We start from the raw sequence: 144179 nt of genomic DNA on the forward strand, positions 1-144179 counted from the left end.
AGAAATGCTCACTAACAGGGATGTAAATACGTTTGTTCACCACATTTGAGAGAAATAAGCTTTTTGTTGCATCTGGAAAATCTCTGGGATCTTTCATATCAGCTCATGAAACATGGGACCAACACTTTACACATTGTGTTTCTATTTTTGTTCAGTATACTATTTAAGTATGGCTTATCCACTGGCATCATGGTTCAATACATAATGTACTCAGACTATTGATTTTATCCTGGCTAGTGGTTTCATTGATTGTGCTTGTTTTCTGTGACATTGCTATAATTGGACAATGTTTAGCTACACTGAGGATCTCGCACAGGAGGCAATGATATGCTGCGCCCCTGTGGAAAATAAGAGGACTACACGACACCGATACAGTTTGCTCATTGTTCACAAAACTGTTTTCTTAAAGTTACATTTGAGACATCTGGCCATCAGAGGGCACTCATGTACAGTCATTGCTCATGAGTCCTGATTAAAAGAGTGTCCTAATGGAGTGTGTGTAATAGTCTCACAAGGTTGTGCAAATGGAGTGTCACAAGGTAGTGTAGTGCAAGTCATTAAAATGGAACAGGCCTCTCCCGGGATGCATCTTTAAAAGGACATAAAACACAGTAAAGACAACACAATCCCATTTCAAAGCAATGTGGCACTCCTGGGACATGCATTTGCGTGCACAAAGTGCATTCATTAATCCAAAGCTGAGACAAGGACGGAGGAGCAGGGAGAACTGGTAATGACATGAGTCTTGGAACAGGTAAACACCACCAACCATATGCCAGTTATTTAACTCACCATTACACCGTCACAACAGTCATTGAAAACAACAGAGGAAATTATTATACATATTAGCTACATTTGTAACCACATTGTTTGATGGGGATTGCTCATCATTTTGTATGTAATCGAGTGGAGTTCCGCCAGCCTCAGGTTTAATCCCCAGCCAGCTGGACGTAAAACCACTGGATGATAAGGCAGCAGTAGCAAATTATGCCGTTCCATCTAAGAGACGGTGCCAGGTGATCACAGGAAAGGGACATCCTGAGCTCCATCTGCCAGACATGGAGTACCACATCTTCTGTGACAGATGCAGCCCGTTGAAGTTGCTGTATACAGATGGAAGGTGCACTGGACTGGAGACTTATAAATGGAGAGGAATTACGCACATCCAGGCATTACATGACACAGTCATGCAATGAGAAGAAATGTTTGAGTTTATTTTATTTTTACAGGTACTGTGCACATTAATCAACGTTTCAGTAAAAGTGCCGGTTTTAGCCAGCCGGCTAATTTTCAACCGCAGTCCATGGGTCTGCTTACTATTTGCTGCTACTGACTAACAAGACTCATAAATAATACATCTCTAGTCTATATAATGGTATAGAGCATGGGGTATTCAGCTCCTACCCTACGAGGTCTGAAGCCTGCTGGTTTTCTGTTCTACCTGATTGGCCCGTGTAGCTCAGCTGGTAGAGCATAGCCAGGCTTGTGGTTTCAATTCCCATGGGGTACCAGTACAATATAAGTATTAAAATGTATGCACTCACTACTGTAAGTCACTCTGGATAAGAACATCTGCTTAATGACTAAAATGTAAATGTTAAATCATTAATTGCACCCACCTGGTGTTCCAGATCTATATCAGTCCCTGATTAGAGGGGAACAATGAAAAACGCAATGTAACTGGCTTTGAGGTCCAGAGTTGAGTTTAAGGAGTATAGTGTGTATAGCACAGTTGGCTTCTGAGGGGGGGAAAGCTTAAAGTCATGAATGGAATGGTATAAAACACATGGTTTCCATGAGTTTGATACCATTCCATTAATTCCGTTCCAGCCATTTCTATGAGCCCATCCTCCCAGATTAACCTCTACGGGATTGGTGTCCCTAAACCGGAACAGTAGTTGCTAACATGCGCTATTGTGACTAGAATGACGTTGCATACAACAGCCAACTTTCCGGGACATAGACATGTATTATATGGGCAGAAAGCTTAAATATTCTTGTCAATCTAATTACAGTGTCCAATTAACAGTAGCTATTACAGTGAAAAAATACTATTGTTTGTGGAGAGTGCACAAGAACAAAAAACTTTGATCACAGCTAATGGTTTGATACATTCACCTCTGAAGGTAAATAATGTACATGCATTCAGTAATCTTGCTCTGATTTGTCATCCTGAGGGTCCCAGAGATAAAATGTAGCATAGTTTTGTTTGATAAAATCATTTTTTATGTTCAAATGTAGGAACTGGGGTCTACAGTTTGACCCCACTGCTGTCTCCACACCCGCCCCGCCTGACCATCTAGATGTGTGAAAGTTAGTGTATAAGCTAATGATCCATCATGTATGACATTCCTGGGAGTGTGTAAACTTAAATGTTTTATTATCATAGCATTTTTTAATGTTCTCTATAGTTATAGACTTGAAAATGTACCAGTTGACCAATTCAGCACATTTGGGCAAACTCCTGGCAGACTTGATACAAAATATTGTGCAGTAATGTAATTCTTCACTGGATCAGTCTGAAACGTTGCACACACACTGCCGCAATCTGGTGGCCAACATCTAAATTACATCTAGACTCCTATCTGAAAGTATGGCCTTTCTCTTGCATTTCAAAGATGAAGGAACAAAAAACAATGTGAATTTGTTTTGTTTGCATTATCTTTGACCAGATCTAATGTGTTATATTCTACTACATTCATTTCACATTTCCACAAATTTCAAAGTGTTGCCTTTCAAATGGTATCAAAAATATACATATCCTTGCTTCAGGTCCTGAGCTACAGGCAGTTAGATTTGGGTATGTCATTTTAAGCAACAATTCTTTTTAAAAAAGGTACGACCTCCTTTCAGTATACAGTCATTAAACAATACTGCATGCACATTAATTACATGAATGAAGATAAGGCGCACCGAGAACACTGATATCCGTTTCTCTGCAGATGTCTTCAAAACCTTGTAATGCAGTGACATGTTAGTACACTAGATGGCAATATGTAGTATTGGAAATGTAAAAGAGTTACAAAATTGTGAATATACAGTTGAAGTCTTAGGTTTACATACACCTTAGCCAAATACATTTAAAATCAGTTTTTCACAATTCCTGACATTTAATCCTAGTAGAAATTCCTTGTTTTAGGTCAATTAGGATTACCACTTTATTTTAAGAATGTGAAATGTCGGAATAATAGTAGAGAGTTATTTATTTCAGCTTTTATTTCTTTCATCACGTTCACAGTGGGTCAGAAGTTTACATACACTCAATTAGTATTTGGTAGCATTGCCTTTAAATTGTTTAACTTGGGTCAAACGTTTGAGGTAGCCTTCCACAAGCTTCCCACAATAAGTTGGGTGAATTTTGGCCCATTCCTCCTGACAAAGCTGGTGTAATTAAGTCAGGTTTGTACGCCTCCTTGCTCGCACACGCTTTTTCAGTTCTTCCCATACATTTTCTATACGTTTGAGGTCAGGACTTTGGGATGGCCACTCTAATACCTTGACTTTGTTGTCCTTAACTATTTTGCCACAACTTTGGAAGTATGCTTGGGGTCATTGTCCATTTGGAAGACCCATTTGCGACCAAGCTTTAACTTCCTGACTGATGTCTTGAGATGTTGCTTCAATATATCCACATAATTTTCCTCCCTCATGATGCTGATCTATTTTGTGAAGTGCATCAGTCCCTCCTGCAGCAAAGCACCCCCACAACATGATGCTTCCACCCCCGTGCTTCACGGTTGGGATGGTGTTCTTCGGCTTGCAGGCCTCACCCTTTTTCCTCCAAATATAACGATGGTCATTATGGCCAAACAGTTCTATTTCTGTTTCATCAGACCAGAGGACATTTCTCCAAAAAGTACAATCTTTGTCACCATGTGCAGTTGCAAACCGTAGTCTAGCTTTTTTATGCCGGTTTTGGAGCAGTGGCTTCTTCCTTGCTGAGCGGCCTTTCAGGTTATGTCGATATAGGACTCGTTTTACAGGAGATATAGATACCTTTGTACCTGTTTCCTCCAGCATCTTCACAAGGTCCTTTGCTGTTGTTCTGGGATTGATTTGCACTTTTCGCACCAAAGTACGTTCATCTCTAGGAGACAAAACGCGTCTCCTTCCTGAGCGGTATGACGGCTGCGTGGTCCCATGGTATTTATACTTGCGTACTATTGTTTGTACAGATGAACGTGGTACCTTCAGGCGTTTGGAAATTGCTCCTAAGGATGAACCAGACTTGTGGAGGTCTTACATTTATTTTATGAGGTCTTGGCTGATTTCTTTTGATTTTCCCATAATGTCAAGCAAAGAGGCACTGAGTTTGAAGGTAGGCCTTGAAATACATCCACAGGTACACCTCCAATTTGCTCAAATGATGTCAATTAGCCTATCAGAAGCTTCTAAAGCCATGACATCGTTTTCTGGAATTGTCCAAGCTGTTTAAAGGCACATTCAACTTAGTGAAAGGAAAATTCTGACCCACTGGAATTGTGATATAGTAAATTATAAGTGAAATAATCTGTCTGTAAACAATTGTTGGAAAAATTACTTGAGTCATGCACAAAGTAGATGTCCTAACCGACTTGCCAAAACTATAGTTTGTTAACAAGACATTTATGGAGTGGTTGAAAAACAAGTTTTAATGATTCCAACCTAAGTGTATGTAAACTTCCGACTTCAAATGTAGATGGAGTAGTGTAAGATGAAAGATGGTATCTTATGGCATATACTGTATGTAACCACTTCCCAATGAGTTAGTGGTGTAACAGACAGGCAGAGGAAGAGACAATTACACCTCTGGACTATCATACTAAGACCACTTAATAGAAATGTGAATACCATAAACCCAAAAAAATTCTAACACTGGTCAGTGGTCACAGTGGCCATACAGGGTAAATGGAGATATTTAGTTTTGACGTTTACTTACCTGGCCACTGACTAAGATCAGTAAATGGTGGATGATGTGATATAATTTATTAGTCAAGTTTCTTATCTGCTTCTTCCAGAGACACACCCATTATTGTATAGAAAGCGTCCCACATTTCACAGCTGCCATTTCCCAGAACCCTTTGAACAATGCCGCATTGTCAGGCGATAAAGTTCACCATGTGCTCGTAAACATCCAAACCAGGAGAGAGGTTGTTAATCCATTAAAGAAGAGTACTGCAGGCTACTTAAGGCTTCTACGTTTCTATTATTCTGTCAGGTGTATGGTCTGTATTGTTTGAAACTTTGTTGTGTTTACAAATAACAAATGTAATCTGTGATAACAAAATGAATAAATGGGAGTTCCATGTCCAAACAAGTGAAACAAATCCTGTACAGTTCAGGTACTGTACTACAGTAAGTCTTAAAACATTCTATTGACTTGTTGGGATTGAACAGTATTACAACGTGGCTCTGCTGTAATCCTGAGAGCCCAGACATGGAGCAGTCCTCAGTCACATGACCCTTCCCATGTGGCTGCTGGATTCCTATCGTTCTGTGATCACATACTTACACTAGGCCAGGGGAAACTATTTATAGACAGGGTGAAACCAGAGGTCTATCCAACAGCATACTTTGTTCTGCTCTGCCTAGTTTTAGTTGGCATGGGAGGGAACTTGCCAACTGGGCCGGCCGAAACTTCAGAGGACTTAGAAACCCTTCCAGACACAGCAGGGTTCTTATCTGATATCTTTATCAGCTGAGTGACAGTAGAAAAGTGGTGAGAACTGGGCCAGTCAGGCAGAGAAAAGACATAGTAGCAGCACAACAGCACCTACACAAAGGAAGGTGCAATCAAGTCGGAGGGATGGTACCGTATTACACTAGGGTGTCGGGACCAGGGTTAAGGAGGAAGAAACTCTACTGAGGCACATAATGGGATATACAGAACTTTAGGTCACAGGCTTGTTGTTCAAAGCTCCTTTGACTATTAAAAAAATCATCATCATTAACTCACACACATTGACTTAGAACGATATTAGTCAAAGTCTCCCAAAATAACATGATAAAATAACATATCTGCACAAATAAATGTTTTAATGAAAATGTTAAACTTTTGCATAGCTGAAGAAGCGAAGGGCTGCATACACGATGTGAAACTCTGGGATGCTGAGAAACCCCAAAATCTTCTTCAACAGTGGACTACTTTACAGCTGCACAAATTAACACACAGGCAGGGTTGTTCTGGTAGCAAGGAGACTACATGTCTCGAAATATAAAGATCAAATGGGCTCACTACAAGTTATCGTTGTAGCCTTCTCACCCAAATTTGGGCACCCTCCAACTTAAGTCAGTAACATCAACCCTGGCCCATAGAAGGAGTCTCTTTACATTGATTACATGTAACAATATACAGTATGTATATACATCAAACAGTTGCTGGAAACTATTAGAGCTTAATAACAATATTAACATCATTATAATAGCATGTGTTGAAGGAATGTCAAATGGACCACAATGTACAGTGTGTTACATAAGGTGACATCAGGGTCGGCAGGTAGCCTAGCAGTTAAGAGCGTTAGGCCAGTAACCAAAAGGCCACTGGTTCAAATCCCCGAGCCAACTAGGTGAAAAATCTGCAGATATGCTCTTGAGCAAGGCACTTAACCCTAATTGCTCCAGGGTTTCTGTCAATAATGGTGGATCCCTGGCTGTGACCCCACTCTCAGTTGGAGTGGGATATGCAAAATAAAAGTCCAATACACATGTGTATAATACACACTATACATGTGTAAAATAGAGCAAATGTAAGCACCCACCTATTTATTATATTGATAATTTACCTACATTAGACATAGTATAATCTGTCCCACATACATGGCATGAGTCATCATTATAACACGCCACATCTGCGAGTAAGCATACCTGGGCTTTCAGCTTGAATACATGTTAATCATTAAATCTATGCCCAAATAAGAGGTGGTTACAGTCCATAAAAAGGCCTACTCCTTCAGAGCTCAGTGTCCATGATACATAAACTAAAAAAAGGTTTAACTCTAACTTATTGTGATTTGATGACCATGCACATTTTGTTTGCATAAATGAGTCTATAAGGGCAACTTCATCACATTATCACATTTACAGAACGCACAGGGAGATACTGGTTTAGTTGATCCATCTCTGTGGATTCATGGTGACCATAACAGTCTCTCTTGTATTGTACTATATTTCTGCACAGAACAGAGTCCATACTGTCCATATTGTAGACTATGGTCGGCAGTGAAAAGCAGCTGGAGAGTACAGGCTTGTATATCTCCTCAGTGACGTTAAAGCACCCTCTCTTTCCAACATTCACTCATAACCAAGGCCATCATCCCGTCCGGCAGGAGATTACCATTTATAGACCCCGTCGTCGCTGGAAGATAAAAGCGACAGTTGTTACTATAGAAGTGAAATTTGTTTTTGCCACACAATTACAGAGCAGCGTTTGTATAAGCACTGAATAAGCAGTTAAAAGAGAGATGGATAGCATGTTTAAAATGACCCCAGATTCCTTGTCAGACCCAGCCTCTGAACACCACTTTAACAGCTCCACATCCATCATTATGCCCGAGGCTTGTTAGGTCCATGTGTGTTCATATTACCTTTTGTAGGGGCAGGCAGCCAGGCAGGCATAGTGAGGAACCAGCTGCACGTCTGCTTTGATCTGACTGTTACAGCCAAATTCAGATACTAAGTCACCCTGCAACCGGCCTGGCCCACACAGAAAATGGGCTATATAGGGTGTGGAAACATTGTGTAATGCTCTCCCTCTCTGTCTAACGCTCTCTCTCTCTCTGTCTGTGTAATATGTATCAATGTGTTCAAGGATGGGCTTAGACAGTGCCAAGCACCAGGCTTTATTCCCATTCAGGGCCTCCCTTCAGATGTGAGCTGAATTAGAATGTGATGCTTGGCTTGATCCAACTGGGGAATATCACCTTCCAACAGCAACAAGAGGGGTCTAGTCAGTTTTTGAATTGTCTTTTACAATACCACTGGAATCAGAACAGCCGGAGACGCTGTGTGTCTTGGCACAACAAGAGAACAAACTAAGGATAATAAAGGGGCATCAAAGGTGAGAAGAAACGTCCAAGGTGTCTTGGACACTCAAGACATGCAGTACATACCGCATCATATTGCATTGATGTCTGAGGTTTCTACTGAATCTGATGAAGCTCCATGTGTTCCATTTGTGTTCATCATGATCATATTGAGCTTCTCTGTTCCATTCCTCGTCTCCTCTTTCCTTCTCCTCTTCCGCCTGCAAAGTTTATGTCGACTGAGACAGAAAAAGGAATATTAGAAAGTAACCCATTCCAATTTGTGATGACATCATTTACTAGTTATGTTCTTTGAGAATGGTTTCATCAGTCTTGTCTGACATGAGCTATTCACCAAAACATTCTCGCAGTATCACAGAGTTTAGTTATGTAAGGTATTTTTTTTTAGCACACAAGACTCTTTTGTTAAACTGATACAACACGTGGCACTCTGTCTCTCTTTTGGGTAAAAATGAGAGGGGAGAGCAGGGCAGATACATACAGCTTGATGAAAACCAAAGGTAACATGGCCACAAGCGTTTCATTAAAACTTGGCCATTCATGGGATACACAGAGATTCCTTACGTCCCATCCCAGGGCTAGTATGACAGGCTGTGAGGTGATGAAGGTGTATGTCCACCTTTCCCGCTCTCTCACGCACGCACACATACTCCCACGGACAGGAAGGTTGTAACATAAAGTAAATCTGGCTGTTTGCTACTTAAAGAATGTGTGTTTTACTCACTGTGCACAGATGCAGATGAATATGATGAGCAGTATGAGGAAGACCAACGCTGCTATCACACAGGCTATGATGATCTGCCTCTGGTCTCCTATACGCCAGGCCAAATCAACATACTCACACCTGGACCCAATGTACCCTTTTTCACATCTGAGACAGAGCAAACACACAATTCCCCTGCTGTGATTAAAATGTGCTCAACAAGTTTGTTTATTGTTCCTATTTCTTGTCGCCCGAAAGAAAAACAAAGAAATAACTTGAAGCACCTGGGCTATGAGAAAACAAGCAGATGCTGGTCTGTCAGATCAGCTATTCTAGCTGTCCCAAATGAACTGGTCTCGCTGACTGTGATTCTGAGATGCTTGACGAAATGCAGTCAGACCATATGAAACCAGTCATATATCTGCCTTGTTGTTTTAGTTTAAGTGCATGTGTTCTGTGCAGGGTCACAGTAAACAAGGTCAGTACATTCAGTAGGGTCAACGAGGGATTTCAGTGTTACTTGTCAGACATGAAAGTAAAAACAAAACATCGTTATCATGAACATGAACTTCATACTTGTAATAATAATGGGCAATAATTCTGCTACAGTTATCAAAATATATACAAATGAAACATGTTTTCACTGCAGTGAATGTTGAGTACGCAGCATGTTCTTGGCTTGAGACCGTCTGCCTTGGACATGTACAGATAAATGATTGGGGCCCACAGTAAGGGTCGGGTGAGTTGATTTACCTGCATGAAGGAGTGTCATGTTCCTTCACAAAGCGGCACGACCCATGGATACAGTAATTCCTGAACTCCTTTGGACATTTGGTGAAATGGCCGCTCCATTTGGCTTGAGTTGCAGTTTCTATTGAGTCTATGGCAAGCGCAAAGAGACAAATACAGGGGAAAGGGGGATTATAAAGTAACTATTTTGATATATAATATCCTTCTTACAAAAAGATTGCATTGAGAAGGTGATGTAGAATAAGATATACGTTTGAAGTGAGAGCCCCCTTTCAAACTTGTCATGAGGCTCCTGTCTTCCCTTAGTAACCTGACTCAGGGGGGCCAGTATGACCTGTCATATAAATAGGCTTCTGGCATCATGATCTGAGGAAGGACTAGAAACTGAACTGACCACTGGGGCAAGACTGGTGTAATTGAGGATAATAATGTGTCAATTACAGATTTATAACTAATGAAATTCTGTCAAAGTAAAAAGCAACTGATATCCTCCTCAGCCTAATTTGATAGTTGTGTAGAAATACACACACAGAACATTCTGACCACTGTAGTAAAGAGAATGGAAGCCTTCTTTCACTATTTTATTCTCCTCTATTCCCTTCCAGTGAGTCATTGGTTGGGTAAAAGAATAATGAGGCTTAGTTAACATCACAGAGAGGGAGAAAGCCCTAATTGTAGTGTGAAACATGAGAGCATGCCTTTAAAATGACCTAAATATTGAATAAGTGGGGATCTGGTTACAAAGGAACAGCAGGTGTAAATTGATCTAGGTATTTAACTGAGTAGCTGTATTTGCAGCCAGTCATCACGCCATCTTTCCCAGGAATAAGTAAGTAGCTGGGAAATGCTGCTGTTGTTTGATCAACTGATTTCCCGAGTGGCGCAGCGGTCTAAGGCATTGTATCTCAGTGCTAGAGGTTTCACTACAGACCCTGGTTCGATTCCAGGCTGTATCACAACCGGCTGTGATTGGGAGTCCCATAGGGCGGCGCACAATTGGCCCAGTGTCGTCCGGGTTAGGGTTTGGCCGGGGTAGACTGTCATTGTAAACAATATTTTTTTCTTGACTGACTTGCCTAGTTAAATAAAGGTTAAATACAAAACATTTAACAAATGTAAACTGAACATAAGAAGAATAGTACATTGCAGAGAGGTAATCAGGAAGTACCCCCACCTCCCCCTAATAAAATAAACTTCACTGCGTCACTCCATGTGGGTAAATACAATAGTACGATCAGTAGTTGATTAGACCTCTTAGTTGTGAGGATTATCATCAAACAGCAATTGACAAATCCTGAATAGTGGAGGTGTCACGCCCTGACCAGTAAAAGGGTTATTTGTTATTATAGTTTGGTCAGGACGTGGCAGGGAGTATTTGTTTTATATGGTTTTGAGTGTGTGTTTATGTAGAGGGGCGTTTGATTTATGTATTCCGGGGTTTTTGGTCATTGTTCTATGTTTGTATATTTCTATGTCTATTCTAGGGTGTTTAGATCTAGGTTTAGGTGATTGGAGCCTTCAACTGGAGGCAGCTGGTTATCGTTGCCTCTGATTGAAGGTCCTATATTTAGGAGTATGTTTGTTATGGGTATTGTGGGAGGTTGTTCTTTGCACTGCTGTATTTAGCCTGCAAGACTTAGTTCGTTTCTTGTTTTGTTTATTTAGTGTTCACAAATAAGGTTAAGATGAGCACTCAAACCGCTGCGCCTTGGTCCACTTACTACGATGAACGTGACAGGAGGCCCTAACTGAGGCTGCTTCAATTGACACCTGATTTACATTTACATTTTACATTTTAGTCATTTAGCAGACGCTCTTATCCAGAGCGACTTACATTTCATTTCATACATTTTTTTTTTTTTTTTTTTCCCCCGTACTGGCCCCCCGTGGGAATCGAACCCACAACCCTGGCGTTGCAAACACCATGCGTTGCAAACACCATGCTCTACCAACTGAGCTACAGGGAAGGCCGACCTGATGTCAGCCTGCCGTCTATTGAGTGCACATCTAATTAGCAGTGAGGAACCGAACCCAGTGCACATACAAAGCTGGTGCTACATTTCACAATACCTCTCACAGGAAAGGTAATGACTGCATGGTCACTGGTGGCAAGAAGGCTTTAATTTGCACTATGGTCTCTGTTGGGGCTGGTACATGACACCTCCTCCTGATACTAAAGGGCTGGGTGGAGAAGCATTTGATATTCCAACTGTTTGAATGACGCACTCCTGGAGTATGTCCTTCAATTTAATGACAGAGCAGGAATACTTAGTATAACAATGTTTTTCAAGGGCACTTAGTCTCTTTACAAACTTACCGTGTATGTAATCACAAACGCATTCATTTTCTAATCCAACAGGTTGCTTCTAAACCTGAGTAATTCAAATACGTTAACACATGTGCATGTCAGATGGTAAGAAACACTTTTATGTACGCCTTCTTCAAACAAACTATTATGGCATGATTATCCCTCCATAAGTTTATGTTTCTCTGGGGGGGAAACAATATACCTGTGAAGTTGTTTGTGTTGCCTTGGTGATGGCGGGACACAGTCTTGCTGGCCGTCTCCTCAGTTGCATTCCATTCAGCCAGAGAGCATTTGCATAGGGCCAAAGCTACAACCAGAAAACAAACAGAGCTGGTCGCACAATGCCCAAACACCAAGTCAAATCCATACAATTAAATTGTTTTTGAATCTGAAAGTTAAGGACAGAGCAAAGATTGTGGAACTTAATGTTTGACAGTAATTTGACAGTAATACCCCCAGCTTGGGTTTCTGGGAATCCCAACACTGTGATAACTTTACTAAAGATAGTCTTACATTCAATCCAACAACACTGTTAGTGTTTCACAAAATCCAGCCATGATACAAATGTGGGTAATGGAATAAAGCTACTGTATCTATGAAGCAAACAGATGTGGTTATTGATAGTCTATGTTATTGGTTTGGATATTGTTGGCATGTGCATTGGGGAACTATATTTGCTAATAGAGGGCTATGGAGGGGTGGATCATTTGTTGATCATCTGTCACACCAGCATGCTAATTGCTGCTGTCAATCACTGTATAGACAGACACATAAGATTATATTTTAGTCATTTAGCAGACGCTAGCAGAGCGACTTACTGTAGTGAGTGCATACATTTTCATATTTTCTTTATACTAGTCCCCCGTGGGAATGCCACCTATAACCCTGGCGTTGCAAAAGCTATGCTCTGTCAACTGAGCTACACGGGACTACATTATATTTACCAAAGTTATAGTTTGAATAAACGAAAACTAGTGAAGTAATATAAGAAATAAAATTGTAATAATAACTGAAAGATAAATAAAGGAAATACAATCTTGAGATTGATGTTGTAAAACAGTACTAAGTCAGTTATTAACCAGATTATAGGCAATTATATTCAGTTACAATGAGTAAATAAAGTTAGTGTGAGGTTGAAGAGTTATTCAACTGGTGCACAGAACGGTGCCTCTTACCTGTGGCTATTCCGACATACAGTTTGTATGCCTTTGCCATGTCCGTCAGCAACGAATATACTTTTCCGGGTGGATAAATGGGTAAACGTAGATTTCGTTTCTTCTATAAAATCCGGTCAAAAAGTTCACTATATCCTCGGTTTAGTAGGATACCCTGCTTCCCGACTCACGTGTGGTGAGTAATGTGGTTCCTTCATGCGTGATCGCGTACGGGTGAATGAACTACACCGGCAAGAGATACTGCGCAGGCTAGAGGTTTGAATGGGTGAAATGGAACCTGAACCTAATAGTGCCACGCCCACCTAATCATGTATGTGCGAGCGCACTCTACCAGTGCAGTTTCATTATGGCATGCAGCTCAAACTGGAGATTGGCTACTGGGCTATTAATTAAGGTGCAATCCGTTTGATGTGCGCATAACCTAATGCAACAAGTTCTTAATATACTGTCATTAAAATATGACAGTGCTTTAGAACATCATTTGAAGATATAATGTACCTTACCCAAGAGAGTTGTCCTGTTAACAAAAATGTAAACAACTGAAGAATATTTCAAGGCACATCCCATGAAATTTGCATATACAAATATAGCACTTGCATATATTTGCATCATGGACATTTTTGGGATTTCTAACTAAAATATACATCGTTTTACCTGCATCAGCACATTTTAGTGACCTCTTCTCTGAACTGTTGGTAAACGGCAGACGGCGCCGGCTAATGAGACTGTGGGCAAGTCTAGAACTGCGGTCAGAGAGTTTGTTTGTGTTTATTGGCGTGCAGGCCTCACTATTCCCCCGGAGGCACAGGCAATGTGAGTCTGCCCAGGTCTACCTATGTGTGCTCGTTCTCACTTTCAGCCCACTCTCTATCGAGGCCTACTCAGTGCACAATGAGCCCTCTACTAAAATGTGAACTCAGGAATAGTTCGTCTATGGACATCAGTGCTGCAATGCCAGGCAATATGCAGTGGAAATAGGTAATCCTATACAGGGGTAAAAGTAATGCATCCAGGGAAGGCACAATTCCAGATGTAGGTGGTTCCTTGATAACGGAAGCCTTGCCAATAACTATCCAAGAGGTTGATCAAAAGTGTCAAAGCACATTACCTGTCATTTGTCCCATTACTCATGATAATGGTATGTTGATAACTAGATCATCTCAAATAGCAGTAGGCAAAAGGATCCGCAGCAGTCACAGAATGTAGTGACTGTCGGCCTCCTGACAGTTTGCCTGCTGTGCAGTAGCAGCCTATTCCCAGATAGTTATAGCACCACAAGGTGGACACATTGTGCTGTTGCTGCGTTTTTTTCATGAAGGTAGTATTTACCCACTATGTTCCCATACGGATGATACTGTACGTGCCATCTCAAATATCTCATCTTCTGAGTTGTACAAAGCAATCATACATTCATTCAGTCTTCATTCTATTAATATGATATAGCGAATGTTCTCAATGTAGGTCCTGCTCATTGACTCGTACAAAATGTACAGTACCATTGGATAATTCGTTTTAAATGATCATTTCACACCCCATATGAAGCACTACAATAAAAAATGAAGGGCGTAGAGCAGCCTTTTCCCCTTGTGGGGCCTGCTACACGGCAGCAGTCATCCCTGAACCCGTTTTGGGGTTTCTGTTTTACAGACAGATGTTGTATTTAAGCTGTCTCCTCTCATCACTTTGGCACATTCACTAGAGTAACAGCATCACTTCTGCAGAGACAAAAATGTTGAGTGTGTAAAGACTGTTGTTTGAGTGGCTTCTGTTATTGCACATTTTAATTGTTTGTGGAAAAGTAAGACAATTGTACATAATTAAAAACAATGACATTTGTATTACAACTTAAAGCATACATAGAAGAAAGGCTGAGTTTATTTTGCGTGTGTGCCCTATTAATACATGGTAATGAACACTTAACAAAACTAAACAAATACCTCTCTTTAGGCCAGCAGCATATAACATATCATGTGGTTTCGTCATAAGTCATGTTATGAGGAAGCACAACAATGTGCCCAACCATAGTGAGTAAGGAAAAATATGGTGTTTGTTCTTTTCATAAAAAATTGTCACAGGTGTGGTATGGTAGAGACCAAGATACAGCGGAAAAATGTACACTCATCTTCTTTTTATTTGGTGAAGAAGGAAAACACATAACGTATACAAAAACACAAACAAACTTGACAGTCTTGTCAGGCAAACAGCTAAACAAGAACAATCTCCCACAAAAACCCATGAAAAACAAACTCCTAATTATAGGACCCTCAATCAGAGGCAACAATAACCAGCTGCCTCCAATTGAAGGTCCAACCCCAATAAACTAAACATAGAACATAGAAATATACTAACATAGAACAATGACTAACAAACCCCGGACTAATAAATCAAATAGCCCTCTACCTAAACACATACACAAAACACACCCTGAACCCCATAAAACAAACACCCACTGCCACGTCCTGACCAAACTACAATAACAAATAACCCCTATACTGGTCAGGACGTGACAAAAATTCTGTAAGCCTTTTCTTTCCCTGGGCTAGGTGTTCACACTTATCGACCAGGACAGAGATGGGTTCATTGACAAAGAAGATCTGAAGGATACCTATAAATCTCTTGGTCAGTATTTCAATGATATACTATTTCAATTGCCAAAAGTATGCGGACACACCTTCTAATTAGTGGGTTTGGATGTTCCAGCCACACCAGTTGCTGACAGATGTATAAAATCGAGCACACAGCCATAGACTAACATTGGCAGTAGAATGGCATGTACTGAAGAGCTCAGTGACTTTCGTCAAATGCCCTGCTAGAGCTGCCCCGGTCAACTGTAAGTGCTGTTATATAGGCCATACAAGCTCACAGAACGGAACCACCGAGTGCTGAAAAATCGTCTGTCCTCAGTTGCAACACTCACTACCAAGTTCCAAACTGCCTCTGGAAGCAATGTCAGCACAAGAACTGTTCATCGGGAGATTCATGAAATGGGTTTCCATGGCCGAACAGCCGCAAACAAGCCTATGATCACCATGCGCAATGCCAAGCATCGGCTGGAGTAGTGTAAAGCTTGCCAACATTGGACTCTCAAGCAGTGGAAACGCGTTCTCTGGAGTGATAAATCAGGCTTCATCATCTGGCAGTCCGACAGACAAATCTGGGTTTGGCAGATGCCAGGAGAAAGCTACCTGCCGCAATGTTAGTGCTAACTGTAAAGTTTGGTGGCGGAGGAATAATGGTCTTGGGCTGTTTTTCATGGTTCGGCCTAGGCCCCTTAGTTCCAGTGAAGGGAAATCTTAACACTACAGCATACGATTACATTCTAGACGACTCTGTGCTTCCAATTTTGTGGCAACAGTTTGGGGAAGGCCCTTTCCTGTTTGAGCATGACAATGCCCCAGTGCACAAAGTGAGGTCCATACAGAAATGGTTTGTCGAGATCAGTGTGGAAGAACTTGACTCAACTGCACAGAGCCCTGACCTCAACCCCATCGAACACCTTTGGGATGAAATGGTACGCTGACTGCAAGCCAGGCCTAATCGCCCAACATCAGTGCCCAACCTCACTAATGCTCACTTACTGTAAAATAGCTAATGGTTGTTTGAATGGTGGTGATGCTTGATATCTCAACTATCCTCCAGGTAAGCTGAATGTGAAAAACTATGAGCTAGAAGACATGCTCAAAGAGGCTAGTAGTCCCATCAACTTCACCATGTTCCTCAACCTGTTTGGAGAGAAGCTGCATGGAACAGATCCAGACGACATAATTCTCAACACCTTCAGAATGTTCGATCCTGACGCTAAGGGTTATGTACACATAATGTAAAGTAGTTAAGTAAAAATACTTTAAAGTACTACTTAAGTCGTTTTTTGGGGTATCTGTACTTTACTATTTATATTTTGGACTACTTTTACTTTACTACATTCCTTAAGAAAATATTTTACTTTTTACTCAATACAGTTTCTTTGACAGCCAAAAGTACTTGTTACATTTTGAATGCTTAGCAGGACAGGAAAATAGTCAAATTCACACACTGATCAACTGAACATCCCTGGTCATCCCTATTGCCTCTGATCTAGCGGACTCACTAAACACACATACTTAATTTGCAAATTATGTTTGAGTGTTGGAGTGTGCCCTTGGCTTTCCGTAAATTTTAAAAACGGTGCTATCTGCTTTGCTTAATATAAGGAACTTGAAATTATTTACACTTTTCATTTTACTTTTGATACTTAAGTATATTTTAGCAATTACAGTTACCTTTGGGCAGCCATTTCTGAGATAATGGATCCGGCACGTCTGGCACCGACAATCATACCATGATCAGAGTCACTTAAGTCACATGTTTGGACCATTCTAACAGTCAACCGAACAGTAACTGACTGCCTTTTTTGGAAAATCAGATGCATTAGCAGCTCAAGTACAGTTGAAGTCGGAAGGTTACATACACCTTAGCCAAATACATTTAAACTCAGTTTTTCACAATTCCTGACATTTAATCCTAGTAAAAAATACCTGTCTTAGGTCAGTTAGGACCACCACTTTATTTTAAGAATGTGAAATGTCAGAATAATAGTAGAGTGATTTATTTCAGCTTTTATTTATTTCATCATGTTCCCTGTGGGTCGGAAGTTCATACACTCAATTAGTATTTGGTAGCATTGCCTTTAAATTGTTTAACTTGCATCAAACGTTTCGGTAGCCTTCCACAAGCTTCCCACAATAAGTTGGGATAATTTTGGCCCATTCCTCCTGACAGAGCGGGTGTAACTGAGTCAGGTTTCAGTTCTGCCCACAAATTTTCTATAGGATGAGGTCAGGGCTTTGATGACCACTCCAATACCTTGACTTTGTTGTCCTTAAGCCATTTTTCACAACTTTGGAAGTATGCTTGGGGTCCTTGTACATTTGGAAGACACATTTGCGACCAAGCTTTAACTTCCTGACTGATGTCTTGAGATGTTGCTTCAATATATCCACATAATTTTCCATCCTCATGATGCCATCTATATTGTGAAGTGCACCAGTCCCTCCTGCAGCAAAGCACTCCCACAATATGATGCTGCCACCCCTGTGCTTCACGGTTGGGATGGTGTTCTTCGGGCTTGCAAGCCTCCCCATTTTTCCTCCAAACATATCGATGATCATTATGACCAAACAGTTCTATTTTTGTTTCATCAGACCAGAGGACATTTCTCCACAAAGTACAGTCTTCGTCCCCATGTGCAGTTGCAAACCATAGTCTGGCTTTTATATGGTGGTTTTGGAGCAGTGGCTTCTTCCTTGCTAAGCGGCCTTTCAGGTTATGTCGATATAGGACTCGTTTTACTGTGGATATAGATACTTTTGTACCTGTTTCCTCCAGCATCTTCACAAGGTCCTTTGCTGTTGTTCTGGGATTGATTTGCACTTTTCGCACCAAAGTACGTTCATCTCTAGGAGACAAAATGCGTCTCCTTCCTGAGCGGTATGATGGCTGCGTGGTCCCATGGTGTTTATACTTGTGTACTATTGTTTGTACAGATGAACGTAGTACCTTCAGGCGTTTGGAAATGTCTCCCAAGGATGTACCAGACTTGTGGAGGTCTACAATTGTTTTCTGAGGTCTTGGCTGATTTCTTTTGATTTTCCCATGATGTCAAGCAAAGAGGCACTGAGTTTGAAGGTAGGCCTTGAAATACATCCACAGGTACAATGCCAATTGACTCAAATGATGTCAATTAGCCGATCAGAAGCTTCTAAAGCCATGACATAATTTTCTGGAATTGTCCAAGCTGTTTAAAGGCACAGTCAACAGTGTATGTAAACTTCTGTCCCACTGGAATTGTGACAGTGAATTATAAGTGAAATAATCTGTCTGTAAACAATTGTTGGGAAAATTACTTGTGTCATGCACAAAGTAGATGTCCTAACTGACTTGCCAAAACTATAGTTTGTTAACAAGAAATTTGTGGAGTGGTTGAAAAACAAGTTTTAACTTCTGACTTCAACTTTATCTAAGAGATGAAAACCCGGATACTGTACTGATATTTGTCTGCAAACCTTTCAGGTTAAACAGATGTTCCAAACGTCTACCTTCGACCCAGCAGGAAACCTGGACTACAAATCCCTGTGTTACATCATCACACACGGAGAGGAACAGGAGGAGTATAGGATCTATGTTAGTGCGGTCAACATCAGACAGGTGCTGATGGTGCGACTGGTTGACCTGTGTTTGAAATGTGAATAACACGCTGCATTGCTGCCTCTCTCTGATTCAACCAAAGTTAAATATGTATACACTGAGAATATAAAACCCAAAAATATAAACCATATATAGCATTACATGCTTTGAATTCATTACTGCATTTATTTTCTCATCCAAATTATGTTGTACAAATATATCACACACAAAAAGTTTAAAAGACTTGTATCCCAGTGTACCAAAATAGAAAATTGCACAATTCAACTACATTACCGAGTAGAAAATCAAGTAACCAGAGCGTAAACAAGTTGAGTTAAGTCTACATTTTTTGCCATCAAATATGAAACATAAATGCAATACTTGTTGTACATAAATTAAGTGTTTCCTGAACAGCAATTTCTTCCAAGACATAGACTGAAACCACATGAGTTCTCTGAAATTTTAAAACCCTACTCACAATGTATTAAGACTATTTATACATGTTGATAAATATACAAAAATGTAATACATGTAGATGAAAAGTTATTTCGAAAGATGATCGAATCCTTTCACCACATTCACTTGGTTTACATTCTTTGGCAAAGTCATACAGCTGTGTTTAGTGCAATAGTCAAGTACAGTATTTCCTTCTCTTAGTTTAGACAGTGAGTTTACCTCCATCTTCTCAAGTCCTCCTCTCCAATTGGGGTCATCGGCAGGCCAGCGCCTGGGCCTCGCTGAGGACATAGAAGGCAAAGGAATAACCAGGGAGTCTGAGATATTCTCCTGCAGGAAGAGGAGTTCCCTGGAGCGATGGAAGTGTTCTTTCATCCACCATCTTCAACACCTCTCCGTTGAGTTTCACAGACCTGGAGATCACAGCACACTGTTAGTCTCCTTTCTATTTTTAGTAGTACGGCATCCTTTACACTGACAATATTACAAGGCAAGACAAAAGCAAACACTTCCTTGAACTGTAATAATAAAAAACGACAAACTTAAGGTTAGTGGCCCCATTGATGGGAATAAAGTTTACTGGTAGCCTACTTGGAGTAGAGTCCCTCCTCGCCAGGCTGTTCAGACTGTAGAACGAAGGCCTCGGCGGTACTGTTAGAGATTGTAACAGGCACAGAGATCCTCGCAGGGCCCTTACTCAGGTTCAGAGCAAACAATGTGACTGCTCCACTTTTGTAGCTTGTGCTGTAGAAGGGAGAACATCGAGGACCAGTCAGGATGGTTGTCTCACATGTCTCACACACAAACACAGGTTGTGGCTTCATTTTAAATACAGCTGGATTGTGGAATACCTTTTCTTGTTAGTGCAGTGCAGGTAGACCCGTACTCTTTTCGTCTTTCCCAAAATGGAAAAGGCTTCTATACTCAGCACCTCTGGTCCAACAAGCCTCTTGTACAGAACTGATAGCCAGTAATCCTGCCAAAGTGATACAGCCATAAACCAGATAAATGATTATACGGTCAGGTCCAAAATTATTGTCACCTTTGATAAAGATGAGCAAAAAAGACTATCAACATTTTGCAATGGCCATCTCAGTCTCCGGACTTGAACCCCACAAGTGCAGACTAAGGATCCATCCCAATGGGTTCTCCAATCTCATAAAACATTTTAGAAAACGGCATTTAAAAAAAATCTCTTTCTCTGAGAAAAATATTCACAAAATTGCGCATACAATATAGCTCTATTGGTATTATTTATTTCATAACGCCTTTTTTGCTCGTCTTTATCAAAGGTGCCAATAATTATGGACCTGACCATATATAGAAATGGGAAAATTCATAGAATAGCCAAACTATTGTCACAATCCACAAATACTTCGATCATTGGTGTTTTTTCAGGAATTCAGAATACAGAGGAGAATAAACAGGAATTTCTCTTACAGGAAGTGGATCCAGGTTCTCATCTACCAGGTGGTAAGTCCCAGATCCAATCAAAACCTGTCTGATGAGAACATCCAATCCAAGCTTCGCACCCAGTCCCAGTTTATCCAGCCACCTGTAATCATTAAACATTTATTTTACACCACATACAGTACTTTAATACCTTATAACGTTTTTATCGCAAAGAATGAGATTCTGACACATATCATCTGATTTAGATACAAGCAACCTTATTCAATGTGAATGCAATATGTAATCCTTCGTGAGAACCTACTGCCCTAACACTTGATTAAGTCAATGTTGGATACATCATGTGGCATTCCTTTCATTTTTTTGCATGTGAGACTACTATTGTAAGTCTTCCTGGAACAGGGCATGGTTGAAAGGCTGATCATGAGGCTCACAGGTGACCTGTAAATTCAATGAGAACCACATGTTCTGGAATAGCAGCGATTCTCTTCCATGAGAGTAGACGAACAACACAATTGACTCAACTACCGCCAGTGTAATGAGGCTGCAAGGCTGTAGTCTCTCTTCCCACAGTGGAGCACCATGAGTCTGGCAAGCGAGACTAGCCTGCCTGTTACAACCTCCAGAGTAATCCAGATGAAAATTATCACATTGTATCAGGGTGTGATACTGACTGGGTCTATATGTATCCTGATCAACACAAACATACACACACTCACATGAATCCAGCGACAAACGTGTCAGACAGGCCCTTAGCCCCGCCTCCATAGGCAGAACTAGTCTCTCCAAGCCACACCTTCTTCCCAGGAGAGGTCAGCTCAATGGTCTGAGGACGCACGAAACAGAAGAACCATTTAAAGTCCTTACTGAACTGCAATACATTTATAGTACATTTATAAACATGTACATTTGTTAACCTTTTCTTCATTACCTCCATGACTTCCTGTGTTTTTAAGGCCAACGTGTTTAGCACCTCAGGGTCTAGGAAATCTTCTAGAGACGTGTCTCTTCCATTGACATAATAACTAAATGAAGGGCAGAGCAATCAAGGATGAGATTATCTTCATATCAAACACAACAGAATCACTAAGAATAAAATCACATTTTCAGATTATATGGTGTGTAGACCATATCTCTCATCTGACACAATCACACCACCGAGGGGGGGAATGGTTGAATCAACGTTGTTTCCACATCGTTTATTTGTATTTTTGATTGTTATTTTGTTTGACCCTTTTTCACCCCAATTTCAATCTTGTCTCATCGCTGCAACTCCCCAACGGGCTCGGGAGGCGAAGGTCGTGTCATGCGTCCTCTGAAACATGACCCGTCAAACCGCGCTTCTTAACACCTGCCCGCTTAACCTGGAAGCCAGTCGCACCAATATGTCAGAGGAAACACCGTTCAACTGAAGACCGAAGTCAGCCTGCAGGCGCCCGGCCCACTACAAGGAGTCTCTAGAGCGCGATGAGCCAAGTAAAGCCCCCCCGGCCAAACCCTCCCCTAATCCAGACAACGCTGGGCCTATTGTGCGCCGCCCTATGGGACTCCCAATCACGGTCGGTTCTGATACACCCTGGGATCGAACCCGGGTCTATAGTGACGCCTCTAGCACTGCGATGCAGTGCCTTAGACCGCTACCCCACTCGGGAGGCCATTTCCGCATCCTTTCAACCCCAAAGAAAAAAATATTATGATGTTGAATCAACGTGGGAAACTGATAGAATGTTTTTTTAAGTCGTCAACATAAGGGCATTTTGTCTTTTTTTTATGCAACTTTTAACCTAAATCCAATGACATGGTGAAATGTTTTGATGATTTCACGTTGAATTTACGTTAGTCGACAACTCAACCAAAGGTAAATCGTAACTAGACATTGAACTGACGTCTGTGCCCAGTGGGATGTGAAGTCTGGTCAGTGCAAGCCTTTACAAACAGTTATGATAAGTTCCTCTTACCCCTTGTGGCAAACCCACATACCCAACATTACTGGCACAATCAAACTATTCCTGTGTTTGTTCAGCCTCTGTGTTTGCGTCAAAGTCAAAGGCACCAACACATGACATCTGACCGTAGCATTATATGCTACACGAGGGACAGCTCAACTTACTGGTGCCAGGTGCATGCATCAATTGCTTCTGCCCCACTCTCCAAGAACCTATGAAAAGTAAATGGGATACGATTGTTCAACATATTCCACATGATTGGTGGTTATCTAAGAAGAATCTATTGATCTGACGTTAACCTGCCCTTAGACCACAGGAGACACACTTGAGGGATGAGAGTTTATCCCATAGACTGTAAAAATAAAGCAGTTTCCCAAAAGGGGAAAGAGCCAGGATATGTTTGGAATACTTTGTGCCTTTTAGATAAGAGATGAATGAGTTGGATTAATGATTAACAGTTAAAGGGATACTTCTGGATTTTGGTAATGAGGCCCTTGATCTACTTCTCCAGATTCAGATGAACTCGTGGATACCTCATTGTCAAAATCCCGAAGTATGCCTTTAGGGTTTGAACTACAGCCTTACTTGGGTATAGACATACAGTAGGTGGATATAAAGGAGAGAAGCAGTAATAAACTCTGGTTTATTGTATAATATGGCTGTGAAATGACAGAAAACACCCATGAACTATAGCAAACAAAAGGTTAGTCTCCCACTACAATGGAAGTGATATTTAACCTTGATGAATATTGAAAGGTATGCAGGTCACATATCGTAATTCAATTGTAGAATCATATTTTAATTCAATTCCTTTAGTAGTTTTCTAGTTAGTAACAACATTTCGGTATCAAGATGCTTCTTATATTGATTGAGGAGACTTCCAATACTATTACTTTAGTTAGTACAACAGCCTGTCCATTAGGACTATATTGGGACTACTTTATATATAGGCTACATAAAGGGACAAACTCTCACCCCTCCAGTAAGTCTTTCCGGTGGTCCCGGGGCTGGCTAATGTCTGGTCCATAGAGTCCAGTGTTATTGTAAAGTTTGGATTCCTGCAGAATCTTGCGGAGTTGAACAAAATCTTGGCCGAGCTGGTATCCATCCACCCTGATCCCTGCCTTCTTCTCATAGCTGTTGGGCTCTAAAGGGAGACAGGATTTTTGTTCAACTAACCTTACAATACATAAATCATTTAGTTGAGAATTCCCTGTTTCAGTCACACAATGAAAGATGGCTTAGTTAGTATAACACTGTAAATACTGGGGGCCTCAAAATGATTACCATTGCCCAGCTCCCAGGACATGCTGTACTGTTTAGATTCACAGTACTGTAGGAGGGTCCTGGCATTGCTGCTGTCCCAGGAGTTCCCAGAGGTCCTGAGCAGCTCGTTGAGCCCAAAGATGAGGTCTAATCCAGAGCAGTTTGTAAAAGAGTAGAGCAGATCCACTGCACACTCTGTCAGGGGAAAAAAATACATTTTAAATGTTGTTTACTTCTTTCTGTGAATTTGCTCAAGTGAAATGGGGTGGTTCCAAGATAACAGCTAAACAAAAGAGTCAGTGTGTTGTGAGCTAGAGTGATGCTACCTTCATGACCACGGTTCATACCTGTGAACTTCACACTCCTATACTTCCTCTGCAAGTCCTCCTTGTCGAGAAGTACTTCCTGTAGAGTCCATTCCTGCTTCAGCCTCTTTTCCAGTAGTGGAGGCAGCTCCAGCCTTTCACATATGTCATCTGACAGCAGATTAGCAAACAGGAACCAGAAACCAAGTGACTATGAGTCACTTAGAAGCTGATGACCTAAGATCTACATCAAACTAATGACATTGCTTGACATCTGCCTGGTTTACTGTGTGCATTCAAGCTGACTCTGTGTGAATCAACGTACTGTTCTATCTCTCATGCCAAACAGGAATCATGATGAGGAGTCAAGTGACCACAGTCAAACCGCACACATCAAAAGAACTGCTATTGCAATTTATGAGATATGACATTATGCCTGACAATGTCTGTGGTGTAATGTGACTCACAGTTGAGATGAGTGACAATGTATGCCATATTTACCTGCATCAAACACAGAGTTCTTGTGATTCTCGTTTGAATGTAAAAATGTTGGGTTGAAGGTCATGAAATCTTGTCTTGTCCCTCCAAATCTCAGAAATGCTGGGCTCAAAGCTTTTGCCAATGTCCTCAGCTTTGGAGACCTTGTGGAATGAAATAAGGTTTAGTTCAGTATTTATGGAGTTTCATAAGATGATATAGTGCTGTTCTCTGCACTGTTTTTCTGTTAGGCTAAAGACAAAAACAACTTTGAGCGAGTAACTGAAAACAACCTAAAAAAATAAGACCCTGGCTAATTCTAATATAGTCCTCAATTCTTTTTTTACTAATGGTAATCATTTTATAAAACACACACATTTACAATTGTGCCAAAAACAGTGGTGGAAAAAGTACCGAATTGTCCTACTTATGTAAAAGCAAAGATACCATAATAGAAAATGAATCAAGTAAAAGTGAAAGTCACCCAGCAAAATACTACTAAAAGTATTTGGTTTTAAATATACTTATGTATCAAAGGTAAATGTCAATGATCAAATATACTCAAGTTTCAAAAGTAAAAGTATAAATCATTTCACGTTTATATTAAGCAAAACAGACGTCACGATGTTTTCTTTATTTACGGATAGCCAGGGGCAGAAATAACTTACAAACGGAACGTTTGTGTTTAGTGAGTCCGCCAGATCAGAGACAGTAGGGATGACCAGGGTTGTTCTCTTTATGAGTGCGTGAATTTGACCATTTTCCTGTCCTGCTAAGCATTCGGGATGTAACAAGTCCTTTTGGGTGTCAGGGAAAATGTATGGAGTAAAAAGTACATTATTTTCTTTTGGAATGTAGTGGAGTAAAAGTTGTCAAAAATTGAAATAGTAAAGTACAGATACCCCTCAAAACCCCCCCGGCCAAAAATAGTAACGTTAATGCTTGCCTTTACTCACGTTAAAAGGTACATGAACTTCTCTTCAGCGACTAGACTCGCGTCTATGGCAACAGACAAAAAACGGCCATTCACTTTCTTGAGTATTCGAGAGAGGTCCACATTCAGATTTACGGACTCAAAATCCCACTCATACCTCGCAGGCTCGACACTTGCTACGACATAATATCCATACGATAGCATAGATATCATCACAAATGCTAAGATTGATATGCCTGACATAATGATATGGCTAGACGCCACAGTCGGCTCAACTCTAATTTATATCGCAATGTGTAGGACAATTACAACCCAAATCTACTGATGCTCGCATTCCCTCACTATCCCAATAAATGCGTCGATCGGTGAAAATCCGTCATTGTCATTAGTAAATTGGTATGCAGTTATGGTCGGTTTCAATTGATGAGCGGAATCTGAGTTTTGCCTGGTCCAGAAAAGTCCTTGGTGTGGTCCTCATCCAAATGAGAGAAAGCAAAGCATTTGTTTCTATCCGCAGTGCATGCAAAATAACAAAGTACGAATGCAGAAGCTTGCGTGTGATAGGCTGCCACAAAAAACAACGTTAACTGGGCTTGGCCATGATCGTGTGGGGGCGGTCTCAACACAGAAGGCCGGCATGATTTTGAAATAAGAAATATATGTTATGTAATTTCAGATTTTTATTTTTGCATCGCTTGGGATTCTTATTGCGAAAAATACATTTCCATACTCACCTGCTTGTGAGAGATGTGTGAGAAGTGAAGTGATGGAGAAGTAACCTGTTCAGTGGCGATTTTAGTAGCAGTCCCAACACTTTACCACAGGGGCGTAAATCCCGGGGGGGACGGGGGACACACGACCCCCCCATCCTATGAAAAATATGATTTGTCCCCCCCAATATATCACTGAAACATAACTATGTAATTTAAATAATATTAATAATACGCAATGAAAGCAATTGTGCTGATTATAGACACTTAATAGCGCGTTTTTAAGTTTCAAAAGATTGCGACCCCCCCACCCTTTGCCTCACAATGATTTGATCCACTGCCAGTTCCTTAGTTGGCAAGGTAACAGAGGGGTGGTATCCACTGTCTGAAAGGCACTCAATGAACGTAACTGACATGAGGTTAATCCAGTCAATCACGCACACACACTAGCTGAATATGCAGAGCTAGCGGGCAAATATTAACTATTAAGCTAGCTAGTAATTATTCCATTTATGTGGCCTTGTCAAAGATGGAATCTTTGCTATCGTCAATTTATTCCAAGATCAGCATGCAGATGATGTAAGTTAGTGCTTCAAAATCCCTGTGATAAGGTTAGTGATAAACTGAAGTGCAAACTGAACAGAACTACACTCTCTTCTACCATTGTCTTAAATATATTTAATGGTCTCGTTGCAAAAGCTAAATTGTCGCAAGGGAACTTTTATTTATTTATTTTATTTCACCTTTATTTAACCCGGGTAGCAAAGATTATAGCAAACACCACTGAAACGGAATTGGTGCTCGCTAGCTTTGCAAATTCAGCTATTGTTGGAAGCCAGCCAATATGAAACAAACTATTAAAATTACAAAAGGTTGTAGCATATGTTGTGTAAATGGTGAACTCATACAGCTGTCAACTCTTGTCATTTTAATCCGTTTCACATTTGCTAGCTACCTTTTAGATCGAAGCCCAAATAGAATGATAAAAGATAAGATGATAGAAGCCCATCTCCTACTGTAAATAACCTACACACTGTGTGTGTGTGTGTGTGTGTGTGTGTAGCCAGCCAGCCAGCCAGGTAGAAAAATGGCAGAAAAATAAAAGACGGACATCAGAGTATTTTTCAGTACACCAAAACGCAAAGTAAGAACCCTAGTAGCCTAATATCTCAACGACTAGTTGATAAAATGTTCATAAGAAAGAAATTAAATTCTAATGGAAATGTTTCACAATGATGTCATTAGGCAGAGCAGGCAACAGATGGCACACAGACAGCAGAGTTGGGGACAGATATGCAGGGACAGACTGGCAGAGACAGGAAGTCTCAGGTAAGTTTGTTGAGTCTTTGTTTGGCAACATTATGAAAGGTTCTAAATTTTTTTGACTTGTAAAATAGGAACATAATTGGAAAATGCCATGGATACCCCCACTCTCAACTTAAACTGGTGACTGAACTAAGATTTGTTAAAGGCAATGGTATTGCTGTTGTGATTAGTTGTGTAGTTTTGGGTGCCGGTAGTTAGGAGTATGGCAAACACCTTATTTCTTTGGTTCCTCAATATACATTTACCATATTACAATGTAGGCTATGTGTTACAGCACTACTTTTGGTGTCCCCCTCAGGAATTGCTCTTGAGATAATTTCATGTAATTGTCCCCTCCAAAGTTGATATCAGATTTTCACCCTTGCTTTACCACTGGTACACCTGGCTATCAGCGGAGTCTTGTCAGGCAGTGAAACAGTTCATTCAGCCTCATTTACTGCCTTAAAAAAAACATGGCTGATATGGCTGGCTTGCTTAAACAAATATGTTTTCTACTGACAATTGAGATGTACAAACTATGGCATAAGGGGACGACGAGCAGATAAGAGGCAATCCGTAAATTTCGATTAAGACATTAATGAGCGAGTTATGACGAATATAACTATTTGTTAAGCATTTTTTAAATGTGCAGTGACAGAATTCAGAACCTGGGCCGTTCTTGCAGTATTCTCCCTGTACACAAAGTCAGAACCGTAGGATAAATAAAGGGTGCATATAAGCAGACAATGAAAGCTCTTACAATATTCAATGATTACATTTCTCTAAAACAGGCTATAGGCTACATGTGCACCACCAAGTCAGAACAGTAGGCAAAATTATGAGAAAAGGGACCAAATTATTAAGGTGATGCACGTGTTACTACACAACATACACTTAGTATTACTTTCTTACCTACAGTATACATATCTCCCTGGGATATTACATAATTTATGCAGCAGCATACATTTTTGGACACATTGTTGTGCTGTGCTCACTTGAACAGGAAGGTGGTGCTGCAATCCTTCGTAAGTAAAATTTTGTCTGGCATTCTCTGGATTTATGGTGCTTTCAACTCAAGACAACTGGGAACTGAAAAAAAACAAGGTCGAATCATGATGAAGTCAGTGATCTTCAGGTCGAGCTCTAGAAAGGGGCCCAAGTTCCCGACTTGCAATTCCAAGTTGGATGACCGTTCAAAACGTATTTTCCCAGTCAGAGTTTGTTTTTTCCCCCCAGAGTTCCCAGCTGTCTTGAACTCACTGAAGTCATATTTCCTATTTCCAAGATTCCAGTTGTTTTGAGCGCAGCAGGTCATGCTGGATTGACAGCATGGCCAATGTTGAACATTTATCCTTTTAAGCTTGGAAAAGAGACCCTTAAACCCAGACTTGGGACCACACACCCACTCCACTGAATAGCAGGCTAGTTATTGCATTGCAATGCTTGCAGTTAGCCACTGATTGCTTCCAAACCACTCATTGTTGAATTTGCCAGTAGATTTTCAACTAGATTCAGGATGACTGCTAGCTAAGATTTTGAAAGTACGATGTCAACATGATCAGTCCAATCAAAGGTACTGTAGATATAACGTGATTTCACATTTTATCTCTGGTCAATGACCTTGAGCCTTCTTGGATGAGCACTTCTAATGTAGCTCTATGGCAGCGTCCAAGGGGCTTGAATTTTCAAGATATACCCTTACATTTTGCAGTGACGTATTGTCCCCATGAGTGACAGAACAGAGCCAATCACAGCGCAACTAGAGAACATTACCAACCCCTACGCTCTACATTTTCTGCTGGCTGCCCCACCACCACAGAAAGAGCTAGGCTGAAACACCTGCATTTTGGAGCTGCCTTACTCAAGAAAACAAAAAAGAGACCATGTTTGTATGTGGCTTTATAAACTCTATTATGATTTTATTTTTTTTACATTGTTTGCAAACTGATATGTGACACGTATTAATGCCAAAATAACATGCAAAACAGGCTAAATAGGTGGGGCTCAAAACAGGTGGGTCTCTTTCCCACCTGCCCTGAATGACGACTTTCCACTGAACCTGTTGTAGAACTTGCCGCTGATGCTACTACTTGGAAAGATTAAACTATAGAAAATAACTTATTTGTAACCTGCTTCTTTATCATAGAACCAAGAGAAGGTGAAGGTTATAGATAAATAAGTCAAGAAATTAGGGTTACAATAACTACTTTACTATGTCCTACTACTCACTGATATTGGGTCAAGCATTTGGAAGCCTGTCAAATCATTCACATACTATTATAAGTGACCAATTAATCACAGAGTGTGAATTCTTTCATGATTTTGATGCTCACAGAAGCATCTTACTCATCTCTATGGGATCAAAAAACTACTTTAAAAAATACAAATAAATCTTCCACATCCCAAAAATACATTTTATAATATCACTCCGATAAACTATAAACAATGATACACCACTAAACAATATTAACACACCAAGCTAAATAAAAAAGTAATCGTCACACAATAAATCCACTGCAGCAACATTTTACAAAGAGAGGAGATCAAGAGGAAACATCATTAAGTCATCCATCTCCTCCTGAAGGGCATCAGCTTTCTCATTCAGCAGCATCTGAAAACAGACGCCACAGGAGGACAATGATCAAACAGAGTACAACTTCTGCAAATGCTCGTCACATCTCAATCCAATTTTCTACAACCCTTTTTTGTGTTCACTCTATATGAATTTAGGAAGGAAACAACAGCACAATTGTACGTATACTAAGTATTTGACAACAGTCATACTTTTGCCGAAGCAACAATCTGATTTGCTTGCTTCTTGAAGAGGTTCTCCACAGTCTTGGCGAGAACGTTTGGGTCAGCATTGGCCAGATGAGCCAGTGTCTTATATCCAGCATTGTACAGCTGCTTGGCTCTTCTCTGTCAAAAGCAGATAAAAAGGGTTACAAGCATGCAAAAAACATCTGGAACAATGCCAGAAAACTTTGGCTAGGACAATAGCTCTTATGACTGGATACCAAGATGTTTTTAATGGACCTTTTGTTGCCAGGTAGGACATTATGATGATCCTATAACGCCTAAAAAATGAATTGAGATTTTTTTAAAGTCTGACCTCCATGACTCCTGCTACCTCCATGAGAGGGATGAGCTCGGCCTGGACACAGTAGGTCAGCCTGCGGGTAAGCTCAGTCAGGAGAGCTTTGAAGGGCCAGAACTCTTCCAGCTCCTGATAATACAGAGAGATCACTGTGGTCAAAAGAGAAAGCAAAAGAACATACATCTTAGGAGCTATTTTCAGTAGTGGGCATCAGGTAGTCTAGACGTTAAGAGCGTTGGGCCAGTAACCGAAAGGTTGCTGGTTCGAATCCCAAAGCCAACTAGGTGAAAATCTGTCAATGCACCCTTGAGCAAGGCACTTAACCCTGTTAGTCAGGTAGTCACCGAGTTGTTCAGCCACGACTCGGTGAAACATAAGATATTACAGTTTTTAATGTCCCGTTGGTAGGATAATCTTGATCGTAGGCCATCGATTTTATTTTCCAATGATTGCATGTTGGCCAATAAAACTGAGTGCAGTTTACTTGCTCGCCTATGAATTCTCAGAAGGCAGCCCGACCTCCGCCCCCTTTTTCTCCATCTTTTCTTTACGCAAATGACGGGGATTTGGGCCTGTTCCCAGGAAAGCAGTATATCCTTACCGTCAGACTCCTTAAAGAAAAATTATACCAAGCAATAAAAATAAACACGAAAAAACGCAAACAAAACTAACAAAATAGCACAGTTGGTTAGGAGCACGTAAAACGTCAGCCATCCCCTCCAGCGCCATTAAACAATGGCGACTGCTCGTTCTCCGACCGCAAGGCACTACAGAGGGTAGTGCGTACGGCCTAGTACATCAATGGTGCCAAGCTTCCTGCCATCCAGGACCTCTATACCAGGCGATGTCAGAGGAAGGCCCTAAAAATGTTCAAAGACTCCAGCCACCCTAGTCATAGACTGTTCTCTCTGCTGCCGCACGGCAAGCGGTACCGGAGTGCCAAGTCTAGGTCCAAGAGGCTTCTAAATAGCTTCTACCCCCAAGCCATAAGACTCCTGAACATCAAGCCACTCTCTGTTATCATCTATGCATAAGTCACTTTAATAACTCTACCTACATGTACATATTACCTCGATAACCGGTGCCCCTGCACATTAACTTTGTACCGGTACCCCCCTGTATATAGCCTTGCTATTGTTATTTTACTGCTACTCTTTAATTGTTACTTTATTTCTTATTTTTGTATGTATTTTTCTTAAAACTGCATTGTTGTTTAAGGGCTTGTAACTAAGCATTTCACTGTAAGGTCTACAGCTGTTGTATTCAGCGCATGTGACAAATACAATTTGATTTGTAAGTCGGTCTGGATAACAGTGTCTGCTAAATGACTGAAATGTAAAAATGGAGGACTGAAATAACAAAGCTTTTGTCTTTTCAGGGCACCTCTGTGAAACACTGCTAAGAGTCTAGGATGTGGCTCTGTTTGGACGGGACCCAATAATATCATATATGACATCAATGCTGGTAGCTACCTCGGTGAAGTGCAGCACGCAGGAGCAGAATACTGAGGAAGAACTGAGTAGTGTCTGGATGAAGCCCCGGCTGAGCTGGAACCTGTCAGCCACGCTCCACAGGTCAGTCTCCTTCAGCAGGGACAGCAGTACCAGGGCCAGGTACAGCCGACTCACCACCACCTGGTCAATATTCTGGGGGAAAAGAGCAGAGGGGAAGGACCATAGAAGTAGAATTATTCCTACTTCTATGGCAAGGACAGCATAGTACAACAGAATGGCACAGAACTGGCTCACTGCAGTGTTGCTACATTTATTACATGAATGATCAGTTGTAGAGAGCAGATGTAGAGAGCAGATTTGAATTCACGTCACAAGATATTTAGGGTTCATTATCTTCATGACTTAAATTAGTTAAGTCTGCCTTCCATCTAGGGGTTAAAAGGAGAAAAAAAGCTAAAAAAACAGGATTAATCTAGGGATAAACATAATGGTTATTTTAAACCAACGTACTTAAGTATAAACCCTCATAATACCTTAAGCCAATGATAGTCTCTCAACCTAAGTAACTGTGAAAATATTACACCATTGATTTAACAGTACTTAAATCATGCCATGCTTCCTCAATACTCTTACCTTCTTGACATTCTGTCCAGCAGCCTTTCTAGCAACAAAACTTTCAGACACACCAACTGCTGCACACATCTTTTGCTCCGCAGCTGATAACAATGTGAACTGGAATTGATAAGCAAAACATACTCTTACACAATAATTGTGGTACTAAATACCGCAGAAGACAAACTATTGCACAAAACAATATTATTTATACAAAATGTACTTCATTATTAGATATTTTCATTAAACACACCAGAAATGCATAAAAACAAAATTGTTATTTGAGGTATTTTACCTACCAATCTAGGTTTAATTTACGTGGACAACCAAGAAGCACATAAGACCTGGGCTCTAACCTGTCTGAAGTAGACCATCCAGTCAGGCTTACACTGGGAGACCATGTCATAGGGTGTGACCAGGTAGATGAGGTGGAGGAAACTGTTCAGCATCAGGCTCTCCAGGCCTTTAGACAGGTCTCTATACAGGAGGTCACAGTAGGTCAGATCCACTGAGCCTGAGGAGTTAAAGGTCAGATACACTAAACACTGTAGCATTGACTCATAGAAAAAAAACATGTCTCTGTAACAGGATTTAAATGGATTACTATGAACAATTTCCTTGTATGGTAATAGAAATGAAATGAACACCAGTTCTGGCGAGTTTGAGAGTAGTTCACCTTTGTAAGTAGCTCTTCCTAGCTTGGTGACTTGCAGAGTCCCATCTTGTGGCTCTGTGGACACGGTGACGAGGCCTTTCTCTTTAAGCAGCTCAACACACTCCTGTGTCACCTCCCACAGGCTCCTCTCCAAGCACACCTGTTTCTCCTGGACAGACAGCAACGTGCCACTCATGAAGTCCCTGATCTGCTCTAAGCTGTTCGTGATCTGAATGGAGACAAAAGAAAACCGGCAAAAACAGTATCATCAATTCATTCATTAATATATTCCTGATTTCATTCCTTTACTTCGATTTGTGTGTATTAGGTATATGTTGTGAAATTGTTAGATATTATTTGTTAGATATTCCTGCACTGTCGGAGCTAGAAACACAACACCCGCAATAACATCTGCTAAACACGTGTATGTGACCAATAACATTTGATAAGACCAAGTTCTTTGCTAAAAAGAGACATTTTAAAAAGGGAACTGGATTTTTCTGTAATTCACTTATGGATATTTTTCAGAAGTACATTTAATCCAATGACGGATAGGATGAGACTCAGGACACCCTTTCCGTCGCTATGCATTAGATTGCTTATGCAGATTTCCATTGGTGCGGATACAAGCTTCTTGACCTGAAAATACAAAAAGGTGGACAGGATCAATGCACTAGATGAGTCTGCTATAAAATGTCAGAACGTGGAAACATAAGGACCGGATGTCACTACATAGTACTACATGCATAGGTTTACTGTTATGGTTGTAGCTGTTATTTACCAAGACTTTGTCTTTGTCCTGTAGGATGAGGATGCTCTCTCCATGAGTGTCTATCCCGGCCCGTCCAGCCCTCCCCACCATCTGCTTGTACTGGCTCCTCTTCAGGAAGTCTGCCGCCACGTACGGAGAACGCAGAATCACTCTGGTCCAAACACACAATGATGGATCCAATCAAGTCCAGAATAAATGTCACTATCTAACACAGAGATGCAACTTTTGTTGTGACATGCCTCGTGAAAAAAGCTGCTCGTTGTCGCCTTAGAAGCAGTAAAGTAGTCGGACAGGTTATGCTTCCTTGCTTTGACTTGCCTCCGAGCAGGTAGGTTGATCCCTGCAGCCAGTGTAGAGGTGCAGGTGAGGAGACAGAGAACCCCTGCAGAGTAGGCCTCCTCCACCAGCTTCCTCTCTTCACTGGTCAACCCACTGTGGTGGTAAGCCAGGCCGTACTGCACCGTCTTCTTGAGCACCGGACACAGGGAGCCGTTCCCACTGCTCCTCAGCTCCCCCAGCAACACAGCCTTCTCTGCCTGCTTGTGCTGGATAAAGTCCCTGGAGAATTCAAGAAGAAGTGGCATGTTGCATCAATCACAAACCACACAATCACAACCACTGGACCGACTGACCATGATTTGGAGTACAGAGAAGAGAAATATAAAGATGTCTTTTTACTCTTTCAGATACTTGCAGATCATCCCAGCCACATTCTCACAGTTCTTCTTGGTGGGACAGAAGACAAGGCAAGACTGGCTTGGAATGACCTCAGTCACCAAGGCAACAATGTGATCCTGATCGATCTTCTGCATGGCACTGGAGTACTGGAAAACAGAAGAATTAGACAGGTGCTAAGACTTCAAATACAATGTGAGTCAGCCTTCAAAAGCTGCCTGCCTGGCACTGGAGTCCAGTATATCTTTAAATATATATAACTGATGGCTCTTCAAATCAAATGGATGATTATACCTTAAAGTTCAGGAGCCGAGAGAACCTGAAGCACTCCTCCTCCTTGGGGTCCACCTCGTATATGATGTCCTTCAGTTTCACATACTCCTTCAGCTCAACCTGAAACACCATGGCTATCAGTGGCCAACCATCACAGAGACAATGGAGAAAACAACACGCAATGCAGCTTCTATTGGTTTTAACTAAGCTTTCAAAGAATACGTTGGCGATTTTCTTGTTGTATGTGGACTCTCACAAACAAGGAGGCATACCACAGAGGATCAAACAGCATTGCGTAGATCAAGCCTGTGGTTAGGGAATATCATACCGGTCTGAAGTCATTAGTGTAGTTCTCTGCCTTCAGAAACTTCTGTATATCTTGGACATTGCCCAGAGTAGCACTCATTCCAATGATCTGAGTTGACTCTGTAAAGAAGAAAATCAGTTTCCCACACATTTTCAAAACATCTTCCTTCACCATGAATATGATGAGTATGAATGAATATGAATATGAATATGATGAGAGTAAAATAGCAGTCACACTTACTACTGATATATAGCACTTTGGCTAGAGTCATCTCAATGATAGCTCCTCTGCTACCATCACCCAACATGTGGAGCTAATAAGAAGAGATGGAGTGGCATAAATAATTGGATACTACAGTACAATATAATTGATTGCGTCAAATACACAAGGCATCAACAGATACATTGTTTGTGTCTAGTGAGTGGCTATTCTATGTTTTGTAATGATAACATCTCAGATGTTAATGTAATAAGATATTTGCATACCTCGTCCACAACCACCAGCCCCACATTGTCCAGTCTGTTAGCCTCTATGAGGGAGTTTACCAGGCCGTGTGCCTTCTCTATAGTGGCAATGTACAGGGACCTCTTGCCCCTTCCCTTCACTGGAGGGAACCTGCCCTTACTGCCAGCATACTCCTCCACCATGAAGTCTAGCTCCAGGCCAAAACTGGCCAACCCTCGAACCTGGGAATGCATGCAAAATACAGTGCTCAGATTTGCCATTGACATACAAAAATGTTTAATTATAATCCCTTTGTACAGTTGGATGAAAGAGGAATTATATACATTTCATAAACAAAACAATGACCACAATACCTTCTCCTGCACTAGAGATACATAAGGCAGGATGAAAAGGGCATCCCTCTTTCTGCACAGAAGCTCTTTGAGGATAAGAATCTCAGCCACCAAAGTCTTCCCACCACTGGTGGGAAGAGAGTAGATGAGGTTTCTCCTCTGCTGAACTGAGTCCAGGTTTAGACAAGTTTTCTGCCATTCTGAAATATAAGAGAGCATTGTTATTGATGATACTCTAATATGAAGCAGGGCAAGAGCTCAAATTACTCACACTTAACAAGACAACCAGACACTTTGAAAACATAGCCATGTTAAAGTTGATACAGAACTAGTGAGGACATGCAATTAGACAGGGAAAAGGAATAGAAATCCATTCACCATATAAATCTTTGATTCCTTTGAGATTGCATATCAGCTCCTTCACTTTGGTGGGAAGACCAAAGAAAGGCCCAAGGTCTGTTGTCACCATGGAGACAGATTCCATAGCCTGCATGGCAACACTGATCTCCTCTGTAACTACGGCCTCCTTCTGCACTGCAGTCCGGGAGACACTAGAAGGAGTCGCTGCATTAGCCATCATAGCTCTCTTCAGATGATCGGACACGCTCTTCCTTGCCTTGGGGGCGATATGCCTCTCATTTCTATCTTCAGTGCTGACAGACTTCTCAGGATGTCTCATAGGCATGGAGGTTTTGTCCTCATCTGTACAGCAGTTCCTGTCTGCTGTTTGGGGATCTTGTAGAAAAGCGAGTTGTGAGCTTGGCATGTCTAGGAAAGCATCATCCGTGAAGTCCTCCAGGAATGATTCTGTCATTGAGTCATCACATGATTGTTTTGGACAGTTGTCCGTTGAAGACTTCAGTGAAGTGAAGTCAGGGTTCCCAGCAAGCAGAACCACAGGGCATCTGATGCTGGTTGTATGGTCAATGTCATGCGGTCTCATGTTCTGCCCTACTCTATCGAGCTTTGCCAGGGAAGAGCTGTCGTTTACAATGCTGTCATAGTCCCCAAATAAGTCCTCAGTGTCACTGCAGTACTGCAAAAAAGCAATGTTAAGAAACAGTAAATGCACTTGTAACTCACTCAATATCATGTTGAAATTACAGTAAAATCATCAGACCACATGAAGTGTATAATACACCATTGTGATATTAGTTAGCTACCCACCTCACTGAACTTTGCATCCATGGATTGGTCCATAGCTCTGGAAAGCTCTATCTGTCCCGTGTTGTCAGGACATCGTCGTCCAGAAGCACTAGTCATTTTCCTTGCGGGCGTGAGATGACTTATTCGTCTATCCCTGGACCTCTTCTTCGAGGACAGCCGTTTTACTTTGATTTCGGCACTCATTGTCAAACCTGACTCTGTCGGACAGCCTCACTGACCATAGCCTAAGCAAACACTAGTAGCATCCTAGCTATGTTGGCATGCTAGCGAGCTACTAGTTAAGTAACGTTAGTAAATACAATACAATCATGTTGGCTGACAGGGTGAGCTCCCCAATTCATTTGCTAGTGAGTCAAATTGGCTAACTGAGTGAGTTGGCAAGCTATCTTGAAAAAAATTAGATAGCCAACGTTATCGTCAGCTAACTTAACGCTAAATGTTAAGTGAGCAAACTCAACCGTCTTTCGTTAGCTGAAAATAGCTACATTGACTAGACATGGTTAAAACTTGGCTTACTATTAAATCGTCTTTAACAACCGAGAATACAAAATATAAAATAGAGAATACATTTTGAAGAGTAACTAACCGGATACATACAATACAGACGACAATTATGAATTTGTAAACGTGAGTCAATCATGAGCCAATCAGAGACGAGTAAAGATAGTAACTATAAATTGAGTCGGGTGGAGAACGGAACCTTTTTTCCGACCTATTGATTCAATCAGTCTATATGTGCCGTACTGTATTTGAATATTAGATTCATTATATTCTATGGAAGTTTTACATTTTATGTGGAATTTGTACAAACTATCACTTCGAAAATACATTCATTTTGGGAGGAACGTTTGATCATGGGCCAACGTTACTCGCTGGTCGATAGAGAGGGGTTTGCGCCTCTACGGGGTAATGTTTCGTGTTAATTATTCGCATGTGGAAAGCAATGCCGAGACAAACGGAGGAGGAATGGATGGGAAAAGAGAGGGAGTAGAGGTCTAAGAGAGTGAGGGAAGAAGAGGGTGAGCTTGAGTCGGAGAAAAATTGTGGGAAAAATTTAGATTGTTTGTCAAAGAAGAATGGTAGAAAGTGTAAGTAGAGGGAGCTGAAGGCAGGAGTAATTGAAGTGAATTAGGGTGAAGTATCGGAGGTGGTAGGTGCGGTAAAGTTATCGGAGACCGAGGTATGCACCGAGGATCAGGATGAAGAAGAGTCTGACAGTAGGAGTGAAGTTTATGGAAAAAGTGGACTCTTGCCTTTCGGATGATCCATTTGTGGTTTCACAGTGGGTGAAAAAAGAGTTGGGTCATGTGGAATCGGTGAGGGTAACTTGAAGTGGTCTAGTGATAATTGTTTGTGTTTCTGTTGAGGAAGAATGCGCTCCAAGTAAAACGAATGGGGGTAAGTAAAGTGAAGGGTTTCGTTCTCAAGAAAAAGGCACCAATGAAAGGAGTGATAACTGGGGTAGCAGTAGATATAAACGTTGACCAGCTGAGGGCAAATATTCCCGGTGTATGTGATGCTCGTCGTTTGAAGCGAATACAGGGTGGCGAGATTGGGGAAACAGAGTAATTGTCTGTTCTTTTGAGTTTTGAAGTTGAGTCTTTGCCTGACAAAGTGAAGTTAGGATATATAAATTATCCTGTACGAGCGTATGTGCCGAGTGCGTTAAGATGTTACAGGTGTCAAGCTTATGGGCATGTGACATCAGTGTGTAGGAGGGAGGGTCCAAGGTGTGAGAAATGTGCAGAAGGGCATGAGACAAAGGAATGTGTAGTATTGGGGAAAGTAGTGGAATGTGTTAATTGTAGGGGTTCCCATTGCGCTGGGGATCAGACATGTCCCGCGCGAGAGAGGCAGTTTGAGGTTTCCAGGGTTAGAGTAGAGCAGAAGATGTCATATGTTGAGGCAGTGAAGAAAGTAGAGAGATGGGTTAAGGGGGAGGAGTGGTGAGAGTAGTAGAGATATACCAGTACAGAGGGATAGGCCAAAAAGTGAAATATGTTTCAGTAAGATTGGCTTTTTATCTTTTATAGCAGTGGTTATTAATTATACTGCAGGGATGGATCGGAAGTCTCAGAAAATAGAGGTTGTGGTGGCTGCTGCTGAGAGGTATTTGGGTGTGTAAGAGTTACAGGATGTATTAATCCTTTCAGGGTGATGGCATGAGGTAGGAATAAATACATTTTTTTAAAAAAATTGGGGGGGGGGGGTGGTCATTTTATCTTATACAATTTTGAAACTAGTGAGTATAGTGTTAGATGGTAGGGTATTTATTTAGTACATTATTTTTCAAGTATAAGGGAGTTGTACTCCAGTCTAGTAGATGGCGGTAATGTAACAAATTGGATGTCAACCGCTGTTAAATCTCATAGAAGAAGATTACGTCAAATAACATCCGGTTCTTTCCTTCGCAGGTCAAGAATGTTTGCTGTCCGAAGCTTTCGATCTTTACAATTTACATTTTCACAGCTTGGAGGCACACGTAAGCATGCTGTTCTATGTTTTGAATTAATTGCATTGCTAGGGATACAAGCATGCTTATACTGACCTTTATAATCACTAAGATAACCTATTAGCTAAATGGATAGCTAACGTTAGCTAGCGTTAGTTAACCTCTAGCTGTGCCATCCATCATTAACTAGCCAACCACATGTGTCGTTGTCTATCTGGCCAGAGCAACCTGTATTTATTTTTTATAAGTTAATGTTTGCTTTACTTTTTATCACAGAACAATTTCTCAGAAGTCTGTCAGGCTCGTCTAATGTAGTCCAGAAGAACGATGACATGGTAAGCCATTTTAAAGCCACCTATTAACGTTAGGTAGCTAGCTAATAGTGCACTCTTTGAAAGGTAGCTAAGTAAAACGTTATCAATAGACGAAATGGATCCAGGATTACGTTTTTAAATGCAAATAGAACTTGATTTATATGTACCCTTAGTGCTCAGGGATAGCTCTCGAGAACGGTATACCCAGCTTTAAAGACTCACTCCATCCCGCATACAAAACAGCTGGATCAATGAACTACAAATACCGACGCTCTGTTGTAACGTTTAGGAACATTAGTAACCCCCGCGATGTGGTTTTGTAAACGATTAGAAGTGCATTATCACATCAGCGAGAAATAATCTTTCAATTACAAAATATACACTTACTCTATGCAGTTTAGCCAAGTTGCATCCTGCAGAATTTTAAATAACACTGGGCAAACCGAGGTATTAAGCTTCGCTCCCCAGCAATGACTGTACAGTCGTGGCCAAAAGTTGAGAATGACACATTCATTTCCACAAAGTTTGCTGCTTCAGTGTCTTTAGATATTTTTGTCAGATGTTACTATGGAATACTGAAGTATAATTACAAGCATTTCATTAGTGTCAAAGGCTTTTATTGACAATTACATGAAGTTGACGCAAAGAGTCAGTATTTGCAGTGTTGACCCTTCTTTTTCAAGACCTCTGCAATCCGCCCTGGCATGCTGTCAATTAACTTCTGGGCCACATCCTGACTTATGGCAGCCCATTCTTGCGTAATCAATGCTTGGAGTTTGTCAGAATTTGTGGGTTTTTGTTTGTCCACCCACCTCTTGAGGATTGACCACAAGTTCTCAATTGAGATTAAGGTCTGGGGAGTTTCCTGGCCATGGACCCAAAAGATCGATGTTTTCTTCCCCGAGCCACTTAATTATCACTTTTGCCTTACGGCAAGGTGCTCCATCATGCTGGAAAAGGCATTGTTCATCAAACTGTTCCTGGATTGTTGGGAGAAATTGCTCTCGGATAATGTGTTGGTGCCATTCTCTATTCATGGCTGTGTTCATAGGCAAAATTGTGAGTGAGCCCACTCCCTTGGCTGAGAAGCAACCCCACACATTAATGGTCTCAGGATGCTTTACTGTTGGCATGACACAGGACTGATGGTAGTGCTCACCTTGTCTTCTCCGGACAAGCTTTTTTCCGGATGCCCCAAACAATCGGTAAGGGGATTCAGAGAAAATGACTACCCCAGTCCTCAGAAGTCCAATCCCTGTACCTTTTGCAGAATATCAGTCTCTCCCTGATGTTTTTCCTGGAGAGAAGTGTCTTCTTTGCTGCCCTTCTTGACACCAGGCCATCCTCCAAAAGTCTTCGCCTCACTGTGCGTGCAACAATTGAACCGCTCTCCTTGAAGTTCTTGATGATCCGATAAATGGTTGATTTAGGTGCAATCTTACTGGCAGCAATATCCTTGCCTGTGAAGCCCTTTTTGTGCAAAACAATGATGACTGCATGTGTTTCCTTGTAGGTAACCTTGGTTGACAGGAAGAACAATGATTCTAAGCACCACCCCCATTTTGAAGCTTCCAGTCTGTTATTCGAACTCAATCAACATGACAGAGTGATCTCCAGCCTTGTCCTTGTCAACACTCACACCTGTGTTAACGAGAGAATCACTGACATGTCAGCTGGTCCTTTTGTGGCAGGGCTGAAATGCAGTGGAAATGTTTTTTGGGGTTTCAGTTCATTTTCATGGCAAAGAGGGACTTTGCAATTAATTGCAATTCATCTGATCACTCTTCATAACATTCTGGAGTATATGCAAATTGCCGTCATACAAACTGAGGCAGCAGACTTTGACACAAATATACATTTTCATTCTCAACTTTTGGCCACGACTGTATGGAAGCAACTTTGCTTCCATACAGAACTGCGATCAGCAAGTGTATCTTTTTGTATTTGAGCAATTATTTATCGCTTCTATGTAAGTAAGTTATAAATGTTTCCAAAACTGTTGTGTAAGACGTATTTGCATTTAGATAGAGCTTTGTCGCTCTGTCTGCACATTATGCCTGAGCTAATAATAATGGACATTGAATGACCCACTGCATCCATGCATTGGAGTCATGAGAAGGGCTAGCTTAAGGATTAACATTCATTCATTCCACCATGTCAAGAGAATTATTACTTTTTTTAACTTGATTTGAAGCTATATGTCATTTGACTACAAGGTCTATGACAACTACATTTGTCGTATGGATTTACATAAAACATTTACATTTTATCTCCCTAGCCTTTACAGATGGAGAATCCATACAAACAACCACAGAAGGGCTGCATTCTCTGTAACATCACAGTGGACTTCAAGAATGTTCAGGTCTGTCATTAGACTACTGTATTAAGTGCAGTGATGCGCAAATATCCACTGTTTATTTATAATTTGCCAAATTTTTCTCCAAACGTCTTTCCAATAGCTGCTGTCCCAGTTTATATCCCCACACACAGGAAGAATTTACGGCAGGCACATAACAGGTGAGAAGATGGTCAGGAAAAATGCTGAGAATGTACACATCAGAGCAGAGGCTGTCGTGTCATGGTGTTTATTCTTTTCCAGGTCTATGTGGTAAGAAACAGCGGGAGATCGGCAAAGCCATAAAGAAAGCTCATTCGATGGGTATGCCCTCAAATCACACATTTTATTATTGACTGTACACTCCAAACCAACTCATTCACTCAGAATCCCATTCTGAATGTCTGCACTAAATGTGAAAAAAATGTCCACAATAAAAAGATGCAGATATGGATTTATGGGACAGTAAATTTATTTTTACAAAATTGAGTGCAGAGACATTCAGAATGGGATTTTGATGTAATATGAGTTGGTTTGGAGTTTTTTTTTTAACATTCTTTATGCATTGTAGTCGCTCTGGATAAGAGCGTCTGCTAAATGATGTAAATGTAGTCCATGGCAAGCGATGGCAATTTTCTCTGTAATTAAAGTTGTGGGATCAACTACAAGCACAAAGAGTGAATAACGCCACATGAGAAAATGTGTGAACAATATGATCAAATCTTCAGCAGCTTTAAACTTCGAGGTTGCTCTGTAATAGTTTCTCTTTGGAAACTTCAATGGGCCATCTATCACTACTGACCAGAGGATTTGTAATAACATTGTGTGCTACAGAATTGTCTGGCTCAAAATGACCATGTTTTGATCATCTAGTGTTTCCTATAATAAATACTGGTAATATTTTCCTCCACAGGATTCATGTCTGTAACCCACAAGAACCCACATTTTATGAAAGATCCAAACATCTGTGACATCCGGCACTTGGAGTAACTGTGTCCGCCTGTATTGTGGCGCTAGTCTAGTATAGATACTCTTATCTATTAAAACATTTCAATGTGGAAGATTGCTTGTTAGTCTCATCTTTGAACTGTCATGCTTGGGTTGAGTCATGAGACCAATAATCGTAACTCACTACACGTGTGAAAATAATTTAATACAATTCTGTACAAGTTCAATTACAGCTTGAACTATTTTATATACAGTACCAGTCAAGTTTGGACACCTACTCATTTGAGGGTTTTTCTTTATTTGTACTGTTTTCTACATTGTAGAATAACAGTGAAGACATCAACTAGAAATAACACATGGAACCATGTAGTAACCAAAAAAAAGTGTTAGTTTAAAAAAAAAAATCAATTTTAGATTCTTCAAAGTAGCCACCCTTTGCCTTGATGACAGCTCTGTACACTCTTGGCATTCTCTCAACCAGCTTCATGAGGAATGCTTTTCCACAGTCTTGAAAGGGTTCCCGCATGCTGAGCCCTTGTTGGCTGCTTTGCCATCACTCTGCGGTCCAACTCATCCCAAACCATCTCAATTGGATTGAGGTCAGCTGATTGTGGAGGCCAGGTCATCTGATGCGGCACTCCATTGCTCTCCTCGGTTAAATAGCCCTTAGACAGCCTGGAGGTGTGTTTTGCGTTATTGTCCTCTTGTAAAACAAATGATTGTCCCACTAAGCACAAACCAGATGGGATGGTGTATTGCTGCGGTAGCCATGCTGGTTAACTGTCTTGAATTCTAAATAAATCCCCAGCAAAGCACCGTCACACCTCCTCCATGCTTCACGGTGGGAACCACATGCATAGATCTGTTCACTTACACTGCGTCTCAAAGACATGGCAGTTGGAACCAAAAATCTCAAATTTGGACTCATCAGACCAAAGGACAGATTTCCACTGGTCTAATGTCCATTGCTTGTGTTTCTTGGCCCAAGCAAGTCTCCTTATTGGTGTCCTTTTTAGTGTTTTTGCAGCAATCGACCATGAAGGCATGATTCACGCAGTCTCCTCTGAACAGTTGATGTTGAGATGTCTGTTACTTGAACTCTGAAGCATTTATTTGGGCTGCAATCTGCGGTGCAGTTAACTCTAATGAACTTATCCTCTGCAGCAGAGGTAACTGGGTCTTTTCCTGTAGCGGTCCTCATGATAGCCTGTTTCATCATAGCGCTTGGTTTTTGACTGTAGTTGAAGAAACTTTCAAAGTTCTTAATTTTACGCATTGACTGACCTTCATGTCTTAAAGTAATGATGGACTGTTTCTCTTTGCTTATTTGAGTTCTTCTAGACATAATATGGACTTGGTCTTTTACCAAATAGGGCTATCTTTTGTATACCACCCCTACCTTCTCACAACACAACTGATTGGCTCAAATGTATTAAGGAAAGAAATTCCACAAACTAAAAAGGCACACCTGTTAATTGAAATGCATTCCAGGTGACTACCTCATGTAGCTGGTTGAGAGAATGCCAAGTGTGCAAAGCTCTCAAGGCAAAGGGTGGCTACTTTGAAGAATCTCAAAATATATTTTGATTTAACACTTTGGTTACTACATGATTCCATGTGTGTTATTTCATAATTTTGATGTCTTCACTATTATTCTACAATGTAGAAAATCGTACAAATAAAACCCTGGAATGAGTGGGTGTGTCAACTTTTGACTGGTACTGTATCACTTAATTTCAAGGACAGTTCTTAAATTTAAATGTTACCCCCCAAAATAAGCAAATTGAAGGCATACCTAAATACGTTTTCAGTAATTGAGTGGAATGTCACATTTTCCTATACTCCATACACTTTTTATGCAAAGTAATCATTTTTGAGTGGTACGTTTTTGTCCTCTGTTACACATGTCTAAATAATTTCCGTTTTGATTGGCTGGTATGAAATCCTCCTCAGTCTCTGATCCACTGACTGACAATGAAGACCCCTCAGTCTCCTCCAGCATGTTTCCTCCTCTTGGTCGCATCAGATGATTCACATAGGGGACGTTTTCTCCAGGACGTCCCTCCACTTCTAACCAGCCTCCCCTTCCTGGCTTTGGGGACCGTATGAGTCAGGATCAAAGGCAGTGTTGTGGTGATGTCTATGCCATGGTCAGTGTTGCAGCAGAATTCAGGCACAGGGAACCCCTGGAAGGTTAGAGCCTGTGTTTGGAGTAGAGCTGCCCCAGGGAACAGTGTCTTAATGGCCTCAGAGCAGTACATTCTCCTGAGACTAGGCTGGAGTGGAGTCTCCATCTGCTGAGTTGGGGAACACAAAAGTAAGTAAAACATGCTTAACACACTCAAAAGTAAGATAAAATAACAGAAATCAAGTATTGATAAATAGAACAGCAGAAGTTCGTCATACTTTTTTTCTACTCGTTTCCTCTCACTGACAGTCCTCCTTACAGACGAAACATCTGCAAGCAGCTCCTCGACCAATCGCTCACTCTCCTCCACTTTCTGACATGCCATCTGAAGAGAAATAAACCGAAATCCCAGGTGACGCCATCATGTTTACCAATGGTTGTACATAGTCATTTGAACGTTTGTACATTTCTGTTTTCATTATCCATTACATTATCCATTCAATTTACCTTCAGTTCGACTTGCAAGGAGTTGTTCATTTCATTAATCTCATCCACCTCCTGCAGGGATCCATCTAAGGAGAATAGTCTATATCTACACAGAGAAAAATAGAAAAGTGTAAGACTAGTCATACAGGTACCAGGCAAACACACTCAGATTACATTTTTCAAAGTCAACAGCACCCAATGCCAAGGCCCAGGGGTCAGCAAAGCTAGTACCTGTGTTTCCAAACAGCACGGTTGTAGTTGACTGATGAACAAGATGCAGACAGTCTCCAGTAGTCCTGCTGTTCCAACAAACCCAGGTTGCTGACCCGGACAGGAACGCTGCGGTATTGAATACTCAGACAGTGCAACTCAAGAGTTCAGACCTTAAAAACATATAATCACTCACTAAAGAACCCATGACAAAACACTAACAGTTTCATTAAAAACAGTGTGAAGGATATCACAATGTGAATGTACTGACCTGCAATGTGATCTGTAGACCGCATACTCCAGTGTGTGAGTGGAGCCTGATGATGTGACCTCACTGGGTGTCAGTAGCAGAAAGATCAGCTCCTGATTGGAGACTGCTCTCTTCAGGTTCTCATGGACTACTTGCTTTCTGAAGGTCATTTGTTGATCTGTGTTTCTCCGCTGTTTATACCAACCAATCACATTCTCCTGGATAGGAAAGTCAAATAAAGTTGAAGTTGATAGTTGCCCTAGTAGCAGCATAGACAGAGAGGTCCTGTTCATTTGTACATATTTAATTTGTTTTCAGAATCAACCTTTTTTTTTATAACAATTACTTTTTATTGTATATCTGGTGGTTTTGAGACACGGATTTGCACATTGTCTGACAGGTAAACTTTTTTTTTTGGCTTGACTAGCTAGCTGGCTAATGTTTTTTTAGAAACATTTATTTGGACATGTACAGTGCCTTTGGAAAGTATTCAGACCCCTGGACTTTTCCACATTTTGTTTTACGTTACAGCCTTATTCTAAAACTGATTTCATTTTTTTTTGTAAATCTCAGCAATCTACACACAATACCCTATAATGACAAAGTGAAAACAGGCTTAGAAATGTTTGCAAATTTATTACAAATAAAAACCAGAAATACAAATTTGCAAAAATGTTAACTTGTTTTTGCGTTGTCATTATGCGGTATTGTGTCTAGATTGAGGGGGGGAAACAATTCTATCAATTTTAGAATAAGGCTGTAGTGTAACAAAATGTGAAAAAGTCAAAGGGTCTGAATACTTTCCGAATGCACTGTACTAGCTTTTTTATTTCACCTGGCTGCCAGTTCCTGATCTTTTGAGATTATGTGAGGAGTCGCTTGAAGTGTAACAGGAATGGGAGATGGAGGAATACGGTGCTGAGGCAGAGGCTCATAGTCAGGACAACTGGCTGCTATTCTGAACTTTGTGTAGTGAGCATTCTGCCACCCAGAGCTGCTGAGGCATCACCCAAGTGGATGCTACACTACACAGAGTGGAAGAAGAGAAGTCCAGTGTCTATATGACACAGGTTGGTTGGTTCCCTGACTTGCCCTCTACAAGATCATCAGCAGACTCCACCACCAGCATCATCTACCATCTTCTGACCAGTTCCCTACGCTCAAGCATGCAGTAGTACCTCAGTGCCCTCAAGCCATGAATGAACTGACCCTCTACATCTGCAGAGGCTGCAGCTTTCAAAGACTTGGCCGCTATTGGTTGACCTGACCTGTCATGATACAGTGCTTGTTTGTTTTTTTTTGCTTATGAAGTGCTTTGATATTTCTATTATTGAAAAAGCTATAGAAGTTGAATACATTATTATTAAATAGGAAGAGGCTGAATAAAAGTGTGCTTTGTTGGCTATCAAACAAGATAGGAAAGAAATGCAAACATCTTGCATAACGGCAAAGGTTCCTTTTCTCCCTGGACTCAGTTGAAATATCCCTATTTGTGACAGCAAAATTACCAAGGTATCTTATTCCACTTAGCTCTTTATAATTTGACAAAAGGTACCTTACTTCATCCTGGTTCACCTCCCCTATACTATTATAGAAGCTTTTGGGCGGGGAGAAAAACACTATTATTGGAAGTGACATGCTGCTATCAGAAATGGTCCAAATACTGTTGCAATACACACACAGCTGAATCACAATTTTAAGAAACCTTTCATCTCTGCAGTTTACCTATTGAGCTTGCGACAGGATATATGTTTCTGAATGTCTGGAACAGAAACCACAGTGAGATAAAAGTCAGTTCACACTAAGCCAAGATTACATTCTGATGATTGAAGTGCACAGCTGATGACTCACTTATTGTATGCTCAAACTGTATGTTGTTGATTTGAGAATCAGTGATGTTGCTTCTCTCTTCAGCTTTGCTCTCCCCAAGAATGAGACCTTCCTGTAAAGCGTAATGAGGCACATACATGTCTGAGGTTAGTTAAATATAATAAACAACCTGGCAATAACCAGCATCTGAATTACTAGGCTATGTGGTCAGACCTATCTGTTGTGGCGTTAGCAAAGGTTAGCTAACGATATAACGTTAGTTGCCCATATTTTCTGTAGACGAACCTGATTAATAGGTGCACAGCTAATGTTGTATATTTTTTCAATCATGAATTAGAATATGTATCTAGCTAACTACTTACCACATCAGAATCACTGTTAAAAGTGCTGAAACATTAATGAACCAAGAACAAATCCGGAGATGCGAACAGAGGAGTTTGAGTCCACCATGCCTCCCGTTGTCAAGGAAGGCAACATGGATAGTGTTCGATTGCGTTAAAACAGCGCATATCCTCTGCGATGGCACACGCATGCACTTTTGCTGCGCAGCTGAATGTGCACGACGGGTCAACTTCTTTCAAGAAACTCGCCAGTGGGGGAGGGTTTTTATTTGTACAACAGAACTTTGCGTACGGTCCTGTGTCTGACTATACTAGCTACCGCTTCAGGGAGGTCCAGAATGGAAAACTCCCTAAGACAACGAAGAGGTCTTCCAAGGTTTGCTATTACTCTTGATACATTTCGAAACGTTTCATGTTCTGCAGTCAAACTCGGATATGGTAGGCTCGGTAACGTAGTAAACTATTTCAAGTGGTTCTTTCTCGGCTTGGCTGTAACTAGGCGGTGTTGATATCCTGTTTCAAAACCATGTTTACGTGGGCAGACAAATGGGCCGACAAAAACGTATGCAGTCAATGTAGTCTCCTTTCTACAACCAGAATGCAATGCTTATTTGAAGTGAGTAGCTATTTGCTGTGTCTGTTCTGCAGGTAACTTGACCCCAATGTGCCATACCGGTGGATGACAGATCTGTGTGAGGGAGGGATGGAGGACCTGTGGAGTATAGCCGTTGTGTTGCTGCAGGTGTGGTTCTCCGTGATGATAGGGTTCATCATGATACCTGCCATGTTTGGCCTCTCCCTGGGGGTCACTTCTGTCTACATTCAGATCCTGGTCAAAATACTGGAGGTAACTGTACGAAAACTCGACGAAAAACTATGAAAAAATGTATGCGCTCACTACTGTAAGTCGTTCTGGATAAGAGCGTCTACTAAATGACTCAAATGTAAACTGCTGGAAATTCTGGAAGAGCTCACAATTTATTATTTTATTCTAAAACATTTTCATCAAGCATAACCTTGAATAGCATGTAATAGCGAATTATGTGATTTTGTTCACATAAAGGAATATTATTTGTTGGAAAACAGATGATTTATGAAAATCAAAATAGTTTTTGTCAATCTGTTAATCTGATCAAATTCAGGCTACTGTAGGCTATATTCACTATTATTGTGTAGGATTATATTCATGTTGCTCCCTGACCCTTTAGAGCAGACAGACATAGTAAATGTGCAAAGTGGGGCACGCAAGGGCAGTTAGGCAATTAGAAGGCAATATGTAGAAAGCATTGTGTCAGAGGTCAACTGAAAATAACTCTGTTCTCTGGGCAGTGGGCCACCCTGCGGATCGAGAGAGGACACAGGGAACGACACACTCTGCCAGTGCCTGCTCCTCTACCCTTTGGTGAGTGACTTTACACTCATCACCCATCAATGAGTTCATGCTGAGGTTTGGACTGGCCTGGAGAAGAGTATGTGAGCGGAGCTGGAGCGGAACGTGCCCAATTTGACTGGAGCGCGGAGCGAGATTCCCAAAGGCTGGAGCGTCGGCCTTCTCGGCCGCTCCAATTTCGCTCCAGTAGCGCTCACTTCACGAGCTCGGGGCGTGCTCTGCCCAGCATGCATTTGTAGTCTACTTGTGTGTTCCTATAGCCCCTTGCTTTAGCTACTGTCATGAAGTTCGCTAAAGAAACTGATAAAACACACTGATGCAAAATCAAGGTGACTTACAAAGAGGAGGACCAAGATCAAGAGAGGGAGTGCGGTGACGTGGTGTCCACACCTAAAGAATCATTGTGGAATATGAAAAGACACATATCCCGAAAGTATGATGGGGTACTTACTATGTGCACATGCTAAAAGAAAGGAACAAGGTGGGTAGCTAACTAAGTGTGTCATTGTAGCAAAGTTTTTATAAACAAAAAATCTGATCTCTTCAAAGTTTAGTTCATTTTTGTTTAATTATCAATACTATAGGCCATAACTGATTTTGGCCCAATAGGCCTGGCATATTCCCACCTTCAAGGAGCTTTCCGTTTTGATTGGGTTATTTTGCCTAAAAACCTTCAGGCCTACCTATAGGGGAAGTAAAAAATAAATAAATGCATCTCTGCCCAGCATAGCAAAAGTGGCTCTGCAAGCAAGGAGAGGATATTCTCTGCTGCCGGCCTGTTCTCTAAGCACCATCGTGTAACCGATGTGAAATGGCTAGTTAGTTAGCGGTGGTGCGCGCTAATAGCGTTTCAATCAGTGACGTCACTCGCTCTGAGACCCGAAGTGGTTGTTCCCCTTACGTTGAAGGGCCGCGGCTTTTGTGGCGCGATGGGTAACGATGCTTCCTTCGTGAGGTGTCAGTTGTTGATGTGTGCAAGGGTCCCTGGTTCAAGCCCAGGTTGGGGCAAAGAGAGGGACGGAACCTACACTCTTACAATCGCATGAGCCTGAAACCACAGACTCTGGCCAAACTCGAATTCAAAGGCACTCACTGAGCCTTATAAAGCATTTTTCATTCCATTTCTAATTAATTCTAAGTAAGTTACAGCCTGTATGTGCAATTTGTAGACTGATGATATAATGATTGAATACAATGAAATGTTGTTTAAATGCTGAGCGTTTATGTCCCTACCAGCCTAGTGCCGCACTCGCAAATGCCTCACAATGTATTTCTTTGTAGGCTATAGGCTTGAAATAACTGAAATAATATAGCCTAAATAATTGATTTTCGTTGCTTCTTAGGCTCCCTGTCTGGTTCCTGACCTATTTAGTGTTTATATGCTGTTTAATACGATGTTTAATACGATGTTTAATACGATGTTTAATATGTAACCTATTTGAAATGATGAGCGCTTCTTACATTCACCTTTTCATGTTCATCAAAATACTTTTGGTTTTGGTTTCAATACTTCAAAACCAAATGGTAGTTCCAGGTAGTCACAAAAAGTAGATGGGGTTGGTTAAATTGGGATTATAATGAATGGGGCTAATTCGGAGCAGCAGTTTTTTTTTCCTGTGAGAGCAGTGCGGTTTTTACCGAAGTAGTTGGAAAGGATGAGCAGTGCCAGAGCGGTGAGACCCTGTCTGTGTAATTTATTGTGGATGACTATAACTGTAATCTTTATGTTCTTAACTTTTGTGCAAAGGAATTATTTTCTATGGGTTCTTCGCTATGCTGAATGTCACCATTTGAATCAATACGTTTTGGTCTGTATTTGCCCCTAACTGAAATGTGAATAACCCTGTAGTAATTATTAATTACACAGGTATAATGTTATTATACAGTTGAAGTCGAAAGTTTACGTACACTTAGGTTGGAGTCACTAAAACTCTTTTTTTTGAACACTCCACATATGTCTTGTTAGCAAACTATAGTCGGTTAGGACATCTACTTTGTACATGACACAAGTAATTTTTCCAACCATTGTTTACAGACAGATTATGTCACTTATAATTAACTGTATCACAATTCCAGTGGGTCAGAAGTTAACATACACTAAGTTGACTGTGCCTTTAAACAGCTTGGACAATTCCAGATAATGATGTCATGGCTTTAGAAGCTTCTAATAGGCTAATTGACATAATTTGAGTCAATTGGAGTTGTACCTGGGGATGTATTTCAAGGTCTACCTTCAAACTTAGTGCGTCTTTGCTTGACATCATGGGAAAATCAAAAGAAATCAGCCAAGACCTCAGAAAAGAAAATGTAGACCTCCACAAGTCTGATTCATCCTTGGGAGCAATTTCCAAACGCCTGAAAGTACCACGTTCATCTGTACAAACAATAGTATGCAAGTATAAACACCATGTGACCACGCAGCCGTCATACCGCTCAGGAAGGAGACGCGTTCTGTCTCCTAGAGATGAACGTACTTTGGTGCGAAACAGGTACAAAAGTATCTATATCTACAGTAAAACAAGTCCTATATCGACATAACCTGAAAGACCGCTCAGCAAGGAAGAAGCCACTGCTCCAAAACCACCATAAAAATGCCAGACTACGGTTGCCACTGCACATGGGGACAAACATCATATGAAACAAAAATAGAACTGTTTGGCCATAATGACCATCGTTATGTTAGGAGGAAAAGGGAGGAGGCTTGCAAGCCGAAGAACACCATCCCAACCGTGAAGCACGGGGGTGGCAGAATCATGTTGTGGGGGTGCTTTGCTGCAGGAGGGACTGGTGCACTTCACAAAATAGATGACATCATGAGGGAGGAAAATTATGTGGATATATTGAAGCAACATCTCAAGACATCAGTCAGGAAGTTAAAGCTTGGTCACAAATGGGTCTTCCAAATGGACAATGACCCCAGGCATACTTCCAAAGTTGTGGCAAAATGGCTTAAGGACAACAAAGTCAAGGTATTGGAGTGGCCATCACAAAGCCCTGACCTCAATCCTATAGAAAATATGTGGTCAGAACTGAAAAAGTGTATGCGAGTAAGGAGGCCTACAAACCTGACTCAGTTACACCACCTCTGTCAGAAGGAATTGGCCAAAATTCACCCAACTTATTGTGGGAAGCTTGTGGAAGGCTTTCCTAAATGTTTAACCGAAGTTAAACAATTTAAAGGCAATGCTACCAAATACTAATTGAGTGTATGTAAACTTCTGACCACTGGGAATGTGATGAAAGAAATAAAAGCTGAAATAAATCATTCTCTCTATTATTATTCTGACATTTCACATTCTTAAAATAAAGTGGTAATCTTAACTGACCTAAGACAGGGAATTTTTACTAGTGTATGTAAACTTCCGACTTCAACTGTACATCCAGTAAGTTGAGTTGAGTTCTGATGGTTTGTAGCAGAGCAATCACTTTTTGACAGCACCCCTGATTTGAACAAAACCTTCCATACACACTTGCCCATTGTGTAAGTGCTCAGAAAGTGTCTTGTTGGAGCTGAATGCCAAAATGTTCAAGAGAAATGCCGAATGGTGCTCAAAGTTGAACCACACCTGCAGCTAATTTATGCTTGACCCAAACATGTGGTTGGAGGCTCTGTTTGGAGAGTGTGATGCAATTGTGAAGGCGGGAGGTCCTGTATAAACTCAAACTCACTTCCTTGACAACTTCCATCTCAACAGCTCTACTCAACAGCTCTACGCTGCCCCGCGAAGCGCAAGAGGTATGAATTCCCTGACTTCTGCAGAGGCCGTATCACATTAAATGCTACACGGCCAATGCAGACGACGGATTGACCATGATTGTCCTTTAACATCTCTGATGATGGGTCTACAGTGCATTCAGAGAGTATTCAGACCCCATTACTTTTTCTTAATTTTGTTACGTTACAGCCTTATTCTAAAATGGATTGAATTACTTTTTTCCCCTCATCAGTCTACACACAATACCCCATAATTAAAAAGCGAAAACATTTTTTTTACATAAGTGTTCAGACCCTTTTCTATGAGATTCGAAATTGAGCTCAGGTGCATCCTGTTTCCATTGATCATCCTTGATGTTTCTACAATTTGATTGGAGTCCGCTTTTTGACCAAGAAGGAGAGGGATGGAGTTCTGTGTCGGATGACCTGGCCTCCACAATCACCCAACCGCAACCCAATTGAGATGGTTTTGGATGAGTTGGACCGCAGAGTGAAGGAAAAGCAGCCAACAAGTGCTCAGCATATGTGGGAACTCCTTCAAGACTTATGGAAAAGCATTCCAGGTGAAGCTGGTTGAGAGAACACCAAGAGTGTGCAAAGCTGTCAACTGATTGGCTCAAACGCATTAAGGAAATAAATTCCACAAATTAACTTAAAGGAACATGTTTTAATTTAAATGCATTCTAGGTGACTACCTCATGCAGCTGGTTGAGAGAATGCCAAGAGTGTGCAAAGCTGTCATCAAGCCAAAGGGTGGCTACTTTGAAGAATCTAAAATCTAAAATATATTTTGATTTGTTTAACACTTTTTTTGCTTACTGCATGATTCTATATGTGTTATTTCATAGTTTTGATGTCTTCACTATTATTCTACATGTAGAAAATAGTTTTTAAAAAATCTGCAAAACCCTTGAATGAGTAGGTGTGTCTAAACTTTTGACTGGTACTGTATATGGACATGGATATAAAACATTTATACTATGAATACACGTTTTTTTATTATTCAAGTATAAATTACCGAAATTACAATAGATTGACATAGATTTTCAGTTAATTACCCAAATCACCCAAGATTCCGGCAGCTTTCGTAAATTACCGGTAGCTTTGCAACCCTAATTCTGCTCTCATAACAAAGTGTTCCCCTAGTATGAGGGGTTGAATTCAGCTCGGTCTGAAAGGAGTATACCCTGCATATGTGACTGCGTTGTCAGTGTGGGGGCTTGTGATTGGTCAACTCAGCTCCTGTGGCTGATGTATGGGTGCAGATTGGAGCAGCCCTGTCCCACCCTGATGATGCAATTGAGGATTGCGTAACTTCAGGCAGAAAACTCACTCTCTCTGTGTAGCCTAACCTTTGACCCATATGCTGTGAAATGCTGTGTGCCACCTTCATCTGCTCTTTCTGGAAATAAGCGTTTGAAAGACGTCACTTCACCATCCTCTGCAAACCTTATGATACCATTTGCCCTATATTGTGTTAAATACTTATACTCTTTGGACATGTATATCACATACTATTTTATAACCGCATTGAAGATTCCAATAGATCGGTTTTGCGTCAGGCTTTATACTGGGGACTTTTTGTGGTGTCTATAAATTGTTTATCTAGAATTCCAATGTTCAATCATCTGTTGGTCACAAACATTGGTATTGTAAATCAGATGTGACAGGAAACTTCAAAAAGTACAGAGGCTTTTTTTTTTTAATGCACCACAGGAAGGACAAGTCACCACCATGATGTTGTGCAATAAGATTTAGCAAATCATTTAGCAAAGATTACAAAATCCACCATGTTTGCTCCTTTCGTCTATAACTCGTTGTCTGTGAACATAATAATTAAGCTTGTATTACTGTATAATCATGGCACAAGGGAAGTGTTTTACTCAAGCTGGGCAAAATACAGTGCTGCTGTGTATGAAGAAAAGGAATGGGAGCTCTCTGCTCAGTGCTCTCAGTGGTACCTGGTACTGACAGGCCTAGTGCTGATCGGCTATGCCACAACAGTCCTCTATTCCGTTCCTCATCAGCTTTACCCTCTCTGGGATATCATAGATAGATAGGTACTACAATCAGTAGGTACATTTAGTTCCTCTTATACTATCCTTGCCCTTCCTTACACCTCTCTATTTTATGTCCTAAATCGCTAGGTATTGACTAAACCCACAGGTATAACGTACTGTAAACCACTCAGTTAATAATCTCTGTTGTCTCCTCTTCTTTGGCCAGGACTCATCCAGAGGGAGGGGGGCTCCATGGAACAGGAGATGGGGGAGCTGCGTCGGTATCGTACCCAGTCCATATCGAGGGGAGAGTTTGCGCTGAGCGACTCATTCTACTTCTACATAAAGGGCCTGGAGAGCATCGTGGACTGACCAGGTGACTCAGCGCTTCTCCTCTGAGGAGCTGGTCTCCTGGAACCTCCTGACCCGCACCAACCACAACTTCCACTACATCAGCCTGCGCCTCACCATCATCTGGGGACTGGGCGTGATCATACGTTACTGTGTCCTTTTCCCTCTCAGGTGGGTCTGACCTGCCCTTCTTGACCTCTTCTCCAGTCCTGCCAGTGTCTTACCAGTCCAGTTCAATTCAGTTTATGTCGACCGATCATGTACTCAATATGATGTGATCCATAGTAGAATGGTATACGTTTACATTTCTATAGACTCTTTTTCAACATGTGATTCCTTCTTTCCGTTCAGGATAACCCTGGCAATCATTGGGTTGACCTGGCTGGTGATTGGGACAACTTTGGTGGGATTTCTACCTAACCAGAGGTAACTACGATGTACTACGCTACTGAGTTTTTAACAGTACGTTGTAGAACTTTCATAAATTGTGGTGATAGGAAGATTGAATGTTCGTATCTCTCAACGAGCCAGCTAGCTCGAGAGTTGGTATATGGCTCGAGAAAATAGAATATCCCTGGCTGTTACCTTACATTGCTCTTGTGTTCTAGATTGAAGAACTGGCTAAGTGAATTAGTCCATCTGATGTGCTACAGGATCTGTGCCAGAGGTCTCTCTGCCACCATTCAATACCACAACAAGTTAGTATCCAGACAAACTACTTAGAAATACATTTAGGAAGTAATGTTAGTATCAACATTTTCGATGTCATTGAAATAAATGCTTCTTTTTTACAGAGAGAATAAACCACAAAAAGGAGGAATATGCGTAGCAAACCATACCTCGCCTATTGACATTGTCATTTTGGCCAATGATGGATGCTACGCTATGGTGGGTAACATCAACATTGGTCAACATATCACTGATATTTGATATCTCATCCATCACTTTTGGTTCTTAGCAGGCTAGAGTTGTCATGCTCTCTGTGTCTGGTATTATTCCCAGGTGGGTCAAAGTCACGGTGGGCTGATGGGGGTCATCCAGAGGTCAATGGTGAGGTCCTGCCCCCACGTCTGGTTCGAGAGGTCGGAGATGAGAGACCGAAATGCTGTTACCAGTAGGTGAGACAGCAAGTAAATGGGAAAAGACAGCAGGAGATGTCTTTTTCATCTAAACATTTACTCAGTTTCTTCTGAAAAGTAAATGAATCGCATGCCAATGTTGATGGTGCATATATTGATTGTATGACGATATACAGTACATTGCCATTACAGCCACTCAATCATCCTATCTGCTATATATTGTTTTCATCATGATTAGTGTTGTCCTGGTTATTGATCTGCCCCCATCCATCCTCTCCCAGATTGAGGGCTCATGTTGCAGCTAAAACCAATCTACCCATCTTGATCTTCCCTGAGGGTAAGTCTCTATACTTGGACTGTCTGGTCTTTCCTCTGCTGCAGTCTGGAGAGAAGTTGTGATTGGGGTCAATTCCATTTCAATTCAGTCAATGCATGAGGTAAACTCAAATTCCAATTTTCCTTATTACTTTTCGATAAGGGATTGCAGTTTACTTCCTGAATTGACTGAGTTGAATTGAAATAGAGCCTAACACCACTGGACACTGTGGTTGTGGTGCTCATGACCTTTCTGTTCCCTCTTACAGGAACCTGCATCAACAACACATCGGTCATGATGTTCAAGAAGGGAAGCTTTGAGATTGGAGGGACTATATACCCAGTCGCAATCAAGGTACTGGCTGCAATCTGAATGTCTGAAAGCCCCTTGTGTTCTCTAACCCCTGCTCCTCCATCAAGCAGCATGTCACTGAACACTTATTATATGAATACATCGTCAAGTCGGCATGATATTGGCCTTGTTACGTGTTGACTTTGTCAGCCTTTTGATTTATAATTGTTCAAATCTCCTCCTTTCTGTCCTTCCCTGTTAGTATGACCCTCGTTTTGGAGATGCCTTCTGGAACAGTGCCAAGTACAACATGGTGAACTACCTGCTGAGAATGATGACCAGCTGGGCCATCGTGGTCAACGTGTGGTACCTGCCTCCCATGACCCGACGGGTAGGTTGTCACACTGTGTATGCTGTATTACTGCCAGCTACTCCCTCCCATGACCAACAGATTGGACTTGATGTAGTGTTTTCTTCACAAACCCTTACAGAGTGCACACACCTCCTACACCCATGGCCACGGACATACATAAGACCCCTCAAAGACCTCTCTATATGTTTATTAATCATATCCCTCTTCATTGCCGCTTTGGACAGGAAGGGGAAGATGCTGCCCAGTTTGCCAACAGAGTGAAGTCTGCTATCGCACATCAGGGAGGGCTATTGGACATGGCGTGGTAAGGAAACTTTCAGTAAACGTGCTTGAATCTCACTAAATATCCTTCTAAAACATGCCATTCTATCGTAATAGAGTTCTGGAATCAGAAGAAAATGCGCTGTGAACCACACTATTCCACAATAATGGGTTGGAGGTTATTGTCAGCCGTGTTAGGTGACCTGCAGTCTCCTCTGTGTGTCTCTACAGGGATGGGAGTTTGAAGAGAGCCAAGGTGAAAGAGGAATTTAAAGAGCAGCAACAGAAGATGTACAGCAGTATGGTTATGGGGAAGAAAGGTAGAAACTCCCAAGAGCCTCACACAGAGGGTACCAGGAGACAATGACTCTGGAATTAACACTGGACAAAGTATTTTACACACTACAATGCATATGGACTGGATTTATTCCAAATCAAAGGCATTTGTTTTATATTCATCATAGTTGTGTGGTGAATAGAGTATAGATTGATATCTGAATCTGATACACAACATGTATTAACTTTTAATGCATGAAATGCCTTATTTTAAAGACTGCGCAATTACATATTTTATAGAGCCATAAACATTTCAAACTTCACTGCAAGTAGTACTATGGTATAAAATGATCTCTGTTACAGTAATGCTACGTTTTCTGACTGCCATCTAACTAAACTCACCATAATCGAAGAATGTGTTTACATTGACCCAGAGTTTGTACTAGTACTATATTACTTTGTACAGTTTGTGCCTCTTATGTTACATTATGCTCCCTACAATACAACCCCTAACCCCATATAAACAATATATACATTCATGTTTTGGAGGTGCTTTGATCAAAGTCTGATTTATTTATTTTAAGACTGGGTTTATTGTTGCTTTACTTAAAATCTTAAATGTTCTGAAATCTACATTTTGGCCCAGTCCTGAAAACCACTTCCCCTGGCCTAACCCTTAAGCATTTATGTATATCTGAAAAGATTAGATGTATAATGGAATGCCTATAGAGTCTAATTAGAGGTTGTGTCTGTCTGGAGCTAGTTGTACATTTCAGCTTGTAATGTCGTATATAAAACACTAGGAGTCAGGTGTTTCAAACAAATAACAATCACGTCACCAACTCTTACTCTGTCCATGATCGGAAGGATCCACTCACACAAAAAGATCTCACTACCTTTACTAAATATCAACAGTCGTCCAAAGTTTTAATTAAAAAAAAGAAATGCTGCTGCTATTAAGTTGAATGGTATGGGGTGTGGGAATCATGTTCGATCAAGGCTGATTAAAACTATTTGGTGTACCTTAAAGCTTTGCTTTTAGATTTACACTCCAAAAACTCATACAAAACACAAATAACCAGAAACAAATATTTAATTTCATACTTTTTTTTATACAAATGTTGTAAAATGTTCACATTAATGACAATGATTACTAAATAAGCTGAGGTCTTGGTGTGTAAAAATACAACATTCCGGTTCTGTTACTTTGTGAAAGGAAGATGGCAATGATTGTTAACTGTGTGGTAATATTACAGGCTTATTTGACTAAGATCCTGTATACATCTAACAATATAACAACTACCATCTAACCAAGGTCATCCTTTTGGGACAAGGACGTACTCTTGATCCCAAATAAAAAGGCTGCCGAGATAAGCGTGGGTAAGACATGTTTACTGTGACGGTGCTTTAATAAAGAAAGCAGAGACTGTGAAATAGCATTGAGTTATTCTTCCGCACACGGTGAGCTGGAGCCAGCTTAAATTTCACAGCCTCTCCTCGGTCGCAGACCCACACCGAGACCATCTCCCAGCCCGGCTCAAGCACCCGGCTATAATAACAATCCCGCAACTTAAATTGCTTGAACAGAAATGTTTGTTCTCTTCTAACAGGATTGTGAATTATTAATCGGATCTAAAGCCGATTTTATAACCCGATTGTTGAGGTGGGACTCTTGGCGAACGATGCTCCACCACACCATTTACTGTGATGTATGTGTCTGCACATCTTTATATCCAATTTAATGTGATTCAGATAGATTTCAAAGGGACATCATAAAAGGCATGGGAGTGACCCCTGCGGGGCCTGTATGACTGGAGACTCCATACAACTGCCCGGTATGTCTCAATATGTTGATTCGATTTTCTCCATTTCACTTTTACTCCAAAGTGATCCATACAAATGTAATGCAGGTACACTCAGTAAATATGAATAAATTGCCAAATTGAATCATTTTTCACGGAGAATGTAGTTCATGGAGGACATCGTTTTAAATCCCAGTTTGCCTGGAACTGAGCATCTTGACCAGTCAGGAGGGTTGATGACTCTGGCTCTGTCTAAGACCTGCCATTAGTTAGGGCTTAATGTCTTTCAAAACATTGTTCTGCCATCCCTTCTGTGCTTCGAGTGGAACTCCTAGGCTAATGTATGTGATGTTGAGGTTCAATGTACACAGACAGAAATCAATATAGAGACATTGAGAAGAATGTCAGGAAAGACTCTTCATTCTACAGCCCCATGATGCAACTCAATAAAAATAGTTATTTGTTTTGGTCTCTGCCTCCCTAATGTTATTGCATCAATTTCATCACAAGCTCCCCCTTTGTGCGTTTTGGGCTTAGTCAAAAGACAACAGTCAGGTACATGGATGGACAGAGTGTCCTGATGAGCTGGAGGGGAGTTGTGTGAATAGGTAACCTGTGCTGTCTGTCCTTCCACCAGCAGTCCTCAGTAGCTTCAATCCCGCTTCGTCCGATTTGTGTGTTTCTGACAGAGAGATCAGGATGAGCTATCTACCACTGCATACATCACATCCAATGACACTGTGAATCTCTTCTGAGTTCTGTAATTATTCAGCAACAATCCAATTTATTGTGCGCTTAGTTAATCACTTGACTTCATAAGAAAGGGAAATAAAATGACCATTGATCCAGTACCTGCTTTATTTCATCACATAATTAATCAGACTGATAGTTATCAAATATTATATGTTTTGTTGCAAAAAAAAATCATAATTTGTATTATTTTTGTTCACAGCTCCAGCGAATGCCTGACTATAAAACAGAGCTGCAATTGGAACGGGATGAAGGATGTCTGTCTGTTTGGCAGATAAATAATACAATGAGACAAGTGTGCGATGCTTCAATTCTGTGAGCAGTGTGTCTGCTGTTCCCAGGCATGGCCCCAGACTGGACTGTAGCTCCAGTCACAGGGTGAGCGTGATGCTATGACATGTCACACTATAGCCAGGACCAAATCAGGATTAACGCAGGTCAAAGCAAGCCTCCCATAGACAGACACGCAGCATTTTCACCATGCTGGTTCTCAACAAACAGCGCAGAACAAAGTATGAAAAGAAAACATCTCCAGCAAAGTTTGTGCAAAGTTTCAAGAATTTCCATTTTCTGTTTTTAGTGTGTGAGTGTGCATGAGAATGTGTGTGTGTGTTCATTCCCCCTATAAAGTGACTTGGTGGCCAGGAGGGGGAAATATAAGACCAGCTCTTTCAAGATCCTGCCTGATTTGCATACACTAATGAAACAGGCTATAATTGGTCCACATTGATTTTTTTTGATTGAGCTACAATGGAGTCTGAAGTTCTTCACGTGGAAAGCTGATTGATTCGTGGTTAAATTCAAGATAATTTCGTTTGAGAAATAATTATGCTCTTATCTAGTTATCATCAAATGCTGAAAGGAATCTTTTCGACTAGATTGTATGGTTGGCTTGAGGGACTTTTATTTTGTTGTACGATAATTTCTGCAGTAGTATATCCATATTGTGTAAGGAAAATATGTCATCTTATAGCAATATCATGACCATGAATAGAAAGTTTAAAAAGCTTTCACAGTGAAGGCAAGTTTTGGTGAGCCCACTCATTTTCATCACAGCCTACAACACAGATTAGAGAGTCCACAGACCTTTTTCTCTCTGTTTTGACAAAATAGAAAATGCATTGTGTTGGGAGGGAAACTAAAAAACGGTGAGCTACATGAAAAATGTCCTTTGGTGAGGTACATGAAGGTGTGTAATTGCAGACTACACTTTGCCCTCGGCCCTGTGCCTCAAAAGGTGTTTCTTCTTTTATTGACAGAGTAGCAGAATTTCACCTTGAACGTGGAGCGTGGTGGAGGCTGGCAGTGGCTCCCTGCGTCTCCCCTCCCTCTGATTGCTTTTGTTTCCAGGTCACCTCCTATCTATTGCAGCAACTTTTTCAATTTCTTAGGACTTGTTATAAGAGGATAAAAGGCATGGCCAGTGGGTGCTGAAGGCAGACCGATACCGTTCTCTGGGAAATGTACATAAACCTAGAAAGAAATGATACCAAAGAACCAGATTCGACACCCCTCACTTTCATGCTCACTGAGTAAAGGAGATGATCTAATCTAACAATGGGATTCAATGAAACTCACTGTGGCGCAAGTTCATCAAAGAAATAATCATATAAATGTATTGCTCCGTTAATATAAAATTATCTTAGCCTTGATGATTAATTGCGTTACATTTATGAAAGTGTGTTTTTGTACAAATCAAAGGGGCAGGGGATGATGGATGATGAGGGAGGATATGATGAATGAAGAAAGCAATGGAACTAAATTGAAAGTGTACTCATCCGTTCTCTCTTTCACAACTAATGATAAATTGAGCATGTCACAGTGAACAATACATGTTCAGGTTTAAACATCATCTCCTCCACAGAGCTGTAATGTGGACCGACGACCAGGCAGGTAGCTCAGTCTGACGGAACTCTTCACACTTCTCAGATGGCTTTTCCATTGCAGGCATGGCGTAGAGTGAGAGGGCTTTGATTTGCAGGGAATAATTGAGTGCCTTTGATGAATGACTGTGTTATGGAATACATGGACGTACAGAGCCTTTGTGTACCTACAAGCGTCATGGCCTGTGGTAGACCAGTATTCAGAAGTAGATTTAGACCTGATTCTGGATCTGATCCTAAACTACATTTAATTCACTTTGACAAGCAGCATATACTGTATTCATATACACTTGATTTTTGCAAATCCCAATTCCTCTGGACATTTTGTATTTGTGTGTGTAACCTTTCGCAGACGTCTCTACCTTTCCCTTTGTCTTCCCCAAAAAGTCAAAACTAGTCAAAAGAATTGAGGGCAGACATATTGTTTGCTTTGCTGTGTTAAAAAACAAACTAATTGACACGCAGCCAAAGTTACCGATGATCAAATTCCTATTAAGATTGCATTTGGCTTGGCTCCAGGCGACAGCCTATATTGTAAATAATATTGCTATCTGTGAGATGGCGACAGTTGGGAAATGAAGAAGACACAATGAGGATGGAATTAATAGGGAGAAAATAACGATGGTGCCTTGGGATCTCTATACATGCAGTAATGCAACTTAGTTATTCCTTTACAAATAAACACAATGTAATAATAGCTAGTGGGATTGCACATAGCTGCATAGCTACAGTAGGAAAAACAGCAAATGAACAACAACACAAATCGGAAAAAGGGCTAGTCCCCCCAAACTACTATTTTAATCATTTCCATCCCAGTAATAGTGTGAACGACATTCTCCCCTGATTTAAACAATTATTATAGTCACAGAAAATAAATATTTAATTGAGCATATAATAAAACTGTACACTTACAGAATGTGACCCAACATGGCTCTTATGTTCATAAAGAATCTCTCATAAAGGTCTCTCAGGGTTTTGGGAGAATTCAGCTCTCTTTTTCCTCCAGCACCATAATCCACAACTCCACTGCTGCAATTTTATTCTTTAAAGCACTGCTGCAAATATCAGCTCAGCGGAGCAGCACACTTTACAACTTCTAAGCAAAATGAATACTTTTTAATTTCTCTGCCTGGGATTGCCAGGGGCCCCAGGACAATGTTGATGGATGACGTTTTAATGCTGCTGAATGTTATTTTTACTGAACAGGGAAAACTATAAATTTTTACTTCAATGGCAATGATCGTGCCCTATGCATAAAAGTGTGGCGGATGTGCGTTGCCTATGAATAATCATCTCTAGCAGCAGATGTTACTTTGCAGAAACCAATTCCTCAGATAAGATTTGCAGAAGATTAATTGTCTACAGCTGTTTCATGGCCCGGTGCAATCTTAATACATTTATGAGAAGTTTAAAAGCTCACTACGGAGGCTCCCATGTGAGACTGCAGAGAGAAAGGCTGCTTTATTCCTGCATCTGGATTCATATTCTCTGTCATATTCATCATTAGTCTTTATGCAAGGCGATCCAAGGTGCTGTGGATCATTATTGTGCAAGGTGCAACAGTGTCCTCCTTCCCCGTCTTTGTTCTTTCTTTATCCTCTCTTTCTCACTCATCATCCCAGCATATTTTCTTCTTTTTTTTTTCTTTTTTGAGTGAGCGAATTATTCAAATTTGTGCAAATGAGTTGTTTCCATTTTTCTCCTCTCCGAGTGGAAATTGAAAGTGACCTGGCGTGACCCTCATCAGTTACTGGTACTAAATTGCAGGGAATGTGCCGTCCGCATCACTCTAATGGCACAGGGCCGCGCCAGAGATTTGTTAACGACTGAGATATGACCCTGCCTGTGCATAGCACCTGCAGTAGTTAGGAACAATCACAGTGTTATGACCCATACTCCAGGCTTTATAAAGCACCGTTTGAATATTCCACAGAGAACCCCCGGCAATCATGTTCACCACGCCAATGGTGTGTCAGGGGTCTCACTCAACAGGACAGCCATTTAAAAGGAGCGTTTTAAAGAATCCTTTCATGTTTAAAAGTTCCAGACACAGGCAGGAGGAACACAGATTTTCTGGGGATTTAATTTGCTCAGCATTTAACCCTGTGCAGCTATCGCCTCTAAGTCATTGTGTGCTTTTCATTCCACATTAGCTCATCTAATAGCATGACAGGGTTTTCTCTCTCAGATGATACAGCTGCCGATAGATTGTCTGCATCCATTATTTATATGTGAATCCCTGCAGCGCATGGATGGGTCACAGGAAACACTGTGACCTGTGAGTTACATTACTCTCCTATATTGTGTCACTATCCACATGTTTATTTATGCCACGAATATCATTTTAAATCTCTTGATTATCTAAAAACTATATAACCTCATCTATAATGGACCATAACTCACTTATAATGTGATTTTATACTGTCCAAATGTTTTCACCCTATGTCTGTAGATAATGTATCCCGGTCATGGTTCAGTTAAATATAGGGCCTAATCTATCACAGTCATGGTTCAGTTAAATATAGGGCCTAATCTATCGCAGTCATGGTTCAGTTAAATATAGGGCCTAATCTATCACAGTCATGGTTTAGTTAAATATAGGGCCTAATCTATCACAGTCATGGTTCAGTTAAATATAGGGCCTAATCTATCACAGTCATGGTTCAGTTAAATATAGGCCCTAATCTATCACAGTCATGGTTTAGTTAAATATAGGGCCTAATCTATCACAGTCATGGTTCAGTTAAATGTAGGGCCTAATCTATCACAGCCATGGTTTAGTTAAATGTAGGGCCTAATCAATCACAGTCATGGTTCAGTTAAATATAGGGCCTAATCTATCACAGTCATGGTTCAATTACATGTTGATTACCATTTTTAAATAAGCATAAACATTTTTTGAAATGTTATTGAGGCCTATGTCTAAAGCCCTTCTATCTGGCAGGTGTCTTCACTGATATTTTCAACATGTCCCTGATTGAGTCTGCAATACCAACATGTTTCAAGCAGACCACCATAGTCCCTGTGCCCAACAAACACGAGGGCAACCTGCCTAAATGACTACAGACCCGTAGCACTCACGTCTGTAGCCATGAAGTGCTGGTAATGGCTCACATCAACACCATTATCCCAGAAACCCTAGACCCACTCCAATTTGCATACCGCCCAAACAGATCTACAGATGATGCAATCTCTATTGCACTCCACACTGCCCTTTCCCACCTGGACAAAAGGAACACCTATGTGAGAATGCTATTCATTGACTACAGCTCAGCGTTCAACACCATACTACCCTCAAAGCTCATCACTAAGCTAAGGATCCTGGGACTGAACACCTCCCTCTGCAACTGGATCCTGGACTTCCTGATGGGCTGCCCCCAGGTGGTGAGGGTAGGTAGCAACACATCTGCCACGCGGATCCTCAACACTGGAGCCCCCCAGGGGTGCGTGCTCAGTCCCCTCTTGTACTCCCTGTTCACCCACGACTGCATGGCCAGGCACCACTCCAACACCATCATTAAGTTTGCAGACGACACAACAGTGGTAGGCCTGATCACCGACAATGACGAGACAGCCTTTAGGGAGGAGGTCAGAGACCTGGCCGGGTGGTGCCAGAATAACAACCTATCCCTCAACGTAACAAAGACTGTGGACAACAGAAAAAGGAGGACCGAGCACGCCCCCATTCTCATCGACGGGGCTGTAGTGGAGCAGGTTGAGAGCTTCAAGTCCCTTGGTGTCCACATCACCAACAAACTAGAATGGTCCAAACACATCAAGACTGTAGTGAAAAGGGCACGAAAAAGCCTATTCCCCCTCAGGAAGCTAAAAAGATTTGGCATGGGTCCTCAGATCCTCAAAAGGTTCTACAGCAGCAACATCGAGAGCATCCTAACTGGTTGCATCACTGCCTGGTACGGCAATTGCTCGGCCTCCGACCACAAGGCACTACAGAGGCTAGTGCGTACGGCCCAGTACATCACTGGGGCTAAGCTGCCTGCCATCCAGGACCTCTACACCAGGCGGTGTCAGAGGAAGGCCCGAAAAATTGTCAAAGACCCCAGCCACCCCAGTCATAGACTGTTCTTTCTACTACAGCATGGCAAGCGGTACCGGAGTGCCAAGTCTAGGACAAAAAGGCTTTTCAACAGTTTTTACCCCCAAGCTATAAGACTCCTGAACAGGAAATCAAATGGCTACCTGGACTATTTGCCTGGTGTGCCCCCCCCCCCTCCCCACCCCTTTTTTACGCTGCTGCTACTCTCTGTTTATCTTATATGCATAGTCACTTTAACTATACATTCATGTACATACTACCTCAATTGGCCCGACCAACCAGTGCCCCCGCACTTTGGCTAACCGGGCTATCTTTACAGTTTACAGTCTAATCATTGTGTCCCGCCACCCGCCACCCGCGAACCCCTCTTTTACGCTACTGCTACTCTGTTTATCATATATGCATAGTTACTTTAACCATATCTACATGTACATACTACCTCAATCAGCCCGACTAACCAGTGCCTGTATATAGCCTCGCTACTGTTATAGCCTCACTACTGTATATAGCTTCGCTACAGCTATTTTTCACTGTCTTTTTACTGTTGTTTTTATTTCTTTACTTACATATTGTTCACCTAATACCTGTTTTTGCACTGTTGGTTAGAGCCTGTAAGTAAGCATTTCACTGTAAGGTCTACACCTGTTGTATTCGACGCACGTGACAAATACACTTTGATTTGATTTAATTTGATTTATCTAACCAAATCGCCAGATCCAAACCTATCAACCAAATGCAGATATTGCAGATGAGGCCACTGTAATGACCCGGATGTTGTTGGTCCATGTGAGAATCGTCTGTGTGTGTTGGAGACTATTGTCGCGACCCCCTGCTCAGACGTTGCATGCATCAACCAATGTGCCACCACGTCATCGACTGTGCCATCAACTGTGTCATTCACTGACAGATTGCTTTAATTAACATGTGATGTGGTTAGCTGACACGTAAAATACCTATCCTGGCGTGGTCAAATCTGGCAGAAGTTAGCAACGCCTGGGCAGAGGGACGCACCCAATGTGTAGCCTCTAGCGTCTGTCTGTCTGATGATCTCTGTCAATGCCCTCACCTTCCTCTACAGCACATTTAAGTGCAATAAAAGCCAGCTTAGTATTAATTGACAGGGAGGCCATAAATAACGCTGGCTAACCTTGGGTATTGCCTCATTTCCACGCCACCTCCTACATGGAACATGACTTAATATGCTGCAATAAATGAAACCTTCAGTTCATAAATTTGCATGATTTATATGGGGGATATTAAATTAATTTAGCGTAATAAATATGCAACAACATGAAAGCGGTGTAGCTGCATAATGTTCATTCATTCTAATGTGATGATGGGACTTAATTAGTAATTGGTTCCTCTTTCTTTCTCTGCTTTCTGCTCATTATCGAAAATAATTAACTTAATGAACTTAATATTGTGTCTCCTCTACCTTTTATTATGCCTGTTAAGTCGGATGTCTTGCAAGTAAATAGAACCTGGTTTATGTGCTGAGGATGGATGAAGGTGCTTTACAGGCACTGTTGTCTATGGTGGGGGGTATCATCACCATAATGTGGACACAAAATCTTTAACCTTTTGATTGCCATTAAGTGAAGCAAGGATGTGTGACCTTATCTGTATTGTCTAGTCAGACATTATTCCATGTCAATGAGCAATGCTTTGGATGGTTTGACCAGGGACCTGGGGGACAGAACCCCTTTGGTCCTCTACCTACAGTATATGAGAAGCAGTGTGTGAAGCCAGAGTAGATCTGGACATGAATGCGTATCCTCTTTCTCTCCCTGTAGCAGTTCACATCACCATTCCCCTGTGCCTCCCTTCCTCCCTGCACACCTGCCCGGCTGTGTGTATAAACAGATACCTGTCACGTATGAGGAATAGGATGCCTCCTTAACAAATGCCTCATTCTTTGCGGATTATTTACTTTTAATGGGCGGGGGGGATGAGAAAAGCACTTAATATGTGCTCACACGAGGCGTGATGTATGGGGTCACCGTAACGCCGGTGGCATCGCCCCACTTTGCTCTTTTGAAATAAATCTATCAGAGGAGAGGGGTTGGCTTGGCTGGAAGGTAGGCTGTATGCTACAGGGGTCTGGTAAAGCTGTGTTCTTACAGGACAGACAGGATAGTCAACACCTCAGAGGAATAATACATTGTTTTGTTTTTTCTTTAATGGGGCCATTTATTTGCCATTTGCTGATAATATGAACATTAAATGGTTACACATTATCAACAAGACATCATAGAGGTATTAATACTATTTTATTAATGACTACTGGGCCCTTCCTAACCCTTTCTAACGACTTGCCCCACTGCTCCATTCATTCATCTCTGAACTCTTAATGATCAAAAGGATTCATTCCCACAGTTTTCTATTATTAATATCCTGAACAGAGATAAAAGTCCTATTAACACAAGGCCAGCATAAAGACAGAGTCATTACTTTATACTTGTCACCATTTGTCTTATTTAAATACCAAATGATAAGACTTTATTTCAATTCAAAATAAAGACATTCATTTTCTTTCTTCTTAGTGCTAACTAATCAAAGCAATGTTTTGCAAAGCACTAATCAAAACTTATATCATAAATCTTCTAAGAGATATTGCCTATGTATCATTTATACCATCTATGGTTTCAATTCATTTCATTTCTCTTTAGCCCTGTCTGTGTGGGCAGAGAACACGTCCTTAAAAAGGTCGTCACAGCTGATTTCATCGAATATGAATCAACAATTTCATCTGTCAACATTTCAACACTCACTTGATTTAGTCATATTTTCAAATGCTTAAATTAAACATTTTGGAGCTTCTGATACATAAAGGTCAAATGTTATAATGTCTTTTTTATTATTATTTATTTCACCTTTATTTAACCAGGTAGGCTAGTTGAGAACAAGTTCTCATTTGCAACTGCGACCTGGTCAAGATAAAGCATAGCAATTCGACACATACAACAACACAGAGTTACACATGGAATAAACAAAACATACAGTCAATAATACAGTAGAACAAAAGAAAACAAAAAGTCTATATACAGTGAGTGCAAATGAGGTAAGTTAAGGCAATAAATAGGCCATGGTGGCGAAGTAATTACAATATAGCAATTAAACACTGGAATGGTAGATGTGCAGAAGATGAATGTGCAAGTAGAGATACTGGGGTGCAAAGGAGCAAGATTAATAAATACAGTATGGGGATGAGGTAGGTAGATAGATGGGCTGTTTACAGATGGGCTATGTACAGGTGCAGTGATCTGTACAGGTGCAGTGATCTGTGAGCTGCTCTGACAGCTCACAGGTGCTTAAAGCTAGTGAGGGAGATATGAGTCTCCAGCTTCAGAGATTTTTGGAGTTCGTTCCAGTCATTGGCAGCAGAGAACTGGAAGGAAAGACGACCAAAGGAGGAATTGGCTTTGGGGGTGACCAGTGAGATATACTTGCTGGAGCGCGTGCTACGAGTGGGTGCTGCTATGGTGACCAGTGAGCTGAGATAAGGCGGGGCTTTACCGAGCAGAGACTTGTAGATAACCTGTAGCCAGTGGATTTGGCGACGAGTATGAAGCGAGGGCCAACCAATGAGAGCGTACAGGTCGCAGTGGTGGGTAGTGTATGGTGCTTTGTTGACAAAACGGATGGCACTGTGATAGACTGCATCCAGTTTGTTGAGTAGAGTGTTGGAGGCTATTTTATAGATGACATCACCGAAGTCAAGGATCGGTAGGATGGTCAGTTTTACGAGGGTATGTTTGGCAGCATGAGTGAAGGATGCTTTGTTGCGATATAGGAAGCCGATTCTAGATTTAATTTTGGATTGGAGATGCTTAATGTGAGTCTGGAAGGAGAGTTTACAGTCTAACCAGACACCTAGGTATTTGTAGTTGTCCACGTATTCTAAGTCAGAGCCGTCCAGAGTAGTGATGCTGGACGGGCGAGCAGGTGCGGGCAGTGATCGATTGAATAGCATGCATTTAGTTTTACTTGCGTTTAAGAGCAGTTGGAGGCCACGGAAGGAGAGTTGTATGGCATTGAAGCTCGTCTGGAGGTTAGTTAACACCGTGTCCAATGAGGGGCCAGAAGTATACAGAATGGTGTCGTCTGCGTAGAGGTGGATCAGAGAATCACCAGCAGCAAGAGCAACATCATTTATGTATACAGAGAAGAGAGTCGGCCCGAGAATTGAACCCTGTGGCACACCCATAGAGACTGCCAGAGGTCCGGACAACAGGCCCTCCGATTTGACACACTGAACTCTATCAGAGAAGTAGTTGGTAAACCAGGTGAGCCAATCATTTGAGAAACCAAGGCTGTCAATAAGAATGTGGTGATTGACAGAGTCGAAAGCCTTGGCCAGGTCGATGAATACGGCTGCACAGTAATGTCTCTTATCGATGGCAGTTATGATGTCATTTAGGACCTTGAGCGTGGCTGAGGTGCACCCATGACCAGCTCTGAAACCAGATTGCATAGCGGAGAAGGTACGGTGGGATTCAAAATGGTCCATAATCTGTTTGTTAACTTGGCTTTCGAAGACCTTAGAAAGACAGGGTAGGATAGATATAGGTCTGTAGCAGTTTGGGTCTAGAGTGTCACCCCCTTTGAAGAGGGGGATGACCGCAGCAGCTTTCCAATCTTTGGGAATCTCAGATGATACGAAAGAAAGGTTGAACAGGCTAGTAATAGGGGTTGCAACAATTTCGGCAGATCATTTTAGGAAGAGAGGGTCCAGATTGTCTAGCCCGGCTGACTTGTATGGGTCCAGATTTTGCAGCTCTTTCAGAACATCAGCTATCTGGATTTGGGTGAAGGAGAAATGGTGGGGGCATTGGTGGGTTGCTGTGGAGGGTGCCAGGCAGTTGACCGGGGTAGGGGTAGCCAGGTGGAAAGCATGGCCAGCCGTAAAGAAATGCTTATTGAAATTCTCTATCATAGTGGATTTATCGGTGGTATCAGTGTTTCCTAGCCTCAGAGCAGTGGGCAGCTGGGAGGAGGTGCTCTTATTCTCCATGGACTTTACAGTGTCCCAGAACATTTTTGAGTTAGTACTACAGGATGCAAATTTCTGTTTGAAAAAGCTAGCCTTAGCTTTTCTAACTGCCTGTGTATATTTGTTCCTAACTTCCCTGAAAGTTGCATATCACGGGGGCTATTCAATGCTAACGCAGAGCGCCACAGGATGTTTTTGTGCTGGTCAAGGGCAGACCGGTCTGGAGTGAACCAAGGACTATATCTATTCCTAGTTCTACATGTTTTGAGTGGGGCATGCTTATTTGAGATGGTGAGGAAGGCACTTTTAAAGAATAGGCAGGCATCATCTACTGACGGGATGAGGTCAATGTCATTCCAGGATACCCCGGCCAGGTCGATTAGAAAGGCTTGCTCGCAGAAGTGTTTTAGGGAGTGTTTGACAGTGATGAGGGGTGGTCGTTTGATCGTAGACCCATTATGGATGCAGGCAATGAGGCTGTGATCGCTGAGATCTTGATTGAAAACAGCAGAGGTGTATTTGGAGGGCGAGTTAGTTAGGATGACATCTATGAGGGTGCCCGTGTTTACGGATTTGGGGTTGTACCTGGTAGGTTCATTGATAATTTGTGTGAGATTGAGGGCATCAAGCTTAGATTGTAGGATGGCCGGGGTGTTAATCATGTCCCAGTTTAGGTCACCTAGTAGCACGAACTCAGAAGATAGATGGGGGGCAATCAATTCACATATGGTATCGAGGGCACAGCTGGGGGCAGAGGGAGGTCTATAGCAAGCGGCAACAGTGAGAGACTTGTTTCTGGAAAGGTGAATTTTTAGAAGTTGAAGCTCGAATTGTTTGGGTACAGACTTGGATAGTAATACAGAACTCTGCAGGCTATCATTGCAGTAGATTGCAACACCGCCCCCTTTGGCAGTTCTATCTTGGCGAAAAATGTTATAGTTAGCGATGGAGATTTCAGGGTTTTTGGTGGTTTTCCTAAGCCAGGATTCAGACACTGCTAAGACATCCGGGTTGGCAGAGTGGGCTCAAGCAGTGAGTAAAACAACTTAAGGAGTAGGCTTCTAATGTTATCATGCATGAAACCAATGCTTTTACGGTTACAGAAGTCAACAAATGAGAGCACCTGGGGAGTGGGAGTGGAGCTAGGCACTGCAAGACCTGGATTAACCTCCACATCACCAGAGGAACAGAGGAGAAGTAGGATAAGGGTACGGCTAAAGGCTATACGAACTAGCCGTCTAGCACGTTCAGAACAGAGAGTAAAAGGAGCAGGTTTCTGGGCACGATAGCATAGATTCAAGGCATAGTGTACAGACAAAGGTAAGGTAGGATGTGAGTACATTGGAGGTAAACCTAGGCATTCAGTAATGATGAGAGAGATATAGTCTCTAGAGACGTTTAAACCAGGTGATGTCATCGCATATGTAGGAGGTGGAACAACATGGTTGGTTAAGGCATATTGAGCAGGGCTAGAGGCTCTACAGTGAAATAAGACAGTAATCACTAACCAGGACAGTAATGGACGAGGCATATTGATATTAGAGAGAGGCATGCGTAGCCAAGTGAACATATGGGTCCAGTAAGTGGTTGGGCTGACTGGGGACACGGCGATTCAGACAGTTAGTAGGCCGGGGCTAAACAAGCTATCAGTTAGCAGACCGGGGCAAGCAAGCTAGCCATTAACAGACCGATGCTAGCAAGTTAGCCTTTGGGGGACGTTGCGATGGGGCTAAGTCTGTTTTTGCCTCTTCGTGCGGTGACGTTGATAGACCAGTCGTGGAATTAGTAGGGTTCCAAGAAGCTCTAGATAGCTAGTAGGCCGCGGTTAGCAGAATGGGCCTTCAGCGGACGTCACGCCTGAGGGGCCTGTTGGAATCCTCGGGCAGATTATGTCAGTATTCCAGTCGTAGAGGATCGGCGGGGTTCCGTGCCCCGTACCGGCAGTAGAAGGGGTCCGGATATTGTAGCCCAGGAGTGGGCTTCGGTGGTAGCACAGGAGCCCTGGCCGGGCTAGCTTCAGGCTAATTGGTGCTTGCTCCGGGATGGAAACGCTAGCCAGGAGTAGTCACCCGGGATTGCGGTTAGCTAGTTAAGAAGATCCAGATGAAAATGTTCAGAGTTTGCGGTAGGAATCCGGGGATATGGGGGAAAAAATAATAATAATAATAATAGGTCCATTATGCTCTGGTTTGAGTCACGTTGTTCGAACTGGCGAGAGCTTTCCGAGCTAAAGGTTAACTGATGACCGCTAGCAATGGTTTGCTGACTGATAGCTGGTAGGTAGTTAGCTGGACAGATCCACGCCACATTGGGTGAGGCGGGTTGTAGGAGAGTATTTAGAAGTTAAGGTTTAGGAAAATATTGTAAAAAGATATGCGAAGAAAAGATGTAAAAAGATATATACAAGGGCCACGACAGGACAAAGACAAAAACGTCTGACTGGTACGCCATCTTGGATTCAATACTTTGAGGTCCCGCAGCAGCAGGAAGCTATGTCAGATCTGAAAAATAATGCAACTTATTTCATCTTCCTGTTTTATTACAGATTCAATTGTGAAAAAACACTTGCGTTTCCTAAACTGTGTTTTTTTTTGGAAAGATAACCAGTAAAATCCCATTTCATTAAGACAATGCCGTCTGAGAGGGAAAAGGCAGCCAGTAAACCGGCACATTTGCTCTCAGACTTTGATCAGAGCCTTGGGAAAGACGTAAATCATGTTTTGCTGTATTCTTCAGCTTTACTGTCTAACACACACACAGACTCTTCGTATTGTCTGTGCTTTGGGGTTGCCCTCTAAATTCTTGTCTCTACAGAATCACTTTTGACAACGTACTATAATTTTCTGCACTGTCTGCACTCAACTGGCTTTATCATACGTTGCAGGGTGAGGTCAATACATTTCATTAGGAACATCTGATCAAATAATTAACAACTGTTGATTGCTGATTTTGGAATATGAATGTTTATTTTTTCAGTCTGAAATGGCTGTCTGGTTTGACTGGTTTTCTGAGTGGCGAGTTGGTTGGCTGGTTGGCGGGTATTATGCTCTGAGGCTGAATGGCTTGTGGCCAGCTCGCAGGCTTGTTATCTGGCTGGCTGGTTACCTGACTAACTGGTTGGCTCTGGCTGACTGGCTGGTTCTCTGGCTGGCTAACTAGCTGTTTGTCTGGCTGGCTGACTGGCTGGCTGGCTGGTTGTCTGGCTGGATGACTGGCTGGTTGTCTGGCTGACTGACTGACTGACTGGCTGGCTGACTGCCTGGTTGTCTGGCAGTTGTTGTGTGTAGAGTATGAGATGAACAGTGTTTCATCAGCAGAGGGAGTGACTGGGGGAGTAGGGGGGACTGGGGGGCTGCTACACTTGTTGACGGGGAGGGTGAGGATGAATTGCTAGATTATGCACCAGACCCGGTACTCGGAAAACGAGAAAAGAGGCTTCAGCCAACACAAACACACCACCTTCCCATCATCCTTTTAATAACCTGTAATATTGTGGCAGGAGATTTCTGTCACACCCAATCTGATTGATGGGCTCGCCTATGAAACATTATAAGTGCTGGGTAGATCTACCAAACAACAAAACATACAAATGATTAAAAAAGGTGGGATTACCCTCTGAACCCCGGGAGGAGAGCGGATAGCGTTTAGTTAAGATGATCTTATTCCATGAGCAATTTATAGTGTATTGACTGGAGACAGTGTCTTTTCAGATGTGAGGAAATTGTCTTACATTGCAGATGAGATGCTTGGCTTGACACCGGATTCTGGGGCCACGGCAAGAGCAAATATCACATTAGATGTCCGGGAGAGGGAGAGATGATATCACCGAAGATTCTGGTCTGGACAGACACAGTTACATATCCGCCCATCTCCAAAGCACAATGCCACTCACCCTCCCTTGCACGCACACACACACACACACACACACACACACACACACACACACACACACACACACACACACACACACACACACCACACTCACACTCACACTCACACACACTCACACTCACACTCACACACACACACACACGACATACCACTTGAAGACAGACAATCCCACTGATTAGGAGGAGAAACAATGCCTTTTGTGACACCTATCGTATCGTTAAGGGCCGCTGAGACTTTACACTCAAGTGGCGTTTCTCATTACCTCTCAGCCAGGGCTGTTTTGACAGGGGGATCCTTCACTGCCACTCAAGTCTATCAATGTCAGGAAAGGGCTTAGCGGCAGACCCATACATTTGGATTAAATAGTCAGAGTCATTACACCGAATGTTATTGACCTTTTAAGATACAACTTTAATAGCTTTTCTCTCCCGTCTCTGTCTGTCGGCATGTGAAACATGAGAGGCTGCGGTGCTTATGAAGTCCCCCTTAGGGTTTTGTTGGAATTGGAATCAAATGCTATAGATCCCCTCTTCCTTGTGGATAATTCCGAGGGCTTTGTTGCTGAAAAAAAAGAGAAATTAAACTGGAGCACAATGGGAAGGAGGAGCAGGCGATCAGGATTACACGCCCGGCTTCTAATTTTCCAGTAGCTAGCCAAGCTAGACAAAGCTTAAGACCACGTCAATGGGTTTTCGATATTGTGCAGTTGAGCTGCATGAACTTCCGTCCCCCCAAAAAATCCACAAATGGCAAGGTAGTCAACCCCTTTGTTCAGGAAAAATATCATTTGAATTCTGTGCAATACTACACCATGAAACTCACTATGAATTCATTGGATTCAAATTAACTTTATTGCACTGTGGTGCGTCTGTCTGCGTCCGTGTCTGCATGTGTGTCTGCGTGGGTGCGTTCAATCATTTCAGGTGTGTTTATCTTATACTTCAGGATACTTCAGGATTTTGGGAGTGATGCCCTTTATCTACTTCCCCAGAGTCGGATGAACTTGTGGATACCATTCGTATGTCTTTGTGTCCAGTTTGAAGGAAGTTAGAGATCGCATTGGTTGACGAAACTAACTAGCATTATTGCAATGACTGGAAGTCTATGGGTATCTGCTAGCATGCATTAGTGCACGTTCTGGAAGTCATTGAGCTAGCGCTAGTTAGGAACTTCCTTCAAACTGCACGCACAGACATATACATGGTATCCACGGGTTCATCTGACTCTGGGCAAGTAGATAAAGGGCCTCATTTCCAAAATTCCGAAGTATCCCTTTAAGAGGAGGGTGATGGAGGATGACTAATTGTGTAATGGTGATAGTCGCCGTGAACCACAACACAGAATACAATATTGATTTATCATGGCTAACATGAGCTACGTGCTATTTCATATAGCGTCTCACTATATTGCAGTAAGAGATAAGAAATAACTTATTTTGTCCTGAAACGACTTACTCTTACAGGCTGTTGTTTGATATAGTATTTCATGACTGTTAGACTGTTTTAAACTATATATTCCCAATGATACATATCCCTTATTCACTATCATTTTACCATCACCTCCCCTGTACTTCACCGTTTTACCGTCTGTCCATCTGTCCATACCAGAGCAATATATTCTCGGTCCCTTTTCCACCATTTTACCTGTCCTGTCAAAGCCTGTCCTGTTATTCACTGTCATCAGCCATCAGCTTTTTCCAATCTCAGGCCCAGAGAAGTCACAGCTCTTTGTACAAGCGCCTACAGTAATTGAATTTGCTGCAGAAATAGCGGGCTGGAAAATTTCATTTTCTTCCCCATCGGGTGTGTATGTGTCAGGAGCCACGAGGAGGCGGGGCACGTCCCCTCCTTCCTAACTTATCTATCCTCTCTTCCATCTCCCACTCTCTCTCCTTTCTCACATATAACCATCCCACTCCATTTCTACTCTCTCCCAACCTACTCTGTCCTCCCACTCTCTTTTCTTCTTTCTACCTCTGTGTCCTCTTGCCTGTCCTCCCCATCCCATCCCTCTGAACCCCTCTTCCCCCAACACACAAACCTCTCTGTCCACCTTGTTGCCTCTCCTTCTAAACCTTGTACTTCGATAATCTTTGTCAGCGTGGGTGGCCGGGGTCTGGGGGGTGACTGCGTGTGTGTGTAGGCGGGGGGGTCTGAGACATGGGGGGGGGGGGCATGTCACAGTGACAATTTTCCCCTAAATACCTTCCACAAATAATGGTTTTCAGAATGAGCATTAACAGGGTTGATTACACGAAATGGTTCTTTTCATTTACAGCGGGATTCTATTGATCACAGGAGCGCAGATTAAAGCGTTCAATGAAGCCAGTGATGAGGTATTAACCAGCTAGAGCCCCCCGGGGGCCCGGGGGAGCAGGAGGCTGGCCAGAGCTCTGCCTGCTGTGTACAGTTATTCCCCTGTAATGAAGTGCCTCTATGCGGCAGCATGGAGCAGAGGCAGGAAAAATAGATTGAAGATGATGAGCTCTTCAAAGTCATTTCTCGCTCTCTCATTCCGCCTCATGCCCGGCCTGCTCCTCCTGTCCCGAGCTCCCGTCTCCCCAAAATGCCTGGGATTTACTTATCTAGCTGGACCGATGCAATTTTTATGACCTTATTGCTTTTTTACCATGGTAATAGTTTTGAATCAATTTATCAATCTGCAGGAACCATCAGGCATGTTGCCCTCAAAGATCAAGTCCAGGTCATCCCATCAATGCACTCAGGTGCACTGAAATGGAAAGGGAAAGGGGGGAAATGTGCCTCCCTCCGCAGACCCCATCTCTGCCGCCGCCCATATGAGAATGTGCTTCAAATGGCTTAGCAAACATGCTCTTACCAGTTTAACCCCTCATCCCAAACCCCCACAATCATGCTGTCTTTAAAATCAGTTGGTGAGGGAGCACTGGGATTTCTTAATATCTATAGCAGCCTGCGACTGGAGAGAGGTCAGACAGAATAAGGGAACCTCCCACTCCCTATACTCTATGACAGAGAGCATCTCTTTCAATTCTGTTTTTGTAGAAATTAGGTTTACCGTGGTACTACTCTAATCATACGAGAAAATGTTGATTTAAATTAATTCCCATAAATCCAGAGGAATGGTCAGCCTAGTATGTCCTTATTCGTTCTCCAGATAGATTACTTGTTTAACTCATTTTCAAAACAATAAGGGATAGAAACGGACAGTTTATCTCTGGGGTTTTAACGTCTTTAACTAAGCATTACTGCTTTGGTGTCCTTTGTTTGGCTTCAGCAAATGTCAATTAATGTTCCATCTCCTCAGTCGGATCAGGTCTGAGCACTTTCATTCAATTAGGCTGAATTATCTGAAGGACTGGCGACTGTACACCAAATAATGTTAACTCAATAATGTGATAATGTCAAACTAGCTTTGTTTTGCATTACACTAGATGAATGGTCCCTCCCACTGTTTCCAAGATACACGGATATATGCTAACTGTAACTATAATATCATATCTAGTGTTATGCCTTGAACCTGAGAAAAATAAATTGGTAAAATTACAATAGTTTTTTGGGCAATGTTTTTGCAAATTATTTTGGTTACAACACATCTTATGTCAACTGCTTCTATACAATATGTGCTGCATATACAAAAACAGTGTGAGCATGTGTGTGTAGCTGTACATAAGTAGGATTTTAATTTGATCACTCTAAGAATTTTCCTGTTCTGCAGGAAATGCATAAATTCACTGGAAACCTGCACAAACACACGGTTATATTAACAGTATTGCACTTTTGATGTAGCATATTTTTGGCCAGCTAATAGCCTAACCGCCAATCAAGCAACATTGCATCGGCGGAAAAGTGTTAATGGACTAAATGTTCAAATCCTGTTGCTGCAGGGTTATTTTGCTGTGACGATACTGGTCAAATTAAGTTCCTACATATGTAAATATATAATGCATGTGTCTGTGCATACACCTGCTTGTATCACGATAAGTGTGTTCATGCATTGTTGTGTCTGTAATGTCTCCATGTGTATACGTGGGTGTCCATGTTTCTCTCTCAGAACCTGTGGGGGACCCTGAGCCACACAAGCTGAACAGAGAGAGACGTCTCGGTCGAGGCGCTCTATATTTAGCCTGTCCTGTGAAAGCCATCTACCCTCCACTGTCTCCCTGGCCTTTTGCCTCCCTCACAAAGGACCCATACATCTCAGGCCGCCCTGGCGAATCACACCCTAATGAGCCTCTTTAAGGCTCTTTGAATTTCTAATGAATAACACTGCGCAGGAAAATAAACACATTGCTATTGATCATGCCATAAAGATTTAGACTAATTTAATAAGTGGACCAGGGCTTGGCCGGGTCTTTGGCTGTGCTGTAGTCTGGGAACCCTGGCCCTCTCTCCTCAGCCATGCCACAGGGTGCCTCTGGCTCTGTTGTTACTGTACTGATCGGAACCTCAGGCTGGATGGTTAGATACCCCAAACCCCACTGTTCAGGAAGACTATCTTTGTGGGAATTGTGATCTATAGCTACAGTATAATATAATGTAGACAAAATAAACCTGCAGGATGAAATGTTCACTGTGGCATCATGTGCTCTGCATGATCTACACTCTTATTTTACAGATGTAGGATCTTCATTTGATCGCCCTGTTGCAGGAGAACTTTCCTGCAATGCAGGAAATGTAACATTTGTCGTGTATTTGAGGTTTCTAAAGGCTTCGGAATTTTGGTAATTTCCACTTTTAAATTTCAGACTTGATTTTCCCTTGCGAAAAACCCATACAAAAATGTCCATTAAGTATAATCCAAATAATAATTCACATTTCCTGTTGCTGCGGGATTATTTTCCTGCTGCAGCAAACTGGCTCAAATTAAGATCCTACATCTGTATATGACTGTATAGAGTTGAATACAGTTAGATTTTGGATGGGGTGAAACTGTTATGATATCTTTCAGATCTTTCACCACCAATGCAGATCTGTCTATTAATAACTCTCAGACCACTGACAATGACCTTAAGTTAAGTTTTTAAGTTCTCTCTCTTTATTCCACTGTCTCTTTCCCCTCCGGAAGGCGGAGGGACCTTTTTGTTTGATATTGGCTGATGGGCAGTTTGGTATCAAAGGTTGTGAGATACAGTTTGATCCTCATTAGCTGGGCCACTGAATTCATCTGGTACTGAGCTTCTTCCTGTAAAACCAAAGGAGCCCAACCGCCATGCGGTCCCTATTAATTCTCTCCTAATGTATTGAAATGTTATGCAACATGTTGAAGTAATAGATGAGTGCAATCAAGGTGGAGACAGATGATTGATTATTTGATGACACTTGCTGGTAGTTTTTAACTCATCCTTTTTAAGGCAGCGCTGCTGGGCCCCTGAGGTATTGGGCAGAGGACAGTAAAGGGTCTGTAGGGCAATGCATGATGAATATTTAAAACGTATCTTACATGCAACTGTCAAGGGCATCTGACTAAATGATAGGCTAGCACTGCCCATAGTAGACCCTGTGGAGGTGAACAGTGTAGCTGCCAGCCACGTAGCTAACAATCTGGAAGCATTATTGTAAAGTCGTTTATGTTGAAAAATGATGTACGTCAGATTTCCAACGGCAAATATCTATTGATAGCGATCAGTTATCATTATATGTTTTTCTTGTTACACCATAGTTAGATTTAAATAATTTAATACCATCTCTATTGACTGATAGACATTCTGTAGAGCTCAGCATGTTATCCACAGTCCATGATGCAACGTGAAATAGGGGAACCAGTCTTGTTCACTGAGGGGGTTGTATAATTGAATGTCATACATTAAATGTGATTCCTAGTGGATCTGCCCTTTGAGGTACAGTGACTTTGTACATGGGCTACAGTAGACTACAGTATTTCTGGTGAGGAGGCTAGTGAAGAGTGGGCCGGCATCCAAAGCCCTCTACCTGCCCTGACCTACACCATTCCCAGAAAGAGGCCCTGTTCTCTGGCCAATATTAGACTAATCCCCCTATCTCTCTTCTTGGAGGTCAGCCTTAAAAAGAGCATTAAGCAAATAGCTAATGGAATTAAGGGTATAATAATATAGGGATATAGTGAGACAATTCTATTAACAAGATATAAATCATGTTGAGTGTAAGGTAAGTGTTTTTTAATTGATTGATGGAAACGGCGATCCATAGGTTTTCTGAAGACTAACAGCCATTTACCATAACCTGCACAGTAAAAGAGGCAAAAAGGGAGAGATAAGGAAATTACGGAGGGCTGGGATAAATTATTCAGAAAAGATAATCATTTTGTGCTGACATTACTAATGTGAAGAAGCATTTAATCTCCTCCTGTGGGATGGGATGGGGGACTGGGGTGAAGGTTTTTTATAAAGATTAAAACTGCACCCTGAACACTGCTGCATGATTATCCACCAAGCTAGTACCTCGCTGCTCTAACCAACAGAGGTCAGAGGTTGCAGAGGAAGAGTGCAGGGATGGAGGAAAAGTGGATTCCCCAAAATACACACAAACACACACACATATCCCTTCCATGTTGAAATGAATTGTTTGATTTAGTATCATTAGTACAGGCATTGTCTCAGTGGGCACACCACGTCATTTCAACGTGGATATTTGGTTGAGACGTTGATCAATGCGATCACAGCCTATGATCACACACTCAAAAAGAGCAAAAGTTAGTTGAATTTCCAATGTGTTATCACTATGCTTTTAACCATATAAAAGCAGAACCAAATTCCAATATAATTTTTTTTGGTATAGTTGTCACTCAAATGTCTATCAATGAGCTTTCAACCATTTAAAAGCAAAACAAATTTCAAATGGAAATTCAATGTTAGATATTTTGTTGATTTATGTAATGGATTAAGATTTTATCATTGTGCTTCATCTAATAGCAGAACCAAATTATCTGGCTTGCATTAAAAGTACATGGTGAAAGTGATCAATGCTGTTCGAGATTCTGCACATATTATTACAGCGATTGTGAAGATCTTCACCGACCTGCGATGACCTATAAATGCTATCTTGAACATGCACACTTTATATGATTACATATGAAGACATTTATATTTACAGTAACCTCAAAATGTGCCCGAGGATGTCTATTACTTTATTGCAAAAGTAATATTGAATTATGTTTGGTTGACAACGGAACCAAATATCAACATTTAAATGAGATGAATCTACTGCTTGAATAGTTCCATCTGAGCCACTGGCTAAATCCCATTCTTTAGCTTTAACTTTTGGTTGAGTTGGAGACGTGAATCCAACATATAACCTGTTGACAAGTTAATTGAGTATTTATTTAATTTCAAAAGGGATATTGAATTGTGTTTGGTTGTCAACATAACCAAATATCAACATTTGAAAGAGATGTACCGTTGAAGTCGGAAGTTTACATACACCTTAGCCAAATACATTTAAACTCAGTTTTTCACAATTCCTGACATTTAATCCTAGTAAAAAGTCCCTGTCTTAGGTCAGTTAGGATCACCACTTTCATTTTAAGAATGTGAAATGTCAGAATAATAGTAGAGAGAATGATTTATTTCAGCTTTTATTTCTTTCATCATGTTCCCAGTGGGTCGGAAGTTCACATACACTCAATTAGTATTTGGTAGCATTGCCTTTAAATTGTTTAACTTGCGTCAAACGTTTCGGTACTGTGATGGCCGCTCCAATACCTTGACTTTGTTGTCCTTAAACCATTTTGCCACAACTTTGGAAGTATGCTTGGGGTCATTGTCCATTTGGAAGACCCATTTACGACCAAGCTTTAACTTCCTGACTGATGTCTTGAGATGTTGCTTCAATATATCCACATCATTTTCCTTCCTTATGATGCCATCTATTTTGTGAAGTGCACCAGTCCCTCCTGCAGCAAACCACCCCCACAGCATGATGCTGCCACCCCCGTGCTTCACGGTTGGGATGGTGTTCTTTGGCTTGCAAGCATCTCCCTTTTTCCTCCAAACATAACGATGGTCATTATGGCCAAACAGTTCTATTTTTGTTTCATCAGACCAGAGGACATTTCTCCAAAGAGTACGATCTTTGTCCCCATGTGCAGTTGCAAACCGTAGTCTGGCTTTTTTATGGCAGTTTTGGAGCAGTGGCTTCTTCCTTGCTGAGCGGCCTTTCAGGTTATGTCGATATAAGAGTTGTTTTACTGTGGATATAGATACTTTTGTACCTGTTTCCTCCAGCGTCTTCACAAGGTCCTTTGCTGTTGTTCTGGAGCAGTGTGATAATAAGTAGGTGGCCGTGTGTGACTTGACCTTGGCTTCTCCCAAGCCCAGTGAGGAGGTATAGAGATTAGCCAAGGGACTTAATTTGGGGAGAAAATCGGTTAAAAAATATATACTTGTGGCCATACCACCCTGAACAAAATAAATAAGATATTAATATTTGGTTGTGTTGACAACCAAAAACAATTCAATATCACTAAATATCATTACATTTGAAATCAACCAGGCTTGAAACCCTAGGCCTATTGTGTTGTCTATGATTAGTTGAACCCTGGGTTGAACTGAAACAATAGCTTTTAATGACTTTGTAAATGATGTACAGGCCTAAATATCATCATTGATGATATATGAGTGATAAAGTTCACATTTCATTTGCTCTGTTAAACCTACCCTTTGGAATGACTTCGATAGCAACAGTGAATCTAGTTCGTTTTTAAATGGAGCTCTCTCAGCAATTATTCTCACAATAGCACATTGGTAATAGTCAGTAGCAAATATCATAGCTAAGCAGGACTGGGCTCGGTTAAAACCCTGGATGGGAGATGGATCTGTTCTCCAGTAGGAGCTACTGCCCAGCCTGTAGTTTTATTTCTGATAGTGGAGATCTGACATTGTTTTGAAGGAAAAAATCCAACATATTTTATACGAGGCTTGCCTATATTAAAATTTGGTTACCATGATGATATAATCCTGTGGTTGAAATTTGACCCTCAAAACAACAGTTGATTTTGATGATTTTTTGTTCTCAGATCTAATGTATTTTCCACGTAGATTCCACGTCACAATATGTTGACAAATTACGTTGAAATAACATTGATTCAATCAGTTTGTGCCCAGTGTGGTGTTAGTTGTCTGTATTTTATTGACATTGCTGTAGTGATGGATGCATTGGAACATTACTTACCCAGTAACTCCAATAAATCCACAAGGAGAGAAATGTTAAAGGCGCAATAATGATAACTTGCAAGTCGACAGAAAGCACAGATCTGTCTGAACATCGACACCAGCCATCTTGAATCTTGAGTCAACAGATGTCCAATATGTCCAATCACCAACACCTAGAGACTTTCATTAGAATAACACAAATCACACATACAGACACCTCATAAACCAATATGTGACGTCAGCCCAGACCTATTGTTTCAGAGATAATGCACATTATTTACACGTCTCCATCTTCCTATCCTCTCCCTCCCTATATCACACCTTGCTCCTTTCAGAGGAGAAACAGAGTGGTTGCTAAGAGCAACAAGAGAGAGCAGCCCCCTGATAACCATCGGGCATGACAAATGATGAGTGTTACAAAATAAGATGACAAACGGGACAGTTGTGGTGTAGGTTAACAAGGCTGTGATCAGTAGCAGACAGCAGGGCCCTGTCTCTCTGTGCCTGCCTGCCTGGTGTTATCTCCCCTTCATGTTTATTACAGTCAGCCTCTCGTTCCCTCAGCCCCGACGCTGACATTGATCGACAGCTCCTATTAAGAGCCTTTCCCTTGCAGCTGGCAGGAGCAGATACATGAAATAAAACAGCTATTGCTTTTCATTGGTCTGGCCCATAAAATATGGCCACTAAATAGTTGTTGCCATCAGATGCGGTTTCAGACAAGGTTTTAATTTGAGAGACTGCTCTATAACACGGGTGCAATTGACACCAGCCTTTTGTTTGGGGACGATAATGATTGTGTACATCTCTGGGTATTGATGGTCTGTCTCCTCGGGAGCTTTGTTTGGCTTTTATATATGTATTTTTTCTTGTCAGGAACACGGTCCCTGCCCGAACAGGGGATGTTATCACCCCTCCTTCTCCTCCTCCTCCTCCCCCTCCTCCTTTCTTCTCCTCCACTCTCCTTCTCTCCTCCTCTCTCAGTTCTCTGTGCTTGTCTCCTTATCAGGAGGTCTTTGTGTAGCAGCGCTAAGCTCTCGCCTGGCTGCAAGATAAGACATTCCTTACGAGCAGTGGGTATGGTGACACAACAATAGCCGGGGTTGTCAGGCTCAAATTACAGCTCTAGTCTCTTCCTGTGCCAGGACGATATCTAACCTCCCCTCCTTTGAATTACAACCGTGAAATGGGCCCTAAACGCTCATCTAATAATGATGTATTACTAACAGGATTGGGCTGTCCGATGACACCCCCCTGCTGTCACGCACATACACACCCCGAGTCCCCCCTAAAACTCTACGCAGGCCACTATCACCGTGGTGACTGCTGGGGGGCGCGACAGGAACAGGACAGCTGTTTGCGGGTGGGCAGCGTTGTGGGTGGTGTCATGTCCCCTGCTTTGTGTGCCTCATATTAAAAGCTTTATGGAAGCAATTAAATGTGTGCTTAATGGTGAGGAGTTGGCAGAATGGATGTGCAATTGAATTAGTAGTTCTGATGGGCCACATTACGAGATCAAGTGAATGCAATTGCCTCTGGTGTTTTCTCTCTCCTCCGGTCAGGTTTGGTTGCATCATGTGACTTAATTAGCCCCTGTCACATACATTTTCCAACTGATCTAATTTTCACAGCAGCTGGAAGTGTGGCTAAAGTAAAGCGGCTGGCCCGGTCTCCACTGCTCTGTGTGGAAAGGGGAGAGCCATTGATATTCTTCTCTGGGCCTTTTTACAGCGTGATGCGTCGAAGTCGACTCATCCCAATAATAATAGCTTTGCTAAGAGGTCTCAGAGATATTCCTTGGCTTGTCTCTCTCTCTCTCTCTGCAGGTTAACTGAATTACATTATGGGATGATGCTAAGTTATAGCATTGGAGATGCACTGTAACTGGACAGAGTTATATGACAGCTGGTTGGATTCCAGAAAGTGTCAGGCTTGCAGGGAAATACTATGGAAAATGGCTCTGAAAATGTGTTATAAAGAGTGTGTATATTGAGTTTTTCGTGGCTTACTTTGGCCTTGGTTGTGGTGGGTGAAAATCTTTCCAGATGGCATCTATTTCCTCCTTTCCACAGAAGACCACTGATCATTAGATCTCAATGTGACTCATTGACAGAGTGGGAAATACGTAAGGGGATAAATTTAATAAGTACATTTTGTGAGTAACAGTTTGTAATGTTCTCTCTAAAAGGTCTGAGAGGTCATTCTCAAGAGTACTGAAACGTTACATCAAAGCGATTCTCCCAATGCCAGGCTGTCAACAGTGATAAATGGCCTTTGTATCAATACAAAATCTGAACCTATATGAAACTGCCTGGTATGGACGCAAACTGAGGTTAAATGAATCATACTTACCGCATGCCCCCCCCTTTCCAGTCTCTCAGTATGACCACCTCCATTTTCCTCTCTCTCTCTCTCTCTCTCTCTCTCTCTCTCTCTCTCTCTCTCTCTCTCTCTCTCTCTCTCTCTCTCTCTCTCTCTCTCTCTCTCTCTGTCGCGCAAGTATTCTCTTCTCCCTCATAGAGCAGCCTGCATGGCCTCCCTCTCTCGCCCTCCTCTCCTCTCCCACAGAAACAATTGATTAGCACTGAGCTCTTAGGCATCGTCATTTTCCAGCGCTAGAAGCTCGGCAGCCAGTGTGAATCTGGTGTCCTTGCAGATTTAGTGGTCACTTCCCTCAACTTTGGCCATTAACCTGAGTGCAGCAGGCAGTTTGCCCCCCCATCTGAGCACCATCGGCACATTTATTACCCAGGGACACTCTAATGGATCCCAGTGAAGGTGTGTTAACAATTTTTCTATCGATTAATAGGAGGAGAATCATAGCCAGACTAACTTAGCGCAGAAGATTTAGTGGCTTTTAAGGTAGTAGAGATGAATATAATGCTTTCGAAAGAGCTTCTGGACATTATATATATGACACCTGCTACATTAAGCTGCATTAAGGTTTAATACGTCTTCATTACTGGCACTTTGCCCAACCCCTTCAAGGTTGAAATAGAGATCCACCTTTCATTATATCACCCATCATCGCTCTATGGAGAGATATCAAATAATAATGGAATTGTTGAAACAGTTCTGCCCGACTTGTTAATGTTAATCGATGTATTAAATATTAAATATTTCCATAACAGGATTTTGAACTGCTGCCACGCTGCTCCCATCAGGACGATGCAGGGAAACGCTGCAGCAGCATCAGGCTAAACTCCCCTCTCTCTCTTCCTGTAATTAGGGAAAGTAGAGGATGATGATAACCCCCTGACCCTTGACCTGCTGCCTCTGGCTGCTGCCGCCTGGGAGGACCAGGGAGGAAAGCGCTGTAAAGTAGCTATTGAATCAGAGATACTGTAACTCACGTAGAAGTGCATTTCAACGGGTCATTTGACACTTTCCTAATAAGACTCAGCATCTCTGTTACTGTGGTCATTTTGAACGGCCACTGTTTGTACAGTGACCGTAATTTACGGGTAGGCTAATACATGAATTCCCATGTCGTCGACCTTTTGATTAGGTTTTGAAGAGGCAATAAAGAGCAGATAAAATGTGGACCATTTTATCCATGAAGCACGCAAGCTCCTTATTGGACTGTGTTGACATTTGGACTTGCTTTTTTAACCCAAGACCTCTTGTCTTTCATAAGCATTCTAGATTTACAAATATGTGCTCAACCTCAAACAAGCACTCAATCCTATATGGAGAGAGGGCAAGATTCTCTCTGAGAGAATAGCTAAACAGAAAATACAACCCAAAACAGGAAAAAGTAGCAGACCAAACCATGTTGAATGAGAGAGGAGATTTGGCTGCCGCACACGACGCAGCACAAATAAACGGCGCACAGTGAGCTCACGTCAGACTGGCTGGTGCGGGGGCGTGCAGCGGTGCCCTGTGTGTAGAGAGAAAACAGCCTGACCCACAGGAGGCCCGGGACCGGCCCAGCCGCCCAGATATTCAACCCTAGAACACTATTGCTTTTTCCTTCAAAGCATCCAAAGAGTTACTCGTGTGTGGTTGGCAAGTCTTTTGATGAGAGTGTCGCCTTGGATTATATTTCCAGTCCGACTAATATGAGCATTTTTATGTGGTGGTAGATGTTTGATTAACTCACCTGTCTATTATTGGCCAGTTTGTTTGGCTTTGGAGTAATTTTGTGTGTGTGTGGCTATGATGGGTAGGAGCAATTATTGAAGGAGTAGCATTTCATCCATTTATTGTTCAATGTCACATTAGCAATATGCAGCATTTTGGAATCGTTGCCAATAGACGCTGCTCTGGGCAGATGGGCAGGCCCGTAAGATGGATTCATTGCCACATTCATTGCCACAGAAGATGGATTCCTTCCCTGTTGCCACCAAAAGAGAAAAGGGAAACAGCACTAACAGTGGTTTATGGCTGGGCTAGGACGGTGCCAAAAACGACAGTTTATACTTTTTCCTCAATCAAACATGTGAGTGATGGATATAGATGTTATCTCGCATTTGCATTACTGAACAGAGGAAAGTGATATTCATGATCGTGACACCGGTCAAAGGCATACACAATTCAGATTATTACATTACTGAGGAACTAGGTGGGTAGGTATTTTGAATTGTTCATTTAGCTTTTGTCTCTACTCAAAACCACAATCATCCAAATTCTATTGTACAATGCTTGACAAGATTTTAAAAGCCAAACATAGCATTTCAAAGCTTTTAGTCGATTTAGTTTTAATGCCCAGAATAGCCCTTTCGTTTGAGTTTAAATTTGAATGTTTGTATTTCCACATCATTTATGTACGTAAATTGTTGATAGAGTCCTGGAGTTTTTATGATAAACAGATGTTGAGGCGGCCACATTCAGGCCTGCAGCACCTGCTTTGATAAACAGAGGCCTGTTGATGCCTGGGTCTCGCCTGTTTTCTTTCCAGAGGCACCTTGCTGCATCGCAGCAGTGGCAGGGCTCTCGGGCCCCCCTACTTGTGGTCCTGTGTGTGGTAGGTCCAGCATGTCCCATTATCTAGAGACCCCTGAGGACACTTTGAAGGTATGGCCAAGTTATCGTTTGTTTTTGGGAGAGAAGTACAGCTATGAAAACCCTATGAAAGAGATGCAATGAGAAGAAAGAGAGAAAGAAAGAGGATTGTCTTTTATGGTGGTATGGTATGTAAGGCAAGTAAATAATCCGTCTCTAACCACTTTTCTATTGTTGAATGTACAATTACTGGAGAACAAACTGGACGAGCTCCATTCGAGACAGAACCTGAAGAACTATAATATCCTATGTTTCTCGGAAACTTGGCTTAACAAAGACATGGATAATATTCAAGCTGTTTTTTCTATGCATCGCTAGAACTGAATGGCAGTGTCGATTAAACAGACAATGCGGCAATACAGGACTAAGATCGAATTCTACTACTCTGGCTCTGACACTTGTCAGATGTGGCAGGGCTTGCAAACTATCATGGATTACAAATGGAAACCCAGTCGCGAGCTGCCCAGTGACACAAGCTTACCAGACGAGCTAAATGTCTTCTATGCTCGCTCCGATGCAAGCAACACTGAGCCATGCGTGAGAGCACCAGCTGTTCCGGGCAACTGTGTGATCACGCACTCTGTAGCCAATGTGAGTAAGACCTTTAAACAGGTTAACATTCACAAGGCCGGACTACCAGGACAGGTGCTCAGAGCATTGGCCGGCCAGCTGGCATGTGTCTTCACTGACATTTTCAACCTCTCCCTGACCTAGTCTGTAATACCTACATGTTTCAAGCAGACCACCATACACCCTGTCCCCAAGAATGCCAAGTAACCTGTCTAAATGACTATCGCCCTGTAGCATTCACACCTGTAGCCATGAAAACCTTTGAAAGGCTGGTCATGGCTCACATCAACACCATCATTCCAGACACCATGGGACCACTACAATTCACATACTTCCCCAACAGATCCACAGATGATGCTTCTCTTGCACTCCACACCGCCCTTTCCCACTTGAACAAAATAAACACCTACGTGAGAATGCTGTTAATTGATTACAGCTCAGCATTTAACACCATAGTGCTTTCCAAACTCATCACTAAGCTAAGGACCCTGGGACTGAACACCTCCCTCTGCAACTAGATCCTGGACTTCCTGACGGGACGCCCCCAGGTGGTGAGGGTAGGCAACAACACATCCGCCATGCAGACCCTCAACACGGGGGCCCCTCAGTGGTACGTGCTTAGTCCCCTCCTGTACTCCCTGTTCACCCACGACTGCATGGCCGTGCACGACTCCAACACCATCATTAAGTATGCAGACGACATGACTGTGGTAGGCCTGATCACCGAACACGATGAGACAGTCTATAGAGAGGAGGTTAGAGACCTGGCAGTGCGATGCCAGGACAACAATCTCTCCCTCAATGTCAGCAAGACAAAGCAGCTGAATCGTGGACTACAGGGAACGGAGGGCAAGGCCAAGCACGCCCCATTCACATTTGACTGGGCTGTAGTGGAGCGGATCGAGAGCTTCAAGTTCCTCGGTGTCCACATCACTAAGGTTCTATCATGGTCCAAACACACCAACACAGTCTGGAAGAGGGCATGGCAACACCTCTTCCTCCACAGGAGGCTGAAAAGATTTAGCATGGGCCCTCAGATTCTCAAAAAGTTCTACAGCTGCACCCTTGACAGCATCTTGACTGGCTGCATCACCGCTTGGTATGGCAACTGCTTGGCATCCGACTGCAATACGCTACAGAGGGTAGTGCGGACGGCCCAGTATGTCACGGGGGCCAAGCTCCCTGCCATCCAGGACCTCTATACCAGGCGGTGTTAGAGGAAGGCCCCTAAACATTTTCAAAGACTCCAGCCACCCAAGTCATAGACTGTTCTCTCTGCTACCGCACGGTAAGTGCCTTGCGGTCGGAGGCCGAGCAATTGCTGTACCAGGCAGTGATGCAACTGGTCAGGATTCTCTCGATGTTGCAGCTGTAGAACCTTTTGAGGATCTCAGGACCCATGCCAAATCTTTTTAGTTTCCTGAGGGGGAATAGGCTTTGTTGTGCCCTCTTCACGACTGTCTTGATGTGTTTGGACTAGTTTGTTGTTGATGTGGACACCAAGGAACTTGAAGCTCTCAACCTGCTCCACTACAGCCCCGTCGATGAGAATGGGGGCTTGCTTGGTGCTCCTTTTCCTGTAGTCCACAATCATCTCCTTAGTCTTTGTTACGTTGAGGGATAGGTTGTTATTCTGGCACCACCCGGCCAGGTCTCTGACCTCCTCCCTATAGGCTATGTCGTCGTTGTCGGTGATCAGGCCTGCTGCTACTGTTTACTATCTGCCACTTTATTCAATTACCTCATACCCAATTACCTCATCGACTCGGTACCCCTTGTATATAGCCAAGTTATCGTTACTCATTGTTTATCTATAATTACTTTTATTATTATGTATTTTACTTTTCTATTATTTCTCTATTTTCTTTCTCTCTGAATTGATGGGAAGGGCCCATAAGTAAGCATTTCACTGTTAGTCCACACCTGTTGTTTAAGAAGCTTGTGACAAATAAAATTAGATTAGATTAGATTTGATATGCTTTCCTGAACCTTAAAATACATTTGAATCCTGACAGTTTTTTATTTTACAACTAGAAACTCATCATTCATAGGGGAGACCAGGGGCAATTTTAACAAGGGGCAATTGTGGCACCTTGAATTTCTCCCAACAGAAACAAACTCGAGTGAAGAAACTCTCTCAGTACATGCCCATTTAGATTCTTTCCTGGCTTGAAAAGTTTCAGCCAAATATCTCACTATTTACACATTTATGAACAAACGTAATTTTTTTTGGGGGGGGGGTGAAAGTTTCCCACTGTTTGTATTTTTCATATACTGTCCTGAGCATTAATGTCTAAGAATTCAAACTAGCATAATTCTCATCGTTATATAGTATGTTGGCTAAACATTCACTTGACTGACAGGTGTCACTTATTGTCTTTTGCTAGGCACATGAGGTTTTGTCATGGCTGCTGGGTTGGAGGCAATTGTAACGCAGTGTTAAAAAAAGAGGACAAATTATTTAAAAATAAAGTGATTTTGATTTTAGGATTGTATGAAGTATACATGAATTATACAAAACCTAAATGGGCTTGGTGTCCTGTAGAGTGCCAAAGAAGTTGTAAACAGATATACTAATTTGGTCACCATCAGACTATTCAGATGTTTTGAGAGGAACCACAAACGGGTATTACCGTAAATATTGGTTACGTAGATAGAAATTGTTATACTTCTTGCAAAATCATTACATGTGTCTATGATAATATGATAATTCATAAAAAAATTTTTTTTCAAGTTAAGTGAATTTATTTGATAAATTTTTTGGGTGTATAAAAAAAAATATATATATATATATAGGTTATCCTGATCCCTTTTTCTCAACAATGAGATGCTGTGCAAAGCATTTGTTAAACCACCAGTAGCATACAAAATACTTTAAAGTACTACTTAAGTCGTTTTTTGGGGTATCTGTACTTTACTTTGTCATTTACATTTTTGACTAATTTGACTTTTACTTCATTACATTCCTAAAGAAAATTATGTACTTTTTACTCCATACATTTTCCCTGACACCCAAAAGTACTCATTACATTTTAATTGCTTAACAGGACAGGTCCAATTTACACACTTATCAAGAGAACATCCCTGGTCATCCCTACAGCCTCTGATCTGACAGACTCAATAAACACAAATGCTTTGTTTGTAAATTAGGTCTGAGTGTTGGAGCGTGCCCCTGGCTATCCCTAAATAAAAAATAGTGCTCTCAGGTTTGCTTAATATAAGGAATGTGAAATCATATATACTTTTACTTTTGATACTTAAGCATATTTTAGAAATTACATTTACTTTTGATACTTAAGTATGTTTAAAACCAAATAGTTTTATACTTTTACTCAAGTAGTATTTTACTGGGTTACTTTCACTTTTACTTTAGTCATTTTCTAGGTATCTTTACTTTTACTCAAGTATGAGAATTGGGTACTTTTTCCACCACTGTCCAGCCTATTATCAGACCCCAGCCCAGCAGCAGAACAGCAGCAGCCAGGCACCATAACAAGTGTATCTATTGTAAGCAGACATTTACCGAGATTGCTGCTTCATTCTCTTCCCCCCCATCTTCACAATTGAGTTGTCATGTATTTTCCAGCTAATTAGGTCTTTTAAAATGGGGGCTATGTAAAGCCTGCATTGATAAGAGCATGCTGCTAAATTGACCGTAAATACTGCCATTCAATCAGGGACAAGTACCTCCCTGTAATGATAATCATGATCATTTCAGATACTTAATTTGAACAGGAGAGTGATGGGAAGCCAACGTGGACGTATTATTTTGAGATAGCAGCAACCTGTTTCACAGCAGTAAGGTTGGCCTTTTCTTCAGACTCACAGGCTGGGTTAAATAGAGAGAGGTCAAGGGTGAGAGTGCAATAAGAGGTTGGGGGTCGGGCAAAGGCTTCCGCACATTTGTTTATATTTTTTCTGCCTTTTCATCTAAACACCCCCGGCATTTAGAACATCTTCCACATTATTTAAGCAATAAGGCATGAGAACCCGTGGATTATTGTAAATAACACGGCGAATGGCTTTTATTAGTCATCACACGAAGCCTAAGAACATCCTTCAACCCTTCATTTGGAACCCTAGAACTCTGGCTAACTCTTTGACTTTGTGGTGCCATATAGAAAAAGTGTTGCTCTCTGCCATGCAATGTGCATGCCTAACCACCACATGACAATAGCCAGCACTCCGCTATTTAATCTCCCCGTCTCTTCTCCATAAAGTCTCACTTTTGTCTCTTCTTTTTCGCTCTTCTCTCCTGTCCGTTTCTTTCCATCAGTGGTGGGTGCATACGGTTCCTGATTACTTGTGGCTTCTCTAGTTTTTTTTTTACGATTAAGATCCACTCTCCCTAATCAAGTAGAGCTCTCTCTGTAACTAGTGACAACTATCAGACAGAATCCAGAGGGGTCCCCCTGGGGAGCGTGGGGCTTTGATGCTGCACCCCTCTTTTCCCCCTGCTGCTGTCACAGGGTTTGTCTCTGTCGATTGTGGACCAGTCTATCTGACAGGTGATGTGGGGCTAGGAGGAAGAGGCCGTAATAGGGGATCGGGCCTACCCTGAGTTCCCTGTTCAGCTAGAGCATCCATTCACCTCCATTCTCCCCCAGGCTGTCTATACTGCCTGAAGGCTTAATTCACTGGCCATTAGGCTGCAGATTTGTTATTGCTCACCTTCAGAGGCACTGACAGAAGACATTTCAGCCACGGGCGGGACGGGACTTCCAGAGGGAATTACAAGGAAGGATTTGGTTCCTTCTGAGGAGCTCTTGTTATGTTCTAGAAATACCAAATATAAGACAGACAGTCTGTTTGATAGAATACCGTCTTCCCATAGACATAGGACTGTAAATTGGCAATGGGGATTCCCAGTCATGGAGCAATGGGACCTGATTTGTCAATCACTTTTCAATTAGCAAATGAGTTGCACCCTGTAGGCAAGGTACCACTACGGCTCCTGGTCAAAATGACTTCGATCAAAGCCATAAGAGCTGAGGTAGGACAGAGGAGAGCTGAGCCAGCAGGATTTATCCACTTCTTGGTGTAGAGCAATTAAATTATCTTCGTATATAATATAATTACCATTATGCAATTGATCAAATGGTTTGATTTTATACCAGAACCACTCAAAGGCCAATAACATAACCTCATTAGAAGAGAGGGAAAGCAGACAATTGAAATACAGCATGATATAATAGGCTATATAGCTCCAGGTAGAGAGAGTCAGCAGTTTTAAGTTCATCGACGTCCTCACCACCGAGGACTTTACATGAACCAACAACACTACAACTTTTTTCAAGAGGGCGCAACAGCGTCTCTACTTCCTAAAGCGGCTGAAGAAATTTGGCATGCCACACCGGGTCCTCTCCAAATACTACTGCTGCACCATTGAGAGCATCCCGACCGGTTGCATCATGTCCTGGTATAGCTATGTGGTCTCAGAGCATTTCGTATTATTCTGTACGTAAATCCAAGACACTACATTTAGTATAGTATGTTACATTTTGTATGGTATGTATTAATTTGTGGATTGTAATTCATAACATATAATTTTGTATGATATGTTACAAATTACAATTCATCGGATATGTTACGAATTGCAATTCATACACAATGTTGTAAATTTCAATTCACACAATATGTCACAAATTTGCTAAATGTACAATCTCTAACAAATTTGCTAAACGTTTAATATATTACGGATTTCAATTTGTTGTGACTAATGTTAGCTAGGTGGATAGGTGGCCAACACTAACGTGAGCTAGCTGGCTAACGTTAGCTCTAGGGGTTAAGGTTAAAGGTTAAGGTTAGGGTTAAGTTTAGGACTTAGGTTAAAGGGTTATGGTTAGGGTTAGGATTTAGGTTAAAGGGTTAAGGTTAGGGTTAGGGGAAAGGTTAGTAACGTGCTAAGTAGTTGCAAAGTAGCTCAAAAGTAGTAAGTAGTTGCAAAGTTGCTAATTACCTTAAATGCTAAAGTTGTCAGTGATAAGATTCAAACACACAACCTTTGGGTTGCTAGACATTCACATTATACGCCCACCAATCCACCCTGACCAACCACCATCCTTTTGTTTTTGCCTTAAGTAACCTTCTGTCTTATGTAACCATGCCAAACATAAAATATCATACTAATTTCAGTGTCCCGGATTTACATTTGCTATGTTGCGTCTAGTCTGCACTGTATCCTCATGAGAACAAAAAACTTTCCATGATCCACCAGGTGGCATAGTGGAGAACTATCTTTGTAAAAATGACATAAGAAATGTGTCTATTCAGTAATGTGGATGCCTTGTACACATAAGTAGATATACAGTACATTACTTATGCAACATCACTTGAAATATTGCTATAATCTGCATGTAACAATCAATTTGTAATTTCTTACTGCACCCTGATTAATGGTATGCCTCCTCATTTGCCTGGGCTGAAGTTTGATCCTTTTTCAGGTGAAAATGGCAAATTAAGAGATCCGTTTTTTTCCTCCTCTGTCAGCAGGTCTGACCTCTCCCAATGTGACAGCCGCGGCCGCTGAAGGACGTCCTGATTGGCTGACACTGCACTTCCACCTGCCATTGCCACACCGATCGTTACCAAGGTGTGAGAGGTCTGGTTGCCGTGTAGGCAGTTGATGAAGAAAAGGAATCGATGGAGTGAGGAATAATGAAGAAATGAGAGACGGAGACAGACAGGCCGCAAAAATGAGTGTGTCACTTTTGCAGTGACAAAATAACTTCAAACTAACATACTAACAGAGTAATCGTCATTCAAAAATGTAATCTTAAAGAGAAGAAATGTAACAGAACAAAATGCACTTCATTTTGATATTAACTACTTCAATGAGAGATTGGAGGCTCAATTTATATTCTAATTGAATGAATTTTATAAAAGGATTAACAAGAAAAATGCCTGAGCTAGGAGGCTGAGTTCTTTGAAAGTAAGCCTTAACAAATATGGCACAATTGTAACAAAATGATTTAGCTTTTATAATAGTGGGTTTGATTTGTTTGAATGTTGACTCCAGACCTTGGTCTTGTGGTTCATTCAAGTGGTACTGTACAGAAGATATAAAAAAGTGATATATTCGCATATCTTTCCTAAGAGAATCATTACAATAATAACTGGGCAACGCAGGCAGGGAAATGATTGATGACTATATGGAATTCTAAACTGCTCTTTGGTTGGTTTCGAGGCGAGCAAGGTTTATTTGTCTTCATATTGTGAGAGTCTCTGTTTATGTTCTGTCTCTGGAGAAACCACATGTCCTGAGAAATGACCCCACCCCCCAGAAACACACCAAATATTAAGTTCTGTAAAGGCTATCAATTTCACTGTACTGATCTGCCGCTTTAGTAACTCAGTCTAACCCACTTTGAAAACCTGTCAATTAATCTTGAATTATTTCAGCGACAGAAGACCGGAGCTTTCTTCTTCTCTGGTCTGGTCTGTCCATCTTCTCCCGAAGGGGTGTATTTGGACTGTAGGTAGCTAGGTAAAGCAGTGGGTTTGCTTATTCTATGGAACCAAAGGAAAGATTTCAAATATACTCTGTTGAAAATTATATAATGTCACATATAGTGTATAATATAATTTAATGTTCAGTTATATTGTTTTGAACATGGACTTGAAATAAGCCTATACAGCAAATAGCCTGAAAATCACTAAGATGCATGTAGTGGTGAATGCAGGCAGAGTGCAGACATTCTTAAACATGACAATCATGCTCCATCAGAGTTTACAAGGAGTGTATGCATCGGGTCAAGCGTACTGCAACTGAGATATCCTCACTGCAGTCTGCACCTTTTCCACTATTTCCAGGCCAATTGATTTATTTCACATTATTAATGAACTTTGCTGCAGCTCCACTTGTCAGGCTTGGCCTGTGGGGGTCAATAACGAGAGGAAACTTGATGTTAGTGGATCCTGCTTAAGTGATTCTGTCGCGCTAACGATTCAATATATCAGGACAAATGTCAGCCACTTTTAATATGTTGATTCCACCGTGCCTCATCTGCATAAGCGCTGGGCTTGGTGAGATCCAAACTTCGACTCAGCCCGACCAGGAGATATGTAATGGCAGGCTGAGAATTCGTTCAGCTTTCGGTAAATATTTGATGAAACAGGTATAGGCGGCTGAACGGAATGGACGGCTAGTGCAGAATAAATAAACCGACTTCCTGATGTGTCGTTGAATGCCACTCATCCTGGGATCGTCATTCTTTAGAACTGTTATGAACCAAAGTAGTATGACAAGTCATAATCTAGCTTTGAATGTTGATTGATATGTGTGCTTTCTCCATAATGCACTTAAAAGAAAGGTAACTATATGCTATCTTGGTGTCCCTGTCCTTTATATATTTCATAATTAAATACATCTAAAAAGCAAGTATTTCTGCAAAAATGTGCTGAAGGGAGACTGATGACTGGAAGGGAGGTAATGTACAGCTATGTTGTAATGTGGCAGTATAGGGCTTGTATTCATGTATGAGCAGCAGGCAGGGTGGGGGAGGCATGTAAACACTTAAGGTGACTAAACTGCTGGCTCTAGTTTTCTGGCCCGTGGCAGAAATCAGTGCGATGGATCGGTGGGGAGAGATTTAGTTGCAGGTGGCAGAGGTCGGTGGATTGTGTATTCTGTGCAGTCAATAATAAAGTTAGGACTTATGCCTGCTGAAAGTTAATGAGCAATCACAAGGACCTTGGAAAGTCATTTGCATCTGGGCATCGGCTTCTCACTTTAGCTGGGGAAGGGCCCAGGGGACCTGGAGTCATCTCCATACTGCAGTGACTGAAGAACAGGGAGAGATACTCATCCTCACCGGCGGACACATTGTTCTAACAGGAGATACATTGGACAATTATACATTGTTCTAACAAGGGATAGAATGAACAACACTGTACATTACTCAATAGACATTTTAGCATTATAACTACTGTAGGCCTAAACAGCCAAATGATTTGGACATAATGAACATTTAGTTCATTTACCCGGGGGTAGATTACAACGTTCATATCTTTTTTGGTAATCTCAAAATGTTTTTTTTATATATATATATATTATTATTGGAAAATAGTTCTAAGAATCACTGTTGAAACTTTTCACTTTCTTTTTTGTTCTATATTAAATGAACAATATCTTACCAGCTGGGGTGTATTGAGTAGTGAATCTCGCTATGCCCCCTGTTGTGTTCTTGTCTTTGTGCTGCCATCAGAGTGGCTGTTGAGGCGGAACCCCAGTCAGCAAGAGTGGAAGAGGTAGAGTAGTCAATCGGAATATTCAGCGCACCCTTGAAGTCAACAACTATGGGTGTGCATGCATGGGGGATTTACTTTCTCACAAGGTCACAGTAGGCCACACCACACTGGCCATGTAATCACCCGACCTCACTGCTTCCACATCCCCTGCTATGAGGCTGTAATCTGTCTGTCCAGCAGCTCAGCTCACCGTAGGGCAGTGGTGGGATGTTGCCGCCTGTTTTGACTCGGGTCCTTGTGGCACTACTCAATCCCCTGAAACGGCCATCAGAGACCCTCAGGTGGTGGTGGCCAAAGAACGTTTGCCATACAGGTACATATGCGGAGCCACTTGTTCAATATTATGCTCCCTCTGGGTATCTATCTGTAGCAGTGAGACTGGCAAGCTCTCCGTACGCCACCGGTGGTCCTAGACACACAGCACACACTAGCTACAGACGATCAGTCTCAACTGAATTAAACACAACGCTGACAAAATCTGTTGTTCATCATCATATTCTCATCTAGTCAGCGCAGCAAAATAAAACGTGTTACGTTGTTATCAATTCAAAACGAAAACGTGGACAGATAGTTGGCTGCAATCAAATCATTTCACAATCAGATTAATGAATTTTTAGGTGACTATCAAAATGAATGTTCATACCACTACTACAAAAAAGTTCTCGTTCCCTGGTCTGTAAATAGCTTTGCATTGCATTTGCATTGGCTCTTGGGTGCAAAATTGAGGCATATAGTAGTTAAAGTAACCAAGGGGAAAGACATGTTTCATTACTGTGCTCGGTGCCATTTCTTCCCAACATTACGAAGCAGTAATGGGAGATCAGGGGCAGAAACAGATTGCTCTGCTACTCACATCCAACGGGCCTCATTTGAATGTGCCACCATGACGCACCTCACTGCTTTGTTAGTCAAGTATGAGGCCCTTTTTCCTCCTTCTATTTTGAATATATCTGTATAGAGAGAGTAGATGCTACACTGTTCTGACAAGAGACAAATGTTTCATTCAAATGCTGCTTTCGCATATTGTGGAAGAAGTAATGAATTCCTGTGCCACAGCAGGCCCGGTTCACCGTGTCAACGCCTGAGCAAGGTGGAAGCGTCGCTCCACAGCAGCAAAATTAAATTTAATGTTCCATTCGCCACGGGATAGGTGCATAAATCAAGGCTTTTGATTTGCATGGACTGTGGTGAACAACCCCATCCCATGCAAAAATAAAGCAGGGATGCAATATGATGTCAGGGATAGAACAATGCAATCTCAGGCTTCCTAATAAAAGTAAGCAAGAGGCGGGGGCCGTTTAATTCAGACTTGTATTATGTTGCTCTGATGTCAAGTGTATTATTAAAAACCCAGCTTCCACCCTCCTCTTTTCCAGCTTCCACCCTCCTCTTTTCATTTAAGAAAGGAAACCCATTTCAAAGTTATTTTTTTCCTGCCGTGTTGTAATGCCGACACAGTAAACAACACAAATGAAAGTTTTGTCAAATGAAGAAAGCCATATGGAATGTATTTATATCAAAAACAAACTAACAGAAAAATGGGTACCACTACTTTATTTTATAGGACAGAACAGAACAAGTAATTCCTGTACAGGGTGTAGACTAATAAAATCAGTAGCCTGTATATTGAATCATAAAAGCTACAATGGTGATTACTTTGAATTTAATACTTGACAAGATATTGCGGACATAATATTTGTTTCGGTAGTTGTGCTTCAAACACAAATGGACTCCGTCCGGTTTTATTGATCTCGCTAAATGGGAAATTAGTACAGCTATTCCTTAAAAAAAAGACAATTGTGCTAATACTTTTGACTTCTCTTTGTCATGGGTGTCACGCCCTGACCTTAGAGAGACGTTTTATTTCTCTATTTGGTTAGGTCAGGGTGTGATGTGGGGTGGGCATTCTATGTTGTCTATTTCTTTGTTTTGGCCGAGTGTGGTTCCCAATCAGAGGCAGCTGTCTATCGTTGTCTCTGATTGGGAATCATACTTAGGCAGCCTTTTTCCACCTGTGTTTTGTGGTTAGTTGTTTTCTGTTTCGTGACAGAACTGTGCGCTTTCGTTTCATTTTTGGTATTTTTGTTTGAGTGTTTTTGGTGATAATTAAAACATCATGAACACTTTCCACGCTGCGCTTTGGTCTCATTCCGACGACAGCCATTACAGAACTAACCACTACCAAAGGACCAAGCAGCGTGGTCAGGACGAATGGACCTGGGAGGAAATCCTAGACGGGAAAGGACCCTGGAGGCAGGCCGGGGAGTATCGCCATCCGAAGGAGGAGATAGAGGCAGCGAGAGCAGAACGGCGACGCTACGAGGAACTAGCACGGCAACAACGGAAGCCCGAGAGGAAGCTCCCTAAAAAAATTTTGGGGGGGCACATAGGGAGATTGGCGGAGTCAGGGTGGAGACCTGAGCCAACTCCCCGTGCTTACCGTGGGGAGCATGTGACCAGTCAGGCACCGTGTTAGGCTGTGATGCGCACTATATCTCCAGTGCGCATTCATAGCCCGGTGTGCTCTGTGCCTGCGCCCCGCATTTGCCGTGCTAGAGTGGGCATTCAGCCAGGACGGATTGTGCCGGCTCAGCACTCCTAGTCTCCAGTACGCCTCCTAGGTCCAGGATATCCTGCGCCAGCTCTACGCACTGTGTCGCCAGTGCGCCTTCATAGCCCAGTTCATCCTGTGCCTATGCCCCGCACTTGCCGAGCTAAATTGAGCATCCAGCCAGGACGGGTTGTGCCAGCCCTACGGTCCAGACCTCCAGTGTGCCTCCACGGCCCAGTATATCCTGTGCCAGCTCTACGCACTGTGTCGCTAGTGCGCCTTCACAGCCCAGTGCGTCCTGTGCCAGCGCCCCGCACTTGCTGGGCTAAAGTGAGCATCCAGCCAGGACGGGTTGTGCCAGCCCTACGCTCCAGACCTCCAGTGCACCTCCACGGCCCAGTATATCCTGTGCCAGCCCCACACATCCGGCTTCCAGTGCGTCTCCCCAGTCCGGTGAGACCTGTTCCGGTTCCATGTACGAAGCCTCCAGTGATGATCCATGGCATGAAGCCTCCAGTGATGATCCATGGCATGAAGCCTCCAGTGATGATCCATGGCCCGGAGCCTGTAGTGATGATCCATGGCCCGGAGCCTCCAGTGATAATCCATGGTACAAAGCCTCCAGTGATGATCCATGGCCCGGAGCCTGTAGTGATGATCCATGGCACGAAGCCTCCAGTGATGATCCATGGCCGGAACCTCCAGTGATGATCCATGGCCGGAACCTCCAGTGATGATCCATGGCCCGGAGCCTCCAGTGATGATCCATGGCCCGGAGCCTCTAGTGATGATCCATGGCGTGGCGCCTGTAGCGACGATCCATGGCACGGAGCCTGCAGCGAAGGTCCCCGGTCCGGAGCCTCCAGCGACGGTCCCCGTTCCGGAGCCTCCAGCGACGGTCCCCGGTCCGGTGCCTCCAGCGACGGTCCGCGGTCCGGAGCCTCCAGCGATGGTCCGCAGTCCGGAGCCTCCAGCGGGGGTTCCCAGTTCGGAGCTTCCGGCGATGATCCACGGTCCTGTTACACAAAAGCGGAGGGATCAGCGGGCGGAGCGGGGTCTACGCCCCGAACCGGAGCCGCCACCAAGGGTAGATGCCCACCCGGACCCTCCCCTATAGGTTCAGGTTTTCGGCCGGGAGTCCGCACATTCGGGGGGGGGTACTGTCACGCCCTGACCTTAGAGAGCTGTTTTATTTCTTTATTTGGTTAGATCAGGGTGTGATTTGGGGTGGGCATTCTATGTTGTCTATTTCTTTGTTTTGGCCGAGTGTGGTTCCCAATCAGAGGCAGCTGTCTATCGTTGTCTCTGATTGGGAATCATACTTAGGCAGCCATTTTCCACCTGTGTTTTGTGGTTAGTTGTTTTCTGTTTCGTATATGTACCTGACAGAACTGTGCGCTTTCGTTTCATTTTTGGTATTTTTGTTGGAGTGTTTTTGGTGATAATTAAAACATCATGAACCCTTTCCACGCTGCGCTTTGGTCTCATTCCGATGACAGCCGTTACAATGGGGTTCACGAGGGAGGCAGTGGATGCCAATGCAGGAGAGGAGAAGCACAATGAGATGATATTACAGTCAGAAAGCTTCAGCGCTTAAACTCCAATAAAATGTTAGTTGAGGAGGCTGCTCAACTGGGGACCCTCACTGTAGCAAATGTTATTCAGTTGGTCAGAATACCTTTCCGTTTATATAATAACCATCATCAGTACAAGAACAGAATATTGACAGAGAATCAGGGAACATGCAGGGAAGGGAGAGGTGCTCAGCAATTTCCTATTCATTAACTAACAGATGCCTTGAATTTGATGATTTATGTCACTTCTTCCCTCTCCCAAAGCTACTACATGCATATAAACAAACACACATGCAATCACGCCCCAAGCTCACACACAGACATACAGTTGAAAACGGAGGTTTTACATACACTTAGGTTGGTGTCATTAAAACTTGTTTTTCAACCACTCCACAAATTTCTTGTTAACAAACTATAGTTTTGGCAAGTCGGTTAGGACATCTACTTTGTGCATGACACAAGTAATTTTTCCAACAATTGTTTACAGACATATTATTTCACTTATAATTCACTGTATCACAATTCCAGTGGGTCAGAAGTTTACATACATTAAGTTGACTGTGCCTTTAAACAGCTTGGAAAATTCCAGAAAATGATGTCATGGCTTCAGATGCTTCTGATAGGCTAATTGACATCATTTGAGTCAATTGAAGGTGTACCTGTGGATGTACACTGCTCAAAAAAATAAAGGGAACACTTAAACAACACAATGTAACTCCAAGTCAATCACACTTCTGTGAAATCAAACTGTCCACTTAGGAAGCAACACTGATTGACAAATGTCACATGCTGTTGTGCAAATGGAATAGACAACAGGTGGAAATTATAGGCAATTAGCAAGACACCCCCAATAAAGGAGTGGTTCTGCAGGTGGTGACCACAGACCACTTCTCAGTTCCTATGCTTCCTGGCTGATGTTTTGGTCACTTTTGAATGCTGGCGGTGCTTTCACTCTAGTGGTAGCATGAGACGGAGTCTACAACCCACACAAGTGGCTCAGGTAGTGCAGCTCATCTAGGATGGCAAATCAATGCGAGCTGTGGCAAGAAGGTTTGCTGTGTCTGTCAGCGTAGTGTCCTGAGCATGGAGGCGCTACCAGGAGACAGGCCAGTACATCAGGAGATGTGGAGGAGGCCGTAGGAGGGCAACAACCCAGCAGTAGGACCGCTACCTCCGCCTTTGTGCAAGGAGGAGCAGGAGGAGCACTGCCAGAGGCCTGCAAAATGACCTCCAGCAGGCCACAAATGTGCATGTGTCTGCTCAAACGGTCAGAAACAGACTCCATGAGGATGGTATGAGGGCCCGACGTCCACAGGTGGGGGATGTGCTTACAGCCCAACACCGTGCAGGACGTTTGGCATTTGCCAGAGAACACCAAGATTGGCAAATTCGCCATTGGCACCCTGTGCTCTTCACAGATGAAAGCAGGTTCACACTGAGCACATGTGACAGACGTGACAGAGTTTGGAGACGCTGTGGAGAACGTTCTGCTGCCTGCAACATCCTCCAGCATGACCGGTTTGGCGGTGGGTCAGTCATGGTGTGGGGTGGCATTTCTTTGGGGGGCTGCACAGCCCTCCATGTGCTCACCAGAGGAAGCCTGACTGCCATTAGGTACCGAGATGAGATCCTCAGACCCCTTGTGAGACCATATGCTGGTGCGTTTGGCCCTGGGTTCCTCCTAATGCAAGACAATGCTAGACCTCATGTGGCTGGAGTGTGTCAGCAGTTCCTGCAAGAGGAAGGCATTGATGCTATGGACTGGCCCGCCCGTTCCCCAGACCTGAATCCAATTGAGCACATCTGGGACATCATGTCTCGCTCCATCCACCAACGCCACTTTTGCACCACAGACCGTCCAGGAGTTGGCAGATGCTTTAGTCCAGGTCTGGGAAGAGATCCCTCAGGAGACCATCCGCCACCTCATCAGGAGCATGCCCAGGCATTGTAGGCAGGTCATACAGGCACGTGGAGGCCACACACACTACTGAGCCTCATTTTGACTTGTTTTAAGGACATTACATCAAAGTTGGATCAGCCTGTAGTGTGGTTTTCCACTTTAATTTTGAGTGTGACTCCAAATCCAGACCTCCATGGGTTGATAAATTGGATTTCCATTGATTATTTTTGTGTGATTTTGTTGTCAGCACATTCAACTATGTAAAGAAAAAAGTATTTAATAAGATTATTTCATTCATTCAGATCTAGGATGTGTTATTTTAGTGTTCCCTTTATTTTTTGGAGCAGTGTATTTCAAGGCCTACCTTCAAACTCAGTGCCTCTTTGCTTGACATCATGGGAACATCAAAAGAAATCAGCCAAGACCTCAGAAAAAGAAATGTAGTCCTCTGCAAGTTTGGTTCATCCTTGGGAGCAATTTCCAAATGCCTGAAGGTACCACGTTCATCTGTACAAACAATAGTACGCAAGTATAAACACCATGGGACCACGCAGCCGGCGCGTTCTGTCTCCTAGAGATGAACGTACTTTGTTGCGAAAAGTTCAAATCAATCCCAGAACAACAGTAAAAGACCTTGTGAAGATGCTGGAGGAAACAGGTACTAAAGTATCTACATCCACAGTAAAGCGAGTCTTATATCGACATAACCTGAAAGGCCGCTCAGCAAGGAAGAAGCCACTGCTCCAAAACCGGCATAAAAAAGACAGACTACGGTTTGCGACTACACACGGGGAAATGTCCTCTGGTCTGATGAAACAAAAATATAACTGTTTGGCCATAATGACCATCGTTATGTTTGGAGGAAAAGGGGGGACGCTTGCAAGTCGAAGAACACCCTCCCAACCGTGAGGCAAGGGGAGTGGCAGCATCATGTTGTGGGGGTACTTTGCTGCAGGAGGGACTGGTGCACTTCACAAAATAGATGGCATAATGAGGATGGAAAATTATGTGGATATATTGAAGCAACATCTCAAGACATCAGTCAGGAAGTTAAAGGTTGGTCGCAAATGGGTCTTCCAAATGGACAATGACCCCAAGCATACTTCCAAAGTTGTATCAAAATGGCTTAAGGACAACAAAGTCAAGGCATTGGAGTTGCCATCACAAAGCCCTGACCTCAATCCCATAGAAAACTTGTGGGCAGAACTGAAAAAGCATGTGCGAGCAAGGAGGCCTACAATTCTGACTCAGTTACACCAGTTTTGTCAGGAGGAATGGGCCAAAATTCACCCAATTTATTGTGGGAAGCTTGTGGAAGGCTACCCGAAACGTTTGACCCAAGTTAAACAATTTAAAGGCAATGCTACCAAATACTAACTGAGTGTATGTAAACTTTGACCCACTGGGAATGTGATGAAAGAAATAAAAGCTGCAATAAATCATTCTCTCTACTATTATTCTGACATTTCACATTCTTAAAATAAAGGGGTGATCCTAAAACAGGGATTTCTTACTAGGATTAAATGTCAGGAATTGTGAAAAACTGAGTTTAAATGTATTTGGCTAAGGTGTATGTAAACTTCCGACTTCAACTGTACATACTACTTGGCTACTCCAACATTGCTCATCCTAATATTTATATATTCCTTAATTCCATTATTTTACTTTTAGGTTTGTGTGTATTGTGTGTATTGTTGTGAATTGTTAGATATTACTGCACTGTTGGAGCTAGAAACACAAGCATTTCGCTACACCCGCAATAACATCTGCACAAATGGACATTTCCTCCTCCAGTAAGATCATGGGTAATTCAAAATAGGTCTCATTAGAAATCAGACACACACACACGCACACACACACACACACACACACACACACACACACACACACACACACACACACACACACACACACACACACACACACACACACACACACACACACACACACACACACACACACACACACACACACTAGGTCTAAAGTCCCATTAGGAATCAGCCTGATCGATACCCAGTGAATTAGAGTGCTGCTGATCTGATTAACTCCCCATTATTTTCTACCAGCCCTTATTTAGGATGCATGATGAGAAAATATCCCACTTTCATTTCCTGTATACCTTTCGAAAGAAATATAAACATCCTGGTATGCATTGACTGCGTTAAGTTCACCTTGCCTGGGAATACCCTTATGCTGTTTAAAATACCTGAATACTCTACCTTGGAGTTTTCTCTTTGAAGAGCCTAAGATTTAACTCCTTGCGTTGCTAGGCCGTTATGCTTTTCATTCTCAGCACAGGCCTTAGTCTTACAGTACATGGCATCCTCCTCCGATCCCTGAGAATTCTCCTGCGAACTCTGATCTCTGACCTGTCAACCCTGAAAGGAAAAGGTCTAGGATCATGCAGGTTATTGAAATGAAATGGATCTACTCTAAATCAGTTTTCCTCCCCTCTCTGTTTTAATACCAGAGGAGAGGTAGAGGCGAGGCACGAGAGGCACGAGGGGAGAGAGAGCAGACAGAAGAGCACACCAAGTCCTCCCAAGGCATGATGGGATTAGTGGCCTGGCTATCGAGCGATATTGCAACAGCCCCGGATAGAGAAGTTCAGGTGTAGCGGCTCACCCCTGTAGTTAAAGAGATTATCAACAATGAAGATAATCTAAGGAAAAGTTACTCCACTCCACGGCCATGATGAAAACTCTGCGTCTTTTTGAACAAATTCCCAGAAAAGGCTTTATATTGTATAAGAGTGCTACAGCAAGGCGGACTATACAGGTGGCCGTGCACTCACCCTCTGATCCCCTGCTGCATCTCTCCGCTCCGCAAACTTAATAACAAAGATAGAAGGGATGATACGCTTTTATATTAAAAGCCATATACTCTGATTAATTCTACTTTCTCCTAAAGTTGATATTCCCGGCCAAAGAGGGGGCAAAAGATATTCTGGTATTGTGAAATAGAGAAACAGAGAGAGCTTTGTTTGTGATAACCTTCTATTATCAGTTCAATTGAAAAATAAACATGCTATGATCAGAACATTACATTTCAGTGTTTATCTACGGATATTATCTGCACTGTGCAGTATTTGGGGCGACTTTGAGCACGTCTGAAAACCCTCCGCAGTATTGTCAGATGGCTTTGGCCTGAGTGAAGCCTGCAGCTGCTTCTCTGACGCTGTGGCCACTGTTAATGGCAAACTCTTAATTTGGCGTGAACAGCAATCAAAGTGAATCATTTACACTTGTTTTTATGGCTCTGCAGAGAACAGTGTTTTTGGGTCACTTTTATGAGGGATGGAGCAGAGGAGGAAGTTCCAGGCATTGTGAAACAGGGAGGCCATCTGTGGCTTTCTCTGCTCTGAGAAATATTAACTGTTAATGACCATATGTCTCCACACACACAAGCAGTCCTGCTACACTGTGACAGATCACCATGCACAGGACACACACGACACCGTTCACACAACAGATCCTTCTATGTCTATTTGTGCATAAACATTCCTCTCAGGGATTTGTAATAACAGTTATAACTCGTCGTAACACATAATAGCGTTTGTGTGTGTGTGTGTGTGTGTGTGTGTGTGTGTGTGTGTGTGTGTGTGTGTGTGTGTGTGTGTGTGTGTGTGTGTGTGTGTGTGTGTGTGTGTGTGTGTGTGTGTGTGTGTGTGTGTGTGTGTGTGTGTGTGTGTGCGCGTGTGCCTGCGTGCATGCCTGCTTCTGTGTCTGTAAGCGTGGGTAGGGCAAATTCAGGACAAGAGGACTGTGGGAAAAATGTACAACCTTATACAGCAGCGACTCAAATCAATTCTAAAGCAGAGGCAGAAGAAATTCCTGTAACAATGAGCCCCCGGACCTCGTCAAGACGGAGAGGAACAAGTACACAGAAGAAGAGGGGTAAAGAAATAAGCAGGCGCTGAAAAAACTTCCCTGGATTTCCAACTTGCAAATAAAAAAGCTAAGCAATCAATCATGCAGGAGGGCCCTCATTCCTGGCTAGTTCTTCCTGGGAGCAGCGGAATGAAATCGGACAAGACTAGAATATGCAAAGTTGCTCGATCTTTCAGGAGGGCTGTGTGTCGAAGGGGGATGCGGGGGTGGGGGGGTGACTAAAATAGACAAATGGGCATTCCAGAAGAAGACATGGAGGCCTGTTAAAAGTTTACTGTCACAAACACTAATTAATCACCCGGCCAGTGGCTATTAATCATATATTAATGAGATAGTCTCTTTACTTTGGCCTGTCCAGGCCTCCCCTCGGTCCGTGTACCCTGGAAGCCACATTGGACAGAAGGCATCCAAGACTCAATTAATCTCCCAGCACCTCCGCCTGCTCCAGACAGACACCTTCATTGAAAGGAAGCAAATAGCAAGGACATTTAAACTGTCCATATTTCAGCGTGTATTTTTGGAAACACTTAATCACACGAAAGCCTTGTGGAGATGTTCTCTGTCTACTTTAAAGGAGAGAATAAGAGACCGAATAAAGGAATGCCAGACAGTGGGATGTATTGTGTCTTTATTTCATGTTTAATCTTTTTTTTTTCGTTACTGAAAAGGTGAAAGTGTCAAGGCTGAAATGGACTTGACAGATCACTTCGAGCGATGCCTTTTTGATTGTTGAAATTGCATCTCTAAATACCTTTAGTGATGTTAAATGAAAAACCTCATGCTCGGCTCAACCTTGGTATTCTCATTGCTCTCCAGATATTGATTGGGCTGCTACATTAACAGAGTGCTTTGAACATAGGTTGCCATTCTCTTGTAGTTATTTCATTTCATTCAGCAGGCTGGAGCTTGGTTCACTTTACAGAAAGGCTGTCTACAGTGCAATCTCTCAATCACGATTGAAAAATATTAACAAAATGAGTTATTTAACATCATAGTAAGTCATCCTATTGCTTACTGTTTTTGCAGTTCCCTGCAGAACCCTTCTCAGATTTTATTTGACAGAGTGAAAGAGGATATATCTATGATGTACCGTGTAAATACCGCAATGTGGATTTGATTGAATTGGTCCTTTACTTAATTTTCAACAGTGAGGGGAGGCTGCACAATCGTCGGTGTATAAAGCCCTTCCGGCGGCGGCCATATTGTTTTCATTCCCATGGAGATTAATAACCTGAGCCCAGTGGCTGATTTAGATGCTGTGGAAAATTGCATTGCTTTTCCCCAGCCTCCATTCCCACCATGTTGTCTGCCAGCGTCCCTCATGATGTTCTCTTTGATTGGGTAGAATAAAATATGGTCGGGTTCTGACATGCACAAATTAGTCTGGGACAATGTCCCTGACATCGCTCAGCTACAACTAGAGACGATGGGAGTGGGCTGGTAGGAGGGGGGTTGATAAACTAGGTGTTAGGAGGGTGTTGTTGTACAGTACCTGTTGATGCATTCATTAAATAGGCCTAATTTAAACATTGTTCAGGGTTTTTAATATATAGCGGAAGTTGTGAATTTTAACAAGCAGGCTACAGTTATTAGATGAAAAAGCGCCCCCTCCCCTTTCATAACACAAGGATTTACTCACATTGTAAATCATGTGTACAACAGAAGTGAGACTGAGGAAAGTAATGTCTTAGCAGTCGAACATGGACTGGGACCAGGCTTGTCTTTAGAGTGGGGTCTATATGTGGTTGTAACTGAGGCATCATTTACCAGCCAGGCTGCTAAGGCACTAACAGTTATGAAGCTGCCTGCTTTGCTGTAATTACCCAGACTAAAGGAACTAGCTAGGTGATTCATGTGTCGCTCTCCAGGCCCAACGTGCTTTGCTCCGTTTGGGTGGATTACAATGAAAAAGCCATTAGCTGCCCGTTGCGCTTGTAGCTGTATCAAAGAGTAAATGCTGTTGAACTAATGGAGTTAAAACACTCCTGGTTATTGTTCTTCCCAGCGCCAAAAACGACCCACTTTCTACATAAAGAATGTTTCTCTGTGTAGCTCTCTCATAGTGTGTATGAGACTACTACATGGCTAAGGTCCACATATTGGTTTATCTTTACCAGATAACAGTTTAGCAGACACTCTTATCCAGGGCAACTTACAGGAGCATTTAGGGTTAAGTGCCTTGCTCAAAGGCACATTGACAGATTTGTTCACCTAGTCAGCTCGGGGAATCAAACCAGCAACCTTTTGTTTACTGGCTCAACGCTCTTAACCATTAGGCTACCACGTTTCCACCCAGCCAGCCAATAACCTTGGCAATATAGGACTCTGGGGTATTGGTGTTAGGCATATCAAACAAGTAATAATCAATCTGTTCTTGAACATAAAAATATTGCACAATATTGCACATCAAATACTGCACAACAAACCCTGTAGGACTGTCTGAGGCCTAGGCTGAGATGCTAGTGACAATAGGTCTTGGCTTCATCCGGTTGGTTTTCTTTGACAGGCAGGCCAGGGCAGCAGGCCAGGGCAGTAAGGCAGGGCATGTGTCCTGTCCTCCCAGGGAGGGCGATGTGAGGGACATGCAGTTGTGTGTGGCTGACCTGTGTGTTTCCTCTGCAGAAATGTTTACCGCACGTTGGGCATTTATAAACTGGAGGAGTGCATTAAACAGTGGCGGTGTCAGTGCATGCTAATGGAAAGAGCTGCAGTGTTGTCCTGGCCTTATGCTGATCAGCCAGGGGGTCAGCCAGCCTACACACTCTGTCTGTCTTACCTCAGACACATACTAATCCAAGGAGGGAGGGAGCCAGTCTCTGCACTCTGGACAACCTGCACTTGGAGATACGAGGGACCTTTCCTTCTAAAACTGGTTAGTAATAATACCAATTTCAGGTATTTTGGGATATTAGAACTTGCGAAACTATAGCATTAAGGGCTCAGTTCAATCCGTAGCGCTGAAGATCTGGCTATAGTGTGATTGAAATGTATGTTCCCGTATACGTGGAGACCTCATTCACGGGCTATAACAGCACTATGTATTTAATCGAGGCGCTAGTCTCTGACGATCAATAGTGAAAGCCTTGACTGTTTTGTGTGTCCTAGTTTTCATCTCCCCACAGGTACTTTGTGCCTCATTAGCAAAATGGAGCTAAATAAACCATGTGTACACTTCACAACTCCCAGATCATCAACTTCTGACAAAACAGGAAATCATGTGTGAGGTAATAATTCTGTGGTTCAGAGTTTTTAAAGACACAGTCTGTACTGTAAGTGTAATCTGGTGGGTTTATGCACTCAGGGGCTGATTCAGACTTAGGACATGTATGCCTTTCTTATGCACATTTTTCCTACACACTTCACAGTAGTTGGTACTCAGACTTACAGTGAAAGTATTCACACCCCTTCACTTTTTCCACGTTGTGCTGTTACAGCCTGATTTAAAATTGATTGCATTCATATTTTTTTGTCACTGGCCTACGCACAATACCCCATAATGTCATAGTGGACTTACCCACAAAGTAATCGCTGCCAAAGGTGCTTCTACAAAGTATTGAAGGCACTGTACCTAATGCAGGCGCGCTCTACAGGTGTGGCTACCTTGCGCACACTGAATACATTTAATTCAACGGCTGAAAAATGTCCCACTTGCTGGCCAACAGATTTTCTTGTGAAGTTTCAGTCAATAGGGTTTTCAGTATATTTATCTTAAGACATCCCTTCAAATATGGTGTACCTTTATTTAGGATTTTGTTGACAGACTCACTAGAATACATTGAGAGAACGGGTTCAGAATACAGAAATCCATCTGAATATATGCATATTAATTTCCGTTTCAGCACCAACTGGTAGATTGAAAAATACCCTATTTGGTTAGGAAAGTATGCACGAATCATAAAAAACAGGTTTGGACAGCCTTTGCATACTAAATATATTGATGAATCATAAATACAGTGGTTTGATTCATCCTGAAAGTTGCTGTATTCAAGTTCAATCATGACATATTGGAAGGTGGGAAAAAGTGTACAATAGGGGTTGAACAATAGTCCTATAAATCTACCCTAATCCTCACTAATCATGGAACTGTATGATAATGGTCCAGTCATTGTGAACAAGGGCGTTTCTAGGAGTTGAAGACATTGGGGGCTTAGCCCAAAGCCAGTAAGGGGGTCCGGGGGGCATTCCCACCCTGCAAAAAAAAGGAATTTCAACAGCTACACGCAAAATCCTGTGCGCTCCTCGTCCCCTGCCTCAAATGGAAGAGTTGTTCCCCCTGCCGCTCTACCTTCGGGCGGATGGTCAAAGACGGCCCGGAAGCGGCAGGTGAACTCCTCGAAGTGGTCCAACGCTGCGTCTTCCTCTCCCCACACGGCGTTTGCCCACTCCAGAGCTCTCCCCGAGAGGCATGAGACGAGGGCGGATACTCTCTCCCTTCCTGAGGGAGCTGGGTGAACGGTGGCCAGGTATAGGTCCAGTTGTAAGAGGAACCCCTGGCACTGTGCGGCCATCCCATCATACTCCCTGGGAAGGGAGAGACGTATCCCACTGGAGCTGGATCCGGACGGGACGGGTAGTGGTAACCCCGGTTGCACTGGTTGAGGCGCTGGAGAGACTTCCTGTCTCTCCCAGCAGTCCATGGTCTAGACAACGTGATCCATCATGGCACCGAGATGATGTAACATTGCCGAGTATTCCTGGACGTGCTCCTCGACTCCTCTGACCGGGGTACCTGCTCCTGCTGACTACATGGTGGGTGAAAGATTCTGTCAGGCGTGTGCGTACTGGTGGTGAAGTCAGGTGCAGGAGAGCAGAGAATTGTGAACAGGCGCACACTTTATTACAGCAGGAGAGATATACAGATGAATGCAGCTGCGTCAAAACCTCCTCCAGCCAACAATGCAAGTGTATAGCACGCACAAATGTCACACATGAATGTATAGCAATACAAACAAGCTTCGTGAAAACACACGGGAAATAATACACGCATAGCCTAGTGCATACAACACGTATCACACAAACAATCTTTCACAAAGACATGAGGGGGAACAGAGGAATAAATACATGTAGTTTGATTGGGGAATGAAAAAAAGGTGTGCAGGGAACAAGACAAAACAAATGGATACATGAAAAATGGAGCGGTGATGGCTGGAAAGCCGGTAACGTCAACCGCCGAATGTCGCCCGAACAAGGAGAGGAGCCGACTTCGGCGGAAGTCGTGACACCTCCAAAACACTAAAATGCCAAGCCGCACTGCTTCTTAACACACTGCTCACTTAGCCCTGAAGCCAGCCACACCAATGTGTCGGAGGAAATACTGTACAGCTAGCGACCAAAGTCAGCGTGCATGCGCCCAGCCCGCCACAAGGAGTTGCTAGAGCACGATGGCACAAGGACATCTCGCCTGGTCAAACACTCCTCCAATTGGCCCAGACGACGCTGGGCAAATTGTGCACCGCCTCATGGGTCTCCTGGTCGTGGGCGGTTGCGACACAACCTGGGATCAAACCCAGGTCTGTAGTGACACCTCAAGCACTGCGATGCAGTGCTGCCTTAGACTGCTGTGCCTTAGGCCCCTGTAAACCATGTTTTACTTTTTCACTGTCTGTATTTCACCTGTTATAATTTCTGCAAATAAATACAACTTATTAGAATCTATACAGTAGCTTGAAGTGATACAGTCTACTGTCATGTCCTGACCAGTATAGGGGTTATTTGTATCTGTAGGTTGGTCAGGACGTGGCAGAGGGTATTTGTTTTATGTGGTTCGGGGGCTATGAGTATTGTAGAGGGGTGTTTTATTTATGTATTACGGGGTTTTGGTGTATGTTCTGGGTTTTGTATTCTAGGTTGGTTTTCTAGTTTGTTTATTTCTGTGTGGTCTGTGTGGCTCCCGATCAGGAACAGCTGTACGTCGTTGTTCCTGATTGGGAGTCATATATTAGTTGCGTGTTTTTACCTGGGGATTTGTGGGTAGTTGATTTTGCACTGCTTGTTATTATAGCATGTAAAACTGTTCCTGTCGTTTCTTTGTTTATTGTTTTTCCGTGTTCACATTTTAATAAATAATAATGATGAGCACACAACCCGCTGCACCTTGGTCCTCTCTCTCCTACGACAGCCGTTACATCTACTGTGTGCTCAACCCACCTCTGTTCTCTCTCCATCTTTCTCTGTGTCTTGTCTGGTGTCTCTCTCCATTATTTACTGGGGTGGCAAGTAGCCTAGCAGTTAGAATGTTGGGCCATTAACTGGAAGGGGGCTGGTTCAAATACCTCACTTGAAAAAGGTGAAAAATCTGTTAATGTGCCCTTGAGCAATGCAATTTTCTTTAAATTGCTCCAGGGGTGCTGCACAACAATGGCTGACACTGTAAAACAACTTTTTCACTGTACCTATCTGGTGTATGTAACAATAAATTCTGGTGTTTGTCTTTAGTTTTGCAATCCAAAACGGCCAAGGGGATACTGGGGTATCTTAACTTGTGTTGGGCCTGTGTCTGGGTCACCTAAATGAACCTCCTCCTCTTCCCCACCTGTTTCCCCTGTCTGCTGCTGTTCTAAGTACTCCACTGGCCTACTATTCTTATCTGTCCTCCTCCTTGGCTCATCTGCAAGGTAGCAAGGTAGAGGTGCAACGTACCATTAGTTCATTTTAAAGTACTGACACGACCAGGGCAACTCAGCTGTAAAGAAAATTCAAGTTTCCGCATAACAGAGCAACCCAACTCCAAACATGACAGATAAGAAGCAACATAGCCCCTAGGCTATATGAATATAAAGAGACATGAGAAAAAATAATAATTTAGTCAGTTCTACCAGCTAATCTGAGATGTTTTGATTACATAACATTTGAGGACACATAACTTAAGGGCCAATGTACTGTAATAACGATGTTCTTTTTCACCTACAATTTAACCCTCCCCCTTCCCTTCTAAGTTCAATTTCAAGTTTGTTTATTTGTCATATACTGTACACATGATTAAAAAAAAAGTGACTGCCAAAATAATGGAAACACTTGAGTGAATGAGGGATACAAAGTGTATTGAAAGCAGATGCTTCCACACAGGTGTGGCTCCTGAGTTAATTAAGCAATTAACATCCCATCACGCTTATGGTCATGTATAAAAATGCTGGGCAGGCCATTATTTTGGCTACCATGGCATTGCCCCCATCCACAGGGCACGAGTGGTCACTGAATGGTTTGATGAGCTTGAAAACAATTCAATATTCCATGGCCGTCTCAGTCACCAGATCTCAAAGCAATTGAACACTTATAGGAGATTCTGGAGTGGCGCCTGAGACAGCGTTTTCCACCACCATCAACAAAACACCAAATTATGGAATTTCTTGTGGAAGAATGGTGTCACTTCCCTCCAAAAGAGTTCCAGGCACTTGTAGAATCTATGCCAAGGTGCATTAAAGCTGTTCTGGTGGCCCAATGCCCTATTAAGACACTTTATGTTGGTGTTTTCTTTATTTTGCCAGTTACCTGTACATGGCGTACACAGTGCAATGAGATGCTTACTTCCAGGTTCACCTCTCGACAATACAACAACAATAGAAAAAGAAAGTAGCTAAGTGAATAAAAACAGTAATACATATAAAAGCTCAACTAAATAATTTCACCAATTATTTTTTTACAAATAGTTACATAGCCTATATGGAAATAAACATGTTTACCTGTAGAATGGAATAGGTTATGACCGCTATTATTCATTTTTAAAATATCTAGTTGTAGTAAAGTTCAGCTTCAGTCCACTGGGGGGCACTGTGTCACTGTCAGAAGTTATGTGCTTGAGTCAGAAAAATGTTCTCTCATCTCTCAGCTAGCTAGCCAGCCAGTAGCTGCCGAAGTGGCTAGTCAGTCAAGCTAGCTACAGAAACGAAACCCATCAAATACACTAGCTGGAAATACACACTTTTCCTTGTATCCTGACTTATTTTAAAATCCTTAGCTTGCCCATTCACTAAATATACTGTTAAATAACTCTGACTGACACCCAATAGCTTAAGAAAGTTGAGCGTTAACGCAACTGTATTAGCGTTAGCCAACCTTTATGCTGAGGGAGACTAGCTAGTTAGCTACCTGTCAACCAGTGGAGGCTGCTGAGGGGAGGACGGCTAATAATGGTGGAATGGAGTCAATGGAATGGTATCAACCTCATGGAAACCTCATCTTTAATGTGTTTGATACCATTCTATTGACTCCATTACTGAAATTATTATGAGCCGTCCTCCCGTCAGCAGCCTCCACTGCTGTCAACCCTGCACAAACCTGTGGCTAACTCTGTTGCTGCTGCACTTTGACTTTCTGGCTGTTCTGCCCTCTCCACCTCATTCACTGTTGCTTGCTCATGCTCAACCTGCTCGCTTTTTTTGCCTCTCTTTCAGAAGTTCTGAATATCCATATTTGCTCTGTGCTTTGCTCCAGACTTTGAGTGACAGGCGTTTTGCTGAGTGATGACATTGACATCTAACCGGCGCTGTAGGGTTGGGGGAGGAGTCAAGGGACATGATCGGTCCACTGCGTTGTGTATTCTCGACCAATCACAACAGGCACTCCAGGGGCTTCTTGCAGTGCCTGCTACTGCCTAGCGCAGTATATAGTGTTGTTGGTTATGGAAACATATAAGACTGAAATAATGACTTTTTTATTCTTATTTTTATTGGACCATCAAAAGGTTTGAGACTGGACCAAAATGATCTGTTGCTGAAGCCCCGGAAGCCCAGGCCTAATGACGTCACTGGTCGTGAACCGTGCGCCAGGCTCCAGGTTTAAACTGCTATGTGTGATCTGAGTTCCATAACTATTAAAATAGGCTATTTTTTTATTGCGTAACTTTAGCCTAATATGATCCAGTATGGCTATCGACCCTCAGTAACAACAGCACAGTCGTGACAGAGGAAAGAAAGATATGGATAATGCAAAATGGAGGCTAGAAATGGAAGGAAACTAACACTAAAGTGACAGTTATAAATGTATGTGGGTATTACTGACGGTGGCTCCCGATAGTGGCTATTATTTAACATGATACAAATTGTAATATAAACTGAGAAAAGCCTGGGCATATAATTAAAACTTTTAATCAACTCAGCAGGTTCAGCGCTACAGAAGCCTATAGCTTGGGTCTCCAAATTTCATCCCCCCCAAATTATGAGGGCATACAATTATAATTCGGAATAACGCCACAACTATTTATAGCCTACTTCACTGTGGAAAAGGGGCTGCAATACATGTCATATTGATATCCTTTTCAGTTTGCTTCCATATGACTGGTTTCACATTCGTCTCCAGGGATCATAAGGACAAATCATCTAAAACAATTGCTATGTGTATTTACAATCCCCTTCTCCAAACAAATGACTAATTGACCTACAGTAGCTCTTATCAATAGCTCTTATTAATTAGTAAACTACACCGCGTGGAGAATGCAGTTATTTCTTTAGGAAAAAATGAAGTAGATGCTTTTTCCACTTGGAAGCGGCAGGTTTGCTCGACCTTATTCATGGTTTCCTCGCGCGTAAAGGTGGTGGAACTATTACGGAATCAAGTCGATTTCAGAATACAGCGTATCTGTAGACACGCCACCGTTTCTTTGATCTCCACCCCACACCCGTACCTCACTAGCACTGGCCATTTCCCCATGCTTAAGTTCAAGGTCAGAATACGAGTAGAAAGAAAAGTGCATAAAAAGGGAGTAAAGTTCAATTTACACTGGCGTAACTCGGGTCTGAATTTCGCTCTCAATGAATATGGCCCTATGCACTTAAGTTGGTGGCTCTAAACCAACTCTTCCTTCCAATCTTTCCAACCCAAGGACCAATTGTCTTGCTCTGTTTGGGCTCAAATGTTCAGGATTTTCCACAAGCAGTAAAATCTGTTATTACTGCTTGCTATCCTCTAGAGAAAATAAGAATGCCTCACTCCTATTCACTGCAGTTCATAATCATTCGATTCTTGGTACGTAAAGAGTTAATGTAGACAGGACTGGCAATGGTGTGAAACTCATGGCTCCCCTGGTGGACACCTCCTGCTGGTTAATCACCTTTTAAATGTGCGTTGGAGCACACACACACACACACACACACATACACACACACACAGGGAGTTCTGTGTGGAAACAACGCAAACCCTTTTGAGACTCTGGGTTTGTCTTTCAAATGGACTTCTGGCCAACAGCCTGGAGGGATAAGACAGAGATGTGTAGCTAGATAACTTCAAGACCCACACACTCTAATGTATGTATGTGATCTATCTTCTGTGAAGAGCTTATGTGAACACTATGAGGAAAACACTCACTCGCTGACCTTTCTCGTCTCTCCTGTCCGTCCTTCAATGATGTTTGCAGGACATTTGTTAATACCCTTTTAAAGGGATAAGTGATGGGCCAGAATCAAATATGAATCTCAGACAAATGATCCTAATCAACCACTCAGGATAGCCATTGGCATAATCAGGGGGCATGTAGAATCAGAGGCCAAAACAGAATCTCATTTCCATCAATGACCTCCAGACTGTGACACTTATCTGTAATAATGGCCCCCGTGTGGTAGCAGATGACATAATAAACATGCGACCCTATGGCCAGGTTTGTCAGTAGAAGTGTCCTTTAACGGCAAATACACTCTCTAATTGGTTTGCCTCTCCCATGGCGGTGGGAGCCCTGCCTGTAATTGCCCACCAAAAGGGGGTGGAGAGTGTGTCGGAGTGTGGCGCAGCCCCTTGTAGGTCCGAGCTGATCGGTGCACTCATGTCCTTCAGTGCATTACCCAGGGATCACCTGGAGGAGGGTGACACAGATAGATCTCCCTCATGTGCCCCATGGGGGTGTCTGATGGCTTAAAAGCAAGGTAGCCACGGGAGACCCATTGACCTTGGGACAGGAGATGGGGGGTCACGCGTGATGGAGTGTGTGTGTGGGGGGATGGGTGGTAGAGGACGCTGGGATGGGATGGAGAGAGGAGGGTAATATATGGGGAGGAGAGAGGACAGTCATCTCTGCACTCCTCCTGTCACTTGATCCCCTGTGCAGTCACTGTTGCTTTAATCAAGGACAATGCTACAAAGAACACACTGCCACTGCCCACACAACCCAATTTAGAAATGTGTGAGTGCAAGTGTATGTACATTGTGAATGGATGACTATCTAAGCTCATTTGTGTGCCAGCATGAGCACGTGCATAACTGTGTGTGTTTGGTGGTGAGCTGGTGCGTCACTTCAATGTACATGTGATAGCGTATGTCTGTCAGTGTGTTTATATGACTGCAGCTCCGGGAACCAGCCAGGCCAGGGCTTACTGTTCTGCGGGATAGCAGGAATAGCACGGCCCCCTGCGCCTGCAGCAGGAAGGAATGACTTGGTCAACTCAGCGTTCAGCACAGACATGTTTGTGGACAGCCCAGAGGAAACTTGTGTCTGTGTGGTAATGTCAGCGCTAATGTTATGATTGGTTGGCTAGAGGGCCTTTGATGACACGCTTAATGAGAGGTCTTAGGGAGCAGCCCAGCAGGACGAGGGGGAGACCTCCCACATCAAACACTCTCTCACACCCCTCGTACAACACACAGCTCGCCGCTCCCTCTCCTTCCCCTCCTTCCACTGGAAAAGTCTTTCAGATACATTCCTCTCTAAAAGCCCCTCACTCCTTCTCCTGCTATTGGCTTGTGGAGTCAACATTTTCAGGGCAAATGATACACTGATTCCTACTATGAAAAATGTTAGATAAAAAGCAGGAATAACAGAGTTGATGTGTTCCACTAAAGCAGAAGGTTTGGCTCCATGTGTCGGCTGTTTCAAAATCTGTCTGTGTGCTTGTGGGTGTGTGATGAGTGTGTGCCTCTTGAGGAGCAGCTCATTTCTGAGAGAGGGCTAATCTCTACTCAAGCATCCAAACCAGAGGGTTTTGATCAAGCAGCTGAGAAATGAGAGATGAGGACAAAACGAGGAGGCTGCTGAACAAACACTCAGTTTAGCTACAATCTGAGCCCGGATAAACCCACAAACACACACACATCCTTAAGACACTAATTCCCCTAGCTACAGTATCATGTTGCACTATAATACAGATGTAAATGGCATGTCACTGTATTAACACACATCAAGCTATACAAGAATACAGACTAACTGTGGCACTGCACAGCCACAAGCACAGCTATCCACATTGAGAGAGATATCAGAGCCTTTCTTTCTGCGCGTCATACTTTCCCCCTCTCTCTTCTGAGAAGTTTACTCAGCTTGGGAATTACATCTTACAGATGGCCTCTCCGCTCGGGGAATGGGCTAATGTCACAAGGGGAAAATATTATTGCAGGACTGACCTCTGTTTGAAAGTGTTCCAAGCCAGTGTTTTCTGTGACCCCCCTGAGATATTAACGTCCTCATGAAAGATCTGACCTGTAGCTGGACATACTGACTTCACTCTGGAGGGAAAAGGACGCAAACCACCTACAGCGGTCTCCCATCCTACTATATAGTAGACTGTATAGTTGTACAACTGAAATGTGTCTTCTGCATTTAACCCAACCCCTCTGAATCAGAGAGGTGCAGGGGGGCTGCCTATAGCAAGACTGTGTTGTCCTCTACCCACCACGTCTTTAGCGCCTGGGGAACAGTGGGTTACCTGCCTTACTTAGGGGGTAAAACGGCAGATTTTTACCTTGTCAGCTCAGGGATTCAATCCAGCAACCTCTCAGTTACTGGCCTAATACTCTAACCACTAGACTACCTGCCACCCCTATTTAGAGGAGGTGGTACTGAGTGGAAAAGCCCAGTGTGCTACTTTTGAGAGAAATATATGTATAGATGTTTATAAACTATTTATTTATATATATTTCTTTATTCTGATTTTTCAGGGGGTGCACCCTCAGCACCCCTACTTCCCACAGCTTTGACTGTAGATGACGCGTGGCAGGTGCATTGACAACCCAATCTAACCCATCACGGCTCCAAGCCCAGCTCTTGGGCTTTCGTGCTTACTATAAAGGCCTTTGAAAGATGAAGGGACAACTTCAGATGTGTAGAATGTTTTCCAATATGAAATAAGTATTGGAATGTTTTCTCCCTTTTTATTTTCTATATAACAAAATTGTCCATGAACTTGTTATTGACCTGGCCCAGTTTCCCAAAAGCCTCTTAAGGCTAAGTTCATCTAAGAACCTATTGTTCTAACGATGAACTTAGCCTTGAGATGCTTTTGGGAAACTGGGCTCTGTTCTATTTGTCTCGTTTGGCCAGATGTGTTTGCTTTAGACCATGCTCTCGTGATGAACATCCATCCACATCAAAGTGTGTCTGTGGTCAGGGAACCGCTTGGGAAGTATATTTGAAGACTCAGTGTGACTTCTTCGGCTCACTCTCCTCGGCCTATCAGCTGCTGCTGAGGAGAGAAGGAGGTAGACAAGGAGCGGTGGAGGGGACTTTGTTTATTTCAAGGAACTCTGATATATTTTTTTTCCTGGTGTAACATGATGTGGTTTTATTATCACATCTGTCCCTGGATGAGCCAACATTACATCTACTGTACAGGAAACAATATCAGGGCAGCAGGTAGCCCTTTACACTCGTACCCGTATACGGGTTGAAAATGTGCCATTTGGGCTCCCAAGTGGCGCAGCGTTCTAAGGCACTGCATCTCAGTGCTAGAGACGGCACAATAAGCACCCTGGTTCAAATCCAGGCTGTATAACAACTGGATGTGATTGGGTGTCCCACAGGGCTGCGCACTATTGGCCCAGCATCGGCTGGTGTAGGTGGTCTTCGTAAATAAGAATTAGTTCTTAACTGACTTGCCTATTAAAATAATGATTTTATCGTTGCTGTCTGAGTGAGGGAAATGCTGTAAATTAAGAGGAATATGTATTTTAAAAGATGAGACGTTCAGGATTAGAATAAATACCGTTTTGATGTCATACAAGCAAGCCAAAGACCCGTGAAATCAAATGTGGACTTCACATTTCCATATCACAAAACTCATGTCATATACAGTGTCAACGTTTATGATCACCATGTTTGATATACAGTTACAAGATGACATGGCGTCATACTCTGGGTTGTTCTGAAGTGGAACGAGCCTATGTTTGTCTATTTTGAAGAAATTTCGCCTCGGCACGCGCACCTGAATCATTACTCCTTTCTATGAGCACCATCATCAGGATCTGTTTCTCTGAACTGCCTTGTGAATGCTTAACGCTGTAATATTGTATTTTATAAATTAGCTAGTGTTGTTGGTACTAGAACAGGTTTTCAAATGATGCCTACCTGACCAAGGTAGCGATTTATAATGGACCATTTTTGGATTGCGTGAACAACAACAGTCATTGTGTGATGGTGGGGATGCAGGGTTGTGTTCCAAACAAAACAACTACAAGTGTCCTTGCTCTAGTTCCTCAACGGTACAGCTTTTTATAGTTGAAGACTTCGTCATAAAAGTGCATTGAAATGACTTAGGAACTGTGCTCACTTTGGAGAGCTGTGTGACCACTTGGAGACACCAGTGAGACATCTCACTCAAATATTTGTCATTTATTTGTCTTATGTTGCAACTACCCCACATTTTCCAGGAATACTCTTATCATGTTATTGAATGTATCCAGAGTATTTTCAGATATCGTTATCAACAAATTCGGAGAAAAGTACAGTAAATGTAAAATGCACATAACATCAACAGTGTAATGTTTGGATTCAGTCCTGTTGTGTCCGAGCCTTTGGTCTGATAGTTTTCCCTTTCAATTGCTACCATGCTTATGCATTTTCATGTGAGAAACATTTCCATTTATCCCTATCCATATAGGTCAATTCCCATGAGTGGAAATGTTTAACACTGTATCAATGTATTGCTGGTCAGACATAGTTGGCCATGGTTAATACTGAATGTCATGAAGGATGTTAAATAGTCTGATTCTATCGACTCAACAGATTCACAGATTATTATGAAATAGACACAAATTATTTACAGTATTCTAAATTTGCGACAGGCACACGAAAAAGCTATTTTTTTCTTGTCCATCACACAATTTTCTTCATAACGCTTTTGTGTCCAGTACATGATTTTCTTCATAACAAATTCCAATTTGTTGTGGCTAACATTAAGATTGGGGTTAGGCATAGCCGCAGAAAGTAGGGTGCTGCAGCACCCCCAACCCCAAACTACTTCCCGTGGCTATGGGGTTAGGGCAGGGTTAAGGTTAGGGTTAAGGTTAGGGTTAAGTAACATGCTAGCTAAAGTGAAGTAGTTAAAGGGTTAAGGTTGGGGTTAGGGTTAGCTAACAAGTAGTTGCAAAGTTGCTAATTAGCTAAAATCCCAAAGTTGTCTATCATGAGATTCGAAACGCAACGTGTTAAGCAGACTGGTGGAAAGCAGAAAGAACCAGGTTTTCCTCCAGGATTTTTCCTTAGCTCCATCTCGTTTCTTTTTATCCCCATTCTTTGCCGCTGTGAAGCATACCCTTACCATGATGCAGCCAATATAAGGAGATAGTTACTCAGTGATGTGTTGGATTTGCCCCAAACATAGGGATTTGCATTTAGGCCAGAAAGTGTATTCCTTTGCTGTGGTTTTTTTGCAGTATTACTTTAGTGCCTTGATGCATACAGGATTCATGTTTTGGAATACTTCTATTCTGTATATTTGTATCTTCTTTTCACTCTGTCATTCAGGTCATTATTATGGGATCACTACAATGTTAGTGGAGTCGCAACAATGGCCTCATGGTGACATTCCTGAGCAGTTTCCTTCCTGTCATGCAGCTCAGTTTACAAGGATGACTGTATCTTTGATGTGTCTGGGTGGTTTAATACATCATCCACAGGACAATTATGAACGTGGCCATGCTTAAAGAGATATTCAGTGTCTGATGAGTTATTGTTACCATCAACCAATCACTGCCTTTCTTTACGAGGCTTTTGAAAAGCTCTGTGGTCTTTGTAGTTGAATCTGTGCTTGAAATGCAATAGATGTATGGGGGACAGAATGGTTAGTCAGAATGGGTAGTCAGAATGGTTAGTCAGAAGGGTTAGTCATTCAAAAATCCATGGAAGTTATTATGTGATTTGTTAAGCAAAATTTTACTCCTTGACTAATTTAGGCTCGCCTAAACAAAGGGGGTGAATACTTATGCAACAACTATATTTTAGTTATTTAATTTGTATTAATTCATAAAAAAAAATCTAGAACGTTCTTTTCATTTTGACATTATGTAGTATTTGACATAAAGTATAAATTACAAAAAAAACCTCAATTTAAACTATTTCCATCCCGCTTTTTAACACAACAACATGTGAAAAGATCCAGGGGGGTGAATACTTATGATACCCACTGTAGTCACAGCGATCTCCAGAGGTCAGCCTGTATCACAACATACTCCTCCCCTCATGTGATATTAATTTAATGGACAGCTCTTCAACTCACTCCCAGGAAACAGTCCCTATAATCATTATTGGAATGGCTAATGTGGGAAATATGGCATGTCAATTGTCAACAGTGCAAGACAGACACCATACAGTGTTGACCTGGTGGGAACAGTCACAGATACAGTCACAGGATTTGACCTATCAATAGGGTCCCACAGCCAGAGCTGAGAAAAGGGAAAAGACCCCGATTACGACCACAGGTGTTAAGAACGTCAACATATAGGCCATTTAGACATTCCGTCTTAATTGATTTCCATGGATCGGGCCTTCAATTATGCAATCCTGTCACATGCTGTCATCTCATGACTTTCTGGGTATAAAGATCATTGCCATGGAGACCTGTGTGTCACCTGCCAGCTTCACAGAACCAATGTGAGGTTGGTGAGCGAGGTTGTTGTTGTGGCTCCTGACTGATTACAGATCAGCCAGCTAAATGATAGCTCATCAACGGACGGCTTTGTTACCAGGAAACTACTGTCATCTATGAGCGTGACCAAATATTGAAAGGAAATAATATCTCATATGTGACAGAGGTTAAATGAGTTGACTGTGTGAACTTGGCCTTCGAGTGATAAACTGCCTGAGATTTCTTCATTGATAAATCTAATTGTATTAATTGTATTATGTATGATTTATATTACAAGGATGATTCTATTGTTTTGATTACATATTCAGATTATTATTATTAACCATTAGAATAGTAGTAGGTCTAGTGGACTTATAGTATTAATAGTAACCTAGTAGTAGGGTTATTCCACAAAAAAGAGTGCCCTTTGATATTTTAAGAAGATATTATGCACCAATATTGCATTTTAAAAGCTTATTATATTAAATGAAGTGCTCTTTAATATAGACCACATGGATCATTTAATAAATCCGATTTTTTATATGAATAAAGGCTTGCTAAAGTGACAAAATTCAACAGTTTGACATGTCCCTCTTTGCACCCACTTAACCCCAACATTTCTCCAAGTTTTAACCATCATTGTAAAGTCCTGGTTATTTTTTTGGCCTTGACAAAGTCATTTCTGAAGATGATTATTTATTTAATGTGATTAGTGATTCATTTATGTCTGCCACTTATTTTAAGGTCAACCTTGTTATGTGAACTGAACTCTCGATTTAATACGATGAAACTATTCCTTTTAAAATATTTTTGTTCAAAAGAAACACTGAACATCTAGTTGTCAAATCATAGTGTAAAACCAGGTGAGCTGGTTCTAATCTTTTTGGCATTTTTCTGGTGTTTTGTGTTGGAAAACTAAGCGAGTGGAGCATGACATGTCAACCCTGTTATTCATAGATAGACAGGCTACAAATGTTTTAACAATGACATGTTTTTGTGAAGCTTGCATTCAATTGCCACTCCCTGTTGCACACAACAAGCTTCCATTCCCCCTGTCACACGGGGATTTATGGCTGATTTAAGATGGAATCATCAACCCTGTTATGGTCAATCAACCCTGTTATGGTCAATCAACCCTGTTATGGTCAATCAACCCTGTTATGGTCAATCAACTCTGTTACTTCATTTGTAGTTGTGGAACCCTGCTGTAGGTGATAGTCATGTGTTATAAGAACTATCACCATCATCTAAAACACTAGCTGCAATAAAAGTGATCCTAAATGAAGGGGAAATCTATATCATTAGCCAATAGAAAACAAACCGCAATGAGATTCATAATCAGTATAATGTTATGTTTGTGTTTAGGAGGCATTAGTCTCATTCTTAATGAATTATAATTAACGGCCTTTGTTTTTTTTTGGAGTTGACAAAAAAGCCTATATCCTATATACAGAATAATTATGTTTTTTGTGTTGTCTTTCTCTGGTAAATAAATGTAGAATTCTATTCAGGCACAGATGCTTTTCACATTACGAGAACGTGTGGACACAATACCTTCTTCGAGTGAGACAAACTGTAATAGATGTGGAATTTAACAACACAAATGTTGTGCAAAACACTGATTGATATTTGTATGATTCCAGACGCATGATACATTCTCTCTAGACAAATGATAAGTTGTGACAAAAATCTATTATTATTTTAATAGACAATTGTTCTTGTAAATTCACTTAATTTTTCTCTCCTCAAAATGTGACATTTTATTAAATTCATATTTCAATGACATTTCTGTGCCAAAACTAACTTTTTTATATTCTTCAGTCTATGAGTGAGCATGTGTGCCACACAGCATTCGATATATTAAATCAATTTAAACAATTTATTACGTGCAATAAATCAATGTTATGACACTGGTTAAAATGCACATTAGATGAGCCGACTGTGGGATAAACCTAGTAATGAGTTGAATATGTTAACTGCAGTGCCAGATTGATCGTTTGTGACTAAAATTGTCGTAGCTATTTGTTGTACAACAAAATTCTAAATGTTATTCAGTATTTTTATATAGCAGGGTGTATGTTCCCAGTTTACAGTTAATGTGGGGTTTCTCTCTAGGCAAGGAGAGACAGTAAAGTAAAGTGAACTGCAACACTAATTATTTATGGCGCTTCGGATACTCACACAAAACAGGAGGACATTAAATGTTGCCACTCGGATTACTTAAGAAAATCTAATGCTGTTGTTACTACTAGAAAAATCCTGGAAATTACACTTTGTAATTGAGGAGTGGACGCTCATTCACAAGAGAATGTCGGTGTCCCATAGGTGGCGGTATTACAGGTTAGATAGCCATATGCTGCAGATGTGTATGAGTCTGAAATCTATAGTCCTCAAGCTAGTTTAATTAGACAACTTCTTTTTTTTTAACGAATGTACTGTAGGCTGAAATATATTTCAACTTACTTTACTGTGATTTATTTACAAGTGGATGCTGTCATTTGTTTTAATATTGTGTGTTTAAAAAGCATTGTCAGCAGAGAAAATCTTTTTTAAATCATCTGGAGAGCGATCTAAATGTTGGAGTCTTTTAGTAAAACAATCTAGAAGCTTTAGAATAGTAGTCTTTTTATTTTATTTATTTTATGGAATAAATCCTTTATAAGTACATGCTGTTGGAGATCGTCAGGACCCTGAGGGCTTGTCCATGTTAGTGTCCAGTTCTATTCTCCTTATCCTGCCATTTGCAATGTCCCCATGCACGCAGTTGATTTAACACACATGCATGCTTGGCTCGTCCCCTTGGTTAACTAAACAGCTAACAGTTTAGGGAAGAATTGATTTTCTCCTCCCTGGCTCCTCCTTTGTGAGATGGAACTGTATGTAAATCCTATTGCAGCAAATTTGATAAATCAATTAAGGCCAAGGAGACTTACTGTATATGATTTTAAGTGTGTAGATGGAATGAGGTTTTGTACAATTTGTTAAATGTTTAAGGTAATGATATTAAGGTCAATCCATCAAGCAGGTTGGAGGGCGTTCTGCTTAGGGCTATGAATGGGTAAGGAGGGTGTGTGTGTGGGCAGAGTATGAATAGGTAAGCATGGTGTGTGTGCTGTGTGTGGGGGGGGGAGCAGCTGGTCTGTCGTGGATTGACTTAACCTCTGTCACTTTGATGGCCTTTGTGTTCGCCGTCGTCCAAAGGAGAGGCAGATGTCGGGGTACCCCCTGTGACACCCCTCCAACCGGACACACCCTCACAGGGACTGGGGACACATCCATACACGCATACACACACATTTGCACACACGCACACACACTCAAGTTAACTCCCTACTCACATACACACAAACACACCCTCCAGCATCTATACTGCGTCTGGGGGGTTATATAATGAAATTAGAATCACATAATGTGAGGCACACACACAGAGAGAGAGAGAGAGACCAGCAGAATGAGCAAGGGCCATCGATGTAGCCTTTTAAATGAAGTCTTGGTCTCTAGAGCTCTCAGACATTGTATGTTATTTCTTTGGCTGAATTAAGACTGTGTAATGAATAGGGTCACATTAATAAAACCCTTTTCCCCTTTGGCCCCCCCCCCGGTCCCTCCCTCTGCCACATTACCCCCCACCTGGCCCCCATCCTATCAGTGAAAGGGAATTCACTCTGTAATGAATGTTAACCAGTCATGAAATTAGAGTGGCCAAACAGGGAGGCCAAGCTGCCTGCCTCTCGCTCACTCGCTCTGTCTCTCTCTCTCTCTCTTCCCCTCTCTCTATGGTGTTGTGATCCACTCAGGCAAATCAGCATTTGACTGAAAAGTTTTTAATAGCCCTCTGGAGTAGCTCCACCAATAGCTTGGCTTTGGTGCATATTTGGCCTGTTTCCTTCCCTTTTCGAGAGAGAAAAGCCATTGTGTACCGGCCGCCAGGCAATCATTTCCATTGGTTTCGGCAATTTGTGAGTGTTGGGATGAGGCAGAATAATTTAGATGAATCATTTATGCTCCATTAAAATCCATGGGTCACAGTAGGGCCACGTGTCAAATGAGTCTGAGACTCTGAATATAATCTAATCGTATGCTATTCTTTCCAAGATTATTCTGTTTGTGTTGTAGACAAACAAAGACAAATGTTTTCTTCACAGCATTTTACATCATTTCCAGCTTATAACAGCAGTTAACATCCAACGTGCACCTCATTAGCAGCTTGGCAATTTCAAAATATTCAAATAATAAGAAAACACACTTGGCATAACCAATGTGCATTAGATATTACTTCACTGATAATTTTCCAATCTTGTTGCCATCCATTTTCAATGAATGAAATTATCCTCTGGTAAAACAAGACAAAAATACAACTTGACTTTTATTTTGTTTCACATGGTAAACATTGCTTTGTTGAGTGCAAATTATTAATTCAAACATGCACTGATGTAGTGTAGAAGAATTACATCCGATCTCTGTGTTCCTTAGTCATCATCCTGTAACATTTTCACAGTGCACTGATAGCAGATCAGACAGTAGAGTATATCCAGCTGTCAATATGGCTAGCTAACTATTGTCCAGAGCATGAACTTCTGAACCCCTGACAGGGGTACAGTACCTGCCTGTGAAACCTTGGACCAGGCCTGGACTCTTGCATGCAGGTCCTCTTGGGTGGTCCCTCTATTCACTGTTCCAGGGTGAGAGGGCGGTCCATGACCAGTCCACAGAGACAAGGGAATTCATTAAGTAAATTAGCCATACTGTAAAGACATCTGCATGTCCACCTCCCCATTTCTATTTGCCTCTCTCTCTCTCTCTCTCTCTCTCTCTCTCTCTCTCTCTCTCTCTCTCTCTCTCTCTCTCTCTCTCTCTCTCGCACACTCTCTCTCTCTCTCGCACTCTCTCTCTCTCTCTCGCACACTCTCTCTCTCAAACTATCCTCATTCCTCCCACTGGCTGCATTGTGTGCATACACTGTACACATACCATTGAGCCTGTCTTATGCATCACCCACCCACAGATATCATTTCTTATCTATTGTTATTGCTCTGCTCTCTCCTCTGTCTTTATTGTGAATGGTGTCTGACCTAGGCCAGGATTTAATCCGATTAGAGGTAGATCCGCGTTATAGTGCTTGACATTTAAAAGTCATTTCCCATTGAGCCGACACATGCAGAGTTTACCGTGAATGCGGTCTCCGCTAACGCTGGAACATTCCCTTTAAAAGGTGCATAGCAGACAAAGCGCTATCGGATTGAAGCCCGGCCCTATCCTCTCCCGCTTAGAAAAGTCTTCGATCAAAATGGTTGTGGTGTACCCTGTGATATTAGAGAAGTGGAACTTGGCTGACAGCAGGGCACTATTTAACAGGTTTCCCTGCAGCTGGCGAGAGACATTCATGAGTTACTGAGAGTTGTAAATGCTTTTGATGAATTCACAACACTGTTATCGCAGTCAAATAAAAGCTTACTATGACAACATGGTGTAAAACTGCCTGTTTTATAGGAACAAGTGTTGCCATTTGGTTCAGAACAATATAAGACGGTAGTAATAACCACAGCATGGATGTGCAGATTTGCAGACCGCACACAATCCATACAATTCCCTTAAATGGTCCCTAGTTTATCCTCATTTTTTGAATTGCATTTCTGGTAAATCCCTACTGCTTATTCAGCACAGTAGTTTGCATAGAAACACATTTTTCTGGCTTGCTTTGTGTTTGTGTGACATCACATACAGTATTAGCCACCAGAGTTGAGTGACTGTGGTGTGACAGGTTAATCCAATACCTTGCTTCGCCCTGCATTTGTGTGCACTATGTGTCTGTCTTCGTCAGATAGAGAGACATGTTATTCAGTTGAGGACAAACAATATAATGTGTCTACATTTCTAAAACTTCTAGAAGACCTTGTAGTTATTGGGGCCCTGACAGGGTGTGTACCTCATTGCTGCACTGTGCAACCAGCCCACATAAACCATGTGACAATCACTCTGAGAAATCGCTGCTTCATTTCATTGTTTTCATTTAAGTGATGAGGTGTTCATGCCGTTTATAGGAGCCCAGCCCCTGTGGTATTGACACAGCAGCCCTGCATGTGTCTGAATTAAATGACAAATTACACAGCTGCCATGTTTGATTAATAGCGGCTTTAACATTCATGTTAAATGCTAAACATTTTGAATGCAATAATAAAAGAGCGCATCATTCACTTTTCATACGGATCCCCCATAAAATCACGCCGCACATGAATCATTGTAACAAAGCTTTTTTTGAACTGACGTAATTTACTTGACTCACTTTAGGGCCAACACATAATCACTCCCTACAGAACAGAGCCACACATTCTGTCAGGTGATCCACTTTGGGTAGCCATCATCCAATTCTGACGGAAATATGTCACCTTAAAACTTGTACTTTTATAGATCCTTTGACATTCGTTACCTTTCTTGGGGAAGTGAATGGCAGGGTTTGAAATAATCGGTTAAATTGTGTCATTAAGAAAATGGAAGAGTTTATAAGATCTTTAGCCAGCTTGAAATGCTTGTCAGAGGATTATGAAGTATACAGAGTAAAGTTGGCAACACATTTAATCCAAAGTGGCCCATAAATAGGTTTAATAATGGATGGGGGGAGATGATGCTGTTAGTGTCATCGGATGTAGTTTCACACACTGAGTAAATGTCCTGGCGGAGGTAAGCTATTCATGATCACAACTCCTTCTTAAGTGATACCTTGAATTACCCTTCCAAACAATTAATAGATTCAAAAGTCCTTAAGAAATCCCGTTCCTGAACACCTGTTTTTCTCAGAGCTGAGCAGCCATAGAGGCCTATGAGATTCCCATACGTGGAAGCCTGACATTCAGGCACGTGCAAAGATAGGGATCTACAATAAGTCAGAGCACCTGCCCATATGTGCTCCCCCTGTGAAAGTGCCCCTCAAAACAATATTTATCTAGTTTTTACATATTGGATGGCAAAAACAGAATATATATAAACTGAGCAAAAAAAGAAACGTCCTCTCACTGTCAACTGCGTTTATTTTCAACAAATTTAGCATGTGTAAATATTTGTATGAACATAACAAGATTCAACAACTGAGACATAAACTGAAACAAGTTCCACAGACATGTGACTAACAGAAATTGAATAATGTGTCCCTGAACAAAGGGGGGGGGGGTGTATCTGGTGTGGCAACCAGCTTCATTATTAAGTACTGCAGTGCATCTCCTCCTCATGAACTGCACCAGATTTGCCGGTTCTTGCTGTGAGATGTTACCCCACACTGGACAGAGGAAGATTGGAAAAAAGTGTTATGGACAGACAAATCTAAGTTTGAGGTGTTCGTATCACAAAGAAGAACATTCGTGAGATGCAGAAAAAATGAAAAGATGCTGGGGGAGTTCTTGACGCCATCTGTCAAGCATGGTGGAGGCAATGTGATGGTCAGGGGTGCTTTGGTGGTGGTAAAGTGGGAGATTTGTATAGAGTAATAGGGATCTTGAATAAGGAAGACTATCACTCCATTTTACAATGCCATGCCATACCCTGTGGACGGCGCTTAATTGGAGCCAATTTCCTCCTGCAACAGGGCAATCACCCAAAGCACAGCTCCAAACTATGTAATAACTATTTAGGGAAGTAGCAGTAAGCTGATGTTCTGTCTATAATGGAGGGGCCAGCACTGTCACCGGATCTCAACCCTATTGAGCTGTTATTGGAGCATCTTGACTGTATGGTAAGTAAGAAGTGCCCATCAAGCCACTCCAACTTGTGGGAGGTTCTTCAGGAAGCATGGGGTGAAATCTCTTCAGATTACCTCAACAAATTGAGAACTAGAATGCCAAAGGTCTGCAAGGCTGTAATTGCTGCAAATGGAGGATTCTTTGACAAAAACAAAGTTTGAAGGACATAATTATTATTTTGATAAAAAATCATTATTTGTATCCTTGTCAACGTCTTGACTATATTTCCTATTCATTTTGCAACTCATTGCATGTATGTTTTCATGAAAAACAAGGTCATTTCTAAGTGACCCCAAACTTTTGAACGATAGTGTATACAGTTGAAGTCGGAAGTTTATATACACCTTAGCCAAATACATTTAAACTCAGTTTTTCACAATTCCTGACATGTAATCCTAGTAAAAATCTTAGGTCAGTTAGGATCACCACTTTATTTTAAGAATGTGAAATATCAGAATAATAGTAGAGAGAATGATTTATTTCAGCTTTTATTTCTTTCACCACATTCCCAGTGGGTCAGAAGTTTACATACACACAATTATTATTTGGTAGCATTGCCTTTAAATTGTTTAACTTGGGTCAAATGTTTTGGGTAGCCTTCCACAAGCTTCCCACAATAAGTTGGGTGAATTTTGGCCCATTCCTCCTGACAGAGCTGGTGTAACTGAGTCAGAATTGTAGGCCTCCTTGCTCGCACACACTTTTTCAGTTCTTCCCACAACTTTTCTATGGGATTGAGGTCAGGGCTTTGTGATGGCCACTCCAATACCTTGACTTTGTTGTCCTTAAGCCATTTTGCCACAACTTTGGAAGTATGCTTGGGGTCATTGTCCATTTGGAAGAAACATTTGCGACCAAGCTTTAACTTCCTGACTGATGTCTTGAGATGTACAGATGAACGTGGTACCTTCAGGCATTTGGAAATTGCTCCCAAGGATGAACCAGACTTGTACAATTGTTTTTCTGAGGTCTTGGCTGATGTCTTTTGATTTTCCCATGATGTCAAGCAGAGGCACTGAGTTTGAAGGTAGGCCTTGAAATACATCCACAGGTACACCTCCAATTGACTCAAATGATGTCAATTAGCCTATCAGAAGCTTCTAAAGTTATGACATCATTTTCTGGAATTTTCCAAGAAAATGGGTCAGTGGGTCAGAAGTTTACATACACTGAGTTGACTGTGCCTTTAAACAAGGCACAGTCAACTCAGTGTATGTAAACTTCTGACCCACTGGAATTGTGATATAGTGAATTATAAGTGAAATAATCTGTCTGTAAACAATTGTTGGGAAAATTACTTGTGTCATGCACAAAGTAGATGCCCTAACCGACTTGCAAAAACTATAGTTTGTAAACAAGAAATTTGCTGAGTGGTTGAAAAACAAGTTTTAATGACTCTAACCTAAGCGTATGCAAACTTCCAACTTCAACTGTATATATACACTACTGGTCAAATGTTTTAGAACACCTACTCATTCAAGGGTTTTTCTTAATTTTTACTATTTTCTGCATTTTAGAATAATAGTGAAGACATCAAAACTATTAAATTAGACATATGAAATAATTTAGTAAGCAAAAAAAGTGTATATTTTATATTTTACATTCTTCAAAGTAGCCACCCTTTGCCTTGATGAAAGCTTTGCACACTCTTTGCATTCTCTCAACCAGCTTCACCTGGAATGCTTTTCCAACAGTCTTGAAGGAGTTCCCACATATGCTGAGCATTTGTTGGCTGCTTTTCCGTCACTCTGCAGTCCAACTCATCTCAAACCATCTCAATTGGGTTAAGGTCGGGTGATTGTGAAGGCCAGTTCATCTGATGCAGCACTCCATCACTCTCCTTCTTGGTCAAATAGCCCTTACACAACCTGACGGTGTGTTGGGTTATTGTCCTGTTGAAAAACAAATTATAGTCCCACTAAGCGCAAACCAGATGGGATTGCGTATCGCTGCAGAATGCTGGTTAAGTGCTGGTTAAGTGTGCCTTGAATTCTAAATAAATCACTGACAGTGTCACCTGCAAAGCACCCCCACACCATCACACCTCTTCCTCCATGCTTCACGGTGGTACCACACATGCGGAGATCATCTGTTCACCTACTTTGCGTCTCACAAAGACACGGCGGTTGGAACCAAAAATCTCAAATTTGGACTCATCAGTCCAAAGGACAGATTTCCACCGGAGTATTTGCTCGTCTTTCTTGGCCCAAGCAAGTCTCTTCTTATTGTTGGTTTACTTTAGTAGTGGTTTCTTTGCAGCAATTCGACCATGAAGGCCTGATTCACACAGTCTCCTCTGTATAGTTGATATTGAGATGTGTCTGTTACTTGAACTCTGTGAAGCATTTATTTGTGCTGCAATTTCTGAGGCTGGTAACTCTAATGAACGTATCCTCTGCAGCAGAGGTAACTCTGGGTCTACCTTTCCTGTGGTGGCCCTCATGAGAGCCAGTTTCATCATAGCCCTTGATGGTTTTTGCGACTGCACTTGAAGAAACTTTCAAAGTTGTGGAAATTTTCTGCATTGACTGACCTTCATGTCTTAAAGTAATGATGGACTGTTGTTTATCTTTGATTATTTGAGCTGTTCTTGACATAATATGGACTTGGTCTTTTACCAAATAGGGCTATCTTCTGTATACCACCCTTACCTTGTCACAACACAACTGATTGGCTCAAACACATTAAGACGGAAAGAAATTCTAACAAATTAACTTTTAACCAGGCACACCTGTTAATTTAAATGCATTCCAGGTGACCACTTCATGAAGCTGGTTTAGAGAATGCCAATAGTGTACAAAACTGTCATCAAGGAAAAGGGTGGCTACTTTAAAGAATGTCAAATATAAAACATATTTTGATTTGTTTAACACTTTTTTGGTTACTACATTATTCCATATGTGTTATTTATCTTCACTATTATTCTACAATGTATACAATAATAAAAATAAAGAAAAACCCTGGAATGAGTAGGTGTGTCCAAACCTTTGACTGGTACTGTATATATATATATTTATATATATGTGTGTGTGTGTGTGTGTGTGTGTGTGTGTGTGTGTGTGTGTGTGTGTGTGTGTGTGTGTGTGTGTGTGTGTGTGTGTGTGTGTGTGTGTATGTTCCCTATTTAAACTTCAAGCACCTTCTAAATGTCTCTGCCAGGGTTGGGACCAATTCTGAATTGAGCTGCGAATTGGTCTTTATTGCTAATGTAATTCTTGAGTATGAATTGTCCACACCCCACAGGAAGCAGTATTTGAATTGAATTTGAATTAAAAGAAGTCTAATTGAATTCAATGAAACCATTGAAATTCTAATTGATAATTTATCTAATTTATTTATTTATATTTTTATTTAACCTTTATTTAAATAGGCAAGTCAGTTAAGAACTACATTTACAGTGACAGCCTATACCGGCCAAACCTGGGCGACGCTGGGCCAATTGTGCGCTGCCCTTTGGTGTGACACTTCTAGCACTGAGATGCAGTACCTTAGATTGCTGCGCCACTCGGGAGCCCCCCATAGGCTACATCTTATCCTTTTTAACTCATTTTAACTCATCCTCCTAAAAAAAATGTTTAAATAATTACTGTGGTCTGGAAACATACAAAGATTATTTTGTAGGTTAATCATTCATAATTCACTTACATGTTATTAAAGATTTTAAAAAATGAAAACATTTCCCAGAATGCATTAGATTAATATTCCAGAATGGAAGGATGGAACAGAATGGAACAACGTAACATCTCATGACAAAAATACAAACAAAATATTGTTTGACAACTTTGAGTTATAATCAAACTACTATTTAAAATGGTATCTCTATTCTTCAGTAAGAAGTGGCAAGAGATGGCCTTTGGTAAAATATTTGTCAAAGGAATGAGACTCATACTGTATGTTTCATGTCTCAGTTGAATTTCTTTGAATTGGCTTGAATTCAATTCTACTTGGAGCAGGGCTGGGGCACTCCATACTCTGACACCTCATCAAAATACCAGCAGCTGCAGTCCTGAAGGCCTAAACTCTAGCGTTTGTGTTAGCTGATAAGCCTCACTTTAATGGCCTCATTTAGCCAGTTAGACTAATATTATTGTAAAACACAAAAGACAGAGACAACAATATTCTTACTTCTCAGATGGAAAACCTACGTGTTGCAAATACATTACATGGAGGATATATATCCATAGCAATGGTATTTTTTACTTTATATTGGGAGCTAAGTATTTTGTTATGTGATGAGTGACTATTTTAATTGATAACAATTTACCATTATACCATTAGAATGTATCCATTTACAATCACTTAGAATGACATTGTTTTTCAAGTGACTAAGCAGGGTATTTTTCATTTTTAAAAGGTCTAGGCTTTCATAAAAGCCACACAAACATAGATTGTGTTTAGTTTATTTGTCAGAATAATGTGTGCATGTACTTCAGTTCACACACAATGCCACAATGACTTTGTAATAACCCCACAACTTCTCCATCAACTCGAGCTTCCTGATTGAGATGAGAGACCTGTTGAAATAGAAGCTGTTTAATTAATTAAGTAACCAAAAATACAAATCTCACTAGCTGGGGAAATAATTGTCTAACCAGTCATTAGGCATTCCATCTGGTCAATTACCTCCCTGTTAGTCTCCCAGCGTTATAAATGACTGGCTGGTAATTGGAGCTAGCAGTCAGCTAGAGCACTGAGAGGAACTGAATTACACAGTGTCATTAACATAAATACATCAAATAATAATCCAATGAAAAATAAATGAACTGAGCATGTGTAATTGTTAACTGAAATTAGCCTCTCTGGAGTCTCTCGCCCCTCCCCTCTGCGCCCCGCATCACTCACACCTATTTGAAACCTTTTGAACTGAGGACCCTTCAGATAAAGAGACTCAGGGAGCAGGAAGTCTCTTCATGTGAGAAAATGCTCCTGTTTTAAATATCAATAAACCCTCTGACAGAGCGTGGATGATAATTATGTCATGAATTCCAGATTACACATAGTGCACACAGTTCATAACGTAATAATCATAGCAATTGCCTTTAATAGCAATATCTATGGTACAAAAAGCACAAGTGTATCATTTGTTTACATGTGGATTATTAATGTATTATGTGTTGTAAAAGCCCACAGAGACTTGTACTGAGGCATCTGTTCTGATTGCAACATTTAATATACTGAGAAAAAATGCATCATATAATGATATTTTCCCAATAGCAAAAATATAAATTCTACTGATAAAAGCTATTTTAAAGTGTTTCACCATTACAAACCACAGTAAAAAAAGGCAAGTCTTTTTGTCCTTCTCAACCAGATTAGTTTCATGATTTGGTAAAAAAAAGGGGGGAAATCTTTTCATTTTACCTTGAACCCTGAGGAGAGCATGTGCCTTGAAACATTTTCCAGTGAATTGAAAGTGAACTGATTTATGGCCCTTATTGCACAGTATAATTAATTTTATGCATATGACTTCCGTAACAATTACCATGTGGGCCGATTCGAGAAGTTCACTGCTTATATGAAGCCATCAATAATTGTGAATTCATCACTTGGAGGCCTCGATATCTGGATGAAAGAGGGAGGAGAAAAAAATACATCCTTTCCTGGAAGTGAGGGATTCTGTAAAAGGGCAAACGTTCTGGGTTGACTAAACCCCTTAATGAACTGTGCATAAGAAATTTGAAAGGCATTTATAGAGAAACAACCTCTTGTCCTTTGAGGTGTCCTTTCAAACTGTGTCTGTTTCTGATCAGTATTAGATACATGGCTAACTCCAGAGGACCTAAAATAAACAGCTCACACCACAACAAACATAATTCACGCGTGTTTACTTTGGACTTTTCCTGTTGGATATTTGTTTGTAACTTTTAATATGCAGGTTCAAGTGTATGTGTTCCTACACTGTAATAACACCATGTAAATACATAGGTTTTATGGACAGGCGTTGTGCAATAGGACCCATTATATTAGGACCCAGTAACATTGCATAGACACAGACAAAGAGAAGACAAGGTAGAGGGATACAGACAGGTGGAAGGGACAGGGAAAGGGAAAAGGGACCCAAAAAAAAGGACAGAAAGAAAGAGATAAAGCGATAGGGTGAGATAAAGCGGTGGAACAGGTGTAAAGTCAGGTGGACAGATGAGAGTGATTTGTGGAGGTTTTTCTATCAGGTGTCTGTCTGGGAGCGGTGCTGGGTCGATTGGATGTGAAGCATGTGCGCCCTGGACGTGTTGCAGCTCGGTCAGGTCCAATCCTTGGGTTGTTTTACTAAGTGACTGATGACCAAACTGGGGTCAAGAGTAATGAACAGAGCAGTCGGCAGACACATCCTGGAGGACACCCACGCACGCACGTCTAGGCCAGAGAGGAGTGTGGGTATGGCTCAGAATGGGCTGTCCACCGAGATATAGACTGGGTAGGGAGAGGGCGACAGGGGTCGAAGGTTGGGAGGGATGCAGGCTCAGATTGACACTAACAGTTGATTCAAACACATCCAGGGAGATCTGAAGTCATATAGTTAAGCACGGGCTTGGAGGTAAAGGTAGGCATCCCTGCTCTGAAAGGGCCAGGGACCAGGCCACAGCACAGTTACCACTGCAATGGTCTAATGATAACATCATTGATGACATTTAAGGTACAACTCAAAGCATCTCTTCTAAACTGAATAAAGCACAGAGCTACCACAGTGCTTTGGCTCTGCGAAGATATTGTATTGTAATGGATTGTCTATTTAAGCATGGATAATGTAACTGCAGCAGTAACTATAAGTGCATTGGAAAATATGTCTCCCGCTGCAACACCTTTTACTGCGTCTCATTAGTGACACCTCACCCACTGGATGAACAGCCAGTCGTCCCACCAGGGAAAGCCACTCCAGAAAATCACATACTTCCCCCCCACCCCCCATGTTCCCTACCTGGCATCTGACATTATCATGTCTATACCCTGGTAATTCAAAGCCCTTAAGGTCTACATCCACTCAACAACACATCACCGTGTGGATCCGCAAAACAATGACAAATACTGTATACCAACACATTAATGTCAAGCCATCAGTATGTCGCTTAAATACCGCTCCCCGTTATTGGCCTGGTGGCGGCTGGGAGGGAAGAGATCTATATTAAAATAAAATGAATGCAGAGGAAAAACGCTGTTAGATGTATGACCTCTGGCAGAAAACACATTGGGACTGAATTGATCTGGATGACATGAATAATTTAGCTGACACTAAAGAAGGCAATATAAATGCACACATATATTCTAATCTTTCAGCCACTGTTCTGTAAATGCTCTGTTTCCCCGTTCCCTCCATCTCCCCGGCGTGGAACGCAGCATGCAGTCGGCTGCCCTGGAGGCTAAATTAATCCCAAAATGTATCCTTCCTCTCCCCTATTCCACATTCAAAATTATTCACATACAAGATGCATAATAATTATTCTGAGATTAATCCGGAACAGGAATTGGTAACCACTCTCTTTCTTGTGCAGTAAGGGGAACTTTTTTTCTGTTGCCCTTTACCTTAACTGAAGTTCCATCTCTCAGGTAATCCAGTGTGGCACCTCTCCTCTCCCCTGGCCCTGGCTCTCTCTCTCCACAGCCTGTCCTGCTGACAGTCCACTGTCCTGTTCCTCCTTTAAACACACTGGGAATGGATGTCCTCTCTTTGTCCTCTCCTCAATGGTCAGGTTAAAACAGGGTTGACTTGATTCAAACATTCTGAAACATCTCAGTTGAAGTGACTCTACTCAATCTGTATCGCTGAAGTGCGATAGAAATGGAAAGGCAAGTTCCCATTTAGTCGACATGCGCTATGTTTACCGCTAACGCAAAACATTGCCTTTAAATGTAATTCACGCTCTACCGCTGAACTTTTACTATACGGATTGAATAGAGCCCTCAGTTAAAACATCATCTGCATAACTATGTCAATATACAGTACGTTTTATATAACCACCGTATCTTTCCATTTCGTTGTGCACAATAGAAGAATCATTAGAAGAATCATTCGCAACGGGTCATATAGCCAATGTGAATATCCTGTCTCCACAAACATGGTATCTTTATGACTATTAAAAAGCTCATATCACCTATATTTCATACGGTACTGTATAATTGTGTTGTGATATGTGATGGAGTTGGGGGATTCGATGTAGTGCCAAACTGCATGAGTCTACATTGCTGCGTTGTTGTCTGTGTGAGTCAGAGGCTAGTCACAGAGGTGATAGCACTAACAGATGGCCCATGGAAAACAGCTCCTTTGGACACCAACAAAGAGTCCAGAATGATTTAATGATCATTTCTGACTTGCCTATTATTTATATGGGAATATAATTAACTGACACACGATATTTAATTTGTGGAAAAAGCTCTTATGTCAACAGAAGGCCACATCACCATCCCGCCATGTGATTCAGCACATAGCCGTTGGTTCTCAAGCGCTCGAGACTCGAGAGGGTGAGAGTCTAGTTTGTGTAAGCTGCCTCATTATAATCCTTACTGCCACTGTTAAACCATTATCCCTCAGCATATTCATGACTTCACGTAATGTGAATTATTATGCTGATTATAAGGTGCTTTTATGACCCACCTCTTTCAATTAAAGGGCTGGTAATGAATGCGTGACTCTGACAGGTGTTTTGTTGTCGCCAGAATTGCACTCTTCTGATTTACATGGCTGACTAATTTAGTTGAGAGGACGGTATAAAAAAAAGGTCAATACCCCTATGGTGTTCAGCCTTGTATTAAGCCGCGGTGTCGAGTTGTACCAGGTTGTACCAGGTTGTGCCAGGTTGTGCCAGGTTGTGCCAGGTTGTGCCAGGTTGTACCTCTGTACATTTGGAGCTATGAGCTCCAGGTGACAGTGTTGGGGGTTCCAAATGGGGAGGTAATGAGTTCTGCGTGTGTGTGGCGTGTGGCGTGTAATGTGTAGCGTGGGGAGCGGGGTTAATTAATGAACTGATCCAGGCTCAGGGAGAAAGACACGGGCCTGCCATCCAACCCTGAGCAGCAGGTCACAACACTGACAGATGCCCTATTACAATGTTAATGATAGCAGGCCCCGGGTCAGATAATCATATTCAAAGCTTTTCTACCAGATAACAATCAGAAGCATTGCCAGGCCAAAGATGGCATCCCAGAGGAGGATCTGTAGTGTTTGGAACATATGAGGCACAAGCCGAGCGAATCCCCGAGCAGAGAAAGCTGGGATCCACCTCTACTGTGTTTGTGTTCAAACCTGAACGCGTCTATACAGCTGTGGAGGGCTCAGCCAGGCATGAAGCCGATCAATCTGATTGTGACCTGATAAGATCGGTGGGTTAGCTCCAGTGGGTGTGTGAGCAGCATGTGCCGTGTGGACTCATCGGTGGTCTATTACAGACCTTGTTAATCGT

The 144179-nt window shown here is 42.0% G+C and overlaps 7 protein-coding genes and 1 long non-coding RNA gene across 17 annotated transcripts; 4 read left to right on the forward strand and 4 right to left on the reverse strand.

Moving 5' to 3' along the window:
* Positions 1 to 5998: 5998 nt before the first annotated feature.
* Positions 5999 to 13259, reverse strand: btc (betacellulin, epidermal growth factor family member). Its single transcript, XM_014129342.2, has 6 exons — positions 12958 to 13259; positions 11985 to 12089; positions 9478 to 9604; positions 8746 to 8892; positions 8088 to 8239; positions 5999 to 7333 (listed from the first exon to the last, which is right to left on the reverse strand). Exons 1-5 carry the CDS (start codon positions 12995 to 12997, stop codon positions 8092 to 8094), a joined length of 567 nt encoding a protein of 188 aa, XP_013984817.1. The 5' UTR covers positions 12998 to 13259; the 3' UTR covers positions 5999 to 7333; positions 8088 to 8091.
* A 1780-nt stretch (positions 13260 to 15039) lies between these two features.
* On the forward strand, positions 15040 to 19185 carry LOC106563297 (myosin light chain 5). The gene is made up of 4 exons (XM_045700327.1): positions 15040 to 15069; positions 15501 to 15576; positions 16597 to 16766; positions 19006 to 19185. Exons 1-4 carry the CDS (start codon positions 15040 to 15042, stop codon positions 19183 to 19185), a joined length of 456 nt encoding a protein of 151 aa, XP_045556283.1.
* Positions 19186 to 19285: 100 nt separating this feature from the next.
* LOC106563622 (heparanase) lies at positions 19286 to 26445 on the reverse strand. 2 transcript variants are annotated; one of them, XM_014129366.2, is made up of 12 exons: positions 25936 to 26445; positions 25004 to 25143; positions 24545 to 24673; positions 24219 to 24392; positions 23907 to 24078; positions 23096 to 23143; positions 21917 to 22010; positions 21705 to 21811; positions 21016 to 21130; positions 20427 to 20551; positions 20167 to 20319; positions 19286 to 19988 (listed from the first exon to the last, which is right to left on the reverse strand). In XM_014129366.2, exons 1-12 carry the CDS (start codon positions 26154 to 26156, stop codon positions 19829 to 19831), a joined length of 1638 nt encoding a protein of 545 aa, XP_013984841.1. In that variant the 5' UTR covers positions 26157 to 26445; the 3' UTR covers positions 19286 to 19828. The 2 variants fall into 2 exon arrangements, with proteins under 2 accessions (XP_013984841.1, XP_045545207.1); XM_045689251.1 differs by lacking the exon at positions 25936 to 26445 and adding an exon at positions 25648 to 25694.
* Positions 26446 to 30328: 3883 nt separating this feature from the next.
* On the reverse strand, positions 30329 to 38392 carry helq (helicase, POLQ like). Of its 2 annotated transcripts, XM_014129380.2 has the most exons (18): positions 37738 to 38391; positions 36949 to 37606; positions 36592 to 36770; positions 36259 to 36459; positions 36014 to 36086; positions 35795 to 35892; positions 35488 to 35586; positions 35197 to 35342; positions 34837 to 35076; positions 34528 to 34669; positions 34281 to 34385; positions 33768 to 33975; positions 33448 to 33605; positions 33113 to 33211; positions 32498 to 32671; positions 31041 to 31154; positions 30713 to 30847; positions 30329 to 30539 (listed from the first exon to the last, which is right to left on the reverse strand). In XM_014129380.2, the coding sequence occupies exons 1-18, from the start codon at positions 37918 to 37920 to the stop codon at positions 30456 to 30458; spliced, it is 3096 nt and encodes a 1031-aa protein (XP_013984855.2). In that variant the 5' UTR covers positions 37921 to 38391; the 3' UTR covers positions 30329 to 30455. The 2 variants fall into 2 exon arrangements, 1 of the variants encoding a protein (XP_013984855.2); XR_001319296.2 differs by lacking the exon at positions 30329 to 30539 and having other exon boundaries at positions 31041 to 31174; positions 37738 to 38392.
* On the forward strand, positions 38384 to 43899 carry mrps18c (mitochondrial ribosomal protein S18C). Of its 5 annotated transcripts, none has more exons than XM_014129407.2 (7): positions 38384 to 38513; positions 40152 to 40219; positions 40466 to 40524; positions 42782 to 42865; positions 42963 to 43020; positions 43103 to 43162; positions 43752 to 43899. In XM_014129407.2, coding segments are annotated over exons 1-7 (408 nt in total). In that variant the 5' UTR covers positions 38384 to 38511; the 3' UTR covers positions 43829 to 43899. The 5 variants fall into 5 exon arrangements, with proteins under 5 accessions (XP_013984882.1, XP_013984891.1, XP_013984870.1 ...); XM_014129416.2 differs by having other exon boundaries at positions 38498 to 38756; XM_014129395.2 differs by lacking the exon at positions 38384 to 38513 and adding an exon at positions 38691 to 39053.
* Positions 43900 to 45796: 1897 nt separating this feature from the next.
* abraxas1 (abraxas 1, BRCA1 A complex subunit) lies at positions 45797 to 49338 on the reverse strand. Of its 4 annotated transcripts, XR_006757541.1 has the most exons (8): positions 49053 to 49338; positions 48712 to 48802; positions 48586 to 48622; positions 46882 to 47078; positions 46632 to 46783; positions 46422 to 46506; positions 46193 to 46299; positions 45797 to 46083 (listed from the first exon to the last, which is right to left on the reverse strand). XR_006757541.1 is itself a non-coding variant. In XM_014129438.2 (5 exons), the coding sequence occupies exons 1-5, from the start codon at positions 47028 to 47030 to the stop codon at positions 45981 to 45983; spliced, it is 552 nt and encodes a 183-aa protein (XP_013984913.2). In that variant the 5' UTR covers positions 47031 to 47046; the 3' UTR covers positions 45797 to 45980. The 4 variants fall into 4 exon arrangements, 2 of the variants coding, with proteins under 2 accessions (XP_013984913.2, XP_045545250.1); XR_006757543.1 differs by lacking the exon at positions 48586 to 48622; XM_014129438.2 differs by lacking the exons at positions 48586 to 48622; positions 48712 to 48802; positions 49053 to 49338 and having other exon boundaries at positions 46632 to 46739; positions 46882 to 47046.
* gpat3 (glycerol-3-phosphate acyltransferase 3) lies at positions 49251 to 59622 on the forward strand. The gene is given in 14 exon segments (XM_014129424.2): positions 49251 to 49407; positions 49680 to 49878; positions 50361 to 50433; positions 56363 to 56505; positions 56507 to 56658; positions 56839 to 56913; positions 57096 to 57185; positions 57282 to 57375; positions 57490 to 57605; positions 57848 to 57903; positions 58151 to 58236; positions 58436 to 58564; positions 58771 to 58850; positions 59039 to 59622. Coding segments are annotated over 13 exon segments (1398 nt in total). The 5' UTR covers positions 49251 to 49407; positions 49680 to 49710; the 3' UTR covers positions 59175 to 59622.
* A 36032-nt stretch (positions 59623 to 95654) lies between these two features.
* On the forward strand, positions 95655 to 99465 carry LOC123725149 (uncharacterized). Its single transcript, XR_006757545.1, has 2 exons — positions 95655 to 96558; positions 97632 to 99465. It is a non-coding gene; the product is annotated as an uncharacterized lncRNA (long non-coding RNA).
* Positions 99466 to 144179: the final 44714 nt, after the last annotated feature.

This window comes from Salmo salar, chromosome ssa01 (assembly GCF_905237065.1).
Source record: "Salmo salar chromosome ssa01, Ssal_v3.1, whole genome shotgun sequence".
NCBI classification, from domain to species: Eukaryota; Metazoa; Chordata; class Actinopteri; order Salmoniformes; family Salmonidae; genus Salmo; species Salmo salar.

What these genes read in the sequence shown, in the direction of transcription:
- btc (XM_014129342.2), bottom strand. Translation starts at nt 12,997, where the DNA reads ATGGCAAAGGCATACAAACTGTATGTCGGAATAGCCACAG. An exon ending in CAACACAAACAACTTCACAG is followed by an intron (nt 9,605 to 11,984) that starts GTATATTGTTTC and finishes CGCTTGCCATAG; the next exon opens with ACTCAATAGAAACTGCAACT. An exon ending in TTCATCTGCATCTGTGCACA is followed by an intron (nt 8,240 to 8,745) that starts GTGAGTAAAACA and finishes TTTCTGTCTCAG; the next exon opens with TCGACATAAACTTTGCAGGC.
- LOC106563297 (XM_045700327.1), top strand. Translation starts at nt 15,040, where the DNA reads ATGGTAGAGACCAAGATACAGCGGAAAAAT. An exon ending in CCAAGATACAGCGGAAAAAT is followed by an intron (nt 15,070 to 15,500) that starts GTACACTCATCT and finishes TCCCTGGGCTAG; the next exon opens with GTGTTCACACTTATCGACCA. An exon ending in GGATACCTATAAATCTCTTG is followed by an intron (nt 15,577 to 16,596) that starts GTCAGTATTTCA and finishes ACTATCCTCCAG; the next exon opens with GTAAGCTGAATGTGAAAAAC.
- LOC106563622 (XM_014129366.2), bottom strand. Translation starts at nt 26,156, where the DNA reads ATGTCAGGCATATCAATCTTAGCATTTGTGATGATATCTATGCTATCG. An exon ending in ACGTTTGTCGCTGGATTCAT is followed by an intron (nt 21,131 to 21,704) that starts GTGAGTGTGTGT and finishes TAATGATTACAG; the next exon opens with GTGGCTGGATAAACTGGGAC. An exon ending in AGAACCTGGATCCACTTCCT is followed by an intron (nt 20,552 to 21,015) that starts GTAAGAGAAATT and finishes TCACTTTGGCAG; the next exon opens with GATTACTGGCTATCAGTTCT.
- helq (XM_014129380.2), bottom strand. Translation starts at nt 37,920, where the DNA reads ATGAGTGCCGAAATCAAAGTAAAACGGCTGTCCTCGAAGAAGAGGTCC. An exon ending in TATCTCTAGTGCAGGAGAAG is followed by an intron (nt 36,460 to 36,591) that starts GTATTGTGGTCA and finishes ATGCATTCCCAG; the next exon opens with GTTCGAGGGTTGGCCAGTTT. An exon ending in AGGTAGCAGGAGTCATGGAG is followed by an intron (nt 30,848 to 31,040) that starts GTCAGACTTTAA and finishes TGCTTTTGACAG; the next exon opens with AGAAGAGCCAAGCAGCTGTA.
- mrps18c (XM_045689274.1), top strand. Translation starts at nt 39,797, where the DNA reads ATGGATCGGAAGTCTCAGAAAATAGAGGTTGTGGTGGCTGCTGCTGAG. An exon ending in TGGACTTCAAGAATGTTCAG is followed by an intron (nt 42,866 to 42,962) that starts GTCTGTCATTAG and finishes TCTTTCCAATAG; the next exon opens with CTGCTGTCCCAGTTTATATC. An exon ending in AAAGAAAGCTCATTCGATGG is followed by an intron (nt 43,163 to 43,751) that starts GTATGCCCTCAA and finishes TTTCCTCCACAG; the next exon opens with GATTCATGTCTGTAACCCAC.
- abraxas1 (XM_014129438.2), bottom strand. Translation starts at nt 47,030, where the DNA reads ATGACCTTCAGAAAGCAAGTAGTCCATGAGAACCTGAAGAGAGCAGTC. An exon ending in CGTGCTGTTTGGAAACACAG is followed by an intron (nt 46,507 to 46,631) that starts GTACTAGCTTTG and finishes TTCTCTGTGTAG; the next exon opens with ATATAGACTATTCTCCTTAG. An exon ending in CCTTGCAAGTCGAACTGAAG is followed by an intron (nt 46,300 to 46,421) that starts GTAAATTGAATG and finishes ATTTCTCTTCAG; the next exon opens with ATGGCATGTCAGAAAGTGGA.